General features: G+C 45.8%; 1 protein-coding gene across 1 annotated transcript; it reads left to right on the plus strand.

Moving 5' to 3' along the window:
• The first annotated feature begins 2,542 nt into the window (after positions 1-2,542).
• Positions 2,543-76,765, plus strand: Kdm5b (lysine demethylase 5B). Its single transcript, XM_052200041.1, has 27 exons — positions 2,543-2,847; positions 29,864-29,941; positions 32,941-33,063; positions 33,757-33,927; positions 38,917-39,051; positions 41,020-41,116; positions 41,717-41,826; positions 44,329-44,487; positions 45,650-45,769; positions 47,557-47,715; positions 49,232-49,413; positions 50,527-50,689; positions 52,167-52,286; positions 53,132-53,326; positions 56,697-56,878; positions 57,606-57,730; positions 58,538-58,688; positions 58,792-58,906; positions 60,084-60,439; positions 62,348-62,486; positions 63,867-64,046; positions 64,974-65,132; positions 68,163-68,648; positions 70,517-70,628; positions 72,055-72,209; positions 73,560-73,880; positions 74,401-76,765. Exons 1-27 carry the CDS (start codon positions 2,644-2,646, stop codon positions 74,536-74,538), a joined length of 4,635 nt encoding a protein of 1,544 aa, XP_052056001.1. The 5' UTR covers positions 2,543-2,643; the 3' UTR covers positions 74,539-76,765.
• Positions 76,766-136,331: the final 59,566 nt, after the last annotated feature.

A 136,331-nucleotide genomic window follows, 5' to 3' on the forward strand; every position in this document is an offset into this window, starting at 1 on the left:
TTCCAGGCCAGGTTTGACTACAAGTATGCAATCCTGTTTTAGTTTTCCCCTCATACATTATCTTTAAAAATTATGACATGCTGGTTAAAAAATATGACATGCTGGGTGAGGTGACACATCCTTTAATCCTAGCACTTCCGAGTTTGAAGCCAGCCTGGTCAATGTGTGAGTTTCATGCTGGTCAGAGATAGTGAAACCTTGACTAAAAAAATGTGGTAAATTCTATACTTCTTCCCTAGGTTTCCTATGGTTTTATAACCTGCTGCATCACCTTATTTTACATTGATTTTTTTTTTTTAAATGAATCAAAAAGTAGGTTGTTACCTACTTTTTTGGTTCCATCTCATCTGCAGCAGAAGACCTATTCAGGCTCCAAATCCCTGTGGAGCTAAGAAAAGTTTTGCCTTCTTCAAGAATTGCTTGGGAGGTCAGGTACTTCTATGAAGCTTATTAAAGAATGAGAACTTTTCTCCCCATTACTGAAAAATGTTTTGTATTTTTAATATTTTAAAATAGTGTGTGTTTGTGTGTGTGTCTGTGTGTGTGTGTATTGCTTGTAGAGGCCAGGAGAGGCATCAGAGCCTCTGAAGCTGGCGTGAAGAGGCAATTGGGGGCTGCTGGGCACTGATCTGGAACTCAGTTTACCTCCTCTAAGGCAGACAGAAATGCCCTTAGTCTGCCGATGCGAGATCTCATTATTCAGATCTGGATGGCCTGCGGCTTTGTAGGATCAAAGGGATGCGCCACCAAATCTTCTAACTTTTTCTTTCTTTCTTTTTTCTTTTTTTGGTTTTTCGAGACAGGGTTTCTCTGTGTAGCCCTGGCTGTCCTAGAACTCACTCTGTAGACCAGGCTGGCCTTGAACTTAGAAATCCGCCTGCTTCTGCCTCCCAAGTGCTGGGATTATAGGCATGCGCCACTACACCCGGCAACTTTTTCCTTTTTTAAGTTGTGTGTGATGGGATATGTACAGTAATCCCAGTGTTTAAGAGGTAGAGGCAGGAGGATCAGGAGATCAAAGTCATCTTTGGCTACATAGTGAGTTCCAGGCCAACACTGCCCACGCTTTTAATCCCAGCACTTGGGAGGCAGAGGCAGGTAGATTTCTGAGTTCGAGGCCAGCCTTGTCTATAGCCAGGGCTGTACGGAGAAACCCTGTCTCGAGAAACAAACAAACAAACAAGAGAAAGAAAAAAGGAAAAGCGTTCCAGGCCAGGCTCGGCCACGTTCGGCCTGTTAGATACTAAACCCAGAGGCTAAGAGAGATGGCCTATTCTGAAGGGAGGGCTGTGCGTCCACTGCCCCTCCTTACACAGTGGCAAGCAGTCTTTCCATGAGCTTAGTTGCTTTCTGGATTAAAGAAATCATTTTTGCGGTCTACTTATGACCTGGCTTTTTCTGGGGCCCTCCCCCATCTTTGTCTTTCACACTTAACCTTTCAGCTCTTTCATTCTTCCTCTGAAACATTGGGATCAAACCTCCAGTTCTGATCTCTTTCCTTCAGACCTGTACCTTTAAGCCTGTTGAAAATCTGTGTACTAGAGACATCTCACGCTCAGCCTGATCAGGAGTGAGGACGTCTTCCCTAGAAGGACATGTGCATGGCACAGTCTGGATGCTCGTCCTAGCGATGCCAATGGTCAGACCCTTAGTATGGTGTTCTGATGGTCCTTTCCTAGTCTAGCTATTATTTCCTACAACTTTATTTCAATCTATAGCGTTGCTGAATTTAGGCCCCATCATTCCTTGACTAGATTATTTCAAGATTCTTTTGCTCAAGTCCAACCTTGTATATGTGTAGACTTCTGTGCAACAACCCCACTTTCCAATAAATAGAACTGTTGGATTTGGTCACTGCTTTAGCCCCTCACAGACTAAACAATCCTGAAAAGCACTTTACACTGAGTCTAGGATAAGCCAGTGCTCCAAGAGTTATTACTTTGTTTTGTTTTGGATTCGGTTTTTTTCGAGACAGGGTTTCTCTGCATAGCCCTGGCTGTCCTGGAACTCACTCTGTAGGCCAGGCTGGCCTTGAACTCAGAAATCCTCCTGCCTCTGCCTCCCAGAGTGCTGGGATTACAGGCGTGTGCCACCACCACCCAGCTAAGTTATTATTATCCTCATTACTATAGCGTGTGTCTGTCTTTGCTGTTCTTGTTGTGTTCAAGTAGTTTTCTCTACCTGGAGAATCTTCCAGTTTCAGTACTCTGCCTCTCAGGTTTTACTATGCAAATCCTTCGTGGCAAAATGTATGACGTGATTGATCGACTGTAGCTCCGCTCTCTCTACTAGACTGTTAACTTCTTGAGGGCAAGAATTCTGAAACTTCAGTGGTCAACCGAAGCATTAAGGATAAACATCCCAGGCGGAAGGCCCCCTGCCCCTCCCGGCTCGGGGGCGGGGCGAGACCTGGCTCGGGGTGGCAGCGGGGACTTTTTTCCTCGCCGTGGCGGCGGAGGCGCACGGCGTGGGGTAGCGGCAAGACGTCGTCGGAGGAAGGCTGAAAGCCCTAGGTGTTGCCGTTGCTAGTAGAAGTCGGACTTGTCGCCCGAGCTGTGCGTGTGCACGGGTTTCGGACCGAGCGGAGCTCGCTGCCGCGGTTGCGGAGCCTGCCCTGTGCTCGCCCCTGCCCAGGTCGCGGTGATGGAGCCGGCCACAGCGCTGCCCCCAGGCCCGCGCCCGGCGCTGCCCCTCGGGGGCCCGGGCCCGCTGGGAGAGTTCCTGCCTCCCCCCGAGTGTCCGGTCTTCGAGCCCAGCTGGGAAGAGTTCGCGGACCCCTTCGCTTTCATCCACAAGATCCGGCCCATAGCCGAGCAGACTGGGATCTGTAAGGTGCGGCCGCCGCCGGTGAGTCAGCCAGCACCCTGGATCCTGCTCGCGGCTGGGGGGGAGGGAGCGAGGACGCGCGGCCCGGGAGGCCGGAGGCGCGGGGGCGGGGAGCAGTCGTCCCGCGGGCCCCAGTCAAGTTTGGGGTGGCTCAGAGGGTGGGAGATGCGGCGGTGGGAGGAAAGCGCGGGGGGCTCGTCCCGGGTGGGATGCGGGCGGTGAGGACAGCGGGCTCTGGTGGCGCGGCCGGAGGGCCAGGTCCGTGCGGCTCCGGGGTTCGGTGCGCTGCACGGCCGGGCAAGCGGGGCGGGCTAGAGTGGTTGGCAGCCGCCGGGGTGGTCGCTGGGGAGTCTTCCCGAGCCCGGCTGAGACGCGGGCGCCGAGGCAGGGCTCTGGGCCCGCACGGCTCGGTGGCTGGTCCTCGCCTCCTCCTCGGGGTGCGGGGGTGTGTGATGGGTGGGGGTGGGGGACTTGCGAGTTGTCGTGTGAGGAGGAAAGTTTTCAATATGGCGGCGGGAGCCCCTGGTCCTTTGTGTGGTGGCGGCGTCGGCCCGAAGCTGCCCTCACCTGAGCGCCCCACCCTCCGGACCCGGGTCCCCCACCACCACCTGGTCCCTCGGCCTCCGGGAGTCCCCGGGGCGAGCTGGGCCAGGGGGCGGCCGGCGCCGCTGGGGGCGGGGAGGAGCCGCCGGTCCGGTCTGGAGCCGCTGGCTGAGTGGTGGTGGTGGGGGTGCCGGGGTCGGGGGGGGGCAGGTGGCGGGGGCCCTGATGCTCGCCCGTCCTGGCGGACGCTCGCACACGGACTTCGGGCCGGAGCGCTTTGCTCTCGGGGGAGGCCTGGCTGGGGCTGAGGTGGAGAGGCTGTGCTTGTAGGGGAGATGTCAGCTCTGGGAGACTTCATCCTGGACCCTAGCCTTCCCTACTCGGCCTTCCGGCGGTGGCTCTAGCGCCTCGAGCCTGGGGGACTGTGAGGGGTGGGGTGTCCCCAAGACAGCCCTAACGGCTGCAACGTCCGCGGAGAGCCCGGCCCACTCCTTCCCCCCGCCCCCCCGCAGCCGGAACTGGATGCGCTGCGACACCCCAGGTTTTTCGCCTTACCTTTTGGGATGACCTGAGTCTGAGTTGGCTTAAACGACCGTTGGACTGGCCGGGACGGTTGGAAAGGTTTAACTGCCTTGCCTACCGTTTAAGAATTTTCTATCATCCCCTCCTCTCAAGTGGAAGAAGACCCTCCCCCCCCAGCCCCCGCCTTTTACCCCTTTCTCCCTTAAACTTGCGCTTTGTAATGGCATTTTGAGTTACGGGATTGTGTACGTAGACGTTCTAGAGAAGCTGTTGGCGAGAGGTCCCCGAATAAACCCCATCTTTTTACTGTCCCCACGAAAGAAAAACTAAAACACAGATACCATATTTTAGTTGCTCTTGGACAACTTTGAAAGCAGGAATGAATGCCTCACAAAATAACTGGCAAGGGTCAGCTAGTGTGGGGGAAATGTTTGGAAGCAGAGTCATTTCTTCTGGTGAAATGGACAAGGTCGATCGGTGTAGCTTAAAGGAAGGTTTCCGTTACTGTAGAGGCCTGCAGAAGTTACACCCTTGCCTGGTTAGACCTAAGGCTTTGATTCTGAAACGTGGACCACGCTTCAAACATTGAGCCATTTAGCTTTATCTTAATGTATCAGGAAAGATGAATGTGACTATCGCATGTTTGCATTAATGGGGTTTTATCTAGAAATTAGGAAACTTGACTAAGTTATTAGAAGCCAAAATGTAGGAGGAGTTAGGTTCCCGTGAGTTGTCCTCCATGTTGGCATTGTGGCATGCTAGGACTGGGCTTAGTCCTTCTTCTTGCCGGCTTTGCCTTTCTTTTATAGAGCTCTTTTCTTCAGAACAGAGTTGCTTTGGTTAGCTTTGGCTGTCCATTTCCTCATGTGGGCTAGCAGCTTAATGGCAGTCTTTAGGATTTGTGGGTTTGTTTTGCTTTTTCACCCATGAATGTCACACATGATGGCCACCATTTTCTACCTATATACTACGGCCTGCAAGTAGAGGGTAAAGGGGAAGAAATAATGTACAAACAGAACTGTTTGGGAGTCTCCTTTGTGTGGAGGGGACTTGCTTCCTCCTTTGTTTAACAAACTCCTATACCAGGATGGAAGAGTTTGCCAGTATTTGCTGTTTGTTGATAGAACCACAAAAAGAAAATCCAGAAGTTGTAGCTCTTGAACAGAGGGGTCCTGGAACAAAGGCGTCTTAAGGAGACCATAAACAGTCTTTGTTTGGGAAGTGTTTTGTGTTAGGAAAGCTGGAACAAGTGGTTTCATATAGTTGAAATGTGGCAACAAAATAAATCTTTAAGAAATAAATATCTTCCCTGGTTTAGCTTTTTATAATTCCCATCTCTCTAGGTTTCTGTTCACTGAGTTTTTGGAACTCTAATAGCTAAATGTAAATGACTTGGAGATTGTGGTATACTTCAGTGTGTAACGGGAGGATTATAAAAGCCTTTCTGTTTGCTTTGTCCTTAGCTTTGTACCTTTAATTACTGGTACTTAGATGGCTTTGGTCTGTACCTGTGTCTTAGGGAGGATCTTAAGCTGCTTGCTTGTGAAAACTTAGGATTTTTTTTTTTTTTTTTTTTTTTTAGTGTTTATATTATTTTGTGTGTTAGTGCATACGGGTTAACAGAAATTTGTGGAGATAAAAAAATCAGCAAGGTAACTGATGAAATGGTGAGTCAGGACTGTATGCAAACCCCAAGTGTAAGACAGTAACCAACCTTATTTCAAAGAAGGTTGGTGTAAGGGATTTTTCTGAGGTGAGACATTGAAATTAATTTTACTTGTTTTTATTTTCTTTAAAATGCAAGTATTTCCTATTTGAGTACTTAAATGTTTAAGTACAAATGTTATTTTCACTGTGTAGTATTTGGCTGCTCAGTAGATATTTTCTTGAATTTCTCCAATGTAATAGAAATGTGTGATAGCTTTTAGATACCTAACACGGCTGCAGTTAGGCAGAGTCCACAAGATTCTTTCCTTAATGACCAAAAGTCAGATTTAAATCAAAACCCAGAGCCGTACACCTGTAATCCCAGCACTCTGGGAGGCAGAGGCAGGCGGATTTCTGAGTTCAAGGCCAGCCTGGTCTACAGAGTGAGTTCCAGGACAGCCAGGGCTATACAGAGAAACCCTGTCTCGGGAAAAAAAAAAAAAAACCAAAAAAATCAAACCCCAGATGGCACAATAAATACTATTTTTTAATTTTTAACTTTCTTTTGGTTGTTTAGAATCCGTCGTCTTCATCTTTATAGCCATTACATGTAAGACTGTTGTAATGAAGTCAGCATCTTTTTAGTGAGCTTGTTAATTCCACTTGGAGAAGGAGGAGGAACTTAAAATACTCTTTGTAAGAAGTGCTAATTACAGCAGTGCTTGAGTGGCAGGGGCGTGTCTCGCTGGATGTAGCTTTGGCCAATCCTTGAACTCACAGGTCTGCAGGGGTTAAAGGTGTGTGCCACCACGCCTGGCCTCCTTTTTTTTTTTCCCCTCCTCCTCTTCCTCCTTCCCTTTTTTTTTTTTTTTTTTTTTTTTTTTAAAGATTTATTATATGTGAATACACTGTAGCTGTCTTCAGACACACCAGAAGAGGGCATCAGATCTCTTTACGGATAGTTGTGAGCCACCATGTGGGTGCTGGGATTTGAACTCATAACCTTTGGAAGAGCAGTCGGTGCTCTTACCCACTGAGCCATCTCTCCAGCCCCCTTCGTCTTCCTCCTCCTCTTCCTCCATCTTCTTTCTTTCTTTCTTTCTTTCTTTCTTTCTTTCTTTCTTTCTTTCTTTCGTTCGTTCGTTCGTTCTTTCTTTCTTTCGTTCTTTCTTTCTTTCTTTTTTTTTTTTTGTCAAGTGAAGAACCGTGGCTGTCCTGGAACTCTCTCAATAGATCAGGCTGGCCTTGAACTTGATCCACCTACCTCTGCCTCCCTAGTGGGAGATCCAAGTGCTGGAATTAAAGGTGTGTGCCTCCACTGTTATGCATTTGGTTTTGGTTTTACATTTTATTTCTGTGTGTGTGTGTACATTAGCACACATGTTCTTAAATACTGTAGGGAACATGTGGAGATCAGAAGGCAGTTTGTAGAATTCTGAGCTATCATTTGGGTTCTGGGATCAAATTCATGAACTTGTTTAATTTGGAGGGCAGTAAAAATTAAGGATGTTTGGAATACAGGAGTAGGTAGGCAGAAGTTTGCTAAAATGGCAACTTGCTTTTAGAGGGTTTAAAATATATATTACATAGATATGCATATAGACATATATAGTCTATAGTTTATGTGCAATACTGGGATCATTTTTATAGACTTGCTGCCAGTTTGTTTTCTTTGTGATTGATTTTTACTTTGTGTTTGGCCTGTATGCATATATATGTGATCATGAGGGTATGGATGGCCCCTGAAGCTTGAGTTAGAGAGGGGTGTGATCTGCTGTATAGGTGTGGGCCACAGTGGACCCTTTGCCCTTAGTTACTGAAGCATCTGTGTGACCACTCATTGCTTGCTGTCTTAATGGGGTCACATTAGGACTTATAGAAAGAAATGAGGGCTTAGTGTGACAGCATACCAACCCGCTCTACATAACAGTTCCAGGCTGGGGCTACATAGTAAGAACCCACCAAAAACAAAACAAGAGGCTGGAGAAGTGGTTTGGAGTAAGAGCATTTGTTGCTCCTCTGGAAGTCACAGGTTTGATTCCCAGCACCTACCTTGTGGCTCACACCTGTGTGGTGTTGATATATATGTGCAGGCAAACACTTAATACACAAGTCTTAAATAAAGGATGAAGAGTTGGCTCTATGGTTAAGAGTTATTTACTGTGCAAACATGAGGACTGGAGTTTTTATTCAAACATCCTAACATCCACATAACAAATTGGGTATGATCTACATTCCCTTGTAACCCCAGCACTGAGTGGGAAGTAGACAGGCGGATTGATTGCGGGTGTGGGGGTGTGGGGGTTGGGGGTGGGGGGTGTTTCTCTGGCTTCCAGAGTAGTGCAGAGAGTGATAGATGACTGTTCTTGGTGTCCTCTGGTACATGCACTAGCACACATGCACATATCATATATGCAGAATATTCACACATGTACATACATACTCTTCTTACATAAAACTTTAAAAATCACTTAAATCTTTTTTTTCCCAGGATATAAGAATACTTTTTTTTTTTAAATAAAGCCATAACTACCAAGGTAGAAATGAAGTTTTAAGCTTCTATTGCTTGTGCCTATGTTTGTGTGGATAAGCAGGTGCACACGTGTACTGCACTACTGAGGAGGTCAGAGGGCCGCTCTCAGGACTTGTTTTCTCAGTCCACTCTGTTTTGGAGCCAGGCGCTGTTTCTGCCAGGTGCATTTCTGGCTAGCTAGCTAAAGCTTCAGAGTGCTGGATGGGATCACAGAGGCCTGCCCTACATCTGGTTTTTATATGGGTCCCAGGATCAACCTCAGGTCGGCAGGCTTGTGCAACAAGTGAAAAGTATGTTCACCCACTGTGCCATCTCACCGTCCCCTAACTTCTTTGTTTTGAGTCAGGGTTTCTCTGTGTAATAGTCCTGGCTATCCTGGAACTCCCTGTAGATCAGACTGACCTCGAACTCATAGATCTATTTGCTTCAGTCTCCTGAGTGCTAGGATTAAAGGCATGGGCCAACATGCCCAGCTATAACTTTTTTTTTTAAAGAAAAAAGTTACTAGTATAGAAAATAGGTGCTGAAGCTATTTTTCTAGATAAAAGCAAAGAGCGACATTCCTGGAATGAGGACCAAGCTGATTGTAGAGAACAGTGAGGTTTTGTCTTGTTGCAGTTACACAGGTAACATTGCAGCAGTTCAGAGTGAGTGAGCTCTCTAGTGATGAGTGATGGTCACTTGTCTACTTAAGTGTGGGCTTAGAGTGCCTGGGTTTTAGCCAGTGCTTTGGTTGCCTTGTTACAGTTTCCGTAACTTGTAAAGAAACGGGATCATTTTGAGAACAACTCTTAGCCAGGTGTAGAGGTGTGGGGAGTGGGTGGTCGGATTTCCTGTCTGCCTTGTTCCATTGCTAGAATTGGCCATGTTTTATATCAGCTGATTTAGAAGGGCCTTTCTGGTCAGATTGGCCCTTTCGTCTGACAGAACAGTCCGGAGTGCTCAGGAAAGAGAATGAAGTAGCTTTCTAAGACTCTGTGTTGATTAGGTTCTTAGGTAACTTCTGTGCAGGATAGTAGTTTAGCTTTCATCATTGATGCAATTTCTTTTTTTTTTTTTTTCCATTTTTTTCTTTTTCTTTTTTTGTGGTTTTTTGAGACAGGGTTTCTCTGTGTAGCCTTGGCTGTCCTGGAACTCACTCTGTAGACCAGGCTTGCCTCTGCCTCCCAAGTGCTGGGATTAAAGGCGTGCGCTACCATTGCCCAGCATTGATGCAATTTCTGTGAGAAGAATTACTAGTTAACATTTTATATGGTATCAGTTTTTTCTTCCTTTGGTGTTGAGGATGGAAGGCCTTGTTTGTGCCTTTGGGCAAGTTCTGTAGCCGATAGGGCTGTATATTCTCAGTCCTTGGTTTGGTTTGTTTGGAGACAGGGTCTTGATGTTTTTATTAAGCTAGCCTGGAACTCCCAGAGCAGCCCAGGCTGGCCTCAAACTCAGTCCTTTGCTTTGAATCCTAGGATTACAGGAATATCTTAACTACTGGGCAAGCATTATTCCCTTTAATTTAACTTTCTTTGATTTTAAGATAGAGTTGTTGCAGGCATGATGATGGTGCACACCTGTGAACCCTGTGAGGTGGGAGGGTGCAGCGTGTAAAGCCAGCTGCCAATCTCTTAATCGGTTTCTTCCAAGAAATAATTCTATAGGGATAAACATTTTATCAAATCATTGTGTGTGTGTGTATTCTTTAAAGTCAGTTTCTTTATTATGTGAAAGGAAGGGCTATTTTACAAGCTGCCTAGAGTTTTTTGTCTATCCATGCATTCAAGTGATAGGTGTGCTCATTTCACGGCATATGCACACGGAGGTTGGAGAATTACCCTGAGTGTTGGTCCATGCTTCTTGTTTGAGACAGTCTGTCTTTCTACTGTGTATGCCAGGCTACCTAGTCCTCACACGTCTACCTCTCCTTGCCATCTTCCCATAGAAGCCCTGGGATAAGGAATGCTGTTTCCATGTGGTTGACTTCCCATGGGTTCTGAGGATTCGAAATCAGATCTTCATGTTTGTGCAGCAAGCTCTTTTACCTGCTGAGCCATCTTCCCAGCCTGCCCTAGTATTTTTCTTTAATCTGATTGCATCATGACCTTGGATAAAGTCTGTTTACCCCAATGTGTATACCTTCTCATCTGGCTCTAAAGGGATCTGACACTGACCTAGGGCTGCTGTCTAGATTAATTAATGGATTGCAGGAGCTTAAATCTTCAATTCCCCCCCTCACCCCCCCATTGCTAAGGAGAGTCTGGGAACAGATATAGCAGGACAAAAAAGTCTGGGCCAAATATATATCCCTCATTTTCCTACATAGAAGAATTGATTAGCAAAACTTGGAAAGGCAAAAACCCAACAACATCAAAGCTAGACTAAGAACTGGGCATGGTGGTGCATTCCAGTCTGCAGTAGTTTAGAGGCAGGCGAATCAGCTAAAGGCCAGCCTGGGTGACTCATGTTCTAGGTTAGTTTTGGTAATACACCAAGACCTCCCAACTCCATTTCTAACCTCCAACCCTAGGATATACCTGAATGTGATAGTTTATTCCCAGCATTTAGAAGGCAGAGACAGAATCATCATGAGTTCAAGGCCAACCTAAAATATATAGTGAAACCTTGATATATATTTGGTTTGTTTGTTGAGACAGGGTTTCTCTGTGTAGCCCTGACTGTCCTAGAACTCATTCTGTAGACCAGGCTGGCCTTGAACTAGAAACCTTGATTTTTAAAAAATCCAAACTAAGGCTGGGTGGTGGCACACACCTTTAATTCCAGCACTTGGGAGGCAGAGGCAGGCAGATCTGAGTTTGAGGCCAGCTTGTTTCTACAGAGTGAGTTCCTGGATGGCCTGGACTCTGTTACAGGGGAAACCCTGTCTTGAAGCAAATAGCAACAAACCCCACAAACTAGTGAGTGCTGCAGTATGGAAGGTTATGAAGGGCAGCCGTGGGGAGTCATGCCGGGGTGAGACTTCAGTGATGGCTCTGTTTTGGGGTTGTCTACTTACTCCTTTAAGTAACCCCTCACCCATTATCCAGGAAGCCCAGTAAATTCCCTGAAATGAAATCCACACAGAGACGCCTCCCCCCACATGATTCTAACAAATATAACCTTCCTGTTTGTTTAAGAGAGGTTCATGGAACTCAAGGTGTCCATCAACTCCCTACCTTCCAGGTATTGGATTATAGCTATGCATTATCATATTCTATTTTATTCCTTGATTTATATGTGTGAATATTTTGCTTGCGTGCATGCATATATGTGTGTGTGTACTATTGAGTGCCTGATGCCTAAGGTGGTCAGAAAAGGACATTGGAATTTCTGGAACTAGAGTTACAAATGATTATGAGCTGTGAATTGAACCTGGTCTTTTGGAAGAACAGCAAGTGCTCTCACCACTGAACCATCTCTCTAACCAACTCCAATTTGTTTGATTTTATTTTTTAAAGATTTGTATGTATTCGGTTTGTGTGTATGTATGTGCATATGTGTGTGGGAATTCATGTACTTGTGCACCTATAGAGGCCAGAAAAGGACATTAGATCTTTAGAACTTGGAAAAACAGTGTTGGCAGATGCCCTACTTGGGTTTGGGGATCAGAACCCCAGTCCTAAGTGATTGTGCAGCATCTGCTCCAACACCGTTGCCTTATTCTTGAGACAGGGTCTTACTGTGTAGCTCAGGCTGACATCTTGGTTGATTCTGATGTAGGTTTTCTCTGTACCTGAATCTTTAATTTGAAGCCTGCCAGGTCTGTAACTGAAAAACATTGTGTGTGTGTGTGTGTGTGTGTGTGCGCGCGCGCACAAATTAACAGCAATTGAGCCTAAGGTCTCATGCCTGCTAGGCAAGCACTGTGTCAGTGAGCTGCGGCCCCAGCAGGTCCATCTCCTGTCGCTTTTTGTGTCTTAATGAAAGTAACTAGAATTCATAATCATAAAAACTTGGAATTGTGGGTCTGGAGATTTATGGATCTCATACTGTTCTTGTAAGGAACCTGATTGAGTTCCTAGTGTCCCTGTCAGGCTCATAACTGCCTGTAAAGCCAGGAGTCCAATGCCTCAGACCTCCAAGGACAGGCACATTAAAAAAAAAAAAGCCTTGGAATTATGTAATCTCTTACATTACTTCTTAGATGGACTTGTATTTTATATTTTGCCTCTTTTTGGTGGACCTATGCATTTTGTACTCTTACTGTGTCTTTACTGCTATGCTTTTGTGTATGTATGTATTAGTTCATTAGTCTTTCTAGATGTATGTAAGTCCTGTTCAGCTGGAGGGACGGCTTGCTCACTTGATACAGTGCTTGTCTATGAAATATGAGAGCCTGAGTTTGAGACCAAGAAATATACAAAATCTGGCTGTATGTGGTAGCCGGTTCTGGGAAAGCAGGACAGGAAGATGCTTGGGGCTCTCTGGCCAACGGTCTAGCGTAATTATTCAGCTGTAGGTCCACCAGAGACTCTTGGTTTTTTGTTTGTTTGTTTGTTTTGTTGTTTTGTTTGTTTGTTTGTTTGTATTTGGTTTTTTCAAGACAGGATTTCTCTGTATAGTCCTGGCTGTCCTGGAACTTACTCTGTAGACCGGGCAGAAATCCATCTGCCTCTGCCTCCCAGAGTGCTGGGATTACAGGTGTGTGCCATCACCACCTGGCGTCTGGATATTTTCTTTATATTTTAAATGTTTTCCCCTTTCTAGGTCTCCCCTTCAGGCCCCCCCATTCCATCCCCCCTCTCCCTACCTCCATGAGGATGCTCCCCACCCCCCACCCCATCCTCCCACTGGCATTCCCCTACACTGGGACATGGAACACCCTCAGACCCACTCCTCCCTCTGATGTCCAACAGGGCCATCCTCTGCCACATACACGGCGGGAGAGCCATGGGTCTCCATGTGCACTACTTTGGTTGGTGGTCCAGTCCCCAGGAGCTCCGGGGAGGGGTGGGATAGGGTGTAGGGAGGTCTGGCCAGTTGACACTGTTGCTCCCTCCATTGGGCTGCAAACCCCCTCATCTCCTTCAGTCCCTTCTCCAACTCCTCCATCAGGGACCCAACACTCAGTCCAATGGTTGGCTGTGAGCATCTGCCTCTGTATTTGCCAGGCTCTGGCAGAGCCTCTCAGGAGACAGCCATATCAGGCTCCTTTCCAGGTTTGGCGACTGTATATGGGATGGATCCCCAGGTGGGGGAGTCTCTGGATGGCCTTTCCTTCAGTCTCTGCTCCACACTTTGTTTCCATATTTCCTCCTGTATTTTGTTTCCCCCTTCTAAGAAAGCTTTCTTCTTCTTGCGCTTCATATGGTCTGTGAACTTAATCTTGGGTATTCGGAACTTTTTGGCTAATATCCACTTATCAGTGAGTGCATGCCATGTGCATTCTTTTGTGACTGAGTTACCTCAGGATATATATTTTTTTTGGTTTGGTTTTTTCGAGACAGGGTTTCTCGGTGTAGCCTTGGCTGTCCTGGAACTCACTTTGTAGACCAGACTGGCCTCGAACTCAGAAATCCACCTGCCTCTGCCTCCCAAGTGCTGGGAGGATATTTTCAAGTTCCATCCATTTGCATGATTTTTTTCTTAATTGTTACCTACATATATTCCTAACTACATAAATGCAACTTGCTAATTAGTCCATATGTTACTCGATATATATTATGAGTTCAGGGCTGACCACTTAGTATTGGATTACCAGTGGGACTTTCTTGTTGAGACTTAACCTGTTCTCAACATTCCTAGTCATCTTAGTTCTTTGTCTAGGATTCAGGCCCCATGAGATTTCCCTTCCATGTTAGCACGTCTATCGGTACTACCCTTGTTCACGGCTTGTTCAGGCAGCCATGGTGATGAGTCTCTTTGGGTGTAGCTTCTCTGGCTTTTCTAAGAGAAGCTCTCTTATCAAACTTCCTATTCTTCTGGCTCCTAAGAGGTTTTCCACTTCTTTTATTATGATTCTTGAACCTTTTGTTCTACAGTTGTAATGCAGATGTATCAGTTGGGGCTAGGCCCCACACTTGTTCTCTTCATTTTAGCAGGTTGTATTTTTCTGTAGTGATCTGTTGATGTTTCTTTGTGAGATGATACCTACACTGATCTTTTTATTAATGTCCTGTGTGACATTGATGTGTATCCTGTAGGGTGCAGTAGTGAAACACAAGGATCTTAAGGCATCATCCTCCTAGTTTTCTGTGTGGTTAGACCAGCTCATCATTTGGAGATATTTAAGCTAGATGACAATTTCTTGTTTTTGCCAGGCTATATTTGACAGAAAAAGACAGAAAGTAGGTTCTTTTACTTCACATTTATACTCTGGTCCTTGTGTGTGTGGTGTGTGTGTGTGTGTGTGTCTGTCTGTCTGTCTTGTGAGGCAGGGAGGAAGGGTGGAGAATGAAAAAGGTGTGTGCAGAATTCCTGAAGTATAACCTCTACTTTGTAAAATTCAAAGATTTAAGATTCTCCTTGAGGCACTCATCCCATATTATGCTGCATTTTTGACAAATTGAGAAGTCACCAAATTTTCCAGTAGGAGGATAGCTTTAGGGATTTGTGTAGAGATTGGGTTTTGATTTTATTTTTAATATTTCAATTGTATTCATTCTCTTAGTTTTTTCTTTCATTGTTAGTCTTATGTCTCTAACTATTTTCCGTTTGTAAAATATGTCTTTGTTATACATAATGGGTAATTGTCCATCAGATTTTTTTTTGTCTTGCTTTTTTAAGAGAACAGTGTTTAGGATTTGGTTTGGCTGTGGTGTGTTTTGTGTATGCATGCCACATACACATGCATAGGACATTATTAGACATCTAGTAAATGAAAACTTATTTAGTAGAAAAAGTTATTTAGAAAAATAAAAATTTCATGGCTTCTGATGACACTTGGATTATTTTGTTATTCTGGACCTGGACTATTTTCAGAGTTTTCTTAGCTTCTTCATAAAAGAAAAATAATGCTGGCCCATCTTTACATCCTGAAGTTGGAAAGAGATAGTGTGTGGTAAACTAGGATTTGAACCCAGACAGTGAAGTTAGTCTAGGTTAGTGATCATTTATTAAGAATAAAGAAATAGAGACAGGATCTTACTGTGAAGCCCTCACCTGGTCTGAAACTCACCAATCCAGCTGGCCTGAAACTTAGAACTTAGATGCTCCTCCTCCTCCTCTTCTTTTCTTTTTTCTTTTTCTTTTTTTCAAGACAGGGTTTCTCTGTGTAGCCCTAGCTATCCTGGAACTCACTATGTAGACCAGGCTGGCCTTGAACTCAGAAATCTGCCTGCCTCTGCCTCCCAAGTGCTGGGATTAAAGGCGTGCACCACCACCGCCCGGCTTTTTTTTTTTTTTTTTTTTCTCAAAGACTAATTTATCTTTTTAGTTTTTCAAGACTTTTTCTGTATAGCCCTGGCTGCCCTGGAACTCACTCTGTAGACCCTGCTGGTCTTGAACTCAGAGATACAATTCCTTCTACCACCATGAGTGCTGGGATTAAAGGGGTGTGCCACCAAGACTAATTTTTCTATAGCCCAGGCTGGCTTCAAACTCAGTTACCACCCGCAGGACTATTCATGCCATTGTGTACAGCTCTTTAACAGGTTTAATAAATGTAGCTTTTCTCTTTTGGTCACTGAAATATCAGTACATGGAAATAGTAAGCTACAGATCCATTGGCGCATCATTTTGTATTTTTCGGGAGCTCCGGCAGGCCTTGAACTCTAGGGGAGAGGGACTTAGGGCTCCTGATTCTCCTGCTGCTAATGCACAGGTGTTAGAACATAAATAACATCAAAAACCACAAAACAAACAGAAAAGCACCCCAAGAAAGTGTGTATGTGTGTGTGTGCATGTGTGTTCAAGTGTGCAGGGTACTTGTGATCAGCAGCAGTTTTGGGGACTTGGTTCTCCTTCCACCTGTGGCCACCTCAGCTTGTTGGGCTGGACAGACAGCAGGTGCCTTTACCCATTGAGAGATTCATTATTTATAGAGTGGGTCTTTGATACCAAACAGCCACTTAAATGTTGGCCAGCCAGTTCATCTGGCTGCAGTGTTTTCATATTTTAGGCTAATAAAAGTTATTTTGGAAATGTAGCAGTAAATGAAAGAAGTAAAGCAATTGACAGTGCGTGACAGACAAGGGCAGTTAACTAGGAGATGGAAGCTGTTGTGGGATGGCAAGGAAACGCCCACTGCATTTTTAATTGGGCATGCTCATGACATCCTTTTCACAGGGAGGCTTACAAACTAATCCTACACTTGGCAGGCAGAGTCAGGAGGATGGTGAGTTCCCTGAGCTATAACCAGGAAACTTTGACTCAGAAAAAAAAAGAACAAAAACTATAAACAGCAAGAGATCTAGCCTTGAAGCATGGTCAGAGTGCCTTAGTACATGTGTGCTGCTACAACAAAGTATTTGATAAGGATACTTAAAAATATTGTCAAAGCTGGCAAGTATAGATTAGGCTTTCTTCTGGGTTTCCTGTCTTACAAGGGCAAACTAGTTCTTTATACTCAAGTATAGAGTATGGGCCAGTGCTGTGCGCTTCTTTGGAAGACTAGAAGGAGACCTAGACTCCCAGGCAGCAGGTTTTTAAATCCACAAGCAGGCTCTAACACTTGATTTAAACCACACTCAAAAACACTCTATCTCTTAATATTATTACACTGGTTATTAAGTTTCAGAGGGGCACAGACCCTGAAACTCCAGCAGTTGGAATTGTATTGAGGAGCTGGGTGTTCTAGCTCTGTTGACAGATGCATACCTAGGCTGTGCGTGGGTTTGGTCCCCAGCATAGTTTAAACCATGGGTGGTGGTACCTATAATCCCAGCACTCTGGGAGGTAAGGGCAGGGTGTTTACAGTTTGAGGCCAGTTTGTGCTGCGACCCTGTCTCAAAAACAAGCAAAAAAGAAGAAAAGAAAAGAAAAAGTTAATATTGCATAGACTGAGCTAGCTTCCTAAGTTCAGGTTTTGATAAGTCATTTCTCTGCCTGTGAAATGAGCCAATTCAAGCCAGATTTAAAAAAAATATAAATGCAGGTTTATTGGGACTTGAGGCTAGGAAAGTTGCCAAGGGATGGGAGAGAGATGAGAAGGGGGAAAGAATGAAAGAGTCCGTGCAGAGATAGACAGACAGACAGAAGGGGGGGGAGAGGGAGGGAGAGAAAAGGAGAGAGCAGGAAACCCAAATAGTCTGGGCTGGAAAGTTCAGTGTTGGGGGTAGGGTGTGCCAGGTAGAGACTGAGGGACTGAGGGATGCTGGGAGAACTTGGAGGCCAGGTCTGCTTTGATATGTAAAATATTCACCTCCGTCCCTTGGCCTGGTGCTGTGAAACCAAACAGGTTTAAGTTTAGTATTATTGGATCATACTTGTTTATCTAAAATAATTGTCTCCATCCTTAATGTTAACATTACACTTAATTTATCAAAAGTGTAGCAGGGCTAAATATCTATAATTTGGAGGAAGTAACGCAACTGTTTTTGTTTCTTTTAATGATTCATTTATTTTTATTTTATGAGCATTGATTGGTATTTTGCCTGCACATGTCTGTGTGAGGGTGACAGATTCACATGGGTGCCGAGTGTCCTGGAAGATCAGTCAGTGCTCTTAACTGCTGAGTCATCTCTCCAGTCTCACTCTTTATTTTTAATTAATTAATTAATTAATTAATTAATCTTTTGTTTTTCAAGACAGTTTTTTTTCCCTGTTTAGCCTTGGCTGGTCTGGAAGTCCCTATGCAGACCAGTCTGGCCTTGAGCTCTTAGGCTAGACTGTCTCTGTTTCTCTAGTGCTGGGATTAAAGGCATCAATTAATTGGAAAAAAATTTTTTCAATAGCTTCTTATTCTGTAGTTCAGGCTGGACGGGTGCTCACTTTGTAACTGTGGTCTGGCTTTGAACTTCTTTGAGCTGACACTCTTTCTCTCTCAACTTTCTGAATGCTGGCATTTTAGGTATGAGCTACTATACCTGATTTATCTGACTTGTTTTCCTGTGTGTGTGTGTGTGTGTGTGTGTGTGTGTGTATGTGTGTCTGTCTGTCTGTTTGTTTGTCTGTCTGTCTGTCTGTCTGTCGCGCACGTGATACATGATGTATGTCACTGTCCTGTGTGGAGGTCAGAGGACCATTTGTTGGAGTCTGTTCTTTCCACTTTAATGGGTTGTAGAGACTGAAGTAAGGTCATCTAGTTTGCAAAGTTTTATGTGCTGAGCCATTTTACTGGCTCCTGGTTTTTTTTAAAAAGTAATTTATTTTTCAATGTGCATTGGTATCTTGCCAGCTTGTGTCTTGTGTAAAGGTTCCCTGGAGTTGGAGTTACAGAAAGCTGTCCTGTGGGTGCTGGGAATTAAACTCAGGCCCTCTGGAAGAGCAGCCAGTGTTCTTAACCACTGAGCCATCTCACTTTCAGCCCCTGGTTTATGTATTTTATATATTTTATTTGTTTTATTTTTTTCGAGACAGAGTTTCTCTGTGTAGCCCTGGCTGACCTGGAACTCACTCTGTAGATCAGGCTGGGCTTGAACTCAGAGATCCTCCTGTTTCAAGGATCCTGCTTTTCAAGGATTTTATAAAGCTCAGGGGTAGGGGGTTTCTGCATGTGGGATTTGGCAGGCAAATGGGCTGTGTTACCGTAGAGCATCCCTATAACAAATTAGTTCTAACGACCTCCTGAACAAAGACAAGATTGCACAGTGGGGGTAACTAAGCAACAGAGCCTTTGACACAAAGGTAGGGTTGCAAGATGGTTGTGAACAACTTTGTAAAACACGATTGCCATTCCTGGAGCATGTAGTGCAGAACCATTGTAGTTAAGGTTAAAGGTAGGCACAGCCCAATGCTTGAGAAACATGTTTAATTATAAACAGGTGTGAACCTAGTTTGTCTTACAAAGGGCAATTCCCCTGTCCCTACCTCCCATTTCTTTGCAGGGATGCTGAGATCACAAATGCGTGCTACCTCCTCCAGCCTTAAGGACTGTATTTAGGTTGTTAGGCTTGCATAGCATGCAGCTTACCACCTCCTTTAAATGTTCTTTGAAATAAGTTGTTTAAACAGAAGGTTTTGGGGCCAGCAAAATTGCTCAGTGAATAATGTCTGTCACCAAGACTGGCAATTTGAGTTCAATTCCCAGAACAATGGAAGGAGAGAATGAGATTCTGCCATGATTTCCTGAGTATTTGAGACAAACAAAGCTGGTGGCTTGTTGGCTCACTGTATGTGATCTTCTTCAGACTCTAGAGGCCAAGGCATGAGTGTTGTGAGTTCAAGCTCAGCCTGGGCTTAAAGCAAAACAAACAGAAAGGTTGGCGTTCCTGGGCACACCCTATTAATTTAATTTGTACATTGCACTAAGGATTGGACTCAGGGTTGATTGAATGCATGGTAAACTGCATTCTCCCATATTTGAATTATATTTTTTCTTTTGGAGACAGTGCTTTACTATGTAGCACTCAGATTGGCCTTGAAGTTGTATATAAATAACACCAGTTTACTAGATAGAATTCTGTTGTTGACAGGATCTCAAAAAGCTCAAGCTGACCTTCAACTCTTTCCTGTGTCAGGTTGATCTGTGTTCCTAAAGTTGGGATTACAGGCATGTTTTTTTTTAAAAACAGCTTTATTTTGTTTTGAGTGTTTGTATTTATGTCTGTGTACCATAAGCATACCTGTTGTCCACAGAGTCCAGAAAAGGGAGTCATATTTCCTGGAAGTGGAGTTACAGATGGTTGTAAGCTACCATGTGGGTGGAAACAGAACTGGGCTCCTCTGCTCTTAACCACCAAGCCTTTTCCCCAGCCTCCTAAGTTCTAATTCCAGTAAAGCTTTTGTCTCTTTATGACCCCGGACATGGTCTTTCACTGAGCTAGAAGTGTGGCCTTTTTAGCTAGGCAGGCATGCCAGGGAACTCTGGTGATATGCCTGTTTTCACCCTGTCTCCCTCATGCTGGGCTCTTTAGTGGATGCTAGTCAAACCCAGGTCTTTGTTTTCAGAGCAGCATTCTGACCCATTGGGCCATTTGCTCAACCCCTTCACCCATCTTTTGTTCTTCAATGAAGAGAAAGAAGTGGTTCTATTTTTTTTTTTTTTTTTTTTTTTTTTTTTGAGACTGGGTTTCTCTGTGTAGCCCTGGCTGTCACTCTGTAGACCAGGCTGGCCTTGAACTCAGAAATCTGCCTGCCTCTGCCTCCCAAGTGCTGAGATTAAAGGCATGTGCCACCACTGCCTGTTGTTTGTGTGTGTGTGTGTGTGTGTGTGTGTGTGTGGTTTTGTGTGTGTGTGTGTTTCAAATCTTTTTTTTTGTTTTTTTTTCCTTTTTGGCTTTTTGGATTTGTTTTTTTCGAGACAGGGTTTTTCTGTGTAGCCTTGGCTGTCCTGGAACTCACTCTGCAGACCAGGCTGGCCTTGAACTCAGAAATCCACCTGCCTCTGCTTCCCAAGTGCTGGGATTAAAGGCACCACCGCCCAGCACCTCTTTCTAATCTTAAAGAGCAAATAATATATATTTGATCACAGTCCTTGGGAGGCAGAAGCAGGTGGATCTCTTTGAGTTCAAGGCCAGCTTGGTCTACAGAGTGAGTTCTAGGCCAGCCAAGGATATATACAGTGAGACTCAAGAACAGACAAGACAGCTAAACATGATGTTGTATACTAGATGGAATACTGGAACACAAAAGGGGTAGCAGTTTAATATATATATGAATAGAGGATAAAGTGTGGGGTTCAGTCAATGAAACAAATGCATTATACTAATCCATGATATTAGTAGAGAAACTAGTTTGATATAAAACCTAAAAAGCCTATTAAAGATGATTTTTTAAAAAAGATTTATTTATTATATGTAAATACACTGTAGATGTCTTCAGATACCCCAGAAGAGGGCATCAGATCTCATTAAGGATGGTTGTGAGCCATCATGTGGGATTTGAACTCAGGACCTTTGGAAGAGCAGTCCGTACTCTTAACCGCTGAGCCATCTCTCCAGCCCTAAAGATGATTTTGATTGTTGTGTTTTATACTCTTCTGATGCCAATTGAAGAGCTCTCAAAAGGATAAGAATGGCTGGGGATATATAGCTCAGAGGCAAGCACATGCGGTGCACATCTTTAAGGTCCAGGGCTTGATCCTAGCACCACTATTAAAAAGTATTTAAGGGTGGCATTAGATGATATAAGCTGTAAAGTGTTCTTCAGAGGATCCAGGTTTAACACCCAGCACCCACATGACAGTAATTTCAGTTCTAGGGTAGCTTGACACCCCTTTTTGGCCTCTGCATACACTTGGTGGTGTAGAAACATACATGTAGACAAAACACACACATAAAATTATATGAATACATTAAGAAAAGGAAATACAACACAGGCCCTTGGACCACCAGAGCATTCTATGTGTGCTCCCACTGGGGCTGGTGTTATAAGTGGTTCTGATCCATCTGATGTGGGTGACTGGAACTGAACTCAGGTCCTCTGTAAGAGCAGTATGTGCTGGCTATCTTTGGAGCCCCTTATTTTATCATTATTATTTATTTACTTAGTATATTATGTACATGTGCCCCGACAAATGTGGGGGTCAAAGAACCATTTTCTAGAGTTCTCCCCTTCTGCTGTGTGGGTCCAGGATTGAGCCTACACCTGACAGGCTTGGGACAAATGCTGTTACCCACTGAGCAGTCTCACCTGTTGTAATGACTGAGAAAGCGCCTAAGCTGTCTTCTCCAGGTGCTTCTCAAGTCCTTATGATAATTCATGTCACCCTCAGCTGAAAGGATTGTCAATCTAGCTTAAAAATACTCCCTAAAACAGATTTCTTTGGATCTTAGCAATTTTGCACTGAAGTTTTGTGTTAATTTTTAAAACCTATAAACTGTAAGAATATGGATTTAGGCCTCTGCTCTTCCATCTGCTGGCATTGGATTGTAATCCCGTGAATACATAATTCCGATGATGAAAATAGATTAATATATAAATAAATATATAAATAAAAAGAAAAAATCAAACTCCTTCTATAATCTTGATAAGTTTTATAGAGTATGTGTAATTAGAAAAATGTTTTGGTGCTTAATGTTATTTTTTTGTACTGTAACTAATAAGAACAGGCTTTTTTGATAAGTTTTAAAATTTTTCATCGTCGTCATCATCATCTTCTTTTTGAGAAGGATTCTCTATGTAACGGCCTGGCTGTCCTGGAACTCACTCTGTAAAGCAGTCTGGCCTTAAACTCAGATCTGCCTACCTCTGCCTCCTTGAGTGCTAGGATTTGAGGCAGGTTTTCTTAATATCATATTTGATCATATTCTTTCCCTCAACTTTTCCCAGATCGTGTCCACCTCTCTCACACCTAACTTGATGTTCTCTCTCTCTTCTCTCTTGCTCTCAAAAACAAAAAGACCCCCCCTCCCAAAATCCCAAGTAAGACAACAACAACAAACGTAGAATAAAACCAAAACCTAGTCCCCAAATACCCACCAAACCTGGGCATAGGGTTTGCCTTGGCACGAAGTCGGTAAGCTCATGACACTAAAGTGCAGAAACTGGGCTTGCCTTTCTTTCCCAGCAGGTGTCAGTTGCAAAGAGCTTCCTGGGTTAGGGCTCAGCTTCTCCCACCTCCGTCTTCCCACTGGAATTGTGTCTGGTTTGCTGTGGTGCGTGTGGGGAGCCTGGGAGCTGTGTTTGTGCAGCAGCCTGCTGTTTGGAGTCATCCTGTACTGCTGCCTCTTAGAAGGTTTCCAGCTCTTCTTCCTTTATACATCTCTTGCAAGGAGGGGTTTGATTTAGACATTCCTTCCTCCAAATCCTCTCACTCTGTAGGTCGCCCAGCTGTGGGTCTCAGTGTTAGTCTACTGCAAGACACTTCTCTGAGTTGAGCAGATGTCCCTACCTGGTGTGATCACTGTGGGTCCTAGTAGAGACTGGCTGTGTGGGTCTGGCAGGCGGGAGTCAGGAAGGATGGAGATGTGCTAGAAGGGAGGAGCCAGGAGACCCCCAGGTCTGCGATGCGGCTCCTCAGGAATGGCTCCTCAGGAACAGGCTTTGGACACTGAGTTTTTAGTTGTTTTGTCTGCAGGGGTCAGAACACTAACTCGTGTAGCTTCTGTTGAGTGTACTTTCTCATTTTGCTAATTATTAGACCTCAAAATGACAATAGGCTTTCTGTAATTAGAAAATTTTAATATGTTTAGTATATGTTAAATATATGGATACTAATAGTTGGTTATCTATGAAGGCAGTTATGGATTTAAGAAGACTGAGGCATTGTTTGGAAGTGATTGGAAGTGACTCTTGTGGGCTAATTTTTTGCTTTTGACCATTACAGTTCAGTGTACCTTAAACGATTATTGCTGCTAGGTTAGCACTGGGACTAGGGACGATGTTACTTCTCAGACTGCTCTGTGGACTCCAGTCTTCAGTTGTTTGTCTTCCCAAGCAAAACATTTCTGACTGTTAAGGAAAGTAATTGAACCTTTTAATAATACAATTCTCATAATTTCTGTTTTGAAAGAGTTAAAACTTTTGTCAGGTAATGGTGGTGTACTCCTTTAAACCCAGCACTCCAAGATGCAGGCAGGTGCAGATGGATCTGTGAGTTTAAGGCCAGCCTGGTCTACAGAGTGAGTCCCAGGACAGGCAGGGCTACACAAAGAAACCTGTCTCAAAAAACTCACCAGCCAACCAACCAACCGACCAACCAACCAGACAAACTTTGAAAAGCAAAGGAAATGAAAATACATCCTAGCAGGAAATTTATGTACAAGTGCTTTTTGTAGTCTATAAATTGTTTAATTTCACTTTTTGAAAAAATATTTCATGTATATGAGTACACTGTAGCTGTCTTCAAACATACTAGAAGAGGGCATCAGATCCCATTACAGATAGTTGTGAGCCACCATATGGTTTCTGGGAATTGAACTCAGGACCTCTGGAAGAGCAATCAATGCTCTTAACTGCTGAACCATCTCTCCAGTCCCCACTTTTTTGTTGAGACAGGCTCATGTATTGTCTCCCCACCAGGCCTAGTGTACAGTCAATCTAGCTTGGGCTCAAACTCACAAGATAGCCTCCAGCTCAGCCTCCTAAATGCTGGTATGGGATTGAGCCACACTATATCCCTGGTTTACTATAAATAAACTTCTATTACTCATACTTGCAATGGGAGTTCTGTTATTCTGTGTAAGAGTTTATGATCCACATTATTGGTAGGGGATAAGAATTTTACCTTTTTGGTTAGATTACCTAGACTTTACCAAATATGTCTTAACTTCTCTTGATAGTTGAGTACACAAAGAGTGTGGAGTTTCAAGTTTAGGTCAGATATGGTAGTGCATGCCTCTAATTGCAGCTCTGAGAGGCAGGAGACCCGCTGACTTAAGGTCATCTTGGTCTATATACAAACATTCCTGGTCAGTCAGGGTTACATAGTGAGAGTGTTTCAAAAACAAGAACAAACAAACAAAAACCCAACCAATCAAAACAATCACAGACACTTTTAAGAGCCTTTTTATTATGACTTCTTACTTTGAAGTATATTTTTATATATAAAAATATATAAAATCTGGAGTCTTTTTTTTTTTTTAAAGATTAAAACAAAACAAAACAAACGTGTGTGTTGGTGCTGACAGAAGCCAGAAGAGGCAGTCAGATTTCCTGGAACTGGAGTTACAGATGGTTGTGAGCTGCCATGTGGGTGCAGGGAATTGAACTCACATATTCTGCAAGAGCGGTTCGTGCTCCTAAGCGCTGAGCATTCTCGTTCACCCTTGATTCTTTCTACTGTGGTGCTCCTGCACTGCTGTGGAGGTCAGCACTTTTCCTTCTGTGTACCAGGCCCTAAACTCAGGCATTCAAGACTTGTGTGACAAATGGTTTTAACTACTGAACCATCTCTGGGTCACATATAAAAACTTTTATATGTTTTTGAGGACATAACTTCCTCACCACCACCCCCCCCCCTCAGCATTTCTTGTAGTAGAGGCTGGCCTTGCACTGCCCTGATTGTCCTACCTCAGTTTTCTGTGTGCCACAGGAGTGTATTGCCACACCCACAGGAACACAACATTTCTGCGTCTTTATGTTCTAGGGTATGAAAGCACTTGAAGAGGCCAGTCATGGAATAACCTGTCTTGTTGTCCTTAGTTCTCAGTGTATAAATAAACGTTTCAGACCATGAGGACAGCATATTATAGTTATGTTTGCTGGAAGATGACTCAGCAGTGCAGGTACCAGCTGCCATGCTTGATAACCAAAGTTGCATTCTCAGGACCCGCATGTGGCAGGAGAGGAGCCATGCCCTAAGATTGTCTTAGCTTTTGGAGACCAGGCTGGCCTCGAACTCAGAAATCCACCTGCCTCTGCCTCCCAAGTGCTGGGATCTAAGGCGTGCGCCACCACTGCCACACATTATCTTTTATGTTTTGAATTCAACTTTTAACTGTGACCAGTTCCTCCTTTTCTTCTTCCTTCCCCTCCCTCTTTCCCTCCCTCCCTCCATGGGTTCTTCTCCTCACCACTTAACTGGGGTTGAATCTGGAACCTCAGGCAAGCCAGGCGAATGCTGTGCCATTGTACCCAGCCCAGCCCTAGTTCCTTTCTGAAAGCTAGTAGCTTTTGTAAGGTTCAGGAGAACAAAGCTTCGAACAAGTCGTCTTCTTACCTTGACACTGGGCAACAAGAAGCAAGGTGATTTTTTTCCTATGACATCTGTATAATTTAACACATCAACATCTTCAGATAGTGATCTAAACATAACCTTTAATCTCTCTGATTCTATGGAGTATTTTCTGATCCCCCCCCCCCCCCCATCCCTGACAGAATCTTGCTATGTAGTTCAGGCAGGTTTAGGACTTGTTGCCTTCCTACGAAACCTACTGAGCACTTGTTAGGGTCCTGCTGGTGCACCTGGACATAGAATACTTTGTATTTTTGACAGGGCCTCATCCCAGGCTGGGTTTAGCTGAAAATGACCTTGAATTTGTGATTGTAATCTTGTAATTCCCAAGTGCTATGATTACAGATGTCATCAGCACACCTGTTTTATTGTTATGCAGTGTATGCACGGACCTGCTTGTGCTGTGTGCTTGCTGGTTCGGGCTTGTCTGGAGACAAGTGTGTACTGAGATGACCTCTGGGATCTACCTTTCATCACAGTGGTTACAATTGTGGGTAACTGTGCTCAGCTGTGTGTGTGTGTGTGTGTGTGTGTTTTAAATTAACTTTACATTCTGATTGATGCCCCCTTCCCCCCTCTCACAATCTCTCCTCCATTTCTCCTCTGAGAGTGGGGAAGACCCCTCCTGGGTATCACCCCACCCTGGCACACCAAATCTGCATGAAGAGTCTCAGGAGGGAGAGGATACAGTTAGGGGAACAGGATCAACAGACAGGCAACAGATTTAGGAACAGCCTCTTTTTCAGTTGTTGGGGGACCTCCAAGCTACACATCTGTAGTCCAGCCCATGTATGCTCTTTGATTGGTCCCCCCTTTAGGACCCTCAAGCATCCCCAGCTTTTGGTTGGACTCCCCAGGGTCTAGATTAGTTGACTCTGGTCTTCCAATGGAGTTCCTATCCCCTCCAGCTCCCTCAGTCTTTCCCACAACTTTCCCCCAATGGTTGGCTGTGGCTCTCTGCATCTCTTTCAGTCAGCTGGTGGGTGGGATCTCTCTCAGAGGACAGTTATCCTAGGCTCCTGTCTGCAAGCATAACAGAATCATTAATGGTGTCAGGGATTGGTACTTGCCCATGGGATGGGTCTAAAGTTGTTGCCAGCCATTGGTTGACCATTCTCCCAGTCTCTGCTTCGTCCCTGCATTTCAAATTAGGCAGGACAAGTTTTGGGTTGAGGGTTTTGTGGGTTGGTGTCCTTATCTACTGAGGGTCCTCCCTGGCTACAGGAGGTGGTCACTTCAGGATCCATATCCCCCACCGCTAGAAGTCTCAACCAGAGTCACCCTAATAGACTCCTCGGAACCTCCCCAATCCCAGGTCTCTGTGACATTCTCTCCTTACCCCAGCTGCTGATCTTGGGCCCTCTGGCCCTCTCTCCTGTCTCTCCTACACCTGGTCCTGAACTCCCCCCTCCCCTCATTCCCTCTCCTTATCCCTTTTCCCATCCAGTTCCTGTCCTCCCTCTGTCTCCTAAGGCTATTTTATTCCCCCCTCTAAGTGAGATTCAAGCATCCTCACTTGGGCCTTCCTTTAACTTCTTTGGATCTGTGGGGTATATCATGGCTATTCTGTACTTTATGGCTAATATCCATTTATCTGTGAGTACATACCATGCATGTCCTTTGGGTCTGTGTGTCGAGCTTTTACGTGGGTTCTGGGTCTCTGAACACAGGTCCTCAACACTTGCCCAGTAACCACTTTGCAGGGAACTACTTCCCAGATGCTCCCTAGAACCCATGAGTGTGTGTGTGTGTGTGTGTGTGTGTGTGTGTGTGTGCATGTGAGAGAGTGATGGTTAGTCTTAATTGTCAAACTGAAAATCCACCTGTGTGATAGGACTCTAGGCATGCATGGGGATGGGTTATCTTACATTAATTGTGGAAAACCCCATTTAATTGTGGGCAGGACCATCCCCGGAGGTAAATTTTGGACTATGAGAAAGTGAACTGAGCAGTGAGCTGCACTGATTTCTTTCTCTCTGTGAACTGGATGTGGTGATCAGCTGCTTCAAGTTCCTGCTGCTTTTACTTACGGACTATCCTTTTAAATTGTGGGTGGGGGGTGTGGTGGGGTGGGGTGGGGTGGGATTGAGTGAGTGCCTTCTGCATGTGCAGACTTCTCAGAATTGGACTTCTCAGTTGGATTTGCAGGTCTACAGGGGCGTCTAGTTTGTTCTGGGTGCTGTGCTGAGATCTATACGTTAATCCTTATGACTGCTCTGCATGCTTTCTTAAGTGCTGAGTATCTGTCTAGCCCCAGAGTATTTTATTGACACATCAGGAAAATAAACTAGACAGGAACAGCGCTTCACCATCTGAACCACACCCCCACTTGAATACACTTCTGAGTATGAGATGAGAATGAAGGCTGAGACTCTCCTTGAATTAACAGCCTCATAAGCTTTACATTATTTAAGTATTTTGCTTTGTATTTAAATCAGATAAGGAAGAAAAATTACCCATCTTTCTTTCCCTTTCAATAAAATTCTATCTTATACTGCTTGTCTTTATTTGCCAAATTAAAGTACACAATATAAAACATGACTATAAGCACCAAGTGTATGGGTGTTTAGGGTTAGTGCTGACGGCTGTGTGCGCATGCAGTCACTGTCGTCTAGATCTTTATTCCAAACCGAAACCAGCAAAGCAGTGCTTTCTTTTCTCTCTCTCTCTCTCTCTCTCTCTCTCTCTCTCTCTCTCTCTCTCTCTCTCTCTCTCTCTCTCTCTCTCTCTCTCTCTTTTGAGGCAGGGTTTCCTCTATGTAGCCTTGGCTGTCCTGGAATTCACTCTGTAGACCAGGCTGGCTAGACTGAGCAGTTTTTTTTTTTACGTGTTATTCCCTCATTTAGCAGCTCTTCCATGATAGCAGGATTCTGTAAAGGACAGATGTTAAGAATAGAGTTAGTTTAAGTGCTGACTCTCCTTCTACTGAAGAATTGAACCTCATAAAAACACCTCTTATCCCCTTCCCTCCCTCTCCCCTCCCCTCCTTCCATCCCTCTCCTTCCCCTTCCATCCCCTTTCTCCCTTTTCCCCCCTCTCCTCTCCCCACAGTAATATCTCTATAGCCCAGAACTTGAACTCACCACTTGCTGAGGATGACTTTGAATTAGGATTCTCTTGCCTTCACCTCCTAAATTCAGAGATTACAGGGCTGTGCTGTCAACCTGGTTTGTGGAGTGCTAGGGATCAAATATGGCTTTCAGCATGCTACCAAATGAACTACATTCCTTTTTTTCTTTTAAAGACTTATTTATTTATATGTAAGTACACTATAGTTGTCTTCAGACACTCCAGAAGAGGGAGTCAGAGCTCGTTACTGGTGGCTGTGAGCTACCATGTGGTTGTGAGATTTGGACTCAGGACCTTCCGGAAGAGCAGTCAGTGCTCTTAACCGCTGAGCCATCTCTCCAGCCCCAATGAACTCCATTCTTACTTCAAAGTTTGCGTGTGTGCATGTACACAGGTGTATTTGTGGGTTCCTGTGCCTGTGTGGATACGTGTGTAGGCCAGATGTCAGCCCTAGGTACCTTCCATCATTCTCTACCTTAAAAAAATTATTTATTTAGTATTTATATGTGGGTGTGGTTGCATGCAAGCCACCATTCCTGTGTGGAAGTCCTCCTCCTACTGAATGGTGTATAACGACCAAACTCAAGTTCTCAGACTTGGTGGTAAACACCTTTACCCACTGAGCTATCTTGCTAGTCCCTCTAAAGCAACTCCCCAGCTCTCTCTCCTCCCTCCTTCCTTGGAGATTTTCACCTTGTAACTAACCCAGGTTGCTGTGAACTTGTGACAAGTCTTTTTGCCTCTGCCTCCAGATTGCTGGAATTATACTCTCCGTCTGTTTAAAAGACTAGGACAAATATGTAAAGATTCTATAGATAATTTGACATTATACTGTTTTGTAGAGATAAGTAAATCATTTTTACCTAAGTCAGTGACTTTTCAACGTAGGTCAGGATAGAGGGAAAAGTTTGTGCGAGGTGTACCAATATCTGGGGGTGGGTTTTATTTTTTACATACTTGTAATTTTCTGGTGGAAAACAGATTGAAAAAACTGCCCTACTTTTAGATTTTGTTTGACTGGTAATGTTTTAAAAATTTCAAGTGTTAAGTAATTATATCTAATAGCGTTTCCTTTCCCCTAGGATTGGCAGCCACCATTCGCTTGTGATGTTGATAAACTTCATTTTACCCCACGTATCCAGAGGCTAAATGAACTGGAGGTATGTTCAGTTTGTTTATGTTCCGGGGAATACTCTCTGAAGATGAGTCTGCTCCTAATGCTACAGTCTTAGTGAAATAAGAACATGGCCAGAAATTGATTATCATGGCACAAAAAGCTGGCAGGCCGGCAGGCAGGCCACTGTGACAGACCAAATTGCATTAAAGATACTGACTTATGTCTGTCCCCCTTTTTCTGCTAAGTAATACATATGAGTTATTGTATCTTAGATTATAATCAATGGAATTTTAAATTTTGGAAATAATTAACTTTTGAGAAAAATGCAGTAGGAAAGGGTTTGTCTTTTGTTTTTTTTTGTTTTTGTTTTGTTTTTGTTTTTGTTTTGTTTTTTCGAGTTTCTCTGTGTAGCCCTGGCTGTCCTGGAACTCACTCTGTAGACCAGGCTGGCCTTGAACTCAGAAATCTGCCCGCCTCTGCCTCCCAGAGTGCTGGGATTACAGGCGTCCGCCACCACCGCCCGGCAGTAGAAAAGGTTTTGTATCCCTAATTTTACACTTAAAACCTACATTTAATTTTTAATTTTCAAAATTTTTATTTATTTTCTATCTTTGGATGTCTGCATGTATTTCTGCATCATATGCATGCCTGTTGTCCTTGGAGGTCAAAAGAGGGCATCACATTCCCTGGGACTGAGTTACAAATGGTTGTGAGCAGCCATTACTCTTAACCCAGACTTGATTTAGTTCCCCAAATAAGAGCGTGGCCTAATCACACTTCTTTAGAGTGCACATAAAGTTTTTGCTCTTATATTTTAACTTTTTAGTTTCTGTGCTGTAGAAAGTGTTTTTTAAATGATTTATTTCTTTTTACTTTATGTGCGTTGGTGTTTTCCCTGCATATATACTGACCAACCTGAAGCTGGAGTAGTTACTGAGATAGTGATGGTTGGGAGCTGCACTGTGGGTGCTGGGAATCAAACCTCGGTGCTCTTTAACCGTCAAGCAATCTCTCCAGCCTCCAGGAAGTTTTGTTTTTGTTTTTTTGGGGTTTTTTTTTTTTTTTGGGATTTGTTTTTTCGAGACAGGGTTTCTCTGTATAGCCCTGGCTGTCCTGGAACTCACTCTGTAGGCCAGGCTGGCCTCGAATTCAGAAATCCACCTGCCTCTGCCTCCCAGAGTGCTGGGATTACAGGCGTGCACCACCACCACCCTGCTTAGGAAGTTTTAAAATACAGGATAGAAGGGTTAGAGAAATGGCTTAACTGTCAAGAGCATTTCTTGTTCTTGCTGAGGACCCTGGTTCATTTCCTAACCATTGCAACTCCAGTTCCAGAGTCTTGCTGCCCTCTTCTGCACTTCAGCCATTTGGCATGCGTGTTGTATACATATAACATGCAAACAAGACATTCATATACATAAAATAAATATTAAAAATAGTAGCTAGAAAATACTAGGTTTTTGATAACAGTCTGTCTATGTCAGTGGTTTACAAATTCCTTTTTTTTTCTCCTCTCCAGACAGGGTTTCTTTGTACCCCTGGCTTTCTGGAACTCATTCTGTAGACCATGCTGGCTTCCAAGTCAGAAATCTGCCTGCCTCTGCCTCCCACCCAAGTGCTGGGATTAAAGGCGTGCGCCACCACTGTCTGGCCTTTTTTATTTTTATTTTTTTTTTGAGGCATAAGTAGCCTAGGCTGGCATGAAATTTACTATATAGTACTATATAGTCTAGTCTGGCTTCGAAACTGGCCACTTTCCTGCCTTCAGCTTGTAAGGCTGGGGTTACAAGTAAGAATCTTCACCTCTGGTTTTATGTGGTGCTGATGATTAAATCCAAGGCTTTTATATGGTAGCGAAGTGCCTCTATCAGTCGAGCTTCATTTCTTTTTTTTTTTAACATTTATTTATTTTATGCATATGAGTATACCACCATTGCTTTCTTCAGACGCACCAGAAGAGGGCATCAGATCCCATTACAGATGGTTGTGAGCCACCAAGTGGTTGCTGGGAATTGAACTCAGGACCTCTGGAAGAGCAGTCGGTGCTCTTAACCACTGAGACATCTCTGACCCTTTGAGCTTCATTTCTATCCCTTAAGCATTTTAGCCCATTTTCAAATTTGAAGTTGAATGTAAAGGGTACCCGGCTTTAATCCTAGTGTGAAGAGGCAGGAGGATGTGTAGAGGACAGCCGGATTGATGGAGTGAGTTCTGGGCTAATTGGGACGTGTAGGTAAGCCCCCTTGCCCCCATTTGGGGGAAAAAAAGAACTTACAGCCATTGGGATTGCCAATGGGAATTATCTGAACATGGATGAAACTTTCAAATTGCTCCCTTCATGTGTGTGTTATGAAGGGAATATATATATATGTAAGGATAGTTAACATTTACCATTTTTTCTGTGATTTTTTTTTTTTTTACATTAAATGCTATAGCAGTAGTAGTTGGGCATGGTGGCACACACTTAATTCCAGAACTTGAAAGGCAGAAACAGGAGGATCTCTGAGTTTAAGGCTAGTCTGGTCTACAGGAATGCCATGACTTGGGGGAAAATAAAGTCACTACAAGCCATTTCCGATTTTAACCAATGACATTAAATTGTGCCTATAAGAATAACTATTCTGTATGCTTTTGCCTATTTCTGTGTTGTATGCAGAAAATATTTTGACTGAAAATCTTAATTTCCACAGAATAATAAAATACAGGAATCTTAAGCAGTGTATGTAAAATGATATTTTCCTTAGATGCAGACAGCACCTACTTTTAAAATACAACTTAAGCAAGCACATGTGTACTTAATAATTTAATAATAAGTAGAAGTCAGTTTTGTTCTTAGTTTTAGTCTTAAGAGTGAAAGATAACATGGGCTTTAATGCAAGACTGTGCCAAGTGCAGTGCTGTGACATGCCAGCTGTGTAAGCTGCCCACTCCCGATGAACCTGGGCACGGCCGTGATCAAGCTCCTCCTGCAAAATAGCAGGGCCCCTTCGTGCCACCGGGGAAACAATAGGTGAGGTTAAAATGCATTTCTTTGACATTTAGGCCCAAACCCGGGTAAAATTGAATTTCCTGGACCAGATTGCAAAGTATTGGGAACTACAGGGAAGTACTCTGAAGATTCCCCACGTGGAGAGAAAGATCTTAGACTTGTTCCAGCTAAATAAGGCAAGTGCGGGGCAGCTGTCTTATAACTCTTTTTTCCCCCTACAACCTTAGAAACTACTTATTTGAAATACATAAAATAAGATTTTCTCTTGTTAAGCATATTATCAGAGCTTTACCTGTGTAGTCTGTAAGCTTTATTTTATAGATTTTGTTACAATTTATCGTTCATTTAAATGTCTGAACCCCGAAAACAGTCCTTCCCATTTTAGTTTAAATATGGAAGAAGCTAAAGCTCAGGGAAACTGAAAAGACTTGAGCTGAAGCAGCTGGGCCATAGTCCACACCAGTTACCAGATGGGGCTGCGGCATACTTGCTGCCTCTCTTTTAGAGATTGTCTAAGGGTAACAAGGCAGGACCAATATGGGGGGCTGTGCTTTAGTACAGATGTAATTGCTAGTCGTCATCTTTGGGGTGTGAGAAGGGGCTTTGAAGGCAGTGAATGATTCTGGACCGACCACACTGTTAAGCTATTCTTATTTTTTTACCTTCAAATTACTATCTGGTTGTTTCTTTTGTCTGTGTTTTGTTTGCTTTCTTTTAACCTCTAGGAAGTAAAAAACAAAATAAACAAAGCAACTATAACAAAAGTATAACTGGGAGTTTTCTTAAGTTAATCTTACCTAGGTGTGAGGGAATTAGAAGTAAATTTGTCTGATTTCTTTTTTCTAATTTTTATTTTTTGCTATTAACAGTTAGTCGCAGAAGAAGGTGGGTTTGCAGTTGTTTGCAAGGATAGAAAATGGACCAAAATTGCCACCAAGATGGGTTTTGCTCCTGGTAAAGCTGTGGGCTCACATATCAGGGGACATTATGAGCGAATCCTCAATCCGTACAACTTGTTCTTGTCTGGAGACAGTCTGAGGGTGAGTATTGGAGCTGCCTTCTTCTGTTTTATTTCACTGCATTTTTATTGGTGCATTGTCTTTGCGATGAATGAGACAGTCTTAAGTTTAGAAAAACATTGTTAAATACTTTCCTTTTGAGGAAAAAATCCTAGGACTTTGGTTTGGGGAGCAACTATATTTAAAAGTTTGGTATCAGAATGAATAAGATTATAAAGGAAATATCTTTTTACTGTCAAATACAGCTCAAATCTGTATTTTCTTCAGTATAGGAGCTGATTATTAAGTGCTTTTTAAAATGAAATACTCTATGGTTGTCACATGAAAGTGTAACCTGGGAATTAAGTGGCCTAACATTTGTCTACTGAGATTTCCAGCCAAGTTGTCAGATAGCATGGTTAACAGGGAGGACTGAGCACCCCAAAGCACCTGCTCTCCCAGCAGGCCCTGTCTGGAAGCCTCTTGGTTTCAGGCAGATGCTCTAAAGCTGTCCCACCTTTTTCAAGGCTCTGGTAGAGAGGAGTGTCTTTTTTTTTTTTTGAGTAAGGGTTTCTCTGTATAGCCCTGGTTGTCCTGGAACTCACTCTGTAGACCAGGCTGGCCTCGAACTCAGAAATCCGCCTGCCTCTGCCTCCCAAGTGCTGGGATCACAGGCGTGTGCCACCACCGCCCGCCGAAAGGAGTGTCTTTATCCATTCGCATCCTTTGAGATACTCTAAATACCAGAGTAATAAGTCCTATAACTTCATTTCTGTGTTGTGGAAAGATTGATAATACAGTTTTTCAGGTCAAAACAAACATTAAAATTGTACCCTAATACTATAAACTGGCAACATTGTAATGCTAAATCCTAAATCATAGTGTTTTTTGTTTTCCTTTGATTCCTTTTATATATATTTTTTTCTTTTCTTTATTAGTATATCTGTAGACTGTAGTTATCTTCAGATGTACCAGAAGAGGTCCTCAGATCTCATTGTGGATGGTTGTGAGCCACCATGTGGTTGCTGGGATTTGAACTCAGTATCTTTGAAAGAACAGTCAGTGCTCTTAACCGCTGAGCCATCTCTGCAGCCCCTTTGATTCCTTCTTAGACTTTTTTATTTGCATACTGGTTATCAAACTGAAGCTCTGCCTTATGCTAAGAAACTTCTCTACCTGTATCACCCAGTCTTCCAAATTGGAATGTTGTTTGTGTGTAGCCCTGGCTGCCCTGTAATTTGTCAAAGAGAGGCTGGATGTGAACACACACAAGATGCTATCTCTGTCTCCTAAGTGTGTTTCCCACTCTTGGTTTTGTGTGTTTGGACATGGTCTTAAGTAGCACAGACTGGTCTCAACTTGTTGTATACTTCGATGACCTCAAACTTGAACTCACTTTGCTTCTCCCTCCCAAGTGATGGGATCACTGCCTGCACCATCACCATTTCAAAAGACCCAGGACTTCTGTGCGTCTGAGTCAAGCATTTTGCCTACACCCACATCCCTCTGCCCCTCTATGAAAATTGTGTTATTGTTTAGTGAGCCACGGATGATGGAGTTCATTTGAGGTCTGCTGTATGGATTATTGTGAGATTATAGTCCACTGTGGCAGGGAAGCATGGGATTAGCGGGGTGAGGAGGTGCTCATGTTGTGTCTGCAGGCCGGAAGCAGAGAGAACTAAATGTTCCTGCTTATTTTGCTCTTTTTCTTTATGTATTGTGGTGCCTGCCGCAGTTCGGGGATGTGCTACCTACAGTTAGTGTAGCTCTTCCCACATTAATCTAGACAATTCCTTATGGGTTGGAATGTAGCTTGTCTCCTAGGTGATTCTAAATCCTGTCAAAGTGACTTTATTCACTGTCACAGTGTGCATCCTGGATTGCCCTTGACCACAAGATTCTCCTGCCTCAGCCCTCTTTAGTGTTGGATTATAGCTGTGGACCACATACCAGATTTTGGTCTCTGTTTTACAGTTACACCCAATAAGAATTTAATTACTCTATATAGATTTAGAATAAAACTTCTCTTTTTGAATTCTTTCTATGGAGATTAAAGTGAGTAAGGAAAGCAAAGATCTTTCCAAATTTATGAGTTACAGCCTTTTAGAAACTTGTCAATTGCCTAGAGAGCCAGTGTAGTTAAAAAACAAAATAAAATGAACAAAAACCCACTTGGTAGCTGCTATGTTTAATTCTAGAACACCAGGAGTTTTTAATAAAGTCCAGCCTTATATAGTAATGTCCACTCTCAAGCAAATAAAGGGTAGGGGTTATTATGTTCAGACTTACTATATACTAGTATATTCTCAGCACTGGTACATTTTCCTTGTAGAAAGTTTTAAAAGGGCCTGAGGATGTAGCTCTGTTGGTTGAGTGCCTGCCTACTGTGCACAGGGCCCTAGATTTAACCTCTAGCACTTCACAGACTGGTCATGGTGGTGCACTCCTATAATCCCAGGGACTCAAAAGGCAGAAGCAGGTGGATCCAGTGTTATTGTTGGCTACAGAGTGAATTCAAGGCCAACCTGGACTACATGAGACTGTTTGAACCGGGTACAAATAATGGAACACAGGCTTACTATTGCATCACCATTTCTGAATGCCCTGAAGGAGGATAGCAGTCTCTGTGGGATGAGGTGATTATGGTATAATGATGATTTCTTTGCAAGAGGTTAAAGTCCATATTATTAGTAAGTAATAAACCAGTGTATTAGGTTTGTGTTTTGAATTATTGTTTGGAACAAAACATAGATTTCTTTATATATTCTAAAATGTTGCTAAGATCGTCCTGCCCAATATGTCTAAAGGTTTTATAGAGTCATGAATATAGATGATAGAACCAGTAAGACCAGTGGAAATAGACACAAAATTTGTGATAGAATATCTGAATTAGGTCATTACTATTTTCCTGGTCCCATGTAATTTTAACCTGAATAAAATAAATTCATATAATTTTTGTTTCACAAAGTTCATAGAATATATAGAAAGTATTATACATTTTTTTGTTTTTGTTTTTGGAAGACAAGATCTCATGTATTCTAAGCTAACCTCAAATTCTAACAGTGTAGCCACGGATAGTTGTGAGCATTCTGATCCTTCAGCCCTTGCCTCCTGAGTACTAGGCTTACAGGTGTGGCCACCACATCCAGTTCATGGTTGCTGGGGATGAACCTGGGGACTCAAACATTCTGTGGCACTCAGCCCCACCCTGTCTCCGGCCTTTTAAAACTGTGTGTTCATAGAAGTTTATTGTGCTACATCCCTAGTTCATCTCGTGTATCCTATGCCAAGCATAAATGATGTGCCATACCCCAGAGGGACTTTAGATAATTGTATTGTGGTTCCGACTTCCAGAAATGTCTCTCATGGGGGCTGGAGAGGTGGATCATCAGTAGTTAAGAGCACTTGCTGCTCTTGCAGACTACCTGGGTTTGAATCTCAGAACCCACAAGGTGGCTCACAACCAACTGTATGTCCAATGCCAGGGAACCTGATGCCCTCTTCTGGCTTCCTCAGGCATTAGTTATGCACACAATGTGCATGCTCACGTGTAAGCCAATGCTCATCCAATACATATCCTAAAAAATCCAAATCCTTCCCATGAATATATTGTTCTCTTATGAACTAGAAGTGCATAGTTGAGAAATTCATGTTAGCTTCAGTAGTAATAATTTCTATTATGTTTTGGCATTAGGTATCGTCTTTCTGTCAGCTTAGTATGAAACTGACAAAAAAAAAAAAAAAAAAAAGAAAGAAAGAAAAGGAAAAGGAAAAGGAAACTTTCCTGATAAGAACTGTATCACTTTTCTTGTCCCTGTGACTGAACACCTAACAGTAAACAAATTAAGGCAGGAAGGATTGATTTGGGCTCACAGTATGAGGGTACAGTCATCGCATCCTGAAATGCTAGGAGCATGGTGGCTCATGGCAGTGAGGTGGTGAGGCTGGGACTCTTCCGGTGGTGGACCAGGGAGCAGAGGGCAAGATTATGACACCAGGCCTAAAGCTCATAATGGTTTACCCCCGATGTTCAGCATTTTCTCAAGTACTAAAGGCCTCGAACCCTCCCAAAACAGTGTTGTCAGTGGGGGACCAAGTATTACAAAGAACGGAACCTATGGGGACATATTTATGTCTACCATTATAATAATTTTTCAGTTTTGAAACAGTCTCTATGAAGGTCGGATGGCCTGGAACTCCTGGAACTTAACTTGTACACTTGGTTGACCACCTGCCTCAGCATCCCATCTGCTGGGATTAAAGGTGTGCGTCACCATGCCCTGCAAAGGACTAATAATTTTCTGTGGCGTACTTACTACTCTTTGTCACATAGTCAGAGGATCTATTTTCTCAAGTCAGGATATTTTTGTTTATAGTACTATTAGTCATATCAGAATCGGCAGGATTGTAGATTAATGAAGTAATTAAGTTTGCTTTTTATGTCTGAGACAGCTTCTTACTTCCTGAGTGCTCAGATTATAGACTCGTACTGCCATGCCTGGCGTGCCATGGCTTTTTAAAACCTGAGGAGATAAGCAGTTGAATAAATATAAATTAAAAATCATCTTTCTGTCAGTTTAGAATCAAATTTAAAAAAGAAAAAAAGAAAAAGGAAGCAAGGTTGAAGAAATTCAAGGCACAAAAAAGATTAGACACATTGTACATGATTGATATTTTTAGATTTGATTTTGTTGTTCTTTAGATTTGCCTCTGCCTCCCAAGTTGAGATTAAAGGCATGCGCCACCATTGTCCCGCAGATTGATTTATTTATTTTATGTATGTGAGTAAATTGTCACTGAACTGTCTTCAGACACACCGGAAGAGGGCATAGGATCCTCTTACATATGGTTGTGAGCCACCATGTGGTTGCTGGGAATTGAACTCAGGACCTTTGGAAGAGTAGCCAGTGCTCTTATATCCACTGAGCCATCTCTCCAGCCCTCATTCTTTAGATTTTTAAGATGTTTTGTTAACTATGTAAATCATTATAAGAGAAAGAAAATTCATTGGTACAACTGTTTTCTTTTTAGTGTCTTCAAAAGCCTAACCTGACCTCAGACACAAAGGACAAGGAGTACAAACCCCATGATATTCCCCAGAGGCAGTCTGTGCAGCCCGCAGAAACCTGTCCTCCAGCCCGCCGAGCCAAGCGGATGAGAGCAGAGGTGAGGATTGGATTGGATTGATGAGTACTTCTCGAGTTTAGTGCTGATGGCTGTTCATCACTGACTTTCTCTTTTTTTTTTCTTTTTTTTAAATTTTATTTTCTATATTCTTTGTTTACATTTCAAATGATTTTCCTTTTCCTGGTTCTCCCCTCCCGACTTTCTCTTGAATGTAAGTGTTTTGTCGTTTTGAGCCTTGGTAATCTCATAAGGGAATATGTCATTCTGCTCTGCGTTTACGTCAGTGATGGGGATGGTGGTGTCCATGAAGGGGAAGGAACAGAAGAGCTCCTTCTGGGTTGCCTGGAAGCTGCTTAGTAGTTACCAGTCAAAACCAAAAAAAGCGCTCTCATTCTTGAGCTCCTATTAAGGGCGGAGTATGTGAAGACGGGGTCTTTGTCCTTAAGTATGGAGTCGGGAATGCATGTACCATTAGTGTTGAGAGACTAGGACGATGACTTGCTTTAGGATTTTTCTCTATTCAGAAAGGAAAATCTTATTCATGCTTTAGTCCCTCAGAGAGGCATGAAGACTATATTTCTGTCTAGCACTTGATAGGATGTAAGTTTTAGGAAACAACTTAGTGCTGAGGAGCCTCTAAGATTTATTTTTTTTTTTAGCATATTCTTTTAACTGTGTGACAGGGTTACACTGTATAGCCCAGGCTATCCTTGAATTTTCTATGATCTTTTAAAGGTTTTTTCTCAACCTTTAGTTGCTAGGAACACAGACCTTTATAAATGTAAGATGTTCCCTAGTGCTGTGGATGGATACCCGAGGACTGCATTGATGATACCAGATGTAGTGCTAATGCCCACAGAAAAAATACTTTTAGCTGTGAACACATGGGTAAATTCTTAAATAGTCCTACTAACACTTCAGTGTTATAGACCACAAAGTGGTTTTATTTATCAATAACTATCATTCTAATGAGCAAGAAGGCTGAGTTTGGCTCATTCATCCTCAGTAAGAATGAAGGTGTTTTATAGTTGGGTGATCTTAGATATATAACTTACTCTTGAGATTTAGAATTTTTATTTTTATGTATTTTTCTTGAATGTCTGTTTGCCATATGAGTATTCATATGAGTATATAGTCCCCATGGAGGCCAGAAGAGTATCCCTGGGACTGGAGTTAAAGATAGTTGTTAGCAGGCATGTGGGTGCTGGGAATCAAACCCAGGTCTTCTGGAAGAACAGTCAGTACTTCATTTCTTCAGCCCCAGAGGTACAGTTTATAATAACAGTACTAAAAGTAATAATGAAGCTAGAGAGGTGAGCATAGTTCTCTTGCAGAGGACTGGACTTTGATTCCTAGCACCTATATTAGCACCTACCTCTAGCTCCAGCAAAGCTGATGCCCTTTTCTGGTCTGTGAGGGGATCCTATGCATACATGGGCATGTAGAAACTCTGCCACTCAAACATAAATAAAAATAAAGTCTTTTGATTTTATTTAAAAAAAAAAAAAAGCCTGATATGGTGGCACAGGCCTTTAATCCCAACACCCAGGAAGCAGAAACAAGCAGATCTCTGAGTTTGAGGCCAGCATGGTTTACAGAGCAAGGTTCAGGCTAGCCCATAACACCCTATCTTTTAAAGAAAAAAGTCATTGAAGATTGTGGATGCCAGATTTCCACAAGTACTTATAGACCTTTGAAGAAGTTGGCAAAAGTTTAGATTTTAGAATTAACGAAAATTGGATGTTTTTATAATTGTTTTGAGTTTAGTAATAATTCAAGCCATTTCTAGAGGAAAATAAGGCCTTGTTATGTCCATTTTGGGTGGTAATATGGCTTATAAATTGATCCAAATTCTCTTTTTTCTCTCAAACTACTGTTATTGGAGAATACTCTTTTAGTTTGTGTGTAATTTTAAAAATGTGATCTCCTAAGAACAGAACAAAGTGTCTTTTGATTTACTTAGTAATAACCGAAAGAAGAGAATATTCATGTCTGACAATTTTTTAGGCTATGAATATTAAAATTGAGCCAGAAGAGGCAACAGAAGCCAGGACTCATAATCTGAGACGCCGAATGGGCTGTGCAGCTCCAAAATGGGAAAATGGTAAGAGATTTTACATTAATGAGAAAGAAAAAGTAAATGATGAAAGCAATAAAGCAATTGTTATTTCTTTTTTTTCCTTTTCTTTTTTTCCTTTCCTTTTACTTTTTTTTTTTTTTTTTTTGGTTTTTCCAGACAGGGTTTCTCTGTGTAGCCCTGGCTGTCCTGGAACTCACTCTGTAGACCAGGCTGGCCCTGAACTCAGAAATCCACCTGCCTCTGCCTTTCAAGTGCTGGGATTACAGGCGTTTGCCACCACTGTCCGGCGCAATTGTTATTTGTTGATAGGTCACTTGATAGGGTTTGAGAATTAAAATTTAATATATTGTCTTTATTTTCATAATTAAGAGGTGGTAGGACAAAAATGGAAAATGCATATTTGGAATATAGCACTCACATGCTAAAATTTAATAGAGGTTATTTTTTATTTTATCAATCAGTATTGAGCTCTTATATCTGGTAACATTAGGTGTTAATAAAACAAAAATAAATACGGAATTGCATTTATGTTGTTTGGAGGGAAGGAAGAGGATGAGGTGAGACAGGAAGCAGAGATAAGCGGAGTGCATACAGAAAGAACTAACTTTGGATTGCTTTCTGCAGATAAAGAAATGAAAAGTACCATCAAGCAAGAACCCACTGAGAAGAAAGACTGTGCATTAGAAAGTGAGAAGGACAAGCCCCGGAGCCGGCCTAAGAAAACCGCCACTGCGGTGAGTTGACCTTCTGTCTCGTCCGTCCGTCCGTCCGTCCATCCGTCCGTCCGTCCATCACTCCCCTTCTTATTTTCCTCCCTCAATTACTCTAACAGGATCTCTCCCTATTCCAGGTGGCCCTGGATCTGTAATTCTGTCCCAGTCTCCTGCTGTCCACCTTCCTTCCGCTTTCTCCTCCTCTCATACATCCTAGGCAGCACTCCACCATGGCTACATGTGCAGCTCTGGGATTGATGGTTAACTTAGTATTAACAAAGGAAAGATATTTTAACGGAAATACCTTTTTTCCCCCACGATTTATTTATTATACATAAGTACATTGTTGCTGTCTTCAGATGCTTCAGAAAAGGGCATCAGATCTTGTTACGGATGGTTGTGAGCCACCGGGTAGTTGCTGGGATTTGAACTCAGGACCTTTGGGAGAGCAGTCATGCTCTTAACCATTGAGCCATCTCTCCAGCCTGGAAATACCTTACTTCTAAGCATTATCAGTGTTTTTTTTTTTCTCTCCTGTCCGTTCATTGAGTTTGCACTGAACAGTTATGAGATGCTCGGTTGTTAGCCCACCTGTGGATGAGCTGAAGGGTAGATAAGACTCAAACTGACAGTTTGTATTTCTTCATGTAGACAGGGGAAATGAACAGGAGTGAGGTAGGAAAGCTTGCTGAAAGTAATGCTCAGACTGCATGTGGTGTCTCAGGCCCGAATGGCTCAGGTCAGCAGTCCTGGAGGATTGCTGTGAATTAAAACTATAGCATGGGTTACATTGTTGAACTTGCTTCACAAGCCAAAAATTTACTTCTTGTAATATTAGAAAGTATCAGATTGACCTCCTTTGCCTTTGACCTTTACTACAAGATCCTGACAGTGTCTTTTAAATTAGAACTCATTTCTCACTGCTCCTTCCCACACACATACAAGATAACAAGTCCAGATGTTTTCCTTTAATTAGACACAGATTTAACTGTCGACTTCCTGTTAGTTGATGTCTCAGCTTCCTGTTAGCAGGTTGTATATCAGATGGAGGGTTGGAACCACTGTAAGATAGGATCACAGACTCCATGGCATAAATAAGTCTATAGTACTGCAGAATGTAAACTCAAGGCATTGGCAGGGTTGGTTTCTCCTGAGCACGCCTGTCTCCTGCTGTGACTGTGTGTGACAGTCCACCCATATGTGGCCAGTGACTATGCTTCATGTCTTCCCTCTCTTGGGGTTTATGAGGAAGAAAGGCTGATCACATTTTCTGACTTTGCCTTCCAAGTACTGGGATTACAAGTTTGTACCACTGCCAGCTGAGGGCACTCAGCTCAACTCTAGAATTGAATTCAGAGTGGTAGGATTTTGTTTTTCTGTTTGTTTTGAGACAGTTTCTCTGTGTAACCCTGGATTTCTCTCTGTAGACCAGTCTTGCTTCAAACTCAGAGATGGATCTGCTTCTGTTGCTTTGTTTTCTGAATTACTCTTCTGTGATGAGGTTCTTCTGAAACTCAGGCTAGCATTGAAGTTGTGGATCTTCCGCTATAGTTTCCTAGTGTCGTGATTACAAGCATCTGCACTATACTGCCTCCAGAGTATTTGCTTATGCAGTAATTGTTTGGCTAATTTATTATTTATGAGGATTATCTTCTTAGGATTTATTATATATACAGTGTTCTGCTTGCATGTATGCCTGCACACTAGAAGAGAGCACCAGATCTCATTGTTAGATGGTTGTGAGCCACCATGTGGTTGCTGGGAATTGAACTCAGGACTGTACTCTTAACCTCTGAGCTATCCCCCTCTCTCCAGTCTGGAGGAATATTATTTTTTTAAAAAGATTTATTTTATTTATATGAGTACACCGTTGCTGCCTTCAGACACACCAGAAGAGGTCATTGGATTCCATCACAGATGGTTGTAAGCCACCATGTAGTTGCTGGGAGTTGAACTCCAGACCTCTGGAAGAACATTTAGTGCTCTTAACCACTGAGCCATCTCTCCAGCTCCAATATTTTTTTCTTTAAACTATGTACGGGCTGCAGAGATTATTAGGTAAAGACACTTAATGCCAAACTTGATGGTCAGACTTCAATCTCTGGAACTCTTGTAGAAGGAATGACTTCTGACTTTATATGCTGCCATGCAAACACACACACATTTACATTTATAATATAATATGATATGGTATGATATAATATATTTTTATATTGTATAAATTATATGTATAATATTTTTTCATTCGTGTTGTCTGTGTGGTTGGTCATGGCTGTCTGCTGAAGCCTGTGCCCAGCTTTCCCAGCAGTGAGAAGACCAGGCAGGCGTGATGCTCCCTGCCTTTATTCTGGTACTTAAAGGTGAAGCCAGGATTGGAAGTTCAAGATCATCCACTTAACTAAGCAGTTAAGAGGCTGCCTGCTCACTTGAAGACCCTGTCAGAACAAGAGAAAACAAACTGAAAAAAGAAACTCAAGTGACAGTTCTCACTCTTGTGCTCTGTGTCTGTTTCCATGGCTGTAGGTGGACCTGTACGTGTGCCTCTTATGTGGCAGTGGCAGTGATGAGGACCGGCTCCTCCTGTGTGACGGCTGTGATGACAGTTACCACACCTTCTGCCTGGTTCCCCCTCTCCATGACGTTCCCAAGGGAGACTGGAGGTGTCCTAAGTGTTTGGCTCAAGTAAGGATTAGTGACTGAGAGAGAACTAACTACTTTGGGAACATTTTCCTTTGCCTGTGGATTTTAGATTCATTGATAATAATAAAGTCCATGAACAAAACAAGACTTCAAAGTGAATGGAAAAGAAATCTTCGAAAGTTCCTTAGTGTATATATGTTATTCAGAGGCAGGATTTTTTTTTTAGATAATTACATTTTGTTCCTTTAGTCATCAACTTAATCATTGTAAAACAATATATGTTCTTTGTAGGAATTTATGAGCGTTTAAAAGTTTGGATGATTTCACAAGACACAGTAACCATTATTACTGTCTTACTGTGTATTCATCCGGATTTCTTTTTCTTTTTCTTGCTCCATGTGTGTGTCTGCGAGTCTATGTATTGGGTTGAGGGATCTTTGAATCTGTCACTGTGCATGTGTATTTGATTTAATCTGTGACAGGGTCTCTGATGATTCTAAAGCACATTAATTTGGTGGCAGCTGACTGGCCAAGGTATCTACTATCTCTATTACCCCTACCCATCAAGCACCAGCAGCCCTGCTTTTGAATTCTTAGAGACACACACACACACACACACACAGGCCTTAACGCTTCAGTGGCAGGTGCTTTATTGATTTATAGTCCTAGCTCCATTTTTTTTCTGTTTTAAATGAATATTAGGCAGTTAGACAATTTTAGAAATTTACTTTTTTATACTAATTATTTTCAGTGTGGTGTATATAATGCTGATATTAATACAATGCAGCAGAATTTGCTGTTTCCTATATAAGGGAGTGCTCAGTCATTGGAATATTACATTTTGCTTTTGAATTAGATTATAACACTAAGAAGGCTTTTTAGATTTTTCTAACATAGTATAACATGAGATGACTGCACAAGGACAGGTTATTAGAGATGGAAGTCAGAAAGGTTCCCTGGTGTTAGATAAATACTAACATTTAAATGTTTTAAGTATTTAATACCGGTGTAGAGATGACCTTGTTAAGTGGTCTGAATATGCAAACCTGTTTGAGTCCATGATGTAGGAGAGTTTTATAATGTGTCTGTAACCTCTTAGTGTTTTGGTTTTTCCTTTTGATAGCATTATTTGGTTATCATTAAACGTTTCCATTCTGAGAGCTATAAGTGTCATCTAGAAAAAAGCTTTCTTCTTTCCATGCAGGAATGCAGTAAGCCACAAGAAGCTTTTGGCTTTGAACAAGCAGCAAGGGACTACACACTTCGTACGTTTGGGGAAATGGCAGATGCATTCAAATCTGATTACTTCAACATGCCAGTCCATGTATGTAGATTTATCCTAATTTGATTTAAGACTTGTATTACTTGGTGCTTACATGTGTGTTGTGGTGCTCAGGCAACACTGAACATGGAGAAATCAAAAATGTGTACAAGTTGGTTCTTTCCTACTGTGTGAGTTCTAGGGATTGGACTCAAGACATCTGGCCATCTGTGATTTAAAATTTATTTTATGTTACTTTTTGAGATCAGGTATCATTTATGTAGCCCCAGTTAGCCTGGAATTCATTCTGTAAATCAAGTCAGCCAACATACAACTTAAGGGGCAATACCACTCCTGGCTAAATTACTCCCGTTTGCTTGCTTGTTTGTTTGTTTTAAATAAGGTAGCTGGTGAGGAAAAAGAGTTAAGATGGACAGTGTAGACAATTTCTTTGCAACTCCATTACCGGATAAAGAAAAACTCCATTTTAATAATAGCATACACCAATACAGAAAGACTCACAGTTGTTGTAGTCCAGCAGTTGCAACTTAAAGACAACATCACGAAGTTGGTGGAGAGATTGCCATGTACCAAATAATGCAATGTGTGCTGTCTTGAGGACACATTTGTTATATTCTGTTGTCTAATCATTAGATTGTAAAGTTTAAAGTAAGATTCCATTGTTACTTCTTATTTATTTAGAAACATAAGCAGTATCAATATTCTTTCAAATAAGTCAAAGGTAAATGGTCTTCAGCATCATTTTGGATGTTTAAGATGTGATTTTTCTCAGTTGTGCCATGGCAGACAGCTCCTGCACGAGACTCCTGCGGTTAGAGTTTGGTCCCTATGGCATTCCAGAGATACGTGCTCCTTTATGTCATGGACATCAGCCTTTAGTTACCCAGATATTTTTTTTTTGCATATTCCATTTTTTTTTTTTGATTTTGTTTTTTCCGAGACAGGGTTTCTCTGTATGGTCCTGGAACTCACTCTGTAGACTGGCCTCGAACTCAGAAATCTGTCTGCCTCTGCCTCCCATAGTGCTGGGATTACAGGCGTGCACCACCACTGCCTGGCCAGTATTTTCTTCTATTTACATAATCAGTCATGTTGACTGGCTTATGACATCTGTTCTCGGAATTTATTTTATTAAAAGCTGAAAACTCTAAGGGCCTATACTTAAAACAGTTCCCTGATGCCTGATAGCTTCATATTCTTGGACATGCTAAGGCAAAAGTCTTTTTGTTCATATTCTGCAATTTATTTTATTTTTTAAAACGTTTATTCATTTTTGTTTTTGATGTAGGAGTGTTTTACCTGCATATATGAATGTGCAACATGTATGTACTTGATGCCCATAAAGGGTCAGAAGAGAGCAGTGGATCCTCTGCATCTGAAGTTACAGACCATGTGGGCCTGGGAATTGAACCCAGGACCTCTTCAAAAGCCTCCTCAAACTGTTATTTTACTTTTTTTGGCCTCTCTTTGTAATTGTAGCTAGGCTCATGATCAATGAACGTGAATTCCTCTATTTTTTTCTTTTTGCAAGACAGGATTTCTCTGTATAGTCTTGGCTGTTCTGGAACTTTCTCTGAAGACTAGGCTGGTTTCAAACTCAAAGATTCCCCTGTCTCTGCCTCTCAAGTGCTGGGATCAAAGGCATGTGCCTCAACTGATTGTTACAGTTCTTAATTTTAAAATTTATTATAGAAAATGGAGTTGTTGCTTGTTTTCCTATGGGAAATTATGAACAGAATTTTTGCTTAGAAGTTTATTCTGTGATTTCCATCTCTTAATTAAACAGTTTGTGAATGAATGAAAACCTTTTCATTTCCTTGTACTTGTAGATGGTCCCCACAGAGCTGGTGGAAAAGGAGTTTTGGCGTCTCGTAAGCACTATTGAAGAAGATGTCACGGTGGAGTATGGAGCTGATATAGCTTCAAAAGAGTTTGGCAGTGGCTTTCCTGTTCGAGACGGGAAAATTAAGATTTCTCCTGAGGAAGAGGTAGGCTCCAGCTGTCAGGACTTCTGTGAGGTGGTGCTCAGCATCTAAAGCACAGCCTTGAACTTGTGACATCCTCACCTCCTAACAAACAGCAGCCTTGGGAACTGTTAGTGAAATTCTGTTTGGCTAGGTTGAAGTTTTTTGTTTTCTTTTTTTTTTTTAATTTATGAGTACAGTGTCACTGTCTTACACCAGAGGGGCATCATACTCCATTACAGATGGTTGTAAGCCACCATGCAGTTGCTGGGATTTGAACTCATAATTGTTATTTATTATTTATTTTTATTCTTCTTTATTTATATTTTATTTCAGGCTTGGGGAGAATGTATGATATGTTGAAAAATTTGCCTCAATGCTTATATGTACATTTCCTTTAGAAAATATATTACATTTACATAAGTAGAGCAACAATCTCGTAGTTTCTAATTCTTTCTGATTTCATACCACTCATTCCCCTAAGGGAGGAGAAACATCAACAATGGCTATTTTGATCATTTAATTTATAGGGGTGCATTATTTTAAACAAATGACATTACTCGTGTTTACAATTATAATTTGTATGTTTTCACTGGCATGACTGATTCTGATGGATATTAATACTTTATCTGACTAGAGGAGTAGAAAATATCTTTATGGATATTTTCTAATTACTGAATTTATTAATTTCAAGAAAAATTAAGTTCTCAAAAACCCCTAGTCCCGGTCATGTTCTGTACTGAGGAGGTGAGGGAATGTCATTACTGTCCTTTAAGTTTGATCTCTTTAAGAATGATCAATCAAGGCCTTGTTTAATTTTAATATTTATAAGTGTCTTGTTTTCCATGCAGCTGGAGTTTTGAGCCCAAATGATTTCTGTCTGTCTTTGGGCAATCAGATTTACAGTTTGTATGTTTGCGGTATTCATTTTAAGTTTTACATCCATATAGAGACGTATATACGCGTGTGCAGCTTGATTAGTCTTCACACACTAGCCAGCACTAGAACTAAGAAGCATGAGCTTCCTCTCAGGCCGGCTCATCTTCAGTTCCTCCCAGGACAACCACCACAGCACCTAAGGATCCTAAGGATAGATAGACACGTCTGCCTGGCTCTGGCCTTCATGGTCATGTCAGTTCATGCTCAGTTGATGGTCCAACACACACACACAAACACACACACACGCAAGCCCACTTTTTAAAGTCTACAGATCGCCATAGTGGCGCCTCTGCTTTACCCGCAAGCCCTTCATTTTATTTTGTTTGGAGTTCTATAGACAACTTGTAGCAGTGGAATCCTAGGGCCTGGAGAAATGGCCTGGCAGTTGTAAGAGCACTTGATTCTCTTCTGTAGGACCCCAGCTGCTTGCTGCACCTAGGCCAGACTGCTCACAACTTCCTGTCTCTAGCGCCCCCTTCTGACCTCCTTGAATACCTGTACACATGAGCCACCCCCCAAATAAATATAGTTTAAAAAAAGGAACAAAATCATGTTTCTGAACTGTTAGTATGCTATAGCTAAAACTTTATCTTTTTTTTAGGAATATCTTGATAGTGGCTGGAATTTGAACAACATGCCAGTGATGGAGCAGTCTGTCCTTGCTCATATCACTGCTGACATATGCGGCATGAAACTCCCCTGGTTGTATGTGGGCATGTGCTTTTCTTCCTTCTGTTGGCATATTGAAGACCACTGGAGCTATTCAATCAACTACCTGCACTGGTGAGAATTCTTACGGAGTCTGAGGACTGTCCCAGCTGACTTAGGAAGGAAAACTTCCTCTTTCAAAAATGGGTTGTTCATGACTGAGAATATCAAGTTCCTTTTGTTTATCTTCTGTTACATTAGGTTTTCTATCTGATTAGGGCACTTCACTTCTACATAGTCCTCTGAAATCATACACTATTTTGCAAGTAATAGGATGTTTCTAGGAATAGTATTTATGAACAAGCTAAAAAACACTGTGTAGCTTACGCATGCATGCACGCATGCACACATGCACACACGCACTCTCGCACACACGCACTGCACTCCCTACCAGAATTCTCATTTGAAGATCATGGTAACCCATATATCCCTTTGGGGAGGAACATGTACTTGGGGCTATCAGTTTTCCTTTTGTTGTGTTAAATACTGAGTTCTGACATCACAGCACTTAGTATATATACCTCTCAAATCTGTGCCGACATTTAAATTTAAATTAAATTTTTATTACCTAAACTTTCACCCTAAACCATTTTTTCCCTATAGCTGTAATACCCTCAGCTTATTTATTCTACTTGCAAGTGCAAAAATATTTTAAAATTCATTACCCACTTGAATCCTACAGAGAAATTTGAGGATGTACCACAAGAAAGAGAGCTGGCCCTGGGATGCTGAGCAAGATTCTGCTCCCCCAGCAGTTTCTCAGCTGTGACTGGAAGATGATGCTTTTATATTCACAGAGATGGCACTGATTAATTGGTTAATCATTTCAAGTGTTTTGAAGAAAAAGGGCTCTTTAGAAATGCTAATTGCCTTATTTGTATTTGATTTAAGCTTTTTTTAAGTAGAATGGGCAAGGGAAATGGAAGAAGGCTGGTTGCAGTCCTTCTTAGTTGCTGTAAGGAATAGTGGTAACTGTGCTGTATCAAATGTGATTCCTAGATACTCTAGGTTTGTATAGCAGGCTCTGGGAGGGACTCAGTGGGAAATGCACTGTGAGTGCTCCACTCCCACCTGGCCTGATACTTCTTTGATTTGAACATTTGTCTATAGGTCGGAAAAATATGAACTAGTTAACAAGTTGCTTTGTGTTATGCTACAAATTAATTGATTCTTACAATCTGTGTCTAGGGGTGAGCCAAAAACTTGGTATGGGGTTCCAGGATACGCTGCTGAGCAGCTAGAAACTGTAATGAAGAAGCTAGCTCCGGAGCTTTTCGTGTCCCAGCCAGACCTCCTCCACCAGCTTGTGACCATCATGAACCCCAACACTCTGATGACTCATGAAGTGCCTGTATGTCCGCGTTGACCATCCCGCTGACACTCCTGCTGCTCCACCCACTGCTTCTCTAGCACCCTTTTCTTTTTAAAAAGTTATTTGGTGTTTCCCCACCCCCATAATATAACTTGATAACAGAAGCAGCTGTTGAGTGCTTTATAGCAATATTCCAGTGGGCCAGATGCTTAGAACTATAAAATCCTACATTACTGAACTGACTTGCATTGTCGATGAGGACAATTCATTTTAGTATACAGTTCAGTAAGTTGGAGATCGTATAACCATTACTGCTAATGATTTCTGTACTATTAAATTTTGTTTATAAGTTTAGTAACAAAAATATCAGAAGTTACCTGTCAAATCAAAATTGTTTAGTATGAAAATGGCTAGCTAGTTACAATTAAATCTAAACTCAAGTTTTTAAATATTTTAAAATATTTATAAATATTATAAATTTATAAAGTGCTCTTGACTGAGCTACTTTTCCAGTTCTTGGTGTCAGTCTCTTATGCCTTTTTCCTTGCTAAAGGAGGAAGTTGAGTAGGGATGTTTGTTGGAGTGCTTGTCTAATTAGCTTAGCCCTTGGATTTAATTTCCAATACACCATAAAGAGGTAACAGTAAATTGTGGGCTCTTAGGATTAACCAAATGGAATGTTCAGTAGGACTAGTTTTGATGGTGGTGCTAGGAATTGAGCTGAGGGCTTTAGGATTGGGATACTAGGTTTTACATTTTTGTCCTGGTGCTGCTTCCTAGTGAGTAGGTTGCTTACTGCCCCACTCCCCCTTCCCCAAGCACCTGTGGGTGGTGTGTGTGTGTGTGTGTGTGTGTGTGTGTGTGTGTGTGTTTTCTCATTTGGGTGTTGTTCTTTGGGGATCATCCATCTTGATTTTTTCAGACAGGATCTCTGAGGACTTTATGGACAGCCCATTAATTATGTATTCATGGACCATAAAGTAATGGCGAAAAGTTCTTCATTGTTAGCATTTTTTTCCCAATATCTCAAAATTGGAATAAAATTTGGGACTAGATTTAGGGCCTTTGGAAATGAATGAGTTAATTTTTCATTCCTGGTGTGGACCTTGCTGTCAAGTCTAGATTGTCCTCCAACTCAAGAGCTCTTGTCTCTGCTTCACTATGGCTGAGCCTTAGGAGATTCCTGATTGTATCTGTGAAAACAGATGTTTCTTACCTTTTAGATGATTTCTTATTTTTGTGATATGAGTACTGTCTTCTGTTCAGATTTTTTAGTTCTGTTAGTGTGGTATACCACTCCATCTTGTGGCAGAAATCAGGTGATTCTAACACAGGAATTTTTTTCTCCTCAATTTTGATAGAAGGTATGTATGTATGTATGTATGCCTCTCTGTGTGTGTGTGTGTGTGTGTGTTCAGTCCTGTCCTATTTGTGTAGAGAATCATCTTATAGTTTATATCCAAATTGTCTTTGAGAATGTTACTATAAATAAAACCTCTCATCCCTGTCTCTGTAGGTTTATCGAACGAATCAGTGTGCTGGGGAGTTTGTAATTACATTTCCAAGAGCCTACCACAGTGGCTTCAACCAAGGTTTTAATTTTGCCGAGGCTGTTAACTTCTGCACTGTTGATTGGGTACGTGTTATGGATTTGAGCTTTCTGAAATCTTATCATTTTCTTGTGGAAATAGCACAAAATGCTTTAAAAACTGTCACATAGCTTTGCTACTCATCTGCCTTCTATTACAATGAGATAAGACGTATTAACACAGTGTGTGACAACTCAGACATGCACTGAGTGTGTGTGTGCACACGCACAGGTACCCACATTTGCCCAGAGATTTACAGATAGCTGTGAGCAGCCTGACATGGGTGCTGGGAACTGTGTGCTTTGGACCTATCTAAAAAATCAGCACTTGCTCTTAACTGCTGAGCCACCTCTCTCAAGACACTTCTTTAGAATTGTACAAGTTTTAAATTAGGTTTCCTGTCCGATTAGGGCACTTCACTTTGGGGGATAGAGTAGTGTTTTTGTCTTAGTTTATTTTCCAGTGTTGCCAAGGCTAGTCTTGAGTTCTTTATTGCAAACCATCCTACTTCAGCAGGTTTTGGGAAACCTACTTTGTAGCAAGACTCTTCCAGAAGAGTAGAGTCTAGTGACTTTTAGTAAGACAAAGCTTGCAAACTAGTAACAAATATTCCAGTCTTAAAATTTAGTAGGGTTTCGTTTAGCACAGTTGCTTGAATAGTACTAGTATTACCAGTTATACTCCACGTTACTCGTTAACTCATTATCAGTAGTAACCTAATGTGTTAAAGCTTTAGAGCACAGCAATAGGCCCAGGGCTCTGGGAATCTGAGTCTAGTTTAGGTTGATAGGTGTTTTGACATAGATTGTATTATTTGGAAATATGATGTCATAAGTCAGAAGTCTTTGGAAATGAAGAGTGAATCTGTCATCTCCTTCTGCCTTGTACACAGCTGCCATTGGGCCGCCAGTGTGTGGAGCATTACCGCTTGCTGCACCGCTACTGTGTCTTTTCGCACGATGAAATGATATGCAAGATGGCTTCTAAGGCGGATGTATTAGATGTTGTAGTAGCATCAACTGTTCAGAAGGACATGGCCATCATGATCGAGGATGAAAAAGCTTTAAGGGAAACTGTCCGTAAATTGGTAAGGTTTATGGAATTCCAATTCCACGTCATTGATTATAATTTATTAAGTTCTTGTGTACTTTATTACTGTTTTAAGAAGCTTTTCCATATTGTATTTAATTTCTACAAAAGAAATTCTAATTGACATGTAGTAATACATTGTTTTTATTTATATTGACTATTTTATCCCTTGTATCAGTTTCTGTAAGATATCTCTTTACATGGTTTGTCTGTTTTAATTATAAAATTACATTATTTCATTAGTACTTCTCCCTCTCTCTGTCCCCTCCCTCTTTCCATCCCTCCCTCTGTCCTTCCCTCCTTCCCTCCCTCCCTTCCTCCCTCTTTCTCCTCTAATAGTGTTTCAAGTGTTCTCTGCTTCTACTTTCTAAGTACTAGATTACAAGCTTGCCTCTTATAAATTTTGTTTATTATGTGTCCTTCATAAGACATTTATGCATAATAAAGAGCCAGAATCCTAAAGATTTTCTCTTAGTATCTCATACATTTAAAATATGAATGGCCTCTGGATCATATTAATTTTTGTTTGTATAAAACACAAGTCTAAAGTGTTGTTGGTTTTTGTTTTTGTTTTTTTAAAGATTTATTTATTATATGTAAATAAACTGTAGCTGTCTTCAGACACACCAGAAGAGGGCATCAGATCTAGTTACGGATGGTTGTGAAGCCACCATGTGGTTGTTGGGATTTGAACTCAGGACCTTCAGCAGAGCAATCAGTGCTCTTAACCGCTGAGTCATCTCTCCAGCCCTGTTTTGTTTATTTTTGTATATGGATGTCCCTTCACGGTGTCTTAAAAACTTCTCTCTGAATTGCCTTAGTACCTTGGTTTAAGACCTGTGAATTTAACTTGTTGCTAGTACTAAATTTCTAGTGATTACTTTTATAATATCCTCTCTCTCCTTCTCCTCTGCTCTCCCCTCCTTCCCTCCCTCCCTCCCTCCCTCCCTCCCTCCCTCCCTCCCTCCCTCTCTCCCTCTCTCTCTTCCCGCCTTCTCTCCTCTCTTTCTTGCATGTATGCAAATAGTTTTGTGCATGTGAGCTCAGTGCCCAAACAGTCCAGAATAGTATGTCAAAATGTAAGTTACAGACAAGCTCAATGACGGGGTGCTCGGAACTGAGCTTATGTCCTTTGCACGATCCGCACACTTAACATTGCTGCCTCTCTAGCCCCCACATTTTCTAAAAGGCTTTGACAGGTCTTTAATAGACATGAACGTCCTTGAACTCTGACCTTCCTGCCTTCGCCTCCCCAGTTTTAGGGCTATGGGCGTGCTAGCATGCTCAGTTTTCTTCAGAGCTGAGATGGATGCAGAGCTAGAGCTTGGAGCAGCTCTTGGCACGCCTTCTGCCAGCCGGCTGGGGCCCTCACCACTAGCTCTGCTCTTGTTTTAAAATTATGTTCATGCCTTTTAGTTGATTTGCATTTTCCTGTTATTTGGGTCAGCCACACATGTAAGCAATCATTTGTTTTTATGTGCCACTAGGTATAGAGTAGAGTATTGGGTGGTGTCTGTGGGGGCTTATTATGGACCACTAGCAGGATATCTATTGTCCCCTGATAGTTTATTGTTGGAGAAAGCAGTGCCTAGTGCATTCAAGTGACTTGCCAAGGCAGACTCTGCATCAATAATGGTAGCTACTGATTACCTGCAGAATACCTGCCTAAGACTAAAATTCCAACCTGGTGGAGTAGGTTCCTGCTCTAGCTGACAAGCACTTAGCTGATAGCTGCTGGAGAAGGTAGAGTGATTTTTCTTAGTGACTGTACCAGTAGGAGCTGTCCTGTACTCCAGATGGCCCACACTCATGTGCATGTGGGAGTTACTGAAAACAAACAAACAATAAATGGACATAAAACTGGTAAAGGTATGTTGGGAGGAGGTTTAGTAGGAGTAGATGTAATGAAAATATTCAATAAAAATAGAAAATTCTCAATAAAAATATTATATAAATAATAATGGTAGCTAATTTCTGCAACTTGAAAAACTGTTCCCCAGCCCCAGATGTGGAATTTCCAAGTTAAAATTTTGTATAAACTACATGATTTCCATTCTCAGCACAAATTCAGAGTCTGTCTTTTCTTTAACCTCAACTCTTTCCAGTCCACAGAAGTCCTTTTCAGTGATCATGATTAAAATGAAAAGTCTGTTCAGTAGCACTTTTTTTTAACTTTGTATTTGTATTGTTGACTTAACATGTAATGGTCAGAAATTATTAAAATATTAAAGTAAAACATAGAAGTCTAATGAGTCATAAATTAACCAGAATTAATTAGCCAGAATTGGCCTTAAGGTTGGATTTGGATGCAGATAAGAAAAGATGGTAGAAATTTGGCTTTAAATGTCTCTCAGCAGGGCTCTCTAGAGTCAGATGGGATATGCTACAGTTGAATGAAATATTCACTTCAGAAGACTTGTGACTTTAAAATGTTTTCTTAATGAGTTTATCATCTCCTGAATTACACATTTTCTGACCTACTCAAATAATGATCCTGTAGGTAGCTTCCTATATAAATGATTAGGAGACTAGTCAGTTTCTGAATACCCATTTTGCTTTCCTCCCTCCCTCTCTCCCTCCTTCCTTCCCTCCCTCCCTCCCTCATCCCTCCCTCCCTCCTTCCTTCCTTCCTTCCTTTCCTTTCACATTTTTGTTTTTAAAGTGTGTGTGCTGGTGGAAGGCATTGGATCTCTGTGGGCCACTTGGCTTAGGTGCTGGGAACCAAGGAGCAGTGTTCACTCTTCTTAGTCATGGTCATCTTTCTAGCTCCTCCGTTTGTCTTGAGGAAGATGCTAGTGATGAAGTCCAGGGCTTTGTGCATTGTAGACAAGTTCTTTAAGTGTCCCAGTGGTTTACTCTTTTCTCTGGGACAGAAAGCATGTGTCTTTGCTCTTCCCTGGGCCCTAAACTGTAAGGTAAGTTTGGTATAAGGCTGCTAACCTCAGCAGTATTAATTCATCAGTAATTTTATTAATGCTTCAGTTAGACTTGAAGGACTCACCTTACTCAAAGAGGGATTCTCCTTGGACAAGTTATTTTTAGATTATATAGTTGTATTTTTTTTCAAAGATTTATTTATTTCATGTATGTGAGTTTACTGTCGCTGTCTTCAGATCCACCAGAAGAGGGCATCAGATCCCATTACAGATGGTTGTTAGCCACTATGTGTTTGCTGGGAATTGAACTCAGGACTTCTGGAAGAGCACTTGGTGCTCTTAACTGCTGAGCTATCTCTCCAGCCTGATTATATAGTTCTAAGTAGTGCTTATGAATTTTACTAACGCTTTTCTTTTAATTCAATGCATATTTTCTTGGGTCTTTTAGATTGTATTATCCTTTCAAATCCAATAACATAGATTTTATTTTAGGGAGTAATTGATTCTGAAAGAATGGATTTTGAGCTGTTGCCAGATGATGAACGGCAGTGTATAAAATGCAAAACCACCTGCTTCATGTCTGCCATCTCCTGCTCTTGTAAACCTGGCCTACTTGTTTGCCTACATCATGTGAAAGAATTGTGTTCCTGTCCCCCTTATAAGTATAACCTGCGGTAAGTAAGCAGGAGGCTTTTCCTTTGGGAAAGTAGTCATTTATTTCTCTCCTTGTGTGTGTGCATGTGCATAAGTGTATTTTTGATGCCCTGGCATGTGTACAGATGTGTGGGTGTATGCACATGTGTGATCATATTTATATGTGATTGTGAGATCATATTTATGTGAAGAGACAGACACTGGGCCTATCTTGAGCATTTGAAACTCTAAAGCCCAGTCCCAGTGACAAACTTCCATCAAAGTCACATCTACCCATCCCTGTCAAGTTCCCCCACAACTTACTGATTAAACTCAAATATTTGAGGGGGCAGAGGGGGGACGGACCCTTCCTAGTCAGACCACCACACATAGGTTTTGGGGATTGAAACTCAGGCTCTTGTTCTTTTAAGTAAATTGTTCTACCAATTGAGCCACACTGAATCTTTTTTTTTTTTTTTTTTTTTTTTTTTTTTTTTTTTTGGATTTGGTTTTTTCGAGACAGGGTTTCTCTGTATAGCCCTGGCTGTCCTGGAACTCTGTAGACCAGGCTGGCCTCGAACTCAGAAATTCACCTGCCTCTGCCTCCCAGAGTGCTGGGATTACAGGCGTGCGCCACCACCGCCTGGCTCACACTGAATCTTTAGTAAAAAGCTCAATCCATCTCTAGTGTAGGTCTCTGACTGTTGAGGATGTGCCGTCTCTCTCTCCACAGTCCCTGTCTCATTGCTCTTTGTGTTCTGTACTCAGGTATAGATACACTCTGGATGACCTCTATCCGATGATGAATGCATTAAAGCTTCGAGCAGAGTCTTACAATGAGTGGGCCTTAAATGTGAATGAAGCCTTGGAAGCAAAGATCAATAAGAAGAAAAGTAAGTAATGCAGAAAGTGGTACTCAGTAGCCTGCAAAGTCGAGTTGGATTTTGTTGCAGCCATTTTTTTGAAATAGCCTAATTTCATCCTTAATTCTTACATATAAATAAGTTTCAAGGTCCTTGGCAGAAGTTTTTAGCCAAGGTGGATGAGACAGATGGCCTCGGCATGTAAGCGGGGTCTGGGGTATAGATTATACAGACAGCTTGGGGCCAGAGACGTGGCTCACTGGGTCAGCGCCCATGCACACACAAGCACACAGGCCCTGTGGCTCTCATTAGGTCCCTGGAACCCAATCCAGAGCTGACCTGACCTCCCCACGTCACCCCCGCTCACATTTCCCCTCTTCTTTGACACCCACCCCTTGTGGTAGAAAGAAAGAAAAGAACAAAGTAAATTTAGAGCTGGAAACTTGGCTCAGAGGTTGGCTGCTCTTTCAGAAGACCTGGGTTCAATTCCAGTCAGCTACATGGTGACTCACAACCATCTATAATTACAGTCTCAGGGCATTCAGTACTTCCTTCTGGCCTGCACTGCATACATATGGTATATAGACATACATACAGGCAAAAAACACATAAAAATAAATAAATTGGCCAGACGGTGGTGGTGCATGCCTGTAATCCCAGCATTCTGGGTGGCAGAGGCAGGCGGAACTCTGTAGACCAGGCTGGCCTCAAACTCAGAAATCCACCTGCCTCCCACGTGCTAGGATTAAAGGTGTGTGCATGCCTGACAGAAGGCTTTCTCTGCTCTCAGTGATTATGAGCTTGATCACAGGAAAGACAACTTGCTCTTTGTTTTAGGTCTTGTCAACTTTAAAGCTTTGATTGAAGAATCAGAAATGAAGAAATTCCCAGACAACGATCTTCTGCGGCACCTTCGCCTAGTCACGCAGGATGCAGAAAAGTGTGCCTCTGTGGCCCAGCAGTTGCTTAATGGCAAGAGGCAGACAAGGTATCTGACTGTGGGAATGGCATCCACCTGAACCTAGAAACCTTGTGGCGTCTAGCGTGATGAGTGCTGTGTCCTCATGGCGTTCTCTGCCCTGTCTTTGTAGGTATCGGTCTGGTGGAGGGAAGTCTCAGAATCAGCTGACAGTGAATGAACTTAGACAGTTTGTGACTCAGTTGTATGCTCTTCCATGCGTCCTTAGTCAAACACCATTGCTAAAGGTAACCATATCAAGATCTGTAGGACTTTGGGTATATTTTATATACTCAATTGACATCATTAAATAACCCTCTTTGGGGTTACTTAATGGTTAATTTGTTAGTTTGTGTGTGTGTGGTGCGTTGCGTTTCTGCAGAGGCCAAACGAGAGCATCAGATACATTAAATCTGGAATTAACAGTGGTTGTGACCACCTGACATGGGACTGGGAACTGCTCTCTGTCCTCCTCAAGAGTGGAGGGTACTCCTGACTTGAGCCAGTCATTTGTCCCTAGAACACTAATCTACAAACATTTGAATGACACATTAATGTTTGTGGGTATTGTGGGTGGGTATAGAAGGTTATAGTAAAAGGAAGATAAAGTTGAGATTTTTATTGTGAAAGTGACCACTGAGCCTAGCATGATGCCGCACGTTTAACAATCCCAACGTTCAGATCCAAGGAGGGAGGATTGTTGTAAGTATGAAGCCAGTCTGGTCCCAAAGTAAGTCCAAGGAGCTGGCGATGGTTATGAGCTCTTGCTACCCAACCAATAGATCAGAGATTGGATTTCCTGTACATGCCTCTAACCCCCCAGTCCTACTGGGGCCCATAGCAGGATTATCACTAAGGTGTGTTTGCTGAGAAAATGTGAGGGCCACGGTGGTTCTGAGAGGAGCCTGCAGTGGAGAAGTCTTCTGTTCCTCACAGGCGTGAGCGCACAGCACATGCACAGCAGATACCCTCTGAGCGCACATACACTCACATGACTGATAAGAGTAAAAAAAGAAAAAAATCACAACTCAAGTAATAGAAAGTGACTACCAGCCAGTTCTTAGGTTGGTATAAATTTTCTGTTATGACCTCATTTTGACTCTAAGTTGGATTTATGTTGCTTTGTTCACATTATTACCGACATAATATGGCTTGGTGAAGAAAGTTACACCTCTTTTCCTTTTTTTCTTCTTTTTGGTTTTCTGAGAACAGGGTATTTCTGTGTAGCTATCTGGAACTTGCTCTATAAACCAGGTTGGCCTCAAACTCAGAGCTCTGCCTGTCTCTGCCTGAGTCTTGGAATTAAAGGTGCACACCACCATAGCCCTGCTGAACTTCAGATTTTAAGTTAGAAAAAGGCCAAGCAAGTTACTGAACTTCTATTTGATGGTATGACTTCCGTTGTTTGCCTTTGTGTTCTTTTAGGATCTTTTGAATCGTGTGGAGGATTTCCAACAGCAAAGCCAGAAACTACTGTCTGAGGAAATGCCTAGTGCTGCTGAGCTGCAGGAGTTGCTGGATGTCAGCTTTGAATTTGATGTTGAACTTCCACAACTCGCTGAGATGCGTATTCGCTTAGAGCAGGCCCGTTGGCTAGAAGAGGTTCAGCAGGCCTGCCTGGACTCCAGCTCCCTTTCTTTGGATGATATGAGACGACTCATAGATTTAGGGGTGGGGCTGGCTCCATATTCTGCCGTGGAGAAGGCTATGGCCCGCCTGCAAGAGCTGCTAACTGTGTCGGAGCACTGGGACGACAAAGCCAAGAGTCTCCTCAGAGCAAGGTAAACACACACAGTGTGGTCTCTCGAGCCTTGGATAATAGGTGAACATTAAAGTGTAGGACACAGAGAGGCCACTGTTTGGCAAGTGCTTATAAACTTTTGCTGTCCTTGTAGAATACTTGTGCAAAAAGCTGATCTGTTTAGGCGTGCTTTGACACATAAGTAAAGAAAATTACAGGGTTTGTGATACACACTTTTAGTCCCAGCTTTTGGGGGAGGTAGAGGCAGGTGGATCACTATGAGTTTGAGGCCAACCTGGCCACACAGTCAGTGAGATCCTGTTTCATGAGAGAAAAAAAAAAACTTTTTTCTTATTTTACAGCTTATGAAATAAGTGATTTAGATAGAAATGACCATTGTAAAGATAAGGTTGAATGAGATTTCCCTATAGTCTCCAATGATACTATCTTTGGAAGAAGAAAATTTTTACAAAATAAGTAGATAAAAAATGCAAAATAAATAGAATCAAGTAATGAAAGACAAATGTCTGAGAGTTGACATGTTTATTCTGTGCAGTGATGTAATACAGTATATTTTCAATATTATTTTCCCTATTGTACGTCTGGATGCTTCATCTGTTTTAGATAGAGGTGTGATGGGCATCTGTGCCAGGGGTGAAAATGAAGTAATTTCCTAATCCTTTCTGTGTGGCAGATCTTTATTGGTTCCGTAGACAACATAGGCATGCATTAAAACGTCTAGATTGCAGATACTGTTTTTCATTCTTAAGATAGTGATTAAGCCGAAAGGGTGTGAGATTTTTTGCTATTATGCCTTGAATGTGTTAATGTTTTACAGAATTTAAATTTTCTTTTTTCTTCTTAAAGTGATGCTCCTCCCCTTCCCTTCTCCCTCTTGCTTCCCCGCCCCCACCTGCTCACTCTGGCCTCGCTTGCCCTGACCCATATGTTTTGTATTTGTTTCTCTTTATGGATGGTTGTGAGCCACTATGTGGTTGCTGGGATTTGAACTCATGACCTCCGGAAGAGCAGTCAGTGCTCTTAACTGCTGAGCCATCTCACCAGCCCCGAGAAATCACATTTTTTAGTTTATCTGATTCTTAACATTTATCTAGGTTACACAGAAGTTGCTAGTTATTAATATTAGTAAGTCACTTTTTGCATTAGAACTTTATTTCATAAAATCAGGAACATGTAGAACTAATTGTGTTTTTAGACTCTGGGGCTGAGGAGATGGCTCAGCTGCTAAAAGTGCCCCTTGCTCTATTGTGAGGACACACGCTCACAGTTGCCTGAAACTAGCTCCAGGGCTTCCTGTGCCCTCTGCAAGGCCCTCCTTGCATGCACACGGGAAATAAATGATGAAAACCTTACTTGCTTTAATATCTGGATCATTTGAAATGAGCTAATTTGATATGTGGTGGTCAATGCCATCAAGTTTTCTTTTGTTTTTGTTGTGGTGAATTTCTTTAGAAATGATCTTCCTAGCCGGGCGGTGGTAGTGCACGCCCGTAATCCCAGCACTCTGGGAGGCAGAGGCAGGCGGATTTCTGAGTTCGAGGCCAGCCTGGTCTACAGAGTGAGTTCCAGGACAGCCAGGGCTACACAGAGAAACCCTGTCTCGAAAAAACAAATCCAAAAAAAAAAGAAAGAAATGATCTTCCTAATTTTTGGCATCTATATAAAAAATGCAGTTTGTGGCTGGAGAGATGGCTCTGCAGTTAGGAGTAGTGGCTGCTCCTAGAGGACCTCAGTTTAATTCCCAGAATCCACATGGCAGTTCACCACTGTCTGTAACTCTAGTATCAGGGGATCCAGGGCACCAGGCATGCATGAGGTGCACATACATGTGCACGCAGGTGAAATACTCATGCACATAAAGTAAAATAAATCTAGAAAAGATAGAAAAGAGAAATGCAGTTGTGAAATGTGTGTTTTGCTTTCACAGACCACGGCATTCTTTGAGTAGCCTTGCTACAGCAGTAAAAGAGATGGAGGAGATCCCTGCCTACCTGCCCAATGGCACAGTCCTGAAGGATTCTGTGCAGAGAGCCAGAGACTGGGTTCAGGATGTGGATGCATTGCAGGTAGGTTGAAAAGGAAAAACCATGTCCTGAGTCTGTATGTGCAGTTAGTTGTGGTTTCCTCCTACCTGGACAGACCTGGGGAGGGCCTTGGGAGTTTGACAGTTTTTTGTTTTGTTTTCATTTTTTGTTTGTTTGTTTGTGTTTTTTGGTTTTTATTTTGTTTTGCTTTTGTTTTGTTTTTTTTGTTGTTGTTGTTGTTTTTGGTTTTTTTTTTTTTTTTGGATTTGGTTTTTTTCGAGACCAAGCTGGTATTGAACTCAGAAGCTGGCCTGTTTCTGCCTCTCAGAAGGCATTACAGGCGTGCATCACCACTGCCCGGCTAGAGTTTGACAGTTGTGAGCAGAGGGGGAGGCAGGCGGGAGCAGGAGCAGAGGCTACAGTCCTCCTAGCCTGGTGTCTGCAGCCCTTGATGCTAAAGGTGTAACAGCTCTCTGGCTTCTTCGAGCGGTTGTCCCTCATCTCTGTGTTGTCTTTTGTTGTTCACTTTGTTTTGTGTGTGTGTGTGTGTGTGTGTGTGTGTGTGTGTGTGTGCGCACCAGAGGACAGGGCGGTTGTTTCTCCTGTGTTCACTTGTCATTTAGTTCATAAATGTATGTAAACCTTTTTTAGATGTGTTTTTCACGTGTTTGACTGTTGTGCCTGTATGTGGGTCTGTCTGTCATATGGATGCCTGGTTCCTGAGGAATTCAGAAGAGGGCGTGTGGGTGTAGGAATCAAACCTGGGTCTTCTGAGTCATCTCCCCAGCACAGTTCTATAATCTCTCCTTAGACATCCGCAGTGGGTTCCCCTCCCCTCTTCGTGTTCCCTCTCTCTCTTATTTCTAACCCATGGGCCTGTCTGTGACATACTGAATCAGATTGTCTGCGATGAGAACCGAACCAGGATATTGTGGATAAGTAAATGGGCTTTCCACAGGATTCTTACCTGCTTACATTTTAAGAAACATTGGACTTTCTAGCTTATGTTTTAATTTCCTGAGTAATTTATACTGAATTGTTTTATTAAGTCACCATTGAGAAGTGAATTGGAATAAAATATTTTAAAAATGCAAGTCAAACTCACTCTTGAGTTAGTACAAATATTTCTTTTGAGATAAGTTTCTTTGATAGTGTTCATAGGAACCAATGTGACAGACTTTTATAGGTATAAACAGTTTATAGATGGGTATAAGTAAACAGACAAAAGAGATAATTGTGTCAGTTTTTTATCCTTTGGAGCCTAGCAGTAAGTGTTAGGTGATAAACAAATGTTGCTCATTCCTCACTCCCCCACCCGTGCTGAATTTAACATGTTGAAGTCATGGAGTCATTGACCGTGAACAAGACTGAAGTACACTTCTCCTATTTTTATGTACAAGAATTCTTTTCTTAATTTACTAGGCAGGAGGACGTGTGCCAGTGTTAGAAACACTCATTGAACTTGTGGCAAGAGGCAGATCTATCCCTGTACATCTGAATTCTTTACCAAGATTGGAAATATTAGTATCTGAGGTTCATGCTTGGAAAGAATGTGCTGCTAAGACATTCTTGCCTGAGAATTCTCCATACTCTCTGTTAGAGGTAAGTTTGCAATGAGCTTGTGTGCAGAAACTTTGATCTAGTTTGAATACAGTTTATAGCATGCAAAAGTGACCTCATTGGATGTATCTAATTGTGGAGTCATTTTTAGCATCTTTTAATTTTTGTCTGGTTTCATTTAAGATATGATTGAGAACATTTTTATTAGGTTTTGTGTGTGTGTGTATGTGTGTGTGTGTGTGTAAGATAAGAGTCTCCTCTGTTCTCAGGTAGTCTTGAATTCTGGCAGTCTTCTGCTCTGCCCCTTAAGCTCAGGGCTTGCAGGTGTGTGCACCTCCACACCTGACTGTAAAGGTTTCTATTCATGCCCAGATTAGACTCTCATCCTGTCTATGATTCACTCTCTTTGTTTTATGTGTATAGTTGATTTGCCTGCATGTATATCTGGGCACCCTTTTTGTTCAGTGCCCATGGAAGGCAGAAAGGCAGATGGTTGTCCTTTGGAATTGGCTTAGATAGCTGTGAACCACATGGGTGCTGGGAATTGGGCCTCAATCCTCTGAAAAAACAGACAGTATTCTTAAGCAGCCTGTATTTTTAATAATCCTGAAATTATGACCACCAAGTTTTCATATTTTTATATTTTTTGTAAGCTGTGCATTATCATTGGCAGTTGGCATATATAATTTTAATCTATTTCATTAAATCTGGAATAAAAGAATGTTTTTGGAACCTACTTCTCTTTCTCCTGTCTCCCCCCCTTTTTTTTCCTTATTTTATCATTTAGAGTGTATGTGTGTGTGTGTGTTATGCATGCATGCGTATGAGTAGAGTTTTTAGAGGCAGCATGCTTTTAAGAAAATTGTTCATTGTAAGAAACATCCATGCATGTGTTGCTCTGCTCAGGCCTTTAACTTGATTAATCTGAAATCTGTTTCACCATTGGCTCCATTTTCTATCTCACATTAGGTTCTTTGTCCTCGGTGTGACATTGGCCTTTGGGGGCTGAAAAGGAAACAGAGAAAGTTGAAGGAGCCCTTGCCGAGTGGGAAGAAGAGAAGCACCAAGTTAGAGAGCCTGAGCGATCTGGAGAGGGCTCTGACTGAGAGCAAGGAGACTGCAGCAGCTGTGCGTCCCGGGGTTTCTTCTGCTTTATTTTGGGGAGGGCAGTTTCTTACCCTTCAGGGCTTTGTAGGGATAGCAGTATGCTTAGCAGAATAACTTGAAAAGTGCTTGAATTTGCCAAAAGAATTTTTGATTGTTTAAGGATCTCCCTGGGGCTCCCTTGGCCAATTACTCAAAAGAATGTAACCAAGTCCCACCACTGGAAGCCTTGCCTGGGTTACAAGAGATGGCCAGTTCAGACTCTATATCCTGAATTACTAGGAGTCTTGAAAATTGTGAAGTTTAAAGATAGAGTTGGTGAGGTCTGTCAGTGGTAAAGCCCTTGTCTGGTATTGATTGCCTGAATTCTGCAAAATTATAAGACACAAAATATCCCCATAGGTGCATAAAGCTTGAAGTAGCGCTGGTTATCTTAGAACTTACTCTGTAGTCCATGATGTCCTTGAACTTGCCTCTGCCTCCTAAATGCTGGGGTTAAGGTGTGTGTCACCATGCCTAGCTCAATCTGAGCTACTAGCTATCTAGAAATCTAGAAATACTAGCTAAGGAGATCAAGGTTGTCAGAAGAGTGAAACTGCAAAGTTAACTTGTTAACTTGCCACAGGAAACAAGCACATCACAAACATATAGGAGCCGGGTGGGGTGGTACTCAGGAGGCAGAAGCAGATGGATCCGAGTTCCAGGCCAGAGCTACATGACAAGACGCTATCTGAGAAAAAAATTAAGGAAGAAAAATTATTCTGAATAATTGAGTCTTGCCCACATTTTGTAAGCATTGTTGATTCAAGATAGTACCCAAGAAGGTCCAGCAGTGTCTGGCTGATGCTTGCTGAGCAGAGTGTCTTGGTGAAAGGACGCAGCTGTGATCTCTGGGCTGCTGAGCTAGGTCAGTGCTGAGGGTCCTCACCAAAATGTGCAGCATGACTAAGAATATAGTTAGGTGTCACTAAACAATGGGAGACATTCTGGGGAATATGTTGTTGGTAAGTTTAGTCATAGTTATGCCATCTCAAACTAGTCAGTACCAAAGTAGTCTACAGTGGCAGTAGATAATACAGTCTTACCAGGATCTCTGGATTATACTATTCATTGTTGACCAGGACATCATGTGTACTGAAACTTGACTGTGGAACTAGATTGAATGGACTCATCTTAGGGCCACAGAGTGTTTTCTCTAGTAGCTATCTGACAATGACATAAAATTGCCTTGGTTTACTTATAAATTTTGACACCAAGAGCCTGTTATTTGTCAGTCGACAGTCTAATCTTTGGAAAGTTTGGTTTTTGTTTTTCCCCTTTACAGAATGTGTGTATGTGTCTGCTACTTGAGTACTGTTCAGATGGTTCATTTTATGACGACTTCATTGAAAGTGGTAGTTCTCTCCTTGAAATACACCAATGCCTATGTCCACTATGCATGTACTGTTTTTCGTAGACTGTGGTGTCTGCTCCTGGCTGTGTCATGCCTGTGGTTGTGCTGTGAGCCTTGTTTGATTCCCAGTGCGGAGCCGAGAGGGGACCTTGTTAGTACATATCATGCACATGCATACATACGTAAATATCTTATGTATATGAACATTACAGTCAACAAAATAGATGGCTTTTTGTTTTGTTCTTTTTTTTTTCTTTTTTCTTTTTTCTTTTTTTTTTTTTTTTTTTTGGTTTTTTCCGAGACGGGGTTTCTCTGTATAGCACTGGCTGTCCTGGAACTCACTCTGTAGACCAGGCTGGCCTCGAACTCAAAAATCGCCTGCCTCTGCCTCCCAGAGTGCTAGGATTTGCGCCATCACTGCTCAGCTTAGATGTCATTTTAATATACCATAAGTTTGTCACTGATTTACTTCTATACCTAGCCCCCCTCCAAAAAAATAAAATTCTTTTATTTGTATCTCCTGAAAATCTGAAAAGAAGTAATGAAGAGCACATTCTATCCTTGTGATATCCTTAGTCATCTGCTGAGTCACGACCGATGTGGTTGGCTCTTAAAGAATGTGCTTCACTCCTCCTTTTCCCTGAGACTGTTGGCCGGTTAATCTGGACAGATCCCTAGTGTCTAGTAAGCACTTAGTCTGACTTTGTAAATGTTCCATTTATGGGTAGCTTGTAAGTGGTGTCTAGAGAAAATGTGTTCAAAATATCAGAGTCTTAAGCCTGTGAAATGAGCTGAATTTTGCTCATGTAGTTTCAGGCCCCTTCATAAGGCTAAGAGGCATGTGCGACCATGTCCAGTTTATGGAGTGCTCGGGATGGATTCCAATGCTCGGTGCATGCTAGGTAATAAGTCTTTAGCTGGGCTGGAAAGCTCAGCGGTTAAGAGCACTGACTGCTCTTCCAGAGGTCCTGAGTTCAATTCCCAACAACCACAGCTGTCTATCTGTAATGGGATCCAACACCCTCTTCTGGTGTGTCTGAAGAAGTGTACTCATATAAATAATCATTTAAAAGAAATAAAAAAGAAATTTTTAGCCATATTCCCAGCTCCAGATGGTTTTCTGTTTAATTTTGTTCTGTTTTGTCAGATACTAATTTCATAGCCTATTACTGCTATGTTCATTGCATCTAGGTGCCTTAGCAGTGAACCACAGTAAGACATGGAGTGGACACTGTGCACTGGCTGATTGAGCCACACCCTGCCCAGTCCAATTGTAGTTCAGGCTGGATTGAGGCTCTTGCTACACTCAGCATTCTTGTCTTTTCAGAGAAGTAAATATTCTAGGCAATAAATCTACAGGTTGGACTTTAAGAGGTGGTACAACACGTTAAGTAGTTGTATTTAAGTAAGTAGTTGTATTTACTGAGTGCAGAACAGAGTGTTGTGTCTTATATATCAGTAGAGTTTCATCATTGACCTTGTTGGGTTGCACCTTCCTGTCCTGTTCATTTTGTGCACGTAGAAATTTAGCCAGAGTAGAGTGGAGCTTAGCCAGAGGCAGAGCTTGCTTTGGATTTGAATGCAGATAATCTACTCTGGAGCATTTGGGATCTTGAGTTGTGGAGGAGTGACAATGTCTTTGATGGCTAACTCCTTTTCAGATGGCAACTCTTGGGGAAGCTCGCCTACGAGAAATGGAAGCTTTGCAATCTCTCAGATTTGCCAATGAAGAGAAATTACTGTCACCTGTCCAAGATGTAGAGATGAAAGTCTGCTTGTGTCAGAAGACTCCAGCCACTCCCATGATCCAGTGTGAACTCTGCAGGGATGCTTTCCATACTAGTTGTGTGGCGGTACCCAGTGTTTCACAAAGTCCCCGAATCTGGCTTTGTCCTCACTGTCGGAGGTCAGAGAAGCCTCCATTAGAGAAGATTCTGCCTCTGCTGGCCTCCCTACAGCGTATAAGAGTTCGTCTTCCTGAAGGAGATGCACTCCGATATATGATTGAAAGAACCGTGAACTGGCAACATAGAGCCCAGCAACTGCTTTCTTCAGGGAATCTAAAACTTGTGCAAGACCAAGTGGGCTCTGGACTGTTGTTTAGCAGATGGCCAGCTTCAGCAGGACAGGCATCAGCAACAGATAAGGTGAGCCTGCGCTTTCTGGGATACTGTGGTTGGCATAGCTCTGTGGGTCTGTCTGGTGTTCCCGATCCTGAGACCATCCCCTGCCGGCACCGGCACTCATGGCACCAGCCTATCCTTTTCCCATATGTGGGTTCTGAGCAAATCTGATCATCCATCAGGCTCATGCAACAAGCCATCTTGCTGCCCTGCTTTTTTTTTTTTTTTTTTTAGGAAAGGTCTCAGCTAGCCCGGAATGGTTTTTGAATTTACTGTATGTGATCTTGAACTGCTGTCCTGCTTCTTCTGAGTGCTGGGGCTATGGGTGTATGAGACTGTCATGTGTCAGGCACTTGAGGAACCGAATTGCACCCCCACTGTCAGTCAGGACTCATTCTTAGACATGCTATTTCTGTTGTGTTGGTGTGTACCTCCTCTGTATATAATTCTTCTACTTTATCTGTAAGTCGGTGTGCATGTTTAGTTTATGCATATACTTTATGCATATAAAGTTTTGCTTGATTAAATTTGTTTCCTTTCATGTAATTCACAATGTGGAAAGGGAAGCCACCACTTGCTTGTCCTTTAAGGGAGAATAATGAGTGAAGGGTTCGGATGCATTTGCGCGTTTGTTGTGTATGCTTCTATGGAGCTGTCTACCTTGGTTTTCTTGAGACAGGGTTTCTTCACTAGAATCCAAGGCTGACCAATGAGTTCCAAGGATCTGCTTGTCCCCTCCTCCGCCGTGCTGGGGCTGACTGAGAACATTTGATACCATACCTAGCTTACTGTTCTGCTTGCTTATACTCCAGTGTAGGTGCTGGAAATCAAACTTAGGGGTTTCATGCTTATATGCATGAGGAACACTTTACAAATTGAACTGTCTCCTCTGTTCGCAATCTTACCACAAGATTACCAGTTCCCCTGCAGATGGTCAGGTTCCCGTGTCTCCTGCATATGGGCTGCAGGAAGAGTGTGGTGGTCAGGGAGAGTGCAGTTAGAATGGGAGTCGACAGGCCTTACATTTAATCCCCTCCTTTATCTTTAGATTTGTTATTTATGTATGTTTGCCACGTGTGTGCCTGGTGCTGACAGAGGTCAGAAGAAAACACTGGATCCCCTGGAACTGGAGTTATACTCTGTGGGTGCTGGGTTTCTAACCCAGGACCTCTGCTAGAAGAAGTGCTCTTAACTCTGAGCCAACCTGGAGCCCCTTTAATTTTTTTCTTTTAAAACAGTTCCTTTCATCCCGTGAGTCCTGGTCATTGAACTCAGATCTTTGAACTCAATGGCCAGCACTTTACCTGCCGAGCCATTTCTGTAATAGATTATTTACAAACTGGGTATAAGTGCTATTTACCTGCACCCTTAGCTATTCCAAAAGGTGAGATCACAGGAGTTTATTTAGATCAAGCTGGACCTGCATCTCTCTAAACAGCTTGAGGATAGATAAGTCCTGGTATGTTTGCCTGGGGTCTGACCCCCCAGCATCACAAAGGTGGTGGAGGAAAGGTTCACGATTCCTATGCTTGGCTGATCACAGCTTCGGAGTTAGGTGATCCCAGAGCACAGGCTTCTGAATAGAGCAACGTTGTGGCTGGTTTTTAAGACAGGGTTTCATAGAGCCATGGATGTCTTCAACCTTCTGATCCTCCTGCCGTTCCCTCCCAAGTGCTGGGATTACAGGTGCATGACACCACACCCAGCTCATGACGATTACATGCTGTCTGAGTAATTTGTCTTGTTCTATCTAACCTTCAGTAAAGAGTTACACAAGCAGGTCAGTCTGAGTTAACATGGGAAGTTGGGTGGCTTTGTTTCCACGAGGGTGGGTTTGGCCAGGTTTTAGATGCCAGAGGAGACCTGGTAATGAGGTGTTTCTCTTCCATCAGGTGTCTCAACCTCCTGGCACAACATCCTTTTCATTGCCCGATGACTGGGACAACAGAACCTCATATTTACACTCTCCCTTCTCTACTGGACAGAGTTGTATCCCCCTCCATGGTTTGTATTTTATTTTATACTATTCCTAGATAGTACCAGGCCATCTGGCTTAGTTCTTTGTAATATATGATCTGGTATCCTAAAGAGCTCCTGGCAGGCATGGTGTTACATGTGTGTAACATGAGCACTGCAGAGGCAGAGGCAGGATGATTACGGATTCTCTGGGCTACAAAGCAAGGAAGACCTGTTACTGTACATTTTCTAATAACGATGATCATATTTGAAGATCTATAAATGCAAAGGATACCAGATTGCATCAGCTATTGTGATTTATCTTGGCTACTTTTTTGGTTTCTCTGTATAGCCCTGGCTGTCCTGGAACTCACTCTGTAGACCAGGCTGGCCTCGAACTCAGAAATCCGCCTGCCTCTGCCTCCCAGAGTGCTGGGATTACAGGCGTGCGCCACCACCGCCCAGCTTCTTGGCTACATTTAAGGATAGGAGAGTTAATCCTGTGCCATCTAGCACCAAGCACCATATATTTAGGGCAGATGCTAAGTCGTGGATGACTGTGTTTGCAACTTCTGGAGGATATTGAAAGTCACTCATTTTAAATCTACCTCCTTTCCTTTCCCTTCTGGGTGGCCTCAAATTCAATCTTTAGTTGAAATTATCTCATTTTTAAACATTTATTTTTATTTCTATTTTGTTTGTATGGATGTTTTGCCTGCCTGTATGTCTGTGCCATGTACATGTGGTGTCTACAGACTGTCAGATCTCCTGGGTGTGGAATTACGGACAGTTGTGGGCCACCATGTGAGTGCTAGGAATTGAACCCAGGTCCTCTGGAAGAGCACCCAGTGCTCTTAATTTCTGAGCCATCTCTCCACCCCTGGAAAATGATCTTAAAATTCTGGTCCATGCATATCTTGCCAAAATGCTAAGATTACAGTTGTGTGCTATCACCTGGCTTTTTCCTCTTCCTGAGTGTGCGTGTGTGACAATGGTTTCCTTGGCTAATGTTAGCCATAAACTCCTTATGTAGCTGAGGATGAACTTGAACTCCTGATCCTCCTATTTCTAATTCTGAAGTTCTGGGATTATAAGTGTGTACCACCAGTCATAATCCTAATTTCTTAGAATTCTGCCTAAAGTTTGAACTGGAATCTCCATCCTCAGCCGTCCTTACCTCAGGATGTTCAGTCATATGGTCTGAGCTCCTTGCTGTCATCCATGCTCAAGGTGACAGTGAAGTATCAGTTCTGATGGAGTGGGTGTTTCCCTGTAACCAGAAGCACTAGGGAATCTTGCTCTGTTGTATTGTGGTTTAGGGTGCATTAAGTAAACCTAACAAACTGACTGCAGTTAAAGGAGGAACGGTGGAAGACGGTGTGAAGGTGGTCTTCTGTACCTGACAAGCTTGTACAAATGTATGCTTGTATTAAATGTCTCCATTCCCATTCTGATTGGGTGTGGTCGTTACCAGGTTTGAGTCCAGAAGTGAATGAATTGCTGATGGAAGCCCAGCTGCTCCAGGTATCCCTTCCTGAAATTCAGGAGCTTTATCAGACTTTACTTACGAAGCCAAGCTCTGCTCAGCAAGCCGACCGAAGCTCGCCGGTTAGATCCAGCAGTGACAAGGTGAGTGAGCCAAGACTACAGCTTGTGCTTGCCAGTGCCTTTCTAACTCAAGATTTTGCAAAAATGGTGGCTGTGTCTTTGAGCCACAAGAGCACACAAACTCTCTACCTCACAGCTCTATTCTACAAGAGGAAAGACACTGGACACCATTGGCAGCACTTTAGGTGTCACAGCTTAGAATTGGGTCCTGAATTTTTACATCTAAATTTTTCTTCTTTTTTTAGGGAACTCTTATTGCTCCCAAATCATAATATTAAGAAGTAGGATTATTTCCCTCTAAAGAAGCATTGCTGTAAGATGAAAATATAATTGTAGCTGAAAGGGCCTTTTAGTAAATATATTAAAGATGCTAGAGAACAGATGCTTTTAATTATTCCTTTGAACCTGTAGGTAGATGTAGATGCAGAGGCTGAGGGTACTTATCCTAGATCCTGACAAGGACTCTGTGATGCAGTCTCCCGTGTGTGTCCCTTTCATGTCTATTTTTGTGTGGTGTGTTTATATGTGCGTATTTGCACGTGATGTAGTTCCTGAAGTTGATGTGTAGGATTGTGGATTGCTTTCCACCTGATTCACTGAGATTGGATCTCTGAATTGGACTCAGAGATAGCAGATAGGTTGTTCTTGTCAGCCAGCTGTTTCCAGGGATCACTTATCTCTGCTTTGCAAGGCTGAAACCACAGACAAGCCACCACAGCCACTGAGTATTGACATGGATTTGGGGTCCTCTTGCTTTTATGGCAGACACATTAACCACTGAGCCATCTCCCCGGTCGGTCCCTGTAACGTCCTATGTCTCAGCACTGTTCAGAAGCTTCTGCTCGTTTCTGTCTCTGTAAGGAGCCATCATACCCAGTGCCCTGAGATAGATGCATACTAGGATAGGAGACACTAGGATAGAGCATCAGGATAGAAACAGACTAGGGAAGACAGAAGCCACAAGGAAAAAGATTCCTATGGAACGTGGAAGGTACCTTGAAACTGATCATAGCCAACCTAGTTATCGTACTCCTGTCAGGGTTGACATAGCCGGTAACTCACCTAGGGATTTGGTGAAAAGAAGGCTCTGTGTCCCTCTTTTCTCTGCTGGTGCTATCAGGCCGCCTCCAAGTTTAGTCATATTGTTGACACCTTTTCCCAGTGTATCCCCAGTTCACCAACAGTGGTGAGCGAAGGAGGTTGAGTTGGTTGCTGTGAAGACTGAGGCTCTGGAGGTGGTGGCATCGGGTTAAGAGGCAGTGTATTCCAGGGCTCATTTGGTTTCTCGTTTGCATATTTTTCTTTAGTTGCATCAGTTTTGGTAATGGGCAAAAACTGAAAGCTAAAATTGAATTTCCACCTTCCACCTAGAATGATTGCCTTCGAGGGAAACGAGATGCAATCAACAGTCTTGAGAAAAAACTGAAAAGACGTCCAGAAAGAGAAGGCCTCCCCAGTGAACGGTGGGATCGAGTTAAAAAGATGCGGACCCCTCAAAAGAAGAAAATTAAACTGAGTCACCCCAAGGACATGAACAATTTCAAGTTAGAAAGAGAGCGTAGCTATGACTTAGTCCGTAATGCCGAAACTCATTCCCTGCCCTCAGACACATCGTATTCCGAACAGGAGGACTCTGAGGATGAAGATGCCGTCTGTCCAGCTGTGAGCTGCCTGCAGCCAGAAGGAGATGAGGTCAGTGAGGTTTGGGCCATAGAGGACGTGCTTTCCCTTAACCCAGAAACCCTGTAATTACGCTAGACCTCGTCTCCTTGGGTCTTTCTCTTCTGCTTGTCTGCTTTGAGCTGATCTGAGTGGATTGCTCAGGTCTCCCTTCCTGATAATCTCTGCTTTAACATCGTCCTGGGTCTCCTCCTTTTCCTGAAGAAACTCTCGTTCTTCCCACTTTTCCTTCTCTCGCTCCTCCAGCTCTCACCGTCCCGGCGATCAGAAGGTGGGAGGGATGCTGATGGAGTGCCCTTTTGCTAACTGTCACAGGGCAGCACTGTCTACCCCAAAGCAGGCACAACCTGAAGAGTGACTCTGCCTCCTCCCTCGGTGGCTTTGGCGGTGGAACAGCTACACTCCTGTGGTTAGCTGTTGTGCCAGAGGCCCCAGTGCGGGGACAGTGGCCTGAATATCTTGAGGCTGGCCTGCCCAATTGCGAATGGCATTTTTCCTCTGAACACCCCATCTCCCTGCTCTTTGTAACCAGGTGGACTGGGTCCAGTGTGATGGCAGCTGCAATCAGTGGTTTCACCAGGTCTGTGTTGGTGTCTCTCCAGAGATGGCAGAGAAAGAAGACTACATCTGTGTGCGCTGTACTGGGAAGGACGCACCAAGCCGAAAGTAAAAACAAAACACACACTCACTTCGTGTAATTCAGGACTCAATAAAGAAGATTTCCTCAGTCTCAGCAAGGCTACAGGACTGGGATCTCGCCAGCCTGTACACGGTGCTATTTCTATTCCTTATGGGATCATTTTTCCAGAACTCTTTGAAAAAAAGAAAAAACAACTAAAAAATTTTTGACACTTTTTTGTAATTTTTTCCTTAAAAGCTGTTTGTGGTTGTTGAAGTTTAAATGCTGACTGTTTTTTGCAGGGGTCTGTACTGATTTCGAAGGTATTGGAGTTTGCACCTTTTTGTGTACAGCATTGACATTGTATTTCTGCCTGGGACGTACCGGCCTAAAGTCCACCTCAGTTTCAGGGCCCACAAGGGGCACCAGAATCCCAGGAACCCTCACTGAGCAGCCGCTCTCCCTTCTCTGTCACCACATTGGGGGATTTAAGTTTTCACTTTCGGGTTTTTGTTCTTTCTTTCCTTCTTTTCCTTTTCGTAGGCTAGGTTTATTTATCTCAGCAATAACTTCTATGTTGGTTTCAGTGGCTGGAATTAAAACAAAACAAACTTCTAACCAGTGTGTTGGTGCTTTAGCATTTGGTTAATGTACAGAAAGCAAATGTCTAGTTTCTGGTGTCACTGCACTAGTGATGTAGAAAGAGACTGCGCTGTATGTAAGTAATCGCCACAGCTGTATTTTGGCTTTCTCCCTACTCGGTTCTTCCCTCCCCCCTCCCCCTTTTATTTTTTTGGTAGAATGTATCAAATGTTGCAGTTTATATTGTGGAATAATAAATCCTTGGTCCTATTATAACACTAGACTACAGCTTCTTCTGCCCTTCCACTTTGTGGGCCTGAGAACCGGAAGTGGTCTTTTCCCAGGCAGGCTACAGAAAAAGGGTGTTTGCTCAAGGAGACTCTGTAACCTGATTCTCTAGGTGGGCCTGTGCCTTCATGCCCCACTAATAAAGAATCCCTGTCTTCAAAGACCAGAGCCAATCCTTCAAGCCATGTTCTTTTCCAGTAAGCTCTCAGAATGTTAGAGTGTGTAAGACAGCTCTCCTATGGAATGCTTTTATCGTATTTGAATTGACAGGGAAGTTTGAGAGTTAAGTTGCTATGACCCATCATCTTAGAGGCTCGGTTATATTGTCTCAGCTGAGGGGAACCTTGGGCCTGCCTGGGATTCCTCTCCCATGTATATAATTTCTCGATCTTTCTGGTTGTGGACAGCTCATGCCAGTTTCCCCCTATTTATTCTGCAGAGAGGAAGACTTGCTGGTGAGCAGAACAACAGACTCTCGTTCCCTTTTCCTAAGTTTTTCAAGCACTTGTTTTTCTCCCTGTCTATAGCCATAAGCCTGATGGTGGGCAGAATAAGCAGACCTTTAATAAAACACCAAAAAGCAGGTTATGAAGTAGCGAGATCTTAAACGTACTGTCCCCTATGCAATCCACATAATTAAATCTGTTTAAGAATAACTCCTAGTGGTCTGCAGTGCCCTGCAGTTGAGTTGCTGTGATATCTCTCCTTGTCTGGGGATGACAGTAAGCTTTGGAGGGGGCAGTACTGAGCCTGGGGCACACCTTATGGGAGAGCACCTGCCTAGCACAAGGAAGGCTCCGGTTCCTGTGCCTGGTACTGCCCAAGGAAGTAAATATGTGTCAGAGAAGACAGCTCCTGTGTAGTATGAGCCCTCTGTGTAGCCCTTGCTTTTCTAGAACTCACTCTGTAGACCAGGCCGGTCTCTCACTTAGAGATCCACCTGCTCTACCTTCTGAGTGCTGGGATTAAACCTGTGTCTCCCCCCCCCCCCCCAGCTCCCTCCAGTCAGAATGGTTGTTTTGCTTATTCATTTGAGGTTCTTGGGGTCCAGTCTAGCTCTGTGGCCTTGAACTTCTGAATTCGTTCTGGATTCTTCTACTTTTTAAATTCTGTGGCTAAAATGTGTGCATCACTGTGCCGGATTTCTGTGGTGCCAGGGTTCAAATGTGAGGGCTTCTGCACGCCATGCAAGTACTCCACCCACTGGGCTGTATATGCGCGTGCCCTCAGCAGCTGCTCTTCCTGTGGGCCTTGTGTATCGTGTATCTGATGTTAGCAATCTTGTGGGTATGATCATTCGAACCATCCCCTTCCCAAGTGGGAATTATGGTTTGTTTTATTTATATGTGTTGTTACCTAATCTGAAATGTCAGCTGTGCAAAATCAAATGAAACCTGGGATTGCTTCAGTTCTGCAAGTGCTTTCATGCATCCTACCTTGTGCAGTGTCAAACTCTGAATGTCATGACATTGAGCTTTCAACTGAGGCCACCTGTGTGCCTGACACAAACTAATTAAAAACAAAACATTTTACTATGTGTTAGCTTTGAAGCTTGCTGATACCTTAGAGCAGTGGTTCTTAATGTGTTGGTCACAACCCTTAGGCGAACCACTGTCTCCAAAAATACATTACGATTAATAACAGTAGCAACATTACAGTTACGAAGTAGCAGTAGAATAGCTTTATGGTTAGGAGTCACCACAACATGAGAAACTGTATTAAAGGATCCCACCATTAGGAAGGTTGAGAGTGCTGCCACAGAGGAATGTTGGATAAGTGAAGAAAGAAGATAAAATGGCCACTGAGTTTCTACCTTAAGAGGCCCTGCAGGAGAGAGGACTGGAGTTAGTACCCGAGTCAGGAGGACAATGGTTGTTGGACAGATGTGAGACTAGAGAAGACTACAGCTAGACCAGACAGAGTGAAGCTCCAGTTTTAGTGTGGACAAAATTACAGACCTTCATTCTGCCATGGAGCATGGAATCCCAAAGAGGATTTTGTCTCAGTCGAAGCCCACCTGGATTAAGTAGCAAGACCCTATAAAGACACTATATAAAAATCAAACACAGAAAGAGGGGATGATACCTCCTGGTTTGGCCAAGATGCATCTAGGTTGTCCACCACTGAAAGCAGGCTTGTGAGTGGCCCTGCCTTGTAATCCCAGCACCTAGGATGCTGATTCAGGAGGGATGTGGGTCTGCGGCCATTCTGGGTGACAGACACAGTATTACTGTCTCCAAAGTGCAGACAGTGTTGGGTGTGACTAGTAGGAGAACAGCACCCATTTCTGTAGCAGTGGTTGAAAATGGGCTTCTCAACAGGGCTGTATATAAATAAAGGCCCCACGGATTCCATTCTCTCCCACACTCAACAGGCTTCGCAACGAGCATCTTTCCCCACAAGCCACTGCCAGCCCTGAGTGCACTGCCCTCTTCACACTTATCTGGATGGATGTTTGCAGACTTAGAAGACCTGCTTGTGTCTTGGGAAGTTTTGGTTCTCATGTGGGTTTTACTAGGCCCAGTCCTGCCTAGGGTTGCTCATGTAACTTGACTGTAGTAATTCCTATTTACATGTAACAGGAGGTGTATTGGACAGCAGGCATTTTAAATGGCACTTAGCATGAAGCCAGAGCTAGTCGTTCAGTAAAAACTAACATAAGCTAGTCTGTGCTACGTGCGTGTCAGTCTATATTAAAATGTTCTGTTGAGCTGGGCTGAAACTTTAGAAAAACACTTGCTGAGCACCAGAGGCCCCGGGTTTGGTTTTCAGAAACATCAGAAGAAAATGTTTTCTCCTGCTGCGATGCTGCAGAAATAGAATCTGGAATATTGCTTGTTGAGAAGAGTTTTGGGAGAGAGCACTGAAGACCCCATCGTCAGCAAGTTATGGGGCTGAGTTTGGAGCTGTCCTTCTTCAACATGATTGACACACCAGAGTTGATGGCTTGCTTCCTCCCGGGTGGCCTTCTGCCCTCAGTCCTTTGCATGTGGCTAAAGTTCCTCATTGTGTAACTTGTAAAGAAAATGCTGCTTAAAACATTCTAAACGAAAAGCAATGCTGTTGTAAATCCATTTTTAAGCCATAATCAATTTGTAAGGTATTTGCAGACTTTGTAAACAAATTTCATGTTTAAATATTGCATACAAATGTTCCTGTACATTTTCATTAGCATAGAGGAGACATGTCAAGCCAGCCAACAGCGGAAGTGATACACTCCAATTTTGGGTTCTGAGACGAAGGGTAGAGGGCTGTGACGGTTAGGTAATATGTGATGAATGTTTGGATAACCTGCCTTCAATAGAGGGATGGCACTAGTGACATTGCATGGTCTGTTTCAGGTGAGTACAGACCACAGGGCTGTTGTATTTTATAGAAACACAGAAATGTAAGTTACCTTAAACATTTCCCTTCCAATATAAGGCAGAATAATCAATGTATTAGTCCCTGGTAAGCTGCATGCTAGAAGTAGAACAGAGTCGAGCCGCCCCTGCTATGCTTTCTCATTGGCTCTGCTGTGAGTGTGCACAAAAGACTGGACAAAGGATCTGGGCTGCTGGTCTGACAGCCAGCGATAAAAGGAGAAACGTGCATCTAATTTTAGCCTACATCATAGCCGTGTGTATTCATTATACTTTGAAATTGATATGGGATGAGGGCCTATGCAGGCTCCAAGTGCTCTCTAGGCAATGACCATGAGCGCTGTCTACTGGGGGGAAATGCAGAAGTGGCATCGAAGGTAGTCCCAGGTACCTGGGAGTTGTCTGCTGTTTCCAAGCCAGTCAAAACTCTTGCAAGGCAGATGTCACCTATAGCTTTCTGATCCACTTGGAGGTGTGCTTCCAGTGCTAAAGGTGGTGCTCACTTAACACCAGCCATACACAAACCGAGTATAAGGAGCAAGTGGTGTGCCACGTGGGACCCAGAGACTAACATAGTCCCAGAAGAGCCAACTTGGGGGACTGGATCTATTCTTTTTTTAAAAAAAAATAAAATTTATTTTATTCATATGAGTACACTGTTGCTGTCTTCAGACAGACACACCAGAAGAGTCCCTTACAGATGGTTGTGAGCCAGCATGTGGTTGCTGGGAATTGAACTCAGGACCTCTGGAAGAGCAGTCGGTGCTCTTAACCACTGAGCCATCTCTCCAGGCCACTGGATCTATTCTAAGAACATTTTGCTCTGTCCCACTTCTTGCCTAGGACTTCCTGCAGGTCCTAGAGTAATAATATTGTCCGTGAGGTTTGGTGAGCCTGCCTTCTTTCTGTAGGTTCAACCTACATTGTGTGTGTGGCCCTGGTAGTTGTCATGCCTTGGAAAACTGACACAGGTCATGGTATCTTTTAGGCCCCAGCTTATGTCAATGCTCTGTTTGTATCCCTACATCCCTCCCTTCTACATTCATTGAGTGAGCAAATGCAAACAGGACTTTGAGTCAAGTGGAGTAGTGTCTGGAAGTGAAGGGGTGGCCAAGGTTGGAGAAGGATGAAGCAGTGAGTAAGCCCTTTGCCCACAGCCTGTTTTCTGTCTGCTGCTCCAGCTGTGACCACCAGATAGTGCTATTTTGTTTCCTCGTGTTCTGGAGCCCTTGGCATCCTTTTTCAAGTTCACCTGTTTAGGGGCCAAAAGCAGAAAAACACAATAGCTTAGGCAACCTTCCATACCATTACCAGCAGTTCTAAAGGCTCCAGGTCTTTCTAGGGGAGGAAATGAAACTGTGCACTGGATTAGTTACTTGCTTTGTTGCAACAAGATGTCTGACATCAAGTTACATTTCGAAGTTTGAGAGTAAAGTCCTCCACGGTGGGGAAGCCGCAGCAGCAGCAGTAGTTTGAGGCAGGTGGCTGTCTGCATCTGCAGCCAGGAAGCAGAATACCAGTGCCTCTCTTGTATTGGATCCAGCAATCTAGCGAAGCCACTCCCAGATTTGTTTCTAAGTGATTCTACTCCCTGTCAAGCTGATTATATAAACTATCACAATTCCTTTTCTAACTTAGTAGATTTATGAGCCCAGGGAGAGCAGAGGTGCAAGAAAGAGGCCCTCTTGATGTGGGCACTACCATTTGGTGGCTGGCTTTTGGTCAGGCTGAGGTGTGCTAATGGGAAACCTCACTGTTCTTCCCCCATCTTCACTGGAAAAGGATTGAGGACAGTGGGCACTTAACTGAATCCAGAACTGCTGGGTCTGGGGGATGAAAACGGGAGGTGATCACATCGCTTTCTGCAGGCCAGCCTGTAGAGTGAGCCCGGGGAAGCCATTGTTAAGGAATGTAACATGAACTGGGGTGGAGAACATATGTGAAGCATGACACCAGCTCCCAAGCTGTTTCTTACTTCATATTTCCATTGTGTCATGATAAAGTTTTTATTGCATTTGTGTGAGAGTGCATGGGTTGAAGGGCCAGGACAATCTGGGGGAGTTGGTTCCACCATGTAGGTACAGGGATTCAATTCTGGTTGTCCGGCACAACAGCAAAACCATAAACCCTCTGACTCATTGGCCCCTGTTGAGTTTTTAGGAAAACACTTTCATATCACTGCCTACCAGACATGGATCTTAGAGATTTACATATGATTAATACTTGTAGTACAAAATAGAATTTCCTTGTAGGTAAGGGTAGGATATTTTTAAAACTTATTTTTTTATGTGCATGGGTGTTTTTCCTGCATGGGTGTCCGTGCACCATGTGTCTGGGGAGAAGAGGGTGTTTGATCTGGGACTGGAGTTAAAGTTGTAAACCATCATGTGGGTGCTGGGGATGGCACCTGTGTCCTGAGGAAGAGCAATCTGTGGTCCTGATCACCGAGCAAGCTCTCTCCAGCTCCAGGGTGGGTTATTAAAAACAAAAAAGTGTGTTCGTGTCTGTGAGTGTGGGTACCAGAGAAGTCCTGTCTGGAACTGGAGTTCCCGGCAGGCATGAGCCCCTTCCTGGGTGCTGGGAGTGGAACTCGGTTCTCTGGAAGAATAAAGAATGTGCACATGGAGCCATCGGACCTCCCAGCCCTGGGGATTTTTTAAAATGTCTGTGAGAATGTATGCCACGTGTGGATGGTGCCTTCAGGAGCTAGGAAAGGACGTAGATGCAACTGAAGCGCCAGGCAGCTGTAAGCTGCCTAACAAGGTGACTGGGAAATGCTGGGTTCTCTGGAGTGCAGGGATGAACCCTTAGCCACCGAGCCTTCTCTTCAGGCCCAAGAATGGGATTCCGATGGCAAAAGTTATGCCCCTATTCATGAACTTTATACAATTGGAAGTAAACATGTTTGTCTTTGATATCTGCCAGATACTTGGATAGCACCCCAGTGTTCTGACGGGGAAGGAAGGCCATCTCCTAAGAATTTTTTTTTTCTTGCTCAGGAAAATAAGGCTCTTCCAGGCTCTCTTCCTAGTCTGAATTAACAGCAACCACAGTTACCTCTACTTTGAATCAAATGCAGTGAAACCATCCAACCATCCTGCAGGGTCGGGGTTGAAGAAGAGTGGGCTGTGCTTCCAGCCTTTACGTCACAGGAAACTTCCAGCTCACAACAGATGAGGGCAGCAGAGGACAGGACTGAGTTACTATCCTAGATCCCAGGGCTGGAGGCGGGCCCACGGGAGGGAAGGCCGTGTAGACTGAGCTGGGTGCTCAAGGTCACTACAGTCTTTAGCTCTGAACTGGGCGCCAGGATCTGTCTTCTACAGTGTCCCACCTGCTGTTTGGGAGGAGGCTTGGGTTATGGGATTAAGACAAGAGGTCAGGGTTTGAATTTGAATTCCATCAATTGCTAGAAATCAGTTGGTAAGCTAATGATGCCTGTTGTGTGCCCAGCAAGTTAGGCACCTCCTATATTCTCAGGGCTGTGCAGCTACATAGATTCATGAACTTTTACAGAACCTGGTTTAGCACTGGAGGTGCTGTGCATCTAGATCTTAGTTTCTTTGGTCATTGTGCTTTGTTCTCTCTTGTGTAGGTAGCTCTGACTATTCTGGACCTCACTATGTAGACCAGAGTGGTCTTAAATTCAGAAATATCTGCTTGCCTCTGCCTCTGGCGTGCTGGGATTACGGGAGTGCACCACCATGCCTATCTCTTCTTGAGTTCTTTCTGTACTAGACATAATGGAACTTAGAAGAAAGAGCAAGGCTTTGAAAAGGTAAAACATTGAATTGGCATGAATTGTGCCACTATTAAACTGGCTATGTGACCTTGCTAAGGATTCAGGCCTGCCACACAAAATGAGATTGGTCTACAAGATCCTCAGGGGGTGCCGGAAGTGATGGCACACATCTGTAACCCAGGTCCTTGGGAGTCTTTGGCAGGAAGATTGCAGCTTTGAGCCCCCATCCAGCCACCCCAGAAAGCAGCCTGGACTGTCTAGAAAGACTGGATCAAAACTAAAACCTTTCCAGCCACACAGTCTATCTGCTTCTCCCCATCAGGTTGGTTGTCCTGGCTCCCGTGAGCACCATTTTTGAACAGAGGCATTGACAGTGGGTGACGCCAGGTCTTGACTCAGTAGGAGCCTTTGACATTGAGACTGGATACCAACCTTCCGGAGTGGAGAAAGATGGAAATGGTCTCATGAGCTAGCTCAGATGCTGGTAAGGCAGGAATATGATGTATGTTTGGGGAAACTGAGGAAGAAGCATTTGAACTGTCATGTGTTGTGGTAATGAGAGAGGAAGCTAGTAGTACAACATGTCGAGTGTGATGGTCTGTGCTGTGACTACTGGGCCTGTATCAACTCAGTCTTCATGACTTCTAATGAGATACTCTTAGTTTTCAAATAAGGAAATTGGGAATCGGGCCGGAGAGATGGCTCAGTGGTTAAGAGCACTGACTGCTCTTCCAGAGGTCCTGAGTTCAATTCCCAGCAACCACATGGTGGCTCACAAGCATCTTCAATGGGATTAGATGCAGTGGGTGTGACTGAAGACAGCTACGGTGTATGCACTCATATAAAAAAAAACAAAAATAATTTTTAAAAAGAAAAGGAAATTGGAAATCAATTGTTAAGGCTAACTTGCTCTGCCCTGGGGAGGTTGACACAAGGGAGTCATGAGTAATAGGCTAGCATGGGATACACTGTGAGACTGCCCCAGAATGAAAAGAACCAGAGGTTGGAGAAAGGCCACCCAGCTGATACACTGGGGTGGCAAGAGAATCCTGACCCAGATTCTGAGCCTTTGCAGAAGCTGGCCTCTGACTCCTCAAGGCTAGACTGAGGAACATGTCTCCAAAGCAAAACCCCTGGCGCTCTGCTGGGCAGTGGGTTTCCTTCACCACCCCTCGATGGGTACGGCTTATAAAAGCTTTTCTTTTAAGGAACATTTTCTAAAGCTTGATGAGCATTTTATTCTAGCTGGAAATGTAGTTCAAGAGACCCTGTAAGGCCCAGGTGTCTTGCTTCAAAGAACAGGTCGCACACTGCCCTTGGGGCTGCGGCAGGGGGCTGGCAGCCCTGCCCTGCTGTTTAACTTCCAGACGCCTTCACCACTGTGAACAAAGCGCCTGGAGCTGCTCCTGAGCCAGTTTTCAGTTGAGTTTTTGGCAAAAAGCAACTCAGTCTAAGAAGAGGAGCCCCGCAAGTGATGGAAGTGTTGAAGCAAAAGCAGAACATCTCAAGGTGTCTGGTCTGCCTGGGAAGGGAGCCTTAGTGCCAGGCAGGTGGGGTTCCAATAGGCCACTCCTGTGTCAGATCCTTCCTGGGTCAGGAGCCCCTGGTCTGCTCCCAGACCCGGGTAAGACCTTGTCGGCTGCTACACCGCCGTCCTTGAGCTGCACCCATAGCTGTAGATATACAGTATCCTGGCTGCGGGGAGGAGCAGAGGGCCAGTCCAGGCTGTTCCAGCCTTAATCTTCCCCAGCCAGCAGTCTCTAGGCTTCTAGACTTTTCTCTGCAAAGACTACTTCTCTGAGGCAAATTATGTGGAGAGTTCTAAGACTCGGTGACCTACTGGCTCTTGACAAGAAGTAGTCATCATCGTGTCGCCCGACCCCTGTGGAGCAGTTCCTACGCAGCGTGCTTGCTGGGTCTCCTCACTTCTAAATGAACTGACTTACCCAAGGCCGCACAGGCTGAGAGGTGAGCTGACGTTCAAACTCACACTGCCCCACCCCCACCCCGCCCGTGGGCATTTTGGTTTAGTGGTTTCTTAGAGAGAGGGTTGCACTGTCTCCCTGGTCAGGATGGAGCTTACTGTGTACCTCAGGCTGGTCTTGAACTCCACCTCACTGTACAAAATGCTGGGATTATAGAAATGGCTGCCATTCCTGGCTTCTGGGGGCTCAGGGCCAAGGCTCAGTCCCTAGAGAAGTGCCACAGCACCAGCAGGGGAGGGGCCTTACAAGCCCTTCAATCTAACTCAAGTTTTCCTGAACTTACTGTCTTCAGTGCCTTTGTGAATCAGTTGCCTTACCAAGAAAAATCAAAGATGCAGTGTGTAGATTCTAGTGTGGCCGGGCGGTGGTAATCCCAGCACTCTGGGAAGCAGAGGCAGGTGGATTTCTGAGTTTGAGACCAGCCTGGTCTACAGAGTGAGTTCCAGGATAGCCAGGGCTACACAGAGAAACCCTGTATCGAAAAAACCAAATAAAAAAAAAAAACCCCAAAAAAGATTCTAGTGTGGTGTTGCCCTGGCTTCTCTGACCTTTCAGGATTCCCACACACACTCCACACCCCACATGATGGCCTCAAAGCTATTTTGTCTTTTTCTAGTATGGCAACGGTAGCTGCCTTTTGCTGAGAAGTAAACAGTTCTATAATACAACCCCATTTATGGAGGGTTTCATGGGCACTGGGATATAAAGACACCAAGGTTAATTGTTCTGAAAGGGTTTCAGCTGATTCGCCTTTCATCTTGTCAAGGGAGTTTTGCTTGCATGGGTGGCTGGGCACCGTGTGCATGCAGTACCCATGGAGGGCAGAAGAGGGCGTCAGATCTCTAGTAACCAGAGTTAAACAGATGTGCGCTATCATGGTGCTGGCTACCCAATCAGACTGGAAGAGCAGACCATGCTCTTAACTGCTGAGCCTCCTCTCCAGTCCCATGAACTATAAGGCCAGTGAAGTCTCTTAAGGTGGTTCAAGTCTTCATTCAGTCAATAAGGAAACAGGGTTTGGAACACAGGGCCGCCCCGCTTCTCTGCGCAGGCTCTTCAGTGAGCACACTGCATACCCTGACCCATTAGTGTCTGGTGTCCTCTGCACATCAGCCCTGGGGAACAGCATCCTACAGGTTCTTCTTTAGGAGAAGCCCACAGGCCTTTTCTTGCTCTCCATCAGAGGTCATGGCAATGGCTCTCACTGCGGACTCAACGACATCTTCATTTACCCGATGGTATCTATATCTCACTCTGTCACAAGGTAGCCGTGAGCTTGAGGTTTGTCAGTGTCCCCTCCTCATTGGCAGTTCCTAGCAAGGTTCCCAAGAGACAGATGTGGGCAATGGAGTGTGTAGTGGACAGAAGATGGGCACATTGATTAGTCCGGACCTTGAGAGACCTGCTCCATCTTTACTGGTGACAAATAGAGAAAGGTGGTAGCGGGCCTGGGAAATGTGGGCTCAGCCCCTTCCCTGCTGTCTTCCGCTGTGGCAGTCGGTGCTCCCTTCTCACAGCTAGGGGTAATCTGAAGGGCAGAGGCCCTGCCTTTTACGATGGCTAATTCGGAGCCATGTGTTCTTCACACTCCGTGAAGCGTCCCTTGTCTCAGCTGGCTCGCCAAGAGTGTTCAGTGCAGTGGGTGGGTAGAATAAGTCAGAGCCCTCTCCTCCCATTCAGAGGGGTGAGTGAAAGCCGAGCTCCTTCCAGCTGTCTGGGCACGGTTCAGTGTGACATGAAGCCTGGAGCTTCACCAAGGAGCATTGTCCGCTCGCTCCCATATTTTAGGGCACTGCTTGTTTTAAATATGAGGAGAAAGATCACTTGGACGTTCAGACAAATGAGGCAAGAGAAATGGGAGAAGGCTGTGTCTCAAGAGTTTTCTCCACTCCCTGGGATCTGAGACGCCTGCCTGCAGTCACTATTTGCAACTTAATGAGTTTCTTCCACAAGCTAGATAGAGAGCTGGAAACTTGAAGATGTTTTCTTCCGAGGGCCATAGAGTTACACAGGACGCCTCTGCCCGCCACTGCTGTGCTATAGCTGAAAATCTTCTCCTGACTTGGTCACTACCAAGTGATGTTTTATATGATTTATTATTCTATGTGTACGAGTGTTTTATCTGCATACATGTCTGTACCACCTGTGGGTCTGGTACCTGTAGAGGTCAGAAGAGGGAGTTAGGTCCCCAGGAACTTGATTTATGGATGGTTGTGAGGCACCATGTGGTTGCTGGGAACCAAATCCACACCCTCTGAAGAGCAGTGGATGCTGTTAACTGATGAGCCGTCTTCCCAGCCACAGCAGTCACGTTCACTGCTTTGTTATACAATGAATAAATAATTATAGTTCACCCTGGGCAACTTGACCCTTACCACTTGCCACATGAGGATTTACTGACTGACTAACTGACTGAAACAGGGTTTCTCTGTGTAGCCCTGGCTGTCCTGGAACTATCTATGCAGACTAGGCTGACCTCAAACTCAGAGAAATCCACCTGCTGCAGGGATCAAAGGTATGTGTGACCACACTCTGCCAGGATCCTTATTTTTAATTAAAATCCAAGATAACATGGATTGCACGGTATCTCGCTTTATTTTAATCTGTGTTTTACCCTTTCCCATTTGATGACCTAATGTCTTCTGTATTTAAGGCATTTTATGGGAGATGATGTAAAAATCACATAGGTGAGTATAAGCATACTAACTTCAATAAAATATAGTTTAAAATACTTAAGCTTGGCATGTCCGCAGAATCGGATTGTGAGCAAACCAAGACGCTGGAGCCAGGGACTGCATGTGAGTTTGAGAAGCCCACAGATTCAACAGCACTCAAGCAGGTGCTTCAGTCGCGGCGTTTGCGTAGCTGTCAAGAGTAATGCAAGCCTCTCAAGAGGAATAAGATGTGTGTGGTAGAGGAGGGAGGACGTCTCCTGGCTTAGTGCTTGTATTCCCAGTACCCTGGGAGAAGGCAGGACCATGAGCTGGCCCGGCCCCGCCCCGCCCCGCCGGTGCAGGTGGAGGCCTGCTTTTGTCTGGCTTTGCTGCAACAATAGACAGCAGCAAGTCTTTGAAAAGCTGTGTGAGGTTAAAGACCTTACCTGGAAGAGGACAGAAAGCAAGCCAAGGGTTGCAGGGTGTGAGTGGAAGCACGGAAGGACAAAAATGCAGAAAGAGAGCACAAGAGCTCGGGGGAAGCAGTGGGAGAAAGCGGAGGAGCAACTGGCCCAGGGCAGGCGGAGCTCCCTCCACTTTCAGTGTTGGATCCCCATCCACACTGGTCCAGAACGATCTGTATGGAGGCAGGGCCTTGCCGCGTAGCCTGGACCGGAATGCACTTCAACGCTGCTGCTGTAATGGCACCCAGGGCTCATCCTCTTAAAGAGAACAGTGAAAAGCAGAGTATCCAGGAACAGGCTGGGTGTGGGGCAGCACATGGTCTTCAAGTTCTGTCCTCTTCCAATTCCTGAAGCCTAGGGGATGAGCAAGAGGGACAGACAGCAAGCCGATTAGCTTTACAACCCAGACATTCTGGAATTAAATTCTTGAATTAAAAGAACATTAATGCTGTAACCAGGACACCGCACTTTCACTTAACCAAACTGATTGAAGCACCGACTCTCCTAATAGTTTTGGAAAGCAGGCTGGCTTCAGTTTCCAGGCTAAGCAGGTGGGTGCAGTGTGCCTGGGAGGAGTTGGGGTGCCAGGCAGGGATGGGCCTTGATGGATGCATGCTGCCAGCCCCATAGACTAGACAAGTGGAAATATGTGGGCGCTGCCATTTTTCTGACTGGAATCCCGCAGATACTTATCATCAGGAGGGGAAGAGAGCTTGCTCCTTGGGCAAATCCTCAAACACACCTAAGGCTAGGGTGGCTGGGTAGAGGACAACATGACACCCCCCCCCACACACACACACCTCACTTCCTAAAGATTCAAACTTGTTTTCCCACCCCACCCCCGCCTCCACATTGCTTCCTTCGGTCTGTTCTGTGAGGCTGTTGTGGGGCTGAAGGGTGCCTTAAGAACAGTCCATTGTCTCTTGACATCCACTGAGCTGTCTGCCCCTTGCTCCCTTCCTCTGAAGAATTCTGACCCGGGAGTGTGATCCGGAAGTCCCCCACTGCTGCGGCCTCTCACTATCCATCCCGACCCCTACCTGTTCTTTGTTTTCCCACATCGTCCATTTATTCCCACCTCTCCTTTTCTCAAAGAGCAAAAATGCATTGAGGACTGACTTCCGGTCCACTGTTCGGTATCCAGGAGCAAGGCAGGGTGCTACTGCCTAGTTTATAAGTGGACTCCAGGCTGGGCCGTGGTGGCGCACACCTTTAATCCCAGCACTCAGAAGCCAGAGGAAGGAGGATGTCTGAGTTCGAGTCCAGCTTGTCTACAGAGTGGGTTCTAGGACAGCCATGGCTACAGAGAAAAAGCAGGTCTCAGGAAAAAAGAAGTCTACTCCAAAAGAGTTAAAGTGGGGGGTCTGAAAGGGGGCTCAGTGGGTAAAGGCACCTGCTGCCCAACCTGACACCCCAGAGCTCACATACATGGAAGTAAGCAGTAACTACTGTAAATTGTCCTCTGACGAGACAGAGAGACAGAGAGACAGAGAGAGAATGAATAAACGACAAAATGTAATTCTAAAAATTTAAAAATATTCTAAGTAGACGGCACAAAGCAACAAGGCGGCCTCCGGGTGGCCCGCATCCCTGGGCAGGTTAGTGGTGCTGCAGTTCGCCCTCCCCCCCCCCCCCCCGCCCCCGCAGGCTCTACAGCGCAGGGAGCTGTTTGACCATCAGCAACATCTTACACTTTTAGAAAACAAATGCATGAAAAACCCCTCATTTACTTGTATTTCTATCTCCCCCTGCCTAAGGTACATTTCAGCCCGGAACACCCTATTTTCACAGCCCCCACCCCGCCTCCCTCTTGCCGGGATTCTCCTCTTCATTCTTCTTAAACGCTCAGAAGCTTTAAGCGGTTCCCGCAGACCGCTAGAGGTGGAGGTGGCCTTCCTGCGAGTGGAAGGGAGAGGAAAGGGGTCCAGCGATCCCAGAATGGCTTTGGGCGCTCTTATGCCCAACTACTTAGCCTCGGGCTGCAGTGAGCCGATGCGGAGGTCAGGTGGAAGGCGGCTCTAGGGAGCCAAGCCGCCTGGGGTGGAGGGGACCGGACCCTTCCCCTGCCCACTCCTCCTGTCCCTGGAGCGGCCTCCCTGACCTTGACGGGAGGCGAGGCGGGGGTGCGGCGCCCAGCCTGCTGCGCACCGAGGACAGTCCCGCAGGCCGGCCCGCCCCGCACCTCCCGGCGCGTGCCCGCCCTCCCGCGCCGCCCGCCGGGTCTCCTCCCCTCACTGCAGCGCTCGCCGCGCTCGCGCTCGCCCATCGATCAGCCCCTCCCTCCGCCCGGGCGCAGACTGCTAAGCTCAGCAAGTCTTGCGGCAAAGGCACTTCGGAGCGGAGTTGGACCCGGGGCGGAGCGGGGACTCCGCGCCCCCGGGGAACGGCCACCGCCGCTGGACCGCAGCCAGCGCCGCATCCCTGCAGCTGGTCGCTGCCTCCCGTCGGGGTCCGCAGATCTTTCCTGCCGCGTCGGGGTCGCCCTCGGGTGAGTCCTGATCCCCCTCCAAAGTTTCTCCATTCTGGCTTCTGAGTCCAGGTGCAGAAGGAATCTGGCTCTTGAGGGTGGGTGGGGTCGCGGAAGTTTGGGACCAAGGGGACCGGACGCCCGCGCCGTCCTTTGCGGGGACTTTGCCTCGCCACGGGCTTGGGAGAACTGGGGCCGTGGAGTGGAGTGAGAAGCAGGTTTGCGCAGCGAGCTGCAGAGCGGAGGGGACGGGGGTCCCTTGCACCTTCCGCTCTGTTGCGGGCGTCTCCGTCCCTGGACGCCCCACTCGCGTCTTGCCCATCCCCCGCTGTTTGCGCCGTCTCTGGACTGCCTCTTTTGCCCCGGGCCAAGCTTCGGGGATCTGCGGCACAGCCGTCGTGGAAGGAGAAGGGAAGGTCGCCTGTGCGAGGCTAGGGATCCAGACTAGAAGAACTCTGGAAGCGAGGGTCCAGGAGAGCAGTCTTGGACGCGACGGGGACTGGGGGTGGGGTGGTATCTGGAGATGTATGTCCCTTCAAATCTCATGACTCAGCACCGCCTAGGACGGCTTGCCCCTGCTTCAGCCTGCTCGTCAAGGCCTAATAAACCCATTCCTCTTTCTGGACTCTTCCATTTGCGCTTCCTACTCGCCCCTTCCATCACCACCAATTTTCGATTTTAACTTACAGAGAGACCGCATCTCTCACCCCATCTCATCCCAGGAACCTTCCTCGTGCTCTGATTTATTTTTCCCTGCCTCCCCACATTCCACAGGTGCCCTAGCGGCACGGGGTCTCCCTTTTGCACATCCCCACTCCTGGGGTGCTGGGGGAGGTCTCTTTCCTTGGCAGGCAGCAGAAGAAGCCAGCGCAAGGACAGAGGAGGCGCTGGCCCAGCAGGACCACTGCAGTGTGGAAAGGGCAGAGGGAGGGAGACAGTGGGAATGGGGTGGGCAGAGGAGAAAATCCTTAGGTTTTCAGGGGGCACGTAAATGAAGACTGGGGTCAGACTGGGGAGCCTGAGGTAGGCCGTCTTCCTCCTCCCCTGCTGCGGGTGTGAGGCGGCGTCTCCAATATAATAGATTGTCCACAGTCCAATCCCCAGCTCATAGAAACCTGGACACTTCATCACTCGGTGCCGAGGAGGAACAGGACCAGAGGCTCTTAATCCTTCCAGCTGCCCTCCCGGGAGCCCCCCCCCCCTCCAGCCCCAGTTTACACCAAGTCCAGCCTTTGGGCTGCTTTAAAAATGAAGAAATGGACATGACTTACCCCCCTAAGGCCGAGCCAGAGGGGCAGGGGCAGGGCAGCTCTGACGCAATGAGACATGCCTGGCTGACACTGCAGGCTTCAGCTGTGCCAGGGCTCCAGGAGCGAGTCAGTTTCAGGGGTCCACAGCAGGCGTACTGGGGCCTTCAGAACTGGGGCCTCTCTCCAGCCGCCTCTGCCCTGCTCCTTGATACATCCTTGGCCGCATCCTCTAGGACTCCCTTTGGATTGGGGCTTTTCCTTAGCATCACTCAGACTTAATCCTCACCCTGTACCCTCTGCACCTCCCCTATGATGGCATGCATTGGGAGCCTAGGAACTGTGGAGGGAGGGGACACAGAGGTAGGCGTCCATTACCTTCTGGAGGAGAAGGGGTCAGACCCTCTGTTGTGAGTCACTGTTGTCCACAAGCTTTTCCCAAAAGGCTTGGGATCCTTTCTGGGGAGGGGTTGTACAAACACATTTCTTTCCACTTTGTCCCCCAACCCCGCCATCCACACAAGACCAGGGGATAAAGGAAAGGCTGGCATCTGTAGGCTGCCTGGCCTCAACTGTGAGTAGCATTGGTTTTTTTTTTTTTTTTTTTTCCTAATCACAGAGCACCTTTCCAGAGCTGGGCAGGCTCTCCTGACCACACCGCGGCTGAGGCTCATTTAGCTGTTCACCTTCAGGCTGTTTCCAGGTAGACACTTACAAGGCTGCCCCTAATACTGCAGAGATCCGGGCAGGGGCAGGAGGGCTGGAGGTGTCTCTTCCCTGATAGATGGCCTGAGCCGTCCTGGATCTGGGCATCTGACCTTGAGTGGCTTCTGTTCTATCCTTGTCCTACCCTGACTGAGCCCTCCCTTTCCTCTCCACTGAGCCTGGGCAGCCCTCTCAGGGGAGGGTGATTAGAGAGGGACAGCGAGTGTGTGAAGTAGGCACCCAGGAAGACAGTGCAGGGAGACCCGGGGCTGGGGCACACTCATGACTGGGCTGACTAGAATACTCGAGGCTTCCTTTAGCTTCCGAAGTTGTTAGGTAGACTTTTCTTGGTCCAGACAGGCTCTAGTTATAGTTAAACTTGCTTGTCTTGAGCTAGGTATCACAGGTGTATGTCTAGGGTAGAAGGGTATTGCTCCGGGACTGGAGTGACCAGCCAGAGGACACGACAGAGGCCTTCAGTGAGGCCGGTGGTTGGAACAGGAAGTACACTACAGAGACACGGAAAGCCAGGTGGACCTGGGTTCTAATCCCAGGGCCAGTGTAATGGTTGGACTCGACGGTCAGCTGGACTGCATTAAGAAACACCTAGGACATCAATGAGGTGCACCTGTGAGTGTTAGCTTTGAGGACCTCCTCAGAGACTATCTTGAAGGGACAGTCCAGCCTTCTTTATGAGGGATACCATCCTACGGGCTGGGGTTCGGGGCTGAATTAAATGAAAAAAGGAGAAGTCAATCAAACAGCAGCATCCCCGCCCCGCCCTGCTCCGCTTCGCTCTGCTGCCTGATCTGTCCACGTGTCCGGTCTCATAGCTGCAGCTCTGCGGTACTCCTGCCCCACGGCTTCTTCACCGTGGTGGACTCTGGCCCCTGACCTCAGAGCTAAAAGCCAGCCAGCTGACTACTACTACTACTACTACTACTACTACTAATTTTCTTCCTTGTTGCTTCTCGTCAGGTGTTTAGTGACAGCCAATACACTAATTATTCATGCATGCAACAAGTATTTTATTAGCACAATCTCCCCTCCCCCTGCCACTGTGCCAGGCACTGTAGGTGTGGTAAGGAGCACGGCAGACAACAGTCCTACCTTTTTTGAGTCAGGGTCCCGTTTAGCCAAGGATGATCTTGATCGACCTTCTGCCTTCTGCTCTTGACCTCTGAGTGCTCGCATTTCAGACATGTGCTCCCCCCAACCCCGCTTTATACAGTGCTAGGAGTGTTCGTGCATGCTAGGCAAACATTCTACTAACAGAGCTACGCTCTCCAATCCTTGCTGTCCTGGATTCTACATTCCAGGGGACCGTAGCGAGTTATTTAGCTGCTTTATCAGGTCTCACAGTTATTCAGTGTTACCTATGGCTTTGTTGTTTGCTGTTTTGAGAAAAGATTTTGCTATATACCCCAGGCTGGCCTTAAACCAGCTCAGGCTGGTCTCCAACTCATTATCCTCCTGTCTTAGCCTCCTCGTCAGTGCTGGAATTGTAGGTGTGTGCCACCGCTTGGCTATCACCCAGTTTTTGTTTGTTTGTTTATTTTCGCTTTTCGAGACAGGCTTTCTCTGTGAAGCTCTTGCTGCTTCTACATTTGCTCTGTAGTCCAGGCTGGCCCTTAATTCAGAGATCTGTCTGCTTCTGCTTCCCTAGTGCTGAGATTAAAGGCATGCACCACCACTGCCTAGCTATTACTTTTTGACAGTCTGTTGTGTGCCGTGCTAGGTAATAAGCATTCAGAAGGGAACGAGATATATCTGGCCCCCACACCTGTATTCACTCAGTGCCAAACGGGCAAAGATGCCATTACAGAGAACTCATGGCAACAGTGACAAAGGCCACTTGTGGGAGCCTGCGAATAGTGCCTTGAACAAGCATATGTTTTATGCTTGCAGGGTATATGTGTAAACACTGTTAATCCCATTGTCACGGTAGTCCATGGCTCCCTGGGCCGATGCAGTCCGAAATGCAGCATCCACACACGACTGCTTAGTTATCCACCATCTGCTCTGCCGGAAAGCCAGGCCAGGAAACGGAGACTTAGCCCTGGACTCTTGGCATCCAGGAGGCCTGTAGTAAATGACATAGTTTCAGTGGCAAAATGCCACATAACATTTAAGAGGCAATATAGCCTGGGTGTCATCTGGTTCTGCGCATGCTCTGACTTTGGGCAAATTGTTAATCAAATCTTATTCTCAGTTGTCCCCTGTATAGAATGGAGGTTAACTGTCCCCAACATAGGGTGTTTGGGGGAGGACTAAGTGAATGAGCGCCTCTACGTTCTGGAATAGTCCAGGGTGAGAGCTGTGGGAGTAACTTTTTTTTTTTTTTCATTTTTTCGAGACAAGGTTTCTCTGTGAAGCCCTGACTGTCCTGGAACTCACTCTGTAGACCAGGTTGGCCTTGAACTCAGAAATCCGCCTGCCTCTACCTACCAAGTGCTGGGATTAAAGACGTGCGCCACCACCACGCCTGGCTGCGTAAGTAATTTTTAACCACGTTTGTCTGTCCTTGTCCACAGCAGAGTAGGCGCCCATTCCAGTGCCTCCGACTTCCAGCCAGTCCCGTTTGCTGCCCAATGAGCCGTTGCTTGCCAGAGCTTAGTTTCTGGGAAGGACCTGTCCCAGCCATCCTTCGTTTCCATGTCTGGAACAGGGAGTTCGAAGAGGTCACTGGGGTGACGGGTGAGGGCTGGGATCTGATTCTGGACCGTGGGGAGGATTCGGTTGCCAGCCCCAAGAGTAAATTCCAGGCTAGGCGCCCCAGATGCATCTTGAGCAAGGGCGGCCCCCTCCCTGGGTGATCTCCAGGCTCAGGCACAGTGCCCTGCTCTCCTGGATTCCAGATGCCCTTCCAGCCCTCACCACATAGGAAAGCAGGGTGTGAGTTGCACCCAGTATGCATTTTCCAAGTAGCCCCAGGTATTAGCCATTTTATCCTGGACCTCAAGATTGCAGTTGTAGAAATAGCAGTTGTGCCGGGCGTGGTGGCGCACGCCTGTAATCGCACTTGGGAGGCAGAGGCAGGAGGATTTCTGAGTTCAAGGCCAGCCTGGTCTACAGAGTGAGTTTCAGGACAGCCAAGACTACACAGAGAAACCCTGTCTTGAAAACAAAAACAAAAACAAAAAAACAAAAACAAAAACAAAAAAGAAAGAAAGAAAGAAAGAAAGAAAGAAAGAAAGAAAGAAAGAAAGAAATAGCAGTTGTAAGAGAAGGCAGAGCATGGGTGGCGGCAGAACTCAGCCCCACCCATCTCCATCTCGGGGCAGCTGTCTCTGGCTTCGTCTTACAATAAAGAAGCAGGGCTCTCTCCTCTACTTTCTATGGGGAGGGACTAAGAAACTCTCTGAAAGACACAGGCAGGAAAGGTCCCAGAACACCCAGGGACCCATGACAAAAGAGGAAGAGTCATGATGGCCAATGCAGGGTGGTGATGCTCCCAGAGCTGGGGTTGGCTGCCTGCCTGCCTGCACCAGCTTTCTCAGTCCTTGGAGCCCGCCCCCTTCCTCTCTGCCCCAAGAACAGAACTGAAGGATCAGAGCTCAGCACTGAGCAGCCTGGGCCCCCTTGGAGTGAGGGAGGCTCCCTTATGGCGTTTGCAGGGGCAGGGACCTCTGAGCCGGGCAGGGAGTCCTCAGCCATGGAGAACCCTGTCTGGGCGGCCTATAATTGGGCTGATGTGGTGGCTCTGGAGCGGCAATTAGGGAATACTGCAATTAGAGGTGGAATTTTCCCATTACCACTCCCTGCCTCTTAATAGTGAGTGCAGGTGGTTGTAACTGTGAGCAAGGCACTAGGGAGATGGGAAATAGAAATGCAGGAGAGGGTGGGTGGGGTGGGCTTGGGCGGGAGAAGCGTAACCCTTTCCATACTCTTATACTTGGGCTAGCCAGCCTGTGAGGCAAAGCAGGTGGAAGGGGTCTCTGGTGTGTTACATTGTGATCAACTGAGGCAGAACCACTCAGGTTCACCTTAGGGGTGTTTGTTTGTTTGTGTGTGTGTGTGTGTGTGTGTGTGTGTGTATGTGTGTGTGCGGATTTATTGCTGTGTAGTCCAGGCTGGTCTAGAACTTGCAGAATAGCTCAGGATGGTCTTAAACTGGGCATTCCTCCTACTTTAGCCTCTTTGGCATTAGGATAACAGGTATGAGCCATCACTGGGCTTTTAAAAAAGGATTATTTTTGCTGGGCACTCTTTCAATCTCAGCACTTATGTGACAGAGGCACGTGGCTCTCTGTGAGTTTGAAGCCAGCCAAGCCTACATAATGAGTTCCAGGCAAGCCGGAGCTACACAGTGAGGCCCTATCTTTAAAAAAAAAATGTCTATTTTAACTGACTAGAGTGTGACATCTTAATATATATATCCTACAATGTATGATGCTCAGATAAAGACCCTTAGCATGAGCCGGGCGTGGTGGTACATGCCTGTAATCCAAGCACTTGGCAGGCAGAGGCAGGTGGATTTCTGAGTTCGAGTTCACTATAAAGTGAATTCCAGGACAGCCAGAGCTACACAGAGAAACCCTGTCTCAAAAGAAAAAAAAAAGACAAAACAAAAAAACCAACAAACAAAAAAACCCTTAGCACATCACTTGTCTCAGACTTTATTCTTTGTTTGGTGCCTTTTTTTTTTTTCTATGTCACCTGGGCCCTCCAGACAGCTCATGGAAAAAAATAGCTTTCCATTATCAATAACTTTGGTCTGAACTAATAATGGTCCAGGTGTGTTAGGCCTCTGTTTTCTGCTTTGAAAAATAGCTGGGGAAGTTTTTTTTAATGAATTTATTGGAAAAGAAGTTCTTTGTGATGTGACCTTACCTTCTCCTGGCCCCCCACAGCTTCGTGGAGCAGAGCAGACGACCGATGAGGGTCCTCTCTGTGTCTTACAAGTCCTCACTCACCTCTCCTATGTGTCATTGGGGGAGAACATGTTTTAAAAACACACAGTCCTTCGTCTTCATCTTCTTCCGGCCCGGCTTGCTGCGTTCACAGTCAGCCATGGATCCTTCTGCGCCTCCTAGCTGGGGCGGTCCCAGGCCCCAGGGAAGGGACTCAGATCAGAGGGGTAGGAGGGGTGGAGATGTCCCAGCGAGCATGGAGGGAGCTGCATGGAAACCTATCGGGACTGGAATCCGGCTCCACCACCGGAATCCAGAGAAGTTAGAAGGAAGGCTCAGAGGCAGGAGCCGGGAACTGTGAGCAGGCAGTGTGGGGTTAATTGGTGGGGGAGGGCTCCCTCTCCCAGCGTTAGTCTCCTGTGAGGAGAAAAAGCATCACTTTAATAAGGCCGCCCTGGTTCCAAATCAATCCTGGCATTGCAGGAGGCAAGGGGGAAACACAGCCACGAAATTGGATTAGCTCTTTGATGCCGGGAACCATGCTGGCTGTGGCGGGAGGCAGAGCAGGGAGAACTGACGCTGCCCTTGAGGTCTGAGGCTGTCAGGGATACCTGGCTCCAGGGCCACCTAGTTCTCAGCTGGGGGAGGGGCAGCAGTGCGTCCCGGGGGAGGAGCCAAAGACCGCCAGGCTGCGCGGTGAGATTTCCCTGGAGCAGGTGTGAGCTCCCAAGCTCCTCAGTGGGCGAGGTGATGGGAGAGAGAGGTATAGAGGATGCTTGTCCCCCACCTAGCTGTGTCCCACAACTGCACATTCTGAGGATCCTGCCCAAAGGGAACACACAGGTGGCAGGAGTTGGGGTTGGAGGAGGGGGTGCTGCCTGGGTGTCCACAAGCAAGTTCAACTTCTGAAGCCTCAGAGCTAGTCACACACAGGTCACCACACCCAGGATGATTACACAAGAGGACAGACCCATGGTAGCAGTTCTCAAAGTGTGCTCCCTGAGGAAGGTTCAACAGGAAGTTTTTTAGAGGGTTCCTTAAGGTCAGGGCAGTTACAACAGTAGCATCAAAGTGCTCAGCCTGCTCACAGGAGACAGCTTTGATGCTGACACAGTGGTGGATGGAGATACTGAGACCTCAGGTGAGTCGTGGCCACAGAGCCAAACTGTCCAGGTCATTGTATTCTTCCCCACAGCCTGCTAAACAAATAATCACAAAAGGGAGTCTTTGGTGAAGCTGTCAAAACACTGATCCCACTGAACCTGGACCCTGGAATGAATGAATGAGTGAATGAGAGAATGAATGAATCTTAAAAATAGTTTCTAAACTGAAATGAGTAGAAAGCACTTCTGTTGTCCACGGCAATGGGACTGAAGCCCAAGCACCTGGGCGTCTGTTTGAGTTACTAGCTGAACTAGCCACTTTCTTCATGGGCTGACATTTTCAACTTGAGAAAAATGATTGACAAATTCAGTCATTTGGAGTGAGTGCTGAGTAGCCATTTGTGCAAAAGAGAAAAACAAACAGGAAACCAAACCAAAGCAACAACAACAGCAACAATTAAAAAAAAAAAACCTGAATAGATTGAGTCTGTAATTTCAAGAAAAACACCCAGCATGTCTGTTACCAATGATGCAATTCAAGCCTTCAAGCAAAAAATAGAATTTTGGAAATCTATTGTCATGAAAAAGACTCTCTTCGGGTCAGATCAGTGGGCATTTTATAGAAAATTGGTTACTATTAGTGAAGGTTGTCAGTGTTTGGAAGAGCTACACAACTGACCAAGCTTCTGTCTTCTGTGATAAATACGAGGCACTAGGTCTAGAGTCTAGAACCATCCTTAACCTCCCATCGAGTGCAAGGTTGCAGATTCCATATTACAGCGACCCTAGAGACCATGACATGGTAAATTTTGATATCATATCAAGGAATATCCTTGGTGATTTGAAAGCCTTAGGTGTGGTGGTGCAAACCCACAATCTCGGCACTCGTGGGGTGGAGGCAGGAAGATTGGGAGTTCAGGACCAGCCTGAACTACGTGCAACTCTATCAGAAAAATACAATAAAATAGGACTAGCAAATTGGCTCTGTGCATGTCACCAACTTGATGTCTTATGTTCTCTTTGGGACCCCCCACAGTGGAAGGAGAGAACCAAACTCCGGAAGTTCTTTGTCCTCTGTCTGCACCACCCATAAAGCTCCCCCTGACAAAAGTAAACTCTGAGTTTTGTTATTTTCTTTCTTTCTTTCTTTCTTTCTTTCTTTCTTTCTTTCTTTCTTTCTTTCTTTCTTTCTTTCTTTCTTTCTTTCTTTCTTTCTTTCTTTCTTCCTTCCTTCCTTCCTTCCTTCCTTCCTTCCTTCCTTCCTTCCCTCCTCCCTCCCTCCCCTCCCCTCCCCTCTCCTCCCCTCCCTTCTCCTCCCTTCTCCTCCCTTCTCCTCTCCTCCCTTCTCCTCTCCTCCCTTCTCCTCTTCTCTCCTCTCCTCTCTTTTCCTTTCCTTTTTCTTAACAACCTTCCCTGTAGTAGATTGAACACAATCTGGGATGGGAGATTCCATCTAGTTCTTTCCAAACCAGGCATTAAAAAATAAACCTGGACCTATTTCTTATGCAATAACATATCTAGAGTCCCTCTCTTCTTAGAAATAGGTCCTATTGCAATCGATTGTGCTCACATATGGAATTGTTTCTGTCAGCCAGTAATGGAATAGTTTCTTAGTCTGGATTTCTAATGCGGCAGTTCTCTTTCTAACCCACACAAATACATGTTGTCAGTGGGTTAGGGTTACAGTGTACAAGGTCCACTGTACAGCCCTTGGGGTAGCCTTCATCGAAGCCGGACACACACACAGAAGGGCTTCCCAAGATGTACCTCAGAGCAGATGTTAGGGGTGCTCCTGTGTCTGAGATATCCCAGTCCCTGGCAGTCTTTCTGGGAAGCCTGCATGGAAGAGTGGGCAGAGACATCGGCAGCCAGTGTTGGGAAATCCTTGGACATCCAGTCTTCTGGCCTCAGATGGCCTCTGGGTCCAGGTTTCATCCCACGCTGACTTCCTTAGAGTGAGGGAGGGGTATCCTGGGAGGATCCTTCTCAATATCTCAGCCCCTGCCCTTCTACCTTAACTCTGCCCTGATCTGCCTTGCATATTAGGATTCTAAATGTTGGGGTTCATTTAAGCTATCTAAAAAGGGGGGAATTGGACCATTAGAAACATTTTAAGATGTTGATTTTGGAGCATAAGTGTTTATTCTAAAGACAAAGCCCAAGTTCTAGCACTTGATGCAGGAGGAGTGTGGATTTTAGTCTTACATGGTAAGCCCCTGAATCAAAAGTAGCAAAACAAAAGAAAAGAGAAAAGCTGTGTGCACACCGGGCAGACAGTGCACTGGGCCCTGATGGGGTCAAGACGGCCCAGGAGGCCATCTGCTGTGGCTAGAGGAGTTTTAGTTCTAACCGAGCTGGCACCAGGAACTCAGCAAATGTTCACATCCAGGTCAACAGGCTTTCCTACTCTGTCTTTGTTAGCAGCCTCAGCTCTGTGGAGGTGGTTTTACAGAGATCCAAGTGCTGCCTCTTTCATGTGTTGGGTTCAATGGCTTTTAGTATATTGACAGCCATTACAAGCCACGCTGTTAGACCCTTTTTTACCCCATATAGAAGGAGATAGTGTTCACAGGGTAAAACAGGTCCTTGAGATCTCCCTGCAAGTGGACAGCTTCCAGACCAATATCCAAAGTCAGTGTGCCTGTTTCAGGGCTGCTCTAGCTGCCCACCTTAGAGATAAATACAGATATTTATGTCAGGCCGTCTCTTGCTTGGAAACTCTGGGCAAATATGACCCCCTAGGCTAGGGTCGCAGGGCTCTGTCTGGAATAGGTCCTGTCTACACAGTCTAGGGATGCTGATGGAAAACCCGGAACTCAGCCTTTCTCAGGAGTAAGGTTCCATCAATGGGCCCATGGTGCCTCCATTGTCCTAGCTTACAGGAGACCCAAAGTGCCTTCTCAAACAGACCCTCTGATAGCCTGGGAAGTAAGGTTCCAGGAAGTAGGACTCTCTCTGTTGTGCTGGTGGCCCAGAAGAAGTTCTTACTTATGACTAGCCACACATTCTGCTGTGCTGAATGCCGATTTCCTCTTCCTATACACCCTTCCTTCCCTTCCACTTGCTGGTGCTGGGAACCATTGAGTGTAAGACTTAGCTCCCTGATGTCTGAAGCTCAGAGAGAATTGTTCTTCCTGTGAGAAGACCAGGTGAGCTTCCTGTCTCTCCCATGGCATTTGTGGCTCTAGCCCAGAGACAATGGTCCAGGTGGACCAGGAAGGACAAGCCAGGGCAGGTTAGAGAGGCTGTGCAGGACCTGAGAGCTACCTCCAGGAGAGGGTGTGGTAGGAAGGGGATGTGCCTTTCTCTGTTGGCACAGGGCTGGGGCCGTTGCTGCTGGCTTCTGGCTGCCTTGGCTTCTGGCTCCTGCCCAGCCCTGCAGTTGCTGCCCTGTCCTCGGCGCACCCCTCTAGGGGCTGCTTCCAGTGCTGATGAGGGTCACATGGGTCTGTGGTTCTCAACCTGTGGGTCACAAACCTTTGGGGGGGCTGTGAACCACCCTTTTCACAGGGGTCATTTAAGGCCATCAAAAATACAGATATTTACGTTTATATTCATAGCAGTAGAAACATCCAGTTAGGAAGTAGCAATGAAATAATTTCATGACTGGGGTCAGCACAATGTGAGGAACTGTCAGCATTAGGGAGGCTGAGAGCCACTGGCTTAGGCGGCTAGGACTCGCCTTGTGGGATGGGTGCTGAGACCCTGGACACTGTCCTTGGGGGTTCTGAGTCTTCTCCCTTCAGGTCCCCAATACACTGCTCCCTCCTCCCAGAAGTCTTCTGTGGCTCTGACCCTGTTCAGAACCGTGAAGAACATCACTAGTGAATTTGAAAGTACTCAGAGGCAGACAGGCGTCTCACTAGGACAGATAATTTTTAAATTAAATTTTTTCTGGCTTTATTGAGACAAAATTGATAAATATTGTGAGATATTCAGGGTGTGCAATGACTTGTGCACTGGCTGGTTTTGTGTTGACACAAGTTAGAGTCATCAGAGAGGAAGGAACCTCAGTTGAGAAAATGCCTCCACAAGCTCCAGCTCTAAGGCATTTTCTCAGTGAGAAAATGAGAATCAATGAGAGAGTGCCCAGTCTGTGGTAGGAGGCGCCAGCCCTGGGATGGTGGCCCTGGGTGCTATCAGAAAGCAGGCTGAGCAAGCCATGGGGAACAAGCCAATAAGCAGTGCTCTTCCATGGCCTCTGCATCAGCTCCTGCCTCCAGGATCTTGCCTTGTTTGAGTTCCTGTCCTGATTTTCTTCAATGATGAAGAGCAATATAGCAGTGTAAGCCAAATAAACCACTTTATCTCCAGCTTGCTTTTTGGTCATGGTGTTCTATCACAGCAGTTGTAAACCCTAAGACATCTTGGTATACATGTACTTTGGTGACATTTACCACTATCACATAAACCAACACATGGTCATAGTGTGATCTTGTGGGGACAGAGGAGGGTGCCCATGGTGTACCTAAGACTTTCAGTTCCGGGACACCGTGCTCTTGACCTTCCTCCGAAACGAGCTTTAGATATTTTCCAAACAGCCCCTTGGAGTGACTCCACCATGGCCTCTCAGAAAGCTAATGCTTGCTTGATTCATGGTACCCGGCAGCATTAGGTGGGGAATGATTCCCACTTTCTCAGACATGTGTCTGCACACAGATGCAATTAGGCAGCTTTTTGGCAGAGTGCCCACAGCACCTCTAACACTTGTCGGAACATGACAATGAAACCAAACCTCGGGCCTTATCTCTAGGTCGAAGGAGTCTCTCCGGTCCCACACAGCCTTCCCTGCCCACATTCTGCTTTCTAGCAGGAATCCTTGGCCAGGGTCTAGTTCAGGTACTTGGTGGTTGTGTTGTCTGTCTCCTTGCAGACTTGGGAACTCTGGTTCCCCACAGGCCATTGCTGCTTTCCCAGCCCTTGTGTTGGCTGCCACCTGCAGTTAGGAGTCTGCCCCTGGAGCCTTGTCATCTGTAGTCCTTCGTGTGGAACAGGGATGGGGCCCGCTTTCTCAGAAGCAATGGTTCTTTGGAAGGTGAGTGACAGTGTTGGGGACCAAAATCATGGGCTTCACATACTGTTCTGGTGGCAGAAGTAGTGGAGACTAGCAGGAGAGAGGTGACTGTGGGGGTGTATGGACTCCTGAAATTGTTCCTGCAGAACAACAAGCTTCCCCGAGCTTCGTGCTTTGCCCCACAGTGGGGAGATTATCTTCTTTGTCCATAGTTTGGCCGAGAAGGACTGTTCAGCATGGTTCCTTGTTCCCTGTGCTGGTGGTGGGGCGAGGACTTGGGGACCAGGACTCTGTTTCTGTAGTTTCTCCCAATCTCATGGGATAACCTTACAAAGGTCCCTGTCACTCACGCAAGCAGGAAACAGTCACCACACCAGCCCTTTGTGCATGGTGTGTGTATGAAGACACAGCAGCGAGGCCTTGTTGGTGACCACAAGGAACACAATGTGTTAAGCAAAAATCATACTACAACTGATCAGCTCCAGGGTTTACAGTGGAAGCATAGAGGGGACTCTGGCATCCCCTAGCCTTCCCTCGGGATGTTGGGTAGGATTCCTGGGGTGCTGAGCTCAGGGGCACCATCAGGCTGTAGAATCTAGAGTTTCTGGCTCAGCCTCTAGCTTCCTAGGTGCCACATCCAAATAGAAAGACCCAGGTGTGCTTTCTTGGAGTCCTAGAAAATGTCACAGGCTTCTAAGGGCCAGCTGTAGTTTTTATCCAGGATGCTGAGAGAGGAGTTCTAGAACTGGCCTCTCACCCCACAGTACTAATGAGTTGGAGTAAATTGTACAAGTAAACTTTGATTCTCTGCCATAATTGTCATCTCTGAAGCTTATTGCCTCTGTCTGCTAACCTAGGCCCAGTCCTGGAAGCTGCTAGCCTCTGCACAATAGTATCTAGGCCCAGAATGTTTTCAGCTTCTGAGACTTACTGCTGAGTAAGATCACCCTTTGTTCTTTCTGATCTCTGGCTGGCTGGTTTAACTCAGCTGTTCTGACTCAGAAGTCCTCTCCAAGCCGGCTGATTCGGTCTGCCTTCTCTTTTGGCCTCTCCAGAATTGTTATCCTTGACATCAAACTAACTCTAGCAATTTGTTCTGATCTTCTGGCTCCTTCTCATTCTCTGGCTCGTTCTGTTTTCACCTGTGTCTGGCTTGTTCTTCCTTTGCAACCTGCCTCTCTATAACTGTCGTGGTAAAGCCGCCTCCTTCCCCCTCCCTCTGCAGTGCTCCCTCCCTCCCTCTGCAGTGCTCCCTCTTGGCTGTCTCTCTTTTCTCTCTTCTTATGAGAGTTGAGCATATCCTATTCTGTCAACTCTTTCTCTGATTCATCAGTTTGCCATTCAGTTAGACATCACTTTCAAATACGGGTGCTTGCTTCTATAAACTAATTTCCCTTTATTGTGTGGGATTTAAAATGTGTACTAAGGGTGAGCCACATCACAACTAAAAACAGGCTCCCCCCCCCCCCCCCAGTAAATAACACAATCTCAGGACTCACGGTGTGATCAAATATCCTGCAACAGGAGAACAGCTCAGAGTCAGGGAATCACATGCCTTTGACAGTGTGATCAAATATCTTGCAACAGGAGAGCGGCAACAGGAGAAGTGATCAGGGAATCACTTGCCTTTGACAGCGTACAGATGATGCCCATGGCAGTGAGTACCAGAGTGGCTGGGATCAGGGAGGAAGGCTGGACTGTCCTTGCTCCAGGATGGAACTAGAGCAATGGTTGCAAATGAAAACAGAGTTAGATTAGGTTAGATAATAGGCAGTACTTCCATACTTACAGCACTAAGAATCTGGCAACTGATTAAAAGGGTGTGGTAGTATTGACTAGCCCCCAGCCCTGGGTCTGACACAGGAGTCTGTCTCCCCACTGCCTTGAAAGGCAGCTGACCCATTCACTCCTCCACCAACCGCAACGAATACACATCTCAGACGCCATATTTATATCACAGCAGGACAAGAGATAGGGGTAGTATTGATGTTTCAAGAAAGCAGAGAGAACATTTCTAAGGGACATGCTTGCACAGCGACTGTCGCAGTGATGGCCTCACAAGACTCCCCCTCAGACAAGTCCATGAATCTCTTCTTGCTTTGCAGCTGAGGTCAGTGCTGTCTGGACGTCTGCTGGAGGAAGATGTCGGGGCCTCTCAGCAGTGAGATTCTTAGCATAAACTATCCCCGGTTCACGTCTCTCGGTGACATATGTGGTAGCTAACTGCAGCTGCCACATCAGTCAAGTCCAGCCCAATTACTCTCTTGTCCTGCTGTGATATAAATACGGCGTCTGAGGTGTGTATTTGTTGCGGTTGGTGGAGGAGTGAATGGGTCAGCTGCCTTTCAAGGCAGTGGGGAGACAGACAGACTCCTGTGTCAGACCCCGAGGTGGGGACAACAGACAGGCTCCTTGAGGATGCAGGATTGGGCGGCTGCAGCCCTCCTCTGAGAGGACCTAGTTCATCTCTAGATCAGCAGATACTCTCTGAGGGGCTTTTGTGTCCTTGGATTTTTAATTTTTTATTGTTGCCAGTCGTCCTGGGCTCCACCTGTGTGTGTGCGGGTCTATCTGCAAATGCCGGAAGGGCGGAGGATGAACCGGAGTCTCACTGCCCAGGCCCGTGCTCTGCACCTGTACAAATGATTTATGTTGTCAGGAGGTTGGTGACAAATCAATCCCACGAAAGACCTCAGGCATCTGAAGAGGAATCGGCAGTCACTAAACATAGGCACTGCCACAGAAGACCAAGCAGGCGATGAGGCTGTTTCCCTCCATGGAAGGTCTGACGCAGGATAAGCACTTGGAAGGAAAACTTGTTATAGCATTTTGTGTGTGTGTGTACACTGTAGGGAGAGCTGAGTGTGTGCCTAAGCCAGTTAGCTTGCATATTCTTCATGTCAGAGAGATCCAGCAGATAAGAGAGGAAAAAGAGGAAGAGATGGGGAGAATAGTCAGGCTTAGCAGGGTGGAGTCTATCTATGCTGAGATGCTACCTGAAGATGGCTGATGTGTAGGGGAGGGTGTACTTTGGGCACCTAGAGACTTCATGAGACAAAGCTTGCCCCAGGACATATAGATGTCCTGCTGCATGTGGGCAGGGCTGTTCACCTCCTCTGTCCCTTTGCATGTCATCTGATTGGACATGCAGAACTTTTGCTCTGCCAACAAGCTGCTCCCTCAGCCCTGGAGGGAGAGGAAAGAGCCCAGTACTTTGGAAGAATGTGACTTCCAGATTAATCTAGCAGGAACTCTAGTCTGGATCTTGACTAGACTTAGCTCGTTCCTGTCTAACACAATTCTGATGGCACTGAATATGCTTCCGGGGGGGGGGGGGATGGTAGAGATGGTTCAGTGGCTAAGAGTACCTTTTTCTTCTTTCAGAATACCTGGGTTCAATACCCAGCCCCCCACATGGTGGCTCACATCTGTCCTTAGCTCTGTTCAGGGGATCTGATACGCTCTTCTGGCCTCTTTAGGTATCCAGCACATAGGTGGTACTCATACATACGCTGAGACAAAACACTGATTCACATAAATCTGTAAACAAATCACACTGTTTTCTGCAGAATCTCAGCATTGATGCTAGGAGATGTAGAAATTAAGGTTGGGGAGATGGCACCTACCATAAAGTGCTTGGACCCGAGGACCTGGTTTTAGTTCCTAGAACCCACATTAAAAAAAAAAAAAACAAAAAACAAAAAACAAAAAACAAAAAACAAAAAAAAAAAAACAAAAAAAAACAGGGCAAGCTAGCTCACAATGAGAGACCGTCTTAAAAACTAAAGTGGAAGCCAGGCGGTGGTGGCGCACGCCTTTAATCCCAGCACTTAGGAGGCAGACAGGTGGATTTCTGAGTTGGAGGGCCAGCCTGGTCTACAGAGTGAGTTCCAGGGCAGCCAGAGCTACACAGAGAAACCCTGTCTCAAAAAACCAAAATCCAAACCAAACCAAAACAACAACAACAAAAAAACAACTAAAGTGAAGGCTGGAGAGATGGTTCAGCTGTTACGAACATCTTGTTCTTGCTGAAGACCTAGGTTCGATTCCCAGCACCCACCTGGTGTCTCCGAACCATGTGTGACTCTAGTTTCAGGAAATCTAATGTCCTTTTCCATTCTTGGGGGGCACCAGGCACACATGTGATGTACATGCGTAAAGGCCCTGACACCTGCGCTCATAAAACAAAAGCCTCAAAAAGCCCAACGAAGTAGATGGTTTCTGAGGAGTCACACCCAAGGCTGATATATGAGCTCCACATGTGTGCACAGGTGTGTGCACACAAAATGCACAATTCACCTGTGACTCCTTTGCCATCGCAGAGTAGGATCGATCAGTGACTTTATCTTCCAGACTTGGCTCCAAGAACCCACAAAAGGACCTATGCTGGTCTGAATGGCAGTGGCCCCCAGGGCTCGTGTGTTTGAATGCTTGGTCTTTAGTCAATGGAACCATTTTTGGGACAGTGTAAATTTAGTCAGGGTTCTTTATAGCAGCAGAACTTACAAAATGAATCTCTCTCTCTCTCTCTCTCTCTCTCTCTCTCCCTCTCCCTCTCCCTCTCCCTCCCTCCCTCCCTCCCTCCCTCCCTCCTTCTGTCTTCCTCCCTCTACACCCCCCCCCCCGCACTCCCCTCTCCTGTCTGAAAGGGGATTTATTAGAATAACTTACAGGCTGTGGTCCACCTAATCCAATGGCTGCCTATGAATGGAAGGTCCCAGAATCAGTAGTTTTTAAGTCCGTGAGGCTGGACGTCTCCGCTTGTTTTCAGTATATGTCAGAATCTGGAAGTAGGCTCTAATTTTAGAGGAGTGGGCTTGCTAGTGAGGTAAATATCAAGCTGACTAAAAGGGACACTTCCTCCTTCTGTGTCCTTATCTAGGTTCCCGCAGAAGGCGTAGGTCCCACTTCAAATGATCTGGATTAGCTGGGGCAGTGGTGGCACATGGGTTTAATCCCAGCAATTGAGAGGCAGAGGCAGGTGGATCTCTGTGAGTTTGAAGACTGCCTGGTCTACAGAGCAAGTTCCAGAACATCCAGGGTTACACAGTGAGTCCCTGTTTTGGAAAAAAAAATGGATTAAAGTATATCTTCTGACCTCAGTGATCCTGATTAGAAGTAGATCTTCCCACTTCAAATTAAGCAAAAAAAAAAAAAAAAAAAAAAAAAAATCTTTCACAGGCATGCCCCCCCATTTTGTTTTCAGTTAATTTCAGATATAGACAAGTTGACAACCAAGAACAGCCATTGCAGAAGCCGTGGACTTGTGAAGGAAACGTGGTTCTCAGAGTAGGTTTTAAGGGTATATGCCAGGCCTAGGCTCCCCTCTCCCTTTAACTTTTGGATTGGATGTAAGCTTTCAGCTACTACTTCAGCACCCTGCCTGCCTGCCTGTCTGCTTGCCTGCCTGCTGCCCACCTGCCTGCCTTCTGTCTGCCTGCCTGCTGCCTTCTGTGTGCCTGCCCACCTGCCTGCCTGCCTGCTGCTTGCTGCCCACCTGCCTGCCTGCCTGCTGCTTTCTGTCTGCCTGCCTGCCTGCCTGCTGCCTGCTGCCCACCTGCCTGCCTGCCTGCCTGCCTGCTGCCTGCCTGCTGCCCACCTGCCTGCCTGCTGCCCACCTGCCTGTCTGCTTGCCTGCCTGCTGCCTGCCTGCTGCCTTGCTCCTATGATGGTCATGGACTCACTCTCTGAAACTGTGAGCAAGCCCACAGTTCTATGCTTTCTTTTATAAACTGCCTTGGTCGTGGTGTCTCTTCACACAGTAGAACAGTGACTAAGACTGTCCCAGTTGTGAGCTTGGGCTTTGGAAATGTGACCAAATCTTTAGTCTCCAGGTAACACCTTTTCCAAACCACAAATCTTGTTCCTTACATATTCTTCACGTTTTTCTTCTAGTGTTTTTCTTTCTTAGCGCATATCTCTTTCCAAGCAATATCTATTTGCTAGGATTTTCTCTCACGTTCAGTTCTGTGTGACTGTGTTTTAGGGCTAAGCAGTTGTGAGCGGTGAGTTGAAACTTCTGTGTGGTCTTGACAACTGCCTATTTATTCTATTTAAATACAGCTCTGCTTCCTTCCTGGTAGTAGTCCCTTGGATCTTGTCACCATCTTTCCCTGAATCTCCTATAGTGCCTTGCAGCTTGGGAATCCCCAGAAGTCGTAAAACCCAAACCATGGCCACGCCTCAGGTCGTTCAGCACCACGGACAGCGCCAACCTCACCCTAGCTCCTTTGCCCTGACTGGGAGGGTCACACATTAACCTCTAACCTCCGCTTTTGGAGAAGGAAGCAGGAGAGGAAATGGATGATGTAGCACTAGGTTAGGTTACTTCCAGAAGAGAAAGGACTACTGGGATGGAAAGGGAGATTGCAGTGTTGGCAGGCAGGACAGAGTGAGGTCCCTCCTTGTCACAGTAGCTTTGCCTAAGTGGAAGGCTTGGATTGCAGTGGATGCAGCCTTTCCTGTGAGAAGAGGCATGGCGGCAGCTTTAGGGTCAGGACTGTGGGGGTGAGAGTGGCAGAGAGGATCAAGTGCTAGCTGCTATTGTGTCCTTGCTGCAGGGCAGTACTGTATTTCTGACATCTTGACCCCAAGGGCCACCAAGGGAAATTCTAGGCAGTACTGAGGCACCTCCTATCTTGAGCTAGTATTTCTGCCCTTAAGTTCTCCTCAGAGATGCCAAGTGCACCTGCTCCCTCTTGGATGCTTAGCTCATCTTCCTCCCTGGTTCCTGGGAACAGTATCTTGCTGTGTAGCACTCCCCCCCATCTACCTCCCCCCACCCCCGCATCCCACGCCGCAGGCTCCTTCCACCAGAAATCTTCAAAAGCCTAGCTAAATGGTAATGGCATCCAGGTGTGGCAGGACTGTCAGAGAACATGCGTTAGGAAGGGGTTCCTGAGATACTTATAATACCTAATAGTTCACTCCCTACCTCAGGCCAAACTAATTCTTGGAGGTGACTGTGGCTAGGGGAAGTAGGGACAGACATACTCAGCACAAAAGATGTACACGCATGTGTTATTACAGTGTTCTGGAAGGGAAGAAAGTGGGGCTTAAACCCCTAACATCAGAGCTACCCATTGCCCAAGTCCAGTCCTGAAACCACTGCCAACATAAGAGATGAGTTCAGGAGCACAGGGTGAGCCTCGGAGAGCATGCTGGGATCACAGCCTCACTGCCGTGGCCTAAGCTTTGTGCCACAAGGAAAACTGATTCCACATCTCATCTCCTGCCAGGCCCAGGGAACGCAAACTGTCTGGCCACTAATTTAACCCGCTCTTTTAGCGTTTGTTTCAGGTTTGTTTATTTTCTTTGATGTGTGTGGGCATTTTGCCTGCATGTCTGCATGTGCGCCATGTGTGCGGCTGGTATCCATCAGATTCCCTGAAGCCAGAGTTCAGGATGGCTGCAAACCACTGTGCTAGATAGTTTCATGTCAACTTGATACACACTAGAGTCATTTTAAAGGAGGGGAGCCCGGCTGAGAAAATGCCTCCCTAAGATGAGGCTGGAGGCAAGCCGATAGGGCGTTTCCCTAATTAGTGATTGATGAGGGAGGAGCCAGCTCCTTGTGGGCGGTGCCACCCCTGGGCCGATGGGTCCTTGGTTCTGCTGGAAAGCAGGCTAAGCAAGCCATGAAGATCAAGTCAGTAAGCAGCACCCTTCCATGGCCTCTGCGTCAGCTCCTGCGCTGTGTGAGTTCCTGTCCTGACTTTCTTCAGTGATAAACACTGATGCGGAAGTGTAACCCAAATAAACCCTTTCTTCTCCAAGTTACTTTTGGTTTATGATGTTTCACCACAGCAATGGTAACTCTAACTATGACAGCCACCATGCGGGTGCTGGGCACCAAACCCAGGCCTCGGCAAGGGCCACGGTGTCCTTAACAGCAAAACCGTCTCTCCAGCCCCTCATCTGACCCACTTCTAAGTAGATGATTCCAACAGAGCCAGCCTTCATCTACTTCAGCTGTGAAGCCACTCTCACTGGGTCCCCAGTGGGACAAAGATGCCCAGTGAATGCCTAGGACCAGGGAGGGGTTTACCTGTTATTTCCAATGAGTCTTTTCCTTGGGCAGAACTCAGCAGGGGCCAGGTGACCATTTGCTTGTCATGTCCAGACTTGGGGGCTGTCTCCCTTGGCTCTGAGAACTTATGATTCTAAAGCTTCTTTTGAAGAAAGGATACCTCAGAACATGGCTGCGGCTGAGTTGGCGATGGAGGTCTTACGCAGGGCAAGCAGCCTGGTGCCTTTTGCCCAGCCTCGTCTGTCATCTCAGCTCGTCACCAAGTGTGCTTACCAAACTGGGTAAAGTGAGCACTTCCTCCTGCCTTAGAGGTCCTCACCGGGAGGGTCACATGTCCCATCTGAGCTTGGTCTAAGTGGGGTGGTGACCACGTGACTCCCATGTGTACTTTCTAGAGGCTGGTACTGTGTGCGCGCGTGTGTGTGTGTGTGTGTGTGTGTGTGTGTGTGTGCGCGCGTGCGTGTGCGTGTGTGTGTGTGTGTGTGTGTGTGTGTGTGTGTGAGAGAGAGAGAGAGAGAGAGAGAGAGAGAGGGAGAGAGAGGGAGAGCGAGAGAGAGGGGGGGCAAGAGGGAGAGAGAGGGAGAGCGAGAGAGACAGAGAGAGATACAGAGACAGAGAGAGACAGAGAGAGACACAGAGAGAGTGAGAGAGAGAGACAGAGACAGAGAGAGACAGGGCGCTGAGTATCTGCTGGGAGAGTGGAGAGCATGGGCACAGGACCTGGCTCCAGCTTCTTCTTCAGTGTTCCTGCCCCTGACTGGGGATGGGGAAATGAATAATGGATGCTGAATAATGGCTCCCAGCCCCGGGGAGTGTTCAGTAGGCCTCTGGCAGGTTTATGCACTCAGGTGTCATCCTCCTCGTGGGTGCAGACTCTTGGGTTTCCTTTGCACTTAAGGTGGGAGGCTCCTCTCCCTGAGACAGGTGGCTTGTGAATCAGCCTGCTCAGGCGCATGAACTGGAGAGAAGGTGGGGGCTCCTAGCCTGTGATTCTAGGGGATGAACTTGCCTAGGGTTGTCAGGACTGATCGATGCTGACAATGTTGGGGGGGGGGACTCTTGGGAGGGCTGCTTGGGAGCATAGGGTCACCATGTATTCCTAGGACATCTAGTGGGATGCCAGCTGCTCCCCTCCATACTAAGACCCCCCCGTAAACAGTCTCGCTATGCCACTGGGGAAGGGATTCTCCTAGCAGGGTGCCGTCCCATAGCACTGGCATAGGTCTGCTACAGCGGCCTCTTGGTTTCTTCTTTCACCCAACTCCCACATCTTCCTGCTTCCAGTCTCCGCTGACCCAGTGGGGAAGGTGTCACTGGGATCTCAGGATAGAATTACAGCCACAGCCACCATATGCTTGGGAGCGCTTGACTGTTCCTTGTGTGTGTGTGTGTGTGTGTGTGTGTGTGTGTGTGTATACATGCACAGATGCATGACCCTACATATACATGGGAGTGTACTGGCACATTCTTAGGTATGTCTAGTGGTTTGTTTATCTGTGCACTCTGGGGTCACTGTATGGTTGTCTCCCCCTGCTTAGGAAGCAGAGGATCAAGAGCAGCCTAGTTGCTGTTACTCCTCTGAATACTAAGACACCCCAGGACCCAAGAACACAGGAAGCAGCCCAGCCGCCCCCCCCCCTGCCCCCATGGGCTTTAGAAGGTTTCCCTGCTGGATGTGTGGCCCTGAGGAATCTTCTGTGACTCTATTTTTACTTCAGCAGAGTTTCAGACCCTGTGTAGACTGCACCAGTCCTTGATTTTCCGTTTGGATCATTCCTCTGTCACAATGTCCTCACGTCTCCCATGACTGCTGGAGGCTGGGCCAGGAGGTCACCCAAAGACACGTCCCCTTCTCAAAGGCTGAACAGCTTACCTCAGTTTGGAGAGGTGCCAAGGCAGGGCTGATCTCCAGCCCCCATCCATCTCTGACCATCAGGAGCATCTCCTGTTGTCAGGAAATTCTTCCTGCTTTCTAGTCTGAGGTCCTCCAGCAGCAACCAAATATGTCTTCCTGTCCCCCGAGGTCTCATGTAACACCGTGGGTGTAGGAGGCAGATGAGTAATGTCTGCTTAAGAGAGGATAATGCAGTTCGGGCTGTGGGCTTTGGAGCCAAATCCCTCCAGGCCTATCACTCATCCCCAACTTGACATCTCTCTCCTCTCACTCACTGGGTCCTGTCAAGGATGCTGGGGCAGAACAGCCTCCCAGGAGACGGTGAGAACCAGGCAGCCTTCTCACGCATGCGGTCCAACCCGTTCTGACTCCCACTCGGTCACCTCTGCTACGGAATGTGTGGAAGCTTCGAGTTCTTGACCAGGGGCTCAGGGTGTGGTGGCGGGGCGGGGGGGGGGGGCGGGGGTTCCCACCCAAGTGGGTTATGATGCCGAGCTGGCTCGTGCTGCCCGCCGTCCCCATTCCAGGAATGTGTTCCTTCGGAGGTGGTTGGAATGAGAAAGGCCTCCACAGGTTCATCTGCTTGAATACTTTGTCTCCAGTCGGTGGAACTGTTTGGGAAGGGTTAGGAGCTGCAGGCCTTGTGGAGGAGGCCTCAGTGTACCCTTTCTGCCTCCGCGTGTGGATTAAGAGTGAGTTCTTAGCTGTTCTTGCCATCATGGGCGCTCTGAAATTGTAAGCCTCATTCAATGCTTTCTTTTGAAAAGTTGCATTGGTCGTAGTGTTTTGTCCCAGTGATAGAAAGGTAACTAAGACATCTCAGCTGTATGATGGAAAAGCCATCTTCCCTGTCTCAATTTGATTTCAGTTCAGTGGTAGGCACCGAGAGCTTGGCAAATAGGAAGGGGAAAGAGAGGAAAAGCTGAGTTTTTACCCAGAGTCTATGAGAAAAAAATTAATGGGATATGTATTAGCTTTCTGTGACCATGGCAAAATACCCCAGGTAATGAACTTATAAGGAGGGAAGGTTTATTTGCTCACACTTTTCATGGTCCTCTGGCTCGGTTGCCTTTGGACCTGGGTAAGGCAGCAGCACATCATAGTGGAGAGAACAGAACAAGGGTGCCCACCTCATGGTGGCTGGAAGGAGATGGAGGGAGGAAGAGACAGAGGCTATAGTCCTCATGTCCCCTTCCTGGGCACACCTCTAGTGACTTCTAGGCTCCACCCCTAAAGCAGCCACCACCTCTCACCACCATCTCTGAGGGTACAGTATACAAACCTTAGAGGACATTCTAGATCCAAACCCCAAGAGTGTGCAACACAAGCCGGGAAGTGGTGGCGCACGCCTGTAATCCCAGTACTGGGGAGGCAGAGGCAGGTGGATTTCTGAGTTCGAGGCCAGCCTGGTCTACAGAGTGAGTTCCAGGACAGCCAGGGCTACACAGAGAAACCCTGTCTAAAAAAAAAAAAAAAAGACTATCCTATCTATTCTTAATCTATTCTTATACACACACACCCGTGCTTGTGCATATATAAAGATGCATGTGGACTTTTCTCAGAGGTGTACCTTTAATTTCATTTAATTCTCCTTTTCTTCCTCTTCCTCCTACTCCCTTGCCCTCCCCTACTCCTCCCCTTCCTTCTCCTCTGAGATAACTTCATTAGGAAGCCCAGGATAACCTCAAACTCACGATCATCCTGCTTCAGCCTCCCAAGTACTAGGGATTCTGTGTGCCACCTCAGCTGGGCTATAGGGCCCTTTCTCTCCAGACTCCCTGGCCAGGGTGGGAGGGGTGTTCTTTCTGCCCCTTACTTACCCAGCCACTGAGCTGAGCGGCTTAGCTGCACACCGGCTGGCAATAGGCACGAACAGTGGCTTCCTGGATGGGCTTTGGGAGTCTGAGGAACATGAGGAGACCAAGACAGGTTGAGAGGTGTCAAGGAGGAGGACTTTTAGTCTGGCCACATGCCTTGCAGGGCCTCAGCATCCTTTGTCATCCACTTGGTGACTTTGAATGCACTAGAGGGCAGGCATGCAGCTAAGTGCTGAGGGTATAAAGATGTATCGCCAGCTTCTGCCCTCCATGAGCCAGCGTGCCACAGGTGGTTTCAGTGGAGAAGGGCCAGTGTTACTATGAGCGCGTGGGGCACAGAGAATCCACAGAAGGGACTTCCCAGAGCAGGGGCATCTGGTTTTGCTACCTGTGGAAGGAGTGGGCTTCCTTCAGATGGGCAAGGAGGGAGCCATGTATAGAGGAGCACTCAGAAGGGCAAGGGATGGGAGTGGGAGAGAGCGGGATGGAACAGTAGTGCCCAGAGGCTTTGAAGGCTGGAGGAGAGGTGAATCCTAGAGAAGAGGCAGGGAGCAGGCTGGAGAGGAGAGGGCCAGACCCAGAGAAGCTTCAGAAGCTATGCTCGGTGGCAAGGAGGGAAGGCAAGAGCCGCCATGCCTTTAGCAAGGCCTGGAGAATGGCCTGGGGGTGGTAGGCACCAGCAGAGAGTCGGGGGGATCTTAAATTCAAGGCTAACCTGGGCTACACAACCAGATCTTGTCTTAAAAAACAAGCTCTTGGGGTATAGCCAGTGGTCGAGCACTTGCCCAGCATGCATGGGACCAAAGTTTCCATCTCCAGGAACTAAAACACATCACTGAGCCTAGTAGCGCATGCCTGTGAGCCTAGCACTCAGGAGGCTGAGGCAGGAGGACTGCTGTGAGTTCAGCCAGGGTTAGCTGGGTGGTGGTGGCGCATGCCTTTAATCCCAGCACTTGGGAGGCAGAGGCAGGCAGATTTCTGAGTTTGAGGCCAGCCTGGTCTACAGAGTGAGTTCCAGGACAGCCAGGGCTACACAGAGAAACCCTGTCTCAGGAAAAAGAAAAAAAAAAAAAAAGAAAGAAAGACCTGGTCTCAGGAAACAAAGAGGTTGGGGGCAGGGCGGGGGGGGGGGCTGCTAGTAGAGAGCTAGGGTGAGGGGTGGTAGCCTCTGATTTGTCAGGAACTGGGCAGGGCAGAAGTAGTTCCTTGTCTTTACTCAGCAGAGTGGGTTTCGAGATGCTCATTCTTGATTTGAGAGTAGGGAGCTCTTCCCCAGATCCTCCCTCTTTTCTCCTAGGCCAGTGGAGACATCAGCCGGTAGAACTCCAGAATGAAAGGGGAGCCTTGAATTGTGTTTTTCTTGTTTTCTGTCTATCTGAGATTAGGCTGGGAACAAGAAAGGGGGGCAGGAAGCATTGGGGACCCATGGACCAAAGCCCTGAGCACCTGGCTGAGTTCTTCTGGGCAGGCATCCCCTGTGGCAGGCTTGCCTGGTCTCTGCACTTGTCCCCAGGAGTGTAGGGAGTTAGACCCCTCCCCTGCCACCCGTGCTCAGGACCAGGAGGATGCCGATGATCTCACCCCTCATCTGGCTTGCAGGGAACATGCCTGCAGTGCTAGCCATGGGAGCCTGTTTCCCTACCTAATGGAGCTCAGGAAATGTGCACTCATTTTTCCTCCGAGCTGTGACAGGCGATAGGAAATTTACCCTGAAATATGCTTCATTGCGGATTGAAATAAAACACGCGGTGCTCTTTGCAACAAAGAATTAGGAAGGAATAGTGAGGATGTGCCACTTCTACCCCAGCAGCCGCAGGCTTCCCATTTTCCTCTCTTTCCCACATAGGCATTCATGCATGTGCTGGGGTAAGACAAGGTGGTGAGTTTCCTGAGATAGAGGTGCAGATGGTCAAGGAAGGGTTAAGATACCAGCAGACCTGAGGTCTTAGGCTTCTGGGCCCATGGTGACTTTTGGACCCTGAAAGCAAGCACTGGTGTGTTTAAAGGCCTCTGTGAATGGCTTGAGTGGACCTTGACTATCCTTGCACTGCTGGTAGAGTGTTGCTAGAAGGTAGAGGGTGGGTGTAGAGGGTGTTGGGGGAGCCTAGGGCGAGGGGTGCGGATGTGGTCTAAGCACTTCACGTCTAGTTCTCACAACCTATCAGAGAGGTTGCTTACAGACTATCCCAATACAGATTAGTGCTTAGTGGATGGGACACAGCTCTGTTTTTAGACCCTTTCCTTAGGTGGTGAATGCACTGTTGGTTCAGGCGGCCACCTCTTTAGCAGGTTGCTTTGCAGGGCTGGACACTTAGAACCTTGCTCCTCCCAGAGCTGTCTCCTTCCTGGTGACCTCAGATTCGCCCAGGAAGCCCACCTGGTAGGATGTCCTGGACTCCACATCTCTCCCGTCTTTCTCCTTTCTAGCTGCCTGCCTCCTAGTGTGAGTTAAGGCTGGGCATTCCCCGCCTGACTCCATTTACATCCCTAAGATGCCTTTTGAGCACGTCCTGACCCCTCCACCTCATGCTGTACCCTAGAGTGGGGTGGGGGTACCAGAGAGAGGAGTGGGGTGTCAGTGGCAGGGCAAGAGTGTCAGCAGGCATGGAGGGGGCAAACAGGAGTTTGTCAGGATAGCACGGCTTGGAGCACAGAAGGTAACCTCAGCGACATGTTAAGAAACATGTAAAGTCAAAGTCAGAACACAGGGACCAAAGACAGTTTACAAACCAGCTAAGAGCAAGCATGTTGGGGAAAGGGCCAAGGTGGAGTGGAGGATAGGAAAGGCAGGCTCCTGTAGCCCGAGCTGTGTGTGAGTTCTTGTCTGGAAGGGACCTCTGTACCCCCCAGGCCCAGTACAGCCCTAGTCATGGTGGTCAAGAAGAACCTCCTGGAGCTGGAATCCTAGACAGCTGTGTGCCACTGAACACAAGTGCTGAAAACCAAACTCAGGTCCTCCGGGAAGGCTCTTAACCAGAAGCTCTCTTAACCACTGAGCCATCTCTCCGAGCCCGGCACATCCCCTTTGAAGTTCCCATTTAAACCTCCTCCTTACTCTCTGCCTCACGGCCTTCTTACTGAGTTGTGGGCATGGTGACACTTTTCTTGCAGGCCCACATTCCCCTGCTGTCTTGCAGAGGACCCAGCTTTCCCCCCCTAAAGCAGAAGGACTGGGCGGTGTTGCATCTAGCATCCAGCTGGTTAGTTGCACAGTGCTGGTTTTCACTGTCACCTGCTTATTGCATCAGGTTTGCTTTGTGCCTGACAGGGAGGCTGGTCCGTGCTTGACTCTAGGTTGAGTCTCCATCATTATTTCTCGGTGCTCAGGACCCTCTGAAGTCTTGCACCTTGGTCAGGCTGGACCATATGCAGGACTCAAGTCCACGTTATACTCTGCCACCTCCATGCCTTAGCTCAGGTGTGCTGTTCTGCTGGCATGTTGTCTAGGGGTCTTCAGGCTCAGTTGCGATTTGGATGAAATCCCCCCTTCCTGCTGGAAACCCTTCCTTAACCCAATGGCTCATCCCCTTGGCCTCAAAGCCTCCTCCTTGTTTATTGACCTCTTTGATCAATTATTTCCTGTCCTGTGATCACTCTCCCCAAACCCCCTCCTCATGTATATTGAGTGTTTTTTCCTGTATATGTGTCTGTGCACCACATACATGCTTAGTACCTGCAGAGGTAAGAAAAGGGCATCGCAGCCCCTGGGAACTGGAGTTATGAATGGTTGTGAGCCACCATGGAGGTTCTGGGAATCAAACCTGGGTCCTCTGCAAGAGCAGCGAGTGCTCTGAACCCCTGCGCCATCTTTCCAGTCTGCTGCTGATCACTCTTATTGCTGGTTCGTCTTGCGATCTGACTTCCTGTGTGCCGAAGCCCAGAATCCCCCATGTAGGTAGAGTCTCTGTTCCCACCGTGTATACCTGCTTGAGTCCAGAAGGAGAAAGACACTCAGGAATCCATCATAGGACAGCCATGACACGCTCTACCTGCTAGAATGTTCAGTTGGCCGAATTGACTTCTGGGTACCTTCTGAGGCCTGAGCTGGGTAGAAGCCAGCAGGGGGCGCTATGAGGCCACTCTGAGGAGCTATCACAGCAGCCCCAGGGGTGCTGTCAGAGCATGTGTGGGCAGAGCGACCCAGGCTGGTCAAGAAGGCCAGACCACAGAGATGGAGACCAAGCACATTGGTCTCTATGGCCCCAAACTTAATGGGCAGTGCTTGGCTCACTTGGCTGGCTGCTTGCTGAAGCGGCTGATGAGCTAGGTCACAGGCTCAGATCCGCTCTCCGAAGGATCTTAGTGGCTTTCAAGCAAGATGCACAGCTCATTCTGCTCCACAGGCTTGCTTCCCTGCCGCTCCGTTGAGGTGGTGCAAAGACAGACAGACAGACACATGCACACCACCAACACACACACACATACACACACACACACAGAAGCGACAGACACACACTGTGCAACTTGTTTGTTGAAGCTGCTAGCTCTGTGTGTTGGCGTGGTCTTGTGTCACTCTCTGAGGTGATAGAAATAACCGTAGTATTCTGAGGCCCTGAAGTCCCCTTCCCAGAGGCTGCCACCTCTGCCTGCCCTGCTCCCTGCTTCAGTCTGAGAGCTTGGGAGACTTAGCTCTGGTAAGAGACTTTAGCTCTTATCTGAAGATCCTGGTCTTTTGTCTGAAGCATTTTTTTTTTCCCTCTCAGTGCTGCAAATGAAAGGCTTTCAGTGGGAGTCTCTCAGAGATCCCATTTAGTGTTTCCTGAGTGCTCAGTGCTGTCTGCTGAGGCTGGAGGAGTTAAGGACCCTGCCCTGGGGACTCTCCAGTTAAATAAGATGAGACCAGTCGGGCTGTGGAAGATTCCTCACATCTGCCGGCTCTCGCCCCGGGGACTCTTTCTATTTTTCCCCTCAGTGTAGCCACTGGCTGTGAGGCTAGATCCCTGGACAGCCTTGGGTCAGGAGTTGGGCTGAGAAATCTAAAGGTGGTAAGAGATTAGAACCATAGGCAGCTAGGGAAGGTGGCCTGACCATGGCTAAGGCAGAAGGACTGTGAAGGGGCTTGGCAGATGCACCCAGACTTATAATTTTACTGAGATTGCAGCTGGACCGACTGTGAGCCAGTTGTACCCCTGAGTCCCAGGCACCAGCAGTGCTGGCAAGATGGCTGGGGTTTTGCTCAGGGTTTTTCCTCTTGCTCCCCAACTCCCGGCAGCTAAGCCCAGATGTCTCATTTGCTATCTATTGTTGTTTTAAATACCAGGGCCTAAAGGGATGTGGGGAGGAAAGAGTTTATTTCAATTTATAGCCTACATTCTGTCTCGAAGAGAAGTCAGGGCAGAAACTCAAGCAGAGACCATGGGGGACATTGCTTCCTGTGGCTTGAATCCTATGACTTTGCTCAGCCTGCTTTCTTATAAAACCTAGGCCCACCTGCCTAGGGGCGGCGCCGCCCACAGTGGGCTGAGCCTCCTATATTGGTCGTCAATGTAGAAAATGCCCCATAGACATACTCACAGGGCAATCTGGTGCAGGCATTTTCTCAACGATGCCTTCTTCATGTTGAGACATGTTGAGGTTTGTGTCGGGAGGACAAATACTAACCAGCCAGCTGTGGCCACTACCTCCAGCAGGCAGGGGAGGGCAGGGCACTTCACATTTCCCTCTGCTGCCTGCTCCTCTCCCTGGCTTTCAAGTCTCTGCTACCTGAACACCTGTGAGTCTGGTATGGTCTGGGAGTCAGCTTTGAAAGCACATTTACATGGAGAAAGGTAAAGAGGGGCCAGGAGGAGGTTTCAGAAGTGGTGACGACTGCCAGGTCAGCTGGGGCCTGTGGTCTCTCTTCCTTGTCCCTCACGCGTGCTTTCTGCCCCTTCCTGCTCTCTTCTCTCTTTAACTACCTCAGCAGTGAACATACCTGCCTCCTGTACCGAGTGGGAGGCTGACTCACTCAGGAATGTCCTGAGGGCAGATCCTCTCAGCTCCGGCTCCTGGGGCCACGCACTGGTTCCCTGCTTCAGCAACAGTTACGTAATGGCCCAGATACACTGGGATTCTCTGAATTTTCAGGTTTTGTTTGTTTGTTTGTTTGTTTGAGACAGGGTTCTCTCTGTGTAGCCCTGGTTGTCCTGGAACTCACTGTGTAGACCAGGCTGGCCTTGAACTCAGAAATCTGCCTACCTCTGCCTCCCAAGTGCTGGGATTAAAGGCATGCGCCACCACTGCCCGGCTTTCAGGTCTGATTTTAAGAAGTTTATATTTACTGAAACAATGGGTGGAATCCCAGGAGGCAGGCATCATGGTGGGTTTAGGAATGCAGAGATGAATAGCCACAAACTCTAGTATTAGACAGCAGGCATCTCCGGGAAGCAGCCTGCTTTAAAAGAGGATGTTCAGGGGAACAAAACACCGGCCAGATGGAGGTGATGTGTGAGACGTGTCCTGCAGGGAAGAGTAACTCACACTTGATGAACAGGGGGTGTTGAGGGCCCAGACAGCCTCAGGAGTGTGTGTGAAGGATGTGATTGGTCAGGAGAGGTGCCCGTGCCTCCTGAGGGCTGGGCATGTCTGGCTCTCACTGGAGGAAGCTAAGCAGGTAGGAGATGCTCATACAAGCATTTCAGATATCTCACATGGGCGGGCTTGTGATTCCTGCTTTGATGGGAGCAGGGCAGACAGTGTAGAAAGCGGTTAAGAGTTAATTGGAGAATCTAGGTAAGAAATGATGCGGGCCTGGACCACTGGGAGATGGAGTCTGCGTTGGAGAGATAATTAGGAAGAAGAATGCACCAAACTTAATAACCAGTTTTGAGTGAGAGAGAAGGGGGAAGACAGCCTGGGGACAATTCCTAAACCTCAGAGCAGACGACCGAGTCTGCCCGAGTCTGAGGTACCTCTGGGGTGGCTGTCTTGCTTTCTGCTGCAGGGACAATCCCAGAGACTGGGATTTGTCGTGAATGGGAACTGGCTTGGCTCATAGTCCTAGAGGAATCCAGGCACATGGTGCTGGCAACTGGCGAGGGGCTCTGTTATCCCACGGTGGAAGGCTCAGAGTAGAGCGTGAAGAGCATTGCACTGGGGGCCTTATCCACTCGTGAGGGCAGAGCCCTCAAGACTTAATCTCCTGATGTTGGGCCTCCTTCCACACCATTGCACCAGGGACACAGTTAGCATATTATAGTTATCTGCATGGAAATCACCTGTGCGTGGCTGTGGGTGTAGGTCTGGTGCTTAAGAGCAGGGTGGCTCTAGGAGTCTTTCCCTTCAGGGAGCTGGGGCAGAAGAGCTGGGAGGGAGGGCAGGGGTGGGGACAGGGAATCCTGAGGGGTACCACTGTCAGTGTGGGTCAAGCCATGTGAGAACAGCCCAGGAAAGCCCAAGGGAAGCAGGCCAGAAGGGCTGTGGCCCTTGTCACAGAGCAAGGGAGGAACATTCAGAGGTTGTTGAGACCTTATGGGAAGTCCTTCTGCTGGCTGAGAAGGATCAGCTACAAGATGTGTCAGATACAGGGCTATGAATCAGTTATGGACTGCGTGTCGGAGAGAACATAAGTGGGTCTGTGTGGATAGAAGAGAGAGGTGCAGGTAGCTGGGGGTTTTAATTTGTAAATGGGATACATGGATGATTCTACAGATGAAAGATAGGGAAAAGATGGGGCAGGTAGGGGGGCAGGATCCTGACAGAGATGACAAGCACAGAGGAAGACAGGCCTGACGCAGGACTAAAGACCTGAGTGGCTTTAGATTCCAGAAAGGACGAAGATTCCAGAAAGGCATCAGTCATTACAGGGCCTGGAAGGAAGCCAGATCTCAGAGGCCACGAGAGAGAGAGAGAGAGAGAGAGAGAGAGAGAGAGAGAGAGAGAGAGAGAGAGAGAGAGAGAAGAAGTGGAGATCTGGAGAGACCTAGAAAGAACAAATCAAATCACAGTCAGTGCTGGAGAGATGGTTCAGCAGCTGAGAGTGGTACTTCTCTTGCAAAGGACCAGAGTTCAGTTCCCAGCACCCACGTCACATAACTCACACTGAGTTTAACTCTAATCCTCTTCTGGTCTTTGTGGGTACCTGCATTCATGTGTGCACACACACATTACACACACACATATACACACACCTGCTCATGCCTCCCCCTCCACATGCACACACACACACACACACACACACACACACAAAGACACACAACTAAAAATTAAAATAAATCTTTAAAGAAAAGCCCCACAAACTCTAACCAGGACTCACACAGATCATGGAATCAGAGCTGTTCTTTTAGGAGCTAGTCTTTAGACTGAGACTCCTCCAAAGTGCTGGAATTATGGATGTGTGCTACCCCGCTCTTCTAGGACAGAATCTTTACAGTGGTAGTCAAAACTTTTGGGACCAGGCATGGCAATGCATGCCTGTGATTTCAGCACTTGGGAGATTGTGAATTTGAGGCCAGTATGGGCTGTACTGCAAGATCCTATTGCAAAAACAAAGGCCATCATGATGACTGATTTGTACAATTGTAGCACTTAGGAGGCTGAGGCAGGAGGACTGCTGAGAGTTCAAGGCCAGCCTGGGCCACATGAGACCCTGTCTCAAAACTGACAAACAAACAGACAAACAAACCACCCAAAGCTGGGTGTATAATTCAGTGCTCGCCTTGCAAGCTCAAGACTGTGGGTTTAATCCCCAGTAGTGAAAAACAAAACAAAACAAAACAAAAGGACATCAAAACAGAAGGAAAAAACAAAGTGGTTTTTTTTAGTTAAATTAGGCATAAATATCCATTTCAATAGAATTATTTCCTGCTCTTAATGTTGTTCTGGGGTTCTTTACCTTTAAAGTCAGTTTGGGCTGGAGAGATGGCTCAGTGGTTAGAAGCACTGGTTGCTCTTCCTGGGTTTGTTTCCTAGCACCCACACGTGGGCTCACTCCAGTCCCAGGAGATATGCTGCCCTTTTCTGGCCTCTGTGGTCACTGCATAGACATGGAATGCATGCATGTGTACATACATGTACGCATGCATACAAAGTCATTGGCTTTGCCTGGGGAGTGAAAGGGCTCCATGTGTCATCTCTGAGACACAGTGCCCTGAAGGCCCCTTCCTAAGTAGGTTCTTCACACGGTTAGCAAGCCCGCGCTGACTGCAGGAAGCCTGCAGAGGCCCGTGCAGTGGCTGCTCAGGTACCTTGATGGATCAGCTGGAGAGCTGTCCTCTGGCCCCTGGGTGCTGTAAGCTTGTTTACCTGACTGCCTTGGGTGAAGGGTGGTCAGAGGAAGTGGGGGTACAGGGAGATTGGGAAAATAGAGAGAGTACGTGTGTTTTATCCTGAAATCTGGGAGTGCTTCTAGCTGGGCTTTAGGACCTGGAGTGTTAGCGCTGTGAGTGTGAACACACGTGGATGAACGGGATGTGCAAAAAGCCAGCTTGTCCCAGTGCCAACCCCTCTATCTCTGCCGAGCCTCCAACTCTACCCGACCCTCCGTCAAATCCTGTCCTAGGGCTGTGTTCGTGCCTCTGCATGACTCTGGTTGTTTTGTGTATTTCCTCTACTGCTCTAGAAGTTTTCCAAGAGCAGACCCAGTTAGTGTGCAAGGCACACGGTAGATGAGGAAGCAGTCGTTGGCTGAACGGATGACTGCAGGTCGACTGTGTGGTCCTCAGACTCATTCTAATTCATGTGCCCATCACGCTCAGATATTCATAGCATCCCATTTTTTCTTAATGTACGGCGTGCATATCGCATAAGCTATCCTCATTTTACAGGTTCTCACAGAATCGCTCTGGGAACCCAGGAATAAACAGGAAGGTGGTGGCCTAGATTCTGTGCTTTCTCTTAGGAGGCACCAGCAGACATAGTGAGACAACAAACCCCATCAAGATACAAAGGCTGACCGGGGGGCTTGGGATGTGGCTCGGTGGTAGAGAGAATCTTCTGTAACATGCACAAGGCCTTGGGTTTGCTGTCTAACACCGTGCTACTATATGGGGATTGAAGGAAATACAAGAAAAAGGAAGGAAAGACAGGCAGGGCTGGACAGCAGTTAAGAACACTGGTTTCTTTTCTAGAGGACGCACGTTTGGTTCCTGGCACTCTGTGGTACCTCATAGCCAGTCGTCTGTAACTCCACTTTTCCAGGGAGCCAGATGCCCTCTTTTGGCCCACTGTACATGCAGATAACACACACACACACAAACTAAAGATAAATAAATCCTGGAAAAGAAGAGAGAAGGGATAACTGGGCAGGGTGGTTTCCGAGAGCCCTGGGTGATGGGCGTAGCAGCGGTGAGGAGTCGCAGTGCTTCTCGGCTTCTGGGCAGAAACACTTGAGAGTGGAGAGATCCATCCAAGGAATGAAGGGCCTGTGGGGGGGGGGGAGCTTGTCAGGCTGGTCCTGGCAGAAACCAGCATGGCGAATGGGGCCACACCCAAGGGGTCATGCGGCCAGAGCAGTGTCTGAAGGCTGAGAGTCTGGTGTTATTTTCAGCAAGGCAGGCGAGTGAGGGCCTGGTGTTGGCACTCCCCACTGAGCCCTTTGGAGTTCTCGGCTTGTCTTCAGCTGAGGCGAGGTGGTTTGTTCACTGTTTCTGAAGAGTCCCATGACTGACGATGGCTGGCCGGTGCTCTGTCAGCAATGTGGATATGGTTGAGGATATGAGCCTACATGGTCCCGTGCCCACGCAGGCTACCACAGCTTCCAAGCCTACACGTGTGTGCACAGGCTGTCACACAGATGCTTGCATATTCCAGTACGTCAGGCTGACATCTGGGCACGTGTGGAAAACAACACTTCTGCTATCATGTGTTTAGATTCACACATCTCTCCGTCCGAAGTACACACTCACCTGCCCACACACCTGCCCGTGTCACCCTCAAGCTTCACGGCTGTGTAAAATGTGCTCTGGCACTCCCGCTAGGAACCAGCCAATACCTGCTGCCCATCAGCCAAGCGCCGGCACGCAGCTGCCTAACTGCAAATGAGATCAGAGCTCCACAAGGGATTGTCCTCTCTGCTGAGCGTGAATGTGCTAAATAAATCTCCCGGCCTCAAATAAATCCTGTACAGATGTAGAAAACGCATTAAAGGCTGGAAAACTCGTGGCAGCTGGCAACAGTGGAGACAGAGTGGTAAATCTGGGAAGGGCCAGGCGCTGAGGCTGGGGCAGGCAAGGGGTAGGGTGTGGCTCCCACCTTGAGGGCATCCCAAGGTAGCCTTGGCCTCCTCCTTCAGTGATACGTCCTTTCAGGCTGAGACGGCTACCCCTCCTCCGGAGGCTAGGGGCAAGCATTGGTCTTTGCAATGCAGAGGCATCTGTCTTGTTTGGTTCATTCTGAGAGGAAAGTGACCCTTGAATTGAACTCAATTCAAACTGTTTCTTGAGGATAGAAATGAGAGTCAATAAGTTTTGGATTGTTTGCACTGAATTTAGATATAAATTGACGACTCTTTCTTGCATGTAACTGACATCCGAGGACTGTGGTTTTATCATTGTTTATTTTCATTTATTATTATTATTATTATTATTATTATTTTGCTGAGACAGAATCATGCTGTATAGACCAGGCTAGCCCCAGCTTCCTGAGTGCCAGAATTATGGGTGTTTAACACCATGACCAGCTTATTTTAAAAATCTTTTTGTTTTTGTTTTTGTTTTTTGTTTTTTGTTTTTGGTTTTTTGTTTTTGGTTTTTTTGAGACAGGGTTTCTCTGTGTAGCCCTGGCTGACCTGGAACTCACTCTGTAGTCCAGGCTGGCCTCGAACTCAGAAATCCGCCTGCCTCTGCCTCCCAAGTGCTGGGATTACAGGCGTGCACCACCACGCTTGGCTCTTATTTTAAAAATCTTGACACTGGGGATTGACCCTGCCACTGAGCCACATCCCCAGCTTTACACTTTAAAAATATTGTGTTTTTACATTTAAATTGTGTGTGTGTGTGTGTGTATGTACACCTGTATGCACGTGCGTGTGCCTATGCTATTGTGTATCTGTGGAGGTCAGAAAACAACAGTGTTAAGTACACTGTAGCTGTCTTCAGACACACCAGAAGAGGGCGTCAGATCTCATTATGGATGGTTGTGAGCCACCATGTGGTTGCTGGGATGTGAACTCAGGACCTTCAGAAGAGCAGACAGTTCTCTCCTTCTGCCACGTGGGTCACAGGGATCGAACTCGGGTCGTCTGGCTTGGTGGCAAGTGCTTTTCCCCATTGCGCCCTCTCAGCAGCCTCTATACTTAGGAGTCTCATCACGGACGCTGACCCGCCACACCCAGTCCTCCATGACCAGCCCACTGTTTAGTCTAGGAGACATCTCATTTCAATTTCTAAGCAAGGACGACCAGTATGCATGGCTCATTCAATCCCTGCCTCCAGTGATGTATTAGTGTCTAATAAATCTAGGCCCGTGTCTACACTGTGTGACAGCTTGTTTGTCAGTTCTTCATCACAGAAATATTCTTTTAGCTCCCTGCTCCCCAGCCATGGGCCCAGATGTCAGGCGAGGAAGTGAAGAAAGTTTTCATTCGTTTACACATGGGCACACAGCTGGATGGCGAGACTTGCGGAGCCTGGGCTGCCGTCTGAAGGTGGCTCTGTGGTGGACAGGTTTCCTTAAGTTATTTTGCAGTTCCTAGATGATGTGTCTAGAGATGAATTTCTTTTTTTAAAAGATTTATTTATTTTATGTAGATGAGTACACTGTAGCTGTGCAGATGGTTGTGAGCCATCATGTGGTTGCTGGGAATTGAACTCAGGACCTCCGGCCCCGCTCACTCCGGCCCAAAGATTTCTCTATTGTTATATGTAAGTACACTGCAGCTGTGTTCGGACACACCAGGAGAGGGTGTCAGATCTCATTACAGATGGTTGTGAGCCAGCATGTGGTTGCTGGGATCTGAACCTGGGCGCTCTGGGGTGGAATGGGTACCACCTGTTTCTTTCTCTGATCTAACTGCTCACTGGGTCAGCCGATGGTCAACAGAAATGGTGGGCTGTTTATCACGTGGCTTTCTTCTGGTTGTTTCTTTCTTTGTCTCAATCTCGTTATATAGCCCAGGCTGGTTCGGAACTCATTACACGGCTTGAGCTGGCCCGGGACTCAGCTCCCGTGCCTCAGTCTCCCGAGTGCTGAGTACAGGCAGGCTGCCAACTCCACTCAGCTGGACTCGTCCTCTGACCAGCTTCACGTACCTCAGCATGGACCAGGTGACAGACTGCGACCCCACTAGCCCCCAGATCCCGAGTAGCCTTGGTGAGGATGGTGTTAGAACCATCTTGGTGAGAGATGGGAGCCCAATCTGGAGAGCCGTGTTTGAAGTTGGCTGCCATCACAGGTCACTGGCCGGCTGTTTCTCTTGTCTCATCAAGGGTGGGCTGTGTCTGTGCTTGACTAGTCAGCCTGTGCTGATCACAGCGCCGAGGACACATGAAGGATGGATTCAGTGCAGAGTGGTGACTGGGGCTGTGGGAGGAGCCTCCCGGAAACACTGCGGCCTTTGTAGCTGCTCCTTTGCAGCTGATCGCAGATCTCAAGTAGGCGGAGGGCGAGTCACACGCCACATCGCACCCATGCTGGTGAGAGCTAGCATTGGACATTGCGGGTGGCCATGGCCATGTTCGGCTCCCAGTTCTCTGGGAGTACAGTAATTAATCCTAGCAGGCACTTCATTAATCTTGATTTAGTGCCCAATGTAGTGTCCTCTTTCCCCCTTCCCCTTCATTGTCTACACAGAGAGTGACTGAAGGAAGCATTGATTCCAAGAGAAAGCAGTTAGGGACTGGGGCGGGGATGCTACAGTTTAGCACCTTGGAGCCTCAGTATCCTCCATCCAGACTAATTGTACTACAGAGCGATTAAAGGGATGGACACCCATCCTTCCTCATGTCTCTCATCCTGCCTCTTGCCCCCTTCTAGTCTTGGTTCCCAGGCCCCGAGGACAACTGTATATTCTAGTTCCTTCTGCCTGCTCCCCGAGCTCAGGCTGGGTCCTCTGGGACTTCATAAGTGGCTGAGGGCTAATCTAACATTGGGCACCATCCTAGACACTGAGAACCCCTGGCTTGGGACCCTTGGCTCCTATTAGGAGGGGTGTCCTTGGGGTCTCTCTTCTCTTCTCTCTTGGCTTGTGATGAGTCATTTCCCCCGAGATCACAGGCATACATGTTGGGGAGTCAGTGGGAGCTGCTGAATGCTTGGGCAGCGTGTGACCTCATTGCTGGCTGGGACCTGACCCACAACCTCCTCCCACAGCAGCCATGATGCATGGTACCAGACAGATGACAGCGTCTCTATGAGGTGACCAAATAAGAGAGTCAAGTTTCCTTTCCTCTTCTCAGTTATAGTTCTACATTCTAGTAAAGGCAAGAATCACATGTTGACTGGGATTTCTAAGAAGTATGTATCCTGTTTAAAGAGTCCCAGAGACTAACTAGTGACGTGATTGCTAGAGTCTCCTTTTGTGTTAGGAGCTGCTTGGGCATAGAGTTTTCATGGCTTGTATGGGATTCATGGACAATGAATGTGTTAAGTGAACCCCAAATTCTCAGAATCAGTCACATGTCCCTAAGTCTTAGATAAAAATGATCTGTAGACATCCTAGTGCCGCAGGTCTCCCTCCCCCTCCCCTACACCTACTCAGACTTTGCTTGGTGTCTACTTCAAGAAATGCATTTGGCTTCAAAACAAAAGCTCTTAACTCTCCAAGCTGATGCCTCCTGTGCTATTTGAATAGGTTTGACCTCATAGACACATGTGTTTGAATGCTTGACCCAGAGGGAATGGCACTTTTAGGAGGTGTGGCCTTGTTGGAAGGGTGTGGCCTTGTTGAAGGGGGCGTGGCCTTGTTGGAGGAGGTGTAGCCTTGTTGGAGGGGTAAGGCCTTGTTGGAGGGGGTGTGGCCTTGTTGGAGGGGATATGGCCTTGTTGGAGGAGGTGTGGCCTTATTGGAGGGTGTGTGGCCTTGTTGGAGAAGGTGTGGCCTTGGAGGGGTGAAGCCTTGTTGGAAGGGTGTGGCCTTGTTGGAGTGGGTACGGCCTTGTTGGAGGAGGTGTGGTCTTGTTGAAGAAAGTGTGTCACTGTGGAGGTGGGCTATGCTTAAACTTGAGGAGAGGTCTCCTATGCTCCACCCAATGTGGAATTTCAGTCTCCTCCTGGCTGTTTCTTGGCTTCTTCTCTTCAGCCTCCTCCAGCACCAAATCTGCTTGCACAACCCCATGCTTCCCTGCCATGACGATAACTGGGCAAACCTCTGAACCTGTAAGACAGCCCCAATAATCCCAATGTTTGCCTTTGTAAGAGTTGCCTTGGTCACGGTGCCTCTTCCCAGCAACGAAGCCCTAACCAAGACACCCTCCATCAGGGCTTTGCTTTCCCTGTCAGTGAGAGATGTCCTGACCAGTGGGGACCAGGGAGTTACACAGACCCCAGCCTCAAACCTAGCTCTGGGCCACCGCACCCATGCAATCTCATGCAAACTTATTAACCACCTTTGCTTTGAAAGTGAGCGAAGGCCGGGCGGTGGTGGCGCACGCCTTTATCCCAGCACTTGGGAGGCAGAGGCAGGCGGATTTTTGAGTTTGAGGCCAGCCTGGTCTACAGAGTAAGTTCCAGGACAGCCCGGGCTACACAGAGAAACCCTGTCTCAAAAAAAAAAAAAAGAAAGAAAGAAAGGAAGGAAGGAAAGGAAGGGAAGAGAGAGAGAGAGAGAGAGAGAGAGAGAGAGAGAGAGAGAGAGAGAGAGAGAGAGAAAGAAAGAAAGAAAGAAAGAAAGAAAGAAAGAAAGAAAGAAAGAAAGAAAAGAAAAGAAAAGAAAAGAAAGAAAGGAAGAAAGAGCGAAGAAGCATCTGCCTTGCAGAAATTCTCCAAGGCCTGAGAGGACTGCACTGCAGGGCCTGGCGTGGAACAAGCAGGCCACCAATGGTCATTGTCATTATGGTCTTTTCTCCTCGCTGTCCCAGGCTCTGGCCTTGTACATTTTACAGTTTTACCCACGGACATCACTCTCAATTCCCACTCGTAACTAAATACAGGATGGAAGCACAATCTCAGTGATGTTTTAGTGTTTGCTTGAGCGATATGTTATAAACTTGCTAAGGCACTTTGATGTGTATCGCCCATTTATCTCCCACAGCACACCTGAGGGCTTTAGACTGCATGAGAGGAAATATTTAAGGCAGATGACGTGTGTCTTTGCAGCTTTCTGTACATGTATCTGAGTATGGAGATGGCTGCGAACAGACATTTGTTTCTTTGTGGGTTAGTACAGGTCACATCTTTTCTGTTCCCACAAAAGGGTCCTTGTGTCCACTTCTTTCCTGCTACTTGATGGGCTTTGGCAGTGCTGGCGGGAGAGCAGCCAAAGCTACCAGGAAGCCTGCTCAGGTTCAGCTGGAGCTCTCATGGGATGTATTTCCATTGGACATGACACAATATAGCATTGCCACCTCTTTCTGGAAGCACAACACACTATAGCATTGCTACCTCTTTCTGGAAGCACAACATACTATAGCATTGCTACCTCTTTCTGGAAGCACAACACACTATAACATTGCTACCTCTTTCTGGAAGCACAACACACTATAACATTGCTACCTCTTTCTGGAAGCACAATACACTATAACACTGCTACCTCTTTCTGGAAGCACAACACACTATAACATTGCTACCTCTTTCTGGAAGCACGTACACAGACAGACACACTGCCCTATGACCCTTGGCTCTTTCTCTCCCACCTCCTACCCAGCTCTGATTGATTACAGGAAAGCTTGTCCCCAAGTTTTCAGGCCAATGGGATGCTGAGTATTGCAAATACACACTGCAGGAACTGGGGATGGGAATCTCCTCCTGTCCTGGTCTTCAGCTGCCTCTTTGCAGCTGTACTCCTCTGTGTCTCCAGCTCCTAGATGCTCCCTGCATTTGTCTGTCCTGACCAGGCTGCCTCCTGTCTCCTAGCTCTAAGGTGAGCATGCATTTCTTGCTATTGCATTTCCTGCTATTGCATTTCCTTGAGTTGGCTCTTTTCTGACAGTTTCTTCATTTCTAATAATCTATCTATTAATCAGTCATTCCCTTTACCTGGAGTGGGTTTTGTCTTTCCAATCACACACACACACACACACACACATAGACACACGCAGACAGACATAGACACATGCACAGACACACACACATGCACAGACATACACACAGAAACATAGACACATGAACACACACATAGATACTGACACATAGACACACAGACACAGACAAGCAAACATACACATACATGCATATACACCAACACATATAGATACATAGATACACACATACACATGCATAGACACATACACCGACTTGCACACACAACATGGTAAAGACTATAGGCTGAGATTCAAGTGATTTCAGACTCATGGCTGTGGGAGCATGCTGTTCTCAGAGAGCCCAAGAGATTGCAGGTATGTAGCAGTGTGTCGTGGGCATGCCCAGGTACCTCCACTGTTGCTCCTTAAGCCCTCCCCTTTATTCACATGCAGGACAGAGACTGTTCAGAGCCCTAGGGGTCCTGAGCCAGCCAGGCCTGCTCTGTGAGATAGAGACTGTCCCAGTTTCCTGGATGGGAAACTTTCCTAGTACTTAGATTAGTGGCATTTTGACAAGCAGGCTGGCTCTAGCTTCTGCCGATGAAGCACACTGAAGTGTTAGATCACTAGGGAAATTTAAGTTGAATCTGTGGTTTGGCATTGTGACAACCTAGGTGGCTTTTTTCTGAGAGCTGCTGACAAACTTATTTACTTGGCTCTTTAATGAAGTAAATTAGTTCCCACTTTTCTCTGCTTCTAAAATTAACAATTATGAACCTAAAACTCTGTTCAATAAATACCGCAGATAATAAAATATACACTTTGTACTGGTGATCAACTAGGAAGAGAGACAAGACAGAGGGAACAAGTTGGGGAGAGAAGGGACTTGGAGGATCCCACTCCACCCGCATTACCACCACAGGGATCCTAAAGAACCCCTAAAGGAGAGAATGAAAAGGTCAGGGGTCACTCCTGAGGTAATGCTCCTTTGCTCTGGCCTTCTGGGATTGCGCTGCAAAAGCCTTTTCAGGTGGCTGGGCCCTTTCTGAAGCAGAGATGTGCATCCCAAGCTGGTCCAGTATGGACACACAGTCACAAGTGTATCTGCCAGCACCCTGACACGTGCCTTCAGGAAGGATCTCAGTCAAGTATACTTAGCCCAAGAATCGATATGGAAGAGGTGCTGCAATTATTGTTATTTTTTTTTATGAAAATCAGTTTAAAATTGCTGGAGATAGCATTCTGAAAGAAAATCAGAATGCTCAAAAAGACGTCTAGACAGGGCAGGACCTTTGATCTCTTGTTTCCATAGGACATGAAAGCTAACGGTCTCTGTGTCTCATTCCTTCTCTCTTGTCTTCTCTGTTTATCTCCTGCCCCAACCGTGTGTGTGTCCCCGTCTGTCTGTCTGTCTGTCTGTCTGTCTTTAAGACAGGGTCTCGTGTTATCCAGGCTGGCCTTGGACTCACTGTTTAGTTGAGGATGATGTTGAACTTCTGATCCTCCTGACTCTACCTCTGGAGTTTGGGGATTCCAGGCTTGCACCACCACTAGTTTCCTAGTTTCCTGTGGTGCTGAACTCTGAAAATGGAAGCCAGGACTCCTGCACGATCGGCAAACGCTTGCCCACCTGAGCCACAGCCTCATCTCCTAGTCTCTTGAGTTACTTTTTCCTCTCTCGCACTTCTGTTCTAGGGACAAACGAACTTTGACAAATACAGTAAAGTTTCTTAGGAGACTGTGGGTGGGAAGAAAAGGGTAGAGTGAAGGGGCTGGGGAGGTGGCTCAGGGGTTAAGAGTACTGACTGCTCTCCCAAAGGTCCTGAGTTCAATTCCCAGCAACCACATGGTGGCTCACAACCATCTGTAATGGGATCTGATGCCCTCTTCTGGTGCATCTGAAGACAGCGTCAGTGTACTTGCATATAATAAATAAATAAATCTTTTAGAAAACATTTAGGCATAAAGCAGATATAGATCTGATGCCCTCTTCTGGTGCATCTGAAGACAGCGTCAGTGTACTTGCATATAATAAATAAATAAATAAATAAATAAATAAATAAATAATCTTTTAGAAAACATTTAAGCATAAAGCAGATATATATGAATAGCTTCCAAGCTAGTTTAAACTTAAATTTAGTTGACACCCATAGGAGGCATACTATATCCAGCAATAAGAAGAAGGGGCTACTAGTCCCTGTAACTGTATGGATAAATTTGCAAAAGAATCACGCTGAGCCCAAGGCAGCAGCCCAGGGGCGTAGGTTGTATGGTTCCATTTGCAGGGCTGGTTCAGACAGCCAAGGTAGTTGGGCGAGGTGGTGCACGCCTGTAATCTCAGCACTTCAGAGGTACAGGCAGGAGGATCAGGAGCTCAGGAACAGACTTAACTGTGTGGTGAATCCATGTAGCCAGCCTGGGCTACGTGAGGCTTCTCCAGCAATAAAACAAAACAAGACAAATCCAGGCAAATGGAATCTGTGTTAGAAAAAACAAATCAGTGGTAACTGGAGACTGATGGGGATGAGGTATGGGGACAGAGGGTATGAGAAAGCTGTTTGGGTGATAACAGCGCTGTGCTTCTTGACTGAGGTGGCGGTAAAGTGGCCATTTGCCAATAACTCTTTAAATGGACTATATATATATATATATATACACACACACACACATATATACATATATATATGTATATGTATATATATATACACACACATGTATATACATATATACATATGTATACACACACATATATACACACACCTGTATGTAACTATACACACACATATATACTTATTTATTTGTGTATGTGTGCACACAGTCTGGGCTTGTGTGTACTGTGCATGCAGGTGCATATGGAGGCCAGAGCGTGTTAGATCCCTGGAACTTGAGTTACAGGTAGTTTTGGTTGTCTGATGTGGGTTCTAGGAACCAAACTCCCATCCTCTGGAGGAACAGTAAGTGCTTTTAACCTTTGAGCCATCTCTCTGGTCCTCAAACAAGTGTGTTTTATTGTATGATTGTGATTGTACTTCAGTGCAGTTTGGAAAGCAAAAACAGGGCCAGGGAAGACAACTGAAACCCACTGCTGTCACATGCTGTCAGGAAACCTAAGTAGGACTGGGATGAGCCATCTCTGATCTAGTGAAGGATGACCCAGGATAAGGGGCCTGAGGCTAGGTTTTTCCAGGGGTGTCTTCCTAGGTAAACTTGATACTCCTGAGCTAAATCCCCAACCCCCAGTAGCCTCTTGGGGAGTTAGAAAGGGGCTAGGGTTTCTTCCTTCCTCCACCCCTCCCCTGTACTCACCCCTCCTGTTTATGGAAGCCTGGGTTCACATGATGAGTGGGTTTTCACTCTTCCTACCTGTGTTGGTTAAAAGGCAGACATGTGAAGTGGAAAACTATGTCCCCAGGCAGCCGGCACACACTGCCTAGCCACTCCCTAGAACTGATGGAGATGAGACTCTGCCTTGAGTCCCACATATCTGAGGCGAGGGTACAGATGCCTCAGTCGTCTGTATGGAAGGCAGCAGGGGAGAGGAGGTCAGGCAGCTGGAGGTCAGGAAAGCCTTTGAGAAGAGACCTGTGCCTCTCTCTATACATTCCTGCAAGAAGCAGACGCTCTTTCTTTCTGGGTTCCTGCTGCTCTGGCTTTTGTGTGCTGGTGCTACACCCAGAATCCCAACCGAAGAAGTTTCTAAATCATCAGATTCCCATAGCCCTGTCCTGCCTGTCCAGTATCTCTGTTGACATTCTGTAAACACGGGTAACATGCCCTAGCACACGTCAGGCACTGTGCTAGATGCCAAGGCAGTCAGAATATCAAGGTCAGCCTTTTCTTCACAGCTCCTGGTTTATACAAAAAAAGGGGGGGCTAAGGAAACAAAGAGGCTCTACACTGATCTGTGGGTGTCACAGTAAGTCATCAAGAGTCCTTTTAATATGGCTATGGCTATTTAACAGAATAATAGTAGTATATTCTTCCTTAGGGTCTATAACCTGTTGAGCCACAGACTCCTGGCCCTGATAATGGTGTCAGTTATGGGATCTCTCTCATGGAGTGGGCCTTCAATCAAAGCAGAAAGTGATTGGTTATTTCTATAACGTTTCTGCCAATTGCATCAATATGCCTCTCAACTCTAAGCAGAGAGCTGCTTCTTGTAGTAGATGGCATTTAACACAGAGTCCCACAACTGGTCGCTGTGCCAAGAATAAGAGACTTCTCTGTGCTCAGCCCTAACTGGGGCATCTATACCACACTCCAGCCTTGGGGATTGTCGTCGTCATCATCGTCGTGGTCGTCGTCGTGGTGGTCGTTGTCATGGAAGAGGAGGCAGATGACTACAAGCAAACAATGCTTTCCCAAACACAACAGTGCAAATGCACGTGCAACTCACAGAGACTGTGACAGTGCACACAAGACTTGTACAAGTTCCAGCCAGACAAAAATCCCAGCATAAAGAGGATGGAGGTGGCCATTAGGTCCTACCACTAGCTGAGGAACACTCGACAGCTGCTGGGAGATGGAGAGCCATTTTTCTTCTAGGGTGTGACCGCTGGTAGGCGGAGCACACTGAAGGGATTGGCCCCCCACCTGAGAACATTT

Source organism: Apodemus sylvaticus, chromosome 12 (genome assembly GCF_947179515.1).
Source record: "Apodemus sylvaticus chromosome 12, mApoSyl1.1, whole genome shotgun sequence".
Taxonomy (NCBI): domain Eukaryota; kingdom Metazoa; phylum Chordata; class Mammalia; order Rodentia; family Muridae; genus Apodemus; species Apodemus sylvaticus.

Bases quoted from the DNA above. Each gene is read 5' to 3' on its own strand.
- Kdm5b (XM_052200041.1), top strand. From the start codon at position 2,644: ATGGAGCCGGCCACAGCGCTGCCCCCAGGCCCGCGCCCGGCGCTGCCC. The intron at 60,440-62,347 runs GTAAACACACAC...TTGCTTTCACAG, and splicing joins AAGAGTCTCCTCAGAGCAAG to ACCACGGCATTCTTTGAGTA. The intron at 64,047-64,973 runs GTAAGTTTGCAA...ATCTCACATTAG, and splicing joins CTCCATACTCTCTGTTAGAG to GTTCTTTGTCCTCGGTGTGA.